General features: G+C 44.6%; 1 protein-coding gene across 3 annotated transcripts; it reads right to left on the reverse strand.

Moving 5' to 3' along the window:
- Positions 1–27,359: 27,359 nt before the first annotated feature.
- Positions 27,360–77,037, reverse strand: LOC130358753 (retinol dehydrogenase 7-like). 3 transcript variants are annotated; one of them, XM_056562490.1, is made up of 5 exons: positions 76,975–77,037; positions 35,486–35,817; positions 34,425–34,683; positions 32,905–33,068; positions 27,360–27,741 (listed from the first exon to the last, which is right to left on the reverse strand). In XM_056562490.1, the coding sequence occupies exons 2-5, from the start codon at positions 35,796–35,798 to the stop codon at positions 27,521–27,523; spliced, it is 957 nt and encodes a 318-aa protein (XP_056418465.1). In that variant the 5' UTR covers positions 35,799–35,817; positions 76,975–77,037; the 3' UTR covers positions 27,360–27,520. The 3 variants fall into 3 exon arrangements, with proteins under 3 accessions (XP_056418465.1, XP_056418466.1, XP_056418464.1); XM_056562491.1 differs by lacking the exon at positions 76,975–77,037 and adding an exon at positions 67,516–67,631 and having other exon boundaries at positions 34,425–34,560; XM_056562489.1 differs by lacking the exon at positions 76,975–77,037 and adding an exon at positions 67,516–67,631.
- Positions 77,038–122,725: the final 45,688 nt, after the last annotated feature.

Below are 122,725 nucleotides of genomic sequence, written 5' to 3' on the forward strand. Positions count from 1 at the left end.
CGGGATCCATGGCCGGATCTACTGTCACGATTCGACTAGCTGATAGTGGATCCTCTGTGTCAGCGAGGGATTGGCGTGGACCGTGCCGGTGGACCGGTTCTAAGAAGCTACTGGTATTCACCAGAGCCCGCCGCAAAGCGGGATGGTCTTGCTGCGGCGGTAGCAACCACGTCGTATCCACTGGCAACGGCTCAACCTCGCTGACTGCTGAGAAGGCGTGGGACAGAAGGACTAGACAGAGGCAAGGTCAGACGTAGCAGAAGGTCGGGGCAGGCGGCAAGGTTCGTAGTCAATATGGAAATAGCAGGAGGTCAGGAACACAGTATGGGTAACACAGTAATAGCTTTCACAAGGCACTAAGGCAACAAGATCCGGCCAGGAAGTGCAGAGGAAGTGAGGTTATATGAGCATGGAACAGGTGCAAGCTAATCAGGGTGATTGGGCCAGGCACCATCATTGGTGCACTGGCCCTTTAAATCTCAGAGAGCTGGCGCGCGCGCCCTAGAGAGCGGAGCCGCGCGCGCCAGAGCATGACAGCCGGGGACCGGAACAGGTAAGTGACCTGGGATGCGATTCGCGGGCGGGCGCGTCCCGCTATGCGAATCGCATCCCCGCCGGCCATGTCAGTGCAGCGCTCCCGGTCAGCGGGTCTGACCGGGGCGCTGTAGGCAGAGAAACACCGCGAGCGCTTCGGGGAGGAGCAGGGACCCGGAGCGCTCGGCGTAACATTTTAATTATATAGGATTTGATGGTGTATTAATCAGTGTATTTTGGACTTGGTTGTGAGTTTTTTTTAATCTTCGCTTTTGATAAAGTTCCATATATATTCTTTTATTTAATTTAATCAAGGGATGTTTCTATTTGTTTTCTAATTTAATTATATCACATTCAATTTGTTATGAAGGTATCTAGGATACTCAATATTAACTTTAGTGTTATAATGACCGTTGGTAATACATGGATAAATTATTCTTTTTTATTTAAATTTTTATATGTTTTGTTTATTAATTATTTTATCAGACCTCTTGTTAGGTACATATATCAATTGGTTGTATGATCTAATCAGAAATTAAAGTAGAGGTAAAACAGATTTAACCTGGCAGTGCTATAGAGCGTTACGATTAAGCCCAGGATCGAAGCTGTTGCTTAAATAGAGAACGATGTGGTGCTAAACCATACACAGTTCTGTACAATGCAATATTTTTCCAGTAGAAATGAAAAGGTCAGCACTCACCAAGTTCTTCTTTCTTCTTTTATTGAGATATATTCACATACAGATACAGGACGGGAGACGGTGTAAATGTGCGGGGGGGGGGGGGGGGGGGCTGGAGGGTACCACCTGTGTGGTTTTGCCACATTTAAACTACTACAGTTTATGAAATCCCTAATGATGTTGTTTCTCCCATCTTGGGGATTATTGAAGCATTTGATTTTCAGGATATGTTTGCAGATAACAGTGACCACAGGTGTAAGATCCTACAGGTTTGTTAGGTAACCATGTAGTCCTATCTTCTCCTCTTGTTTCTTTTTTGTGACTGTGAATGAGTATATCCTTGAGGTTAGGGCTAGAGATGAGCGAATCGAACTTGACGAACCCGAATTCATTACGAATTTTATGAAAAATTCGATTCGCAACGAATACGAATATCGCCGCGATTCTATCGCACAAATAGTTTCATTAAACTAAATTTTACAGCGTTCCAGGCTATTGTAGAGCTAAGATGGCGGATCCACATGTGAGTACATGGGGCAGGGGATTATGGGAGGGCGGGAAACAGCGGCGGGAATGAAGGTAGGCGGGCTGACCCTGAATCACATGTGAGATGCAGCCTATCAGTGTTCAATGACCCCTGTGATGTCACAGCCCCTATATCATCGGCGGCCATCTTGCCTCACTTCATTTAATCTATGCACTCAGATGGAGAGGACGGGACTGTGTGTGTGTGAATAGCTCATACCACAACGTTACACTGCAACTGCTAGTCACATCAACATTAGGGAAAGGCAGGAGTGCAGAGTACTGTGCTGTTACTCTGAGAAGGATCATTGATAGCTAAACCTCCTATTCACGTTATTGAGCATTGCAGCAAAGAGGGGCAGATAGCTGTCAGCTGCCTCATACAGATCTCCAAGCTGCCTGAACTTTCTGAAGCATCTCATCTCCTCATTTTTCAGCTCTATTGAGGTTTTTTTTCTCCACAAATCTTCTGCTGCTCAGAATTGTGTGACAGAGTGCAATTTAGGGTTTAATCCCTGGATTTTTTTTTTGGTGGTGCTGCACTGTTGGGTCCTGCTGCTGTTCAGAAATAAGTCATATTAGTGTGGACTTTAGTGCCTTTTTACCATTTTTCCCCTGTTACTCTGTCTCTGTGCTAAATTCAGTGTTATACCACACGTTATACACCTGCCGGTGTATTAAAGAAAAAAAAGTTTTTCCTGAGTACAAATACGCTTTTTCAGTGGCATTATCATTGCAAAGGGCCTTCATACAAGCAAATAGCGTACCATATACCACCTTTTTTTCTGTCTCTGTGCTAAATTCAGTGTTTTACCACACGTTATACACCTGCCGATGTATTAAAGAAAAAAAAGGTTTTCCTGCGTAAAAATACGCTTAACAGTGGCCTTTTCATTGCAAAGGGCCTAAATACAAGCAAATAGCCTACCATATACTACCTTTTTTTCTGTCTCTGTGCTAAATTCAGTGTTATACCACACGTTATACACCTGCCGGTGTATTAAAGAAAAAATTGTTTTTCCTGAGTACAAATATGCTTTTTCAGTGGCATTATCATTGCAAAGGGCCTACATACAAGCAAATAGCGTACCATATACCACCTTTTTTTCTGTCTCTGTGCTAAATCTAATCTGAGGGACAACTATGGTCCTAATCTGGGGGACATCTATGCTGCCTAATCTGGGGGACAACTATGCTCCTAATATGAGGAAAACTGAAGCTTCTGGCTTTGGGCCTATAATTTTTGGAAGTTTAGCAGTAGCTAAATACATGCTTAATGCAAATGTCAACATTGATCTTTAAATGTAAGGGGTTATGAAACCCTCTTGGGTACTGCGAATGACTGCTCCAGACTCATTCCGTGTCTTTCAAAAACTACTTGCCTCCCTGGTGCCTCAGGCCTACGGCCTATAATGTTTTGAAGTTTAGCAGTAGCTAAATACATGCTTAATGCAAATGTAAACATTGATCTTTAAATGTAAGGGGTTATGAAAACCTCTTGGGTACTGCAAATGCATGCTCCAGACTCATTCTGTGTCTTTCAGGAACTACTTGCCTCCTTGGTGCCTCTGGCCTTAAATTTTTGGATGTTTAGCAGTAGCTAAATACATGCTTAATGCAAATTTCAACAATGATCGTTAAATTCTCAGTGCTCGGCCAGGGCCTTCTCCTACCCCGCCTGGGCCGATCCGAGGACCTCACTAACCAACTCACTAACTAATCCAATCGCTTATAGCGACGGGCGGTGTGTACAAAGGGCAGGGACTTAATAAACGCCAGCTTATGACCCTCACTTACTGGTAATTCCTCGTTTTAAGATTAAATAATTGCAATCACAGATCCTTATCACGAACTGGTTTCAGCGTGCAACACGCACCTGTCCTTGAAAGATAGAGAGACTCTAATCCGTTCAGTGGAGCGCTAGTGCGGCCCAGGACATCTGAGGCCATAACACACCTGTTATTGCTCGATCTCGCAATTGATCGGGCAAGGTAAGGGGTTATTAAAGCCTCTTGGGTACTGCTGAGGCCCACTCCTGACTGCTCCTGGTGCAATGTATGGGGTAATTAAACACTCTTGGGTAGTGTTATTGTTAAATTTACTGGTAATTTTATGAGTAATAAAATTGAATTTTGCAGAATGCTAACCGTTACACAACGGAATGCTTGTTGCGTGTGATTTTTTAATGAAAAAAAAAAATAGATGGAGAGGGATTAACTCTGCTTAATCATTTTTGGCAAATAGAATCCTTTTGCCATCTGATTTTTTGGAGACAGATGCACTTACACACATGTAAAAATTTCAAACATTGTGTGGTTTATTACTTTTGAGAAAAATTCTTTGGGTGGTCCACCATCCTGCATTATAGAGACTTCTGAACTGCTGTATATGCGCTTGTTTTAAAAAAAAAAAAAAAAAAAGGTATTTTGTCAGACAATTTTGCTAAAATTTTGCGTTTTTTGGTGTGGATTGTGAAGCCAGGGTGACGGGTATGTAGTGTGTACTCGTGCATCAGTCAACTCCAGTCTGTGTCCGTTAGGCAATATATGGGTTATTGATGCAGCAGAGGTGGGGCCTTGGTCTTGGAATTTCAATTATTTAAAAAAATGTAACATATTGTGTGGTTTATTATATTATAGAAGAATGTCTTTGGGTGGTCCACCGTCCTGCATTATAGAGTCTTCTGAACTGCTGTATATGCGCTTGTTTTAAAAAAAAAAAAAAAGGTATTTTGTCAGACAATTTCGATAAAATTTTGCGTTTTTTTGGAGTGGATTGTGAAGCCCGGGTGACGGGTATGTAGTGTGTACTCGTGCATAAGTAAACTCCAGTCTGTGTCCGTTAGGCAATATATGGTGTCACGATTCGGCTTACAGGTTGTGGATCCACTGTGTCAGCGAGGGATTGGCGTGGACCGTGCCGGTGGACCGGTTCTAAGAGGCTACTGGTGTTCACCAGAGCCCGCCGCAAAGCGGGATGGTCTTGCTGCGGCGGTAGCAACCAGGTCGTATCCACTAGCAACGGCTCAACCTCGCTGACTGCTGAGAAGGCGTGGGACAGAAGGACTAGGCAGAGGCAAGGTCAGACGTAGCAGAAGGTCGGGGCAGGCGGCAAGGTTCGTAGTCAATATGGATAGCAGGAGATCAGGTAACACAGGCTTTGGACAACACTAAACGCTTTCACTGGCACAAGGCAACAAGATCCGGCAAGGGAGTGCAGGGGAAGTGAGGTGATATAGCCAGGGAGCAGGTGGAAGCCAATTAGGCTAATTGGGCCAGGCACCAATCATTGGTGCACTGGCCCTTTAAGTCTCAGAGAGCTGGCGCGCGCGCACCCTAGAGAGCGGAGCCGCGCGCGCCAGCACATGACAGCCGGGGACCGGGACGGGTAAGTGTCCCGCTATGCGAATCGCATCCCCGCCGGAAATGTCAGTGCAGCGCTCCCGGTCAGCGGGTCTGACCGGGGCGCTGCAGGGAGAGAGACGCCGTGAGCGCTCCGGGGAGGAGCAGGGACCTGGAGCGCTCGGCGTAACATATGGGTTACTGATGCAGCAGAGGTGGGGCCTTGGTCTTGGAATTTCAATTATTTAAAAAAATTTGAACATATTGTGTGGTTTATTATATTATAGAAGAATGTCTTTGGGTGGTCCACCGTCCTGCATTATAGAGTCTTCTGAACTGCTGTATATGCGCTTGTTTTAACAAAAAGGTATTTTGTCAGACAATTTCGAAAAAAAATTGTGTTTTTTTGGGGTGGATTGTGAAGCCCGGGTGACGGGTGTGTAGTGTGTATTCGTGCATCAGTCAACTCCAGTCTGTGTCCTTTAGGCAATATATGGGTTACTGATGCAGCAGAGGTGGGGCCTTGGTCTTGGAATTTCAATTATTTAAAAAAATTGAACATATTGTGTGGTTTATTATATTATAGAAGAATGTCTTTGGGTGGTCCACCGTCCTGCATTATAGAGTCTTCTGAACTTCTGTATATGCGCTTGTTTTAACAAAAAGGTATTTTGTCAGACAATTTTTTTTTAAATTGCGTTTTTTTGGGGTGGATTGTGAAGCCCGGGTGTGTATTCGTGCATCAGCCAACTCCAGGCTATGTCTTTCAGGCAATCTATGGGTTACTGATGCAGCTGAGGTGGGGCCTGGGTCTAGGAATTTCAATTTTTAAAAAAAAAAATTCAACCATTATGTGGTTCATTATTTTTGAGAAGAAAGTCTTTATGTGGTCCACCGTCCTTATAGAGTCTTCTGAAATGTTGGATATGCGCTTGTGCTTACACAAAGTTGTAAATAAAATAAAAAAAATAATACAATTTTGTTGATTTTGGGGCGGATTGTGTATCCCTGTGTGTGCTGGTGCATCAGCCAACTCCAGGCTTTGTCCTTCAGGCAATAAATGGGTTCCTGATGCCGCAGGTGGGGCCTGGGTCTGGGAATTAAACATTTTTGGATTGCGGGTGCTACAAAAAAAGATGGACACACCCTAATCCGTTTAGTGGAGCGCGCCTGTGGCCCCGGACATCTGGGGGCATAACACACTTGTTATTGCTCGATCTCAGGAGAAGGGGGTTCATCATCGGGAGAAGAGAGTTGCAGGTTGCCCTTGAGTCAGCAAGGCGGTAGCACGGTGGTGTGGCAGTAGTGGAAATTCTGGAGCCAAACGTGCCCGGGGGAGACCACCTGCTTCGCGGCAGCTTACCTTTCCGGGAGTTAGCGGGTTACCAGTAGTGTTGCTCGCGAATATTCGCAATTCGAATATTATTCGCGAATATCGCATATTCGCGAATTCGCGAATTTCGCGAATATAGCGCTATATATTCGTAATTACGAATATTCGTTTTTTTTTTGTTTTTGTTTTTTTTTTCTTCACAGTACACATCACAGTGATCACCCCTCTCTGCTTCCAGCTTGTGTGGTGTAAAGAAGGCTCTAATACTACTGTGTGAGACTGGCGTGCGCAAATTCGCATATGCGAAAATTAGCATATGCGAATTTTCGTATATGCGAATTTTACCTTATGTTAATTTTGTATATGCTAATTTTCACATCTGTAAATGTTCGCATACGCGAATTTTCGCGTGTGCGAAAATAAAACGAGGATATAACGAATATGCGAATATTCGCGAATATATGACGAATATTCGTCCATATATTCGCGAATATTCGCGAATTCGAATATGGCCTATGCCGCTCAACACTAGTTACCAGCACCGGTCGATGAAAGATAGAGACACACTAATCCGTTCAGTGGAGCGCGCCTGCGGCCCCGGAAATCAGAGGGCATAACACACCTGGTATCGCTTGATCTCGCAATTGATCGTGCAAAGGTAGGGGGTTATTAAAGCCTCTTGGGTACTGCTGAGGCCTACTCTTGACTGCTCCTGGTGCAATGTATGGGGTAATTAAACACTCTTGGGTAGTGTTTTTTTTTATTTACTGATAATTTTATCAGTAATAAAATTGCATTTTCCAGAACGCTAATCGTTACACAACGGAACGCTTGTTGCGTGTGATTTTTTAATGAAAAAAAAATATAAAAATACGGACAGGGATTAACTCTGGTTCATCATTTTGGGTGAAAAAAGTCCTTTGGTGATCTGATCTTTTGGAGTCAGATGCGCTTACACACATATTGAATTAGTTTTTGTAAAAAAAATTCAAACATTGTGTGGTTCATTATTTTTGAAAAGAATGTCTTTGGGTGGTCCACCGTCCTGCATTATAGAGTCTTGTGAGCTGTTGGATATGTGCTTGTTCTTACACAAAGGTATTTCTTTAAAACATTTCTAAAATGTTGTTGTTATTTGGAGGGGATTGTGAAGCCCGGGTGTGTACTGGTGCATCAGCCAACTCCAGGCTGTGTCCTTCAGGCAATACATGGGTTCCTGATGCCGCAGAGGTGGGGCCTGGGTCTTGAAATAAAAAATTTTTGGATAGCGGGTGCTACCAATGAGAAATCTTTGACAAATATTTCTCATTGTGTTGATTTTGGAGGGGGGATTGTGAAGCCCTGGTGTGTACTGGTGCATCAGCCAACTCCAGGCTGTGTCCTATGGTCAATATATGGGTTCCTGATGCTGCAGAGGTGGGGCCTGGGTCTTGAAATTTCAAATTTTTGGATAGCGGGTGCTACCAATGAGAAATCTTTGACAAAAATGTCATATATTGTGTTGGTTTTTTGGGGGGGGATTGTGAAGCCCTGGTGTGTACTCTTGCATCAGCCAACTCCAGGCTGTGTCATGCAGGCAATATATGGGTTACTGATGCCGCAGGGGTGGGGCCTGGTTCTGGAAATTTCTAAATTTTTGGATAGCGGGTGCTACCAATGAGAAATCTTTGACAAAAATGTCATATATTGTGTTGGTTTTTTGGGGGGGGGATTGTGAAGCCCTGGTGTGTACTCTTGCATCAGCCAACTCCAGGCTGTGTCATGCAGGCAATATATGGGTTACTGATGCCGCAGGGGTGGGGCCTGGTTCTGGAAATTTCTAATTTTTATATAGCGGGTGCTACCAATGAGAAATCTTTGACAAAAATTTAATATATTGTGTTGTTTTTTTTGGGGGGGGGGGGGGATTGTGAAGCCCTGGTGTTTAGTGTACTAGTGCATCAGCCAACTCCACGCTGTGCCATTCAGCCACTAAATGGTCTCCTCTTGCCACGCTATGTCCACGCTATGTCATTCAGTCACTATGTGGTCTCCTGACACTGATGCCACCACCAGGCTCTGTCATTGTGCTGCTGTGCGGCAGTGATTCTAAGAGTGATGCAGGTAATCTGCATGCTATTCTGAATAACAGTATTATTTCACTACCCCAGCACACTCCATATGCGTTTTACGACACAGCAAAGTGTTCTATACCCCTATAGAGGCTGTATGTAGGCTAGAAATAGCCTTTTTTAACATTGATTCGCCGCAAATAAATTCGGATCGAAACAAACTTTTCGGGAAAATTCGGCGAATCGGCCGAATCGAATTTTTGAAAAGTTCGCTCATCTCTAGTTAGGGCAATTATCGGCTTGGAGTATAGGCCAATATTTTTTCATGATGTTCCTCACCTGGTTGGAGTATGCATCATACATCCCAATACAACAAATTTGTTTGTTTTGTTTTACTTCTGATTTCTCATTTAGCAATTCAGTCGTAAATTTTTTATGAGCTTTGTTGTAGGCCTGCCTCATATATTTCTTTGGGTAGCCCCTAACTTCAAATCTAGACATTCATTTTTTGTTTTCTACCCTAAACTGTTCTTCCCCGGTGCAATTTCTCCTGGCCCGCAGGTATTGGCCTATTGGTATACTCCTGCGGAGAGCTAATGGATGCCAACTGTTCCAATGTAGTAAGCTATTGGTAGCAGTTGGCTTCCTAAACCTTATTGTTTGTACCCGGTTTTGTGTATCCATGGAGATGGTCACGTCCAAAAAGTTAATTGTTCGCCCACTTATCTCATGGGTGAATTTCATGCCAATGGTGTTTAATTTTTCCACAAATTCCCGAAACAGTGATTCAGTGCCCTTCCAAAAAATTAAGACGTCATCCAAATATCTGCCCCAAAATGATATGTGCTCTGTGTACGTGCCAAAATCATCACCTCCAAAGAAAAATTGTTCTCCCACTACCCCAAAAATAAATGAGCAAAAGTAGGTGCACATGTAGTACCTGTTACGCCGAGTGCTCCGGGTCCCCGCTCCTCCCCGAAGCGCTCGCAGCGTTCTTTTATTCACAGCGCTCCGGTCAGACCTGCTGCGATGCGCATCTCGGTCCCCGTACCTGACCCGTTCCCCGTCTGTGTTGTCCCTGTGCGCGCGGCCCCGCTCCTTAGGGCGCGCGCGCGCCGGGTCTCTGCAATTTAAAGGGCCAGTGCACCAATGATGGTGCCTGGCCCAATCTCCCTGATTAGTTTACACCTGTGCACTCCCTACTTATACCTCACTTCCCCTGCACTCCCTTGCCGGATCTTGTTGCCCTTGTGCCAGAGAAAGCCTTTCCTTGAGTGTTCCTAGCTTGTGTTCCAGACCTCCTGCCGTTGCCCCTGACTACGATCCTTGCTGCCTGCCCTGACCTTCTGCTACGTCCGACCTTGCTCTTGCCTTACCCCTTGTACCATGCCTATCTCAGCAGTCAGAGAGGTTGAGCCGTTGCCGGTGGATACGACCTGGTTGCTACCGCCGCTGCAAGACCATCCCGCTTTGCGGCGGGCTCTGGTGAAAACCAGTAGCTACTTAGAACCGGTCCACCGACACGGTCCACGCCAATCCCTCTCTGACACAGAGGATCCACCTCCAGCCTGCCGAATCGTGACAGTACCTAAAAAATAAAAAATAATTGTGTGTGAGTATAAATTCCAAAAGCTGAGTGACAAATAAATTGTGATTATGAAATAATCTACTTTTATTGTTCGAATAAGAAGTGATTGCCTTTAATCCCAAATCGTGCGTTATATTACCATAAAGTCCCTCCACATCTAAACTCTTTAATAAAGTGCTCTCTGAAACGGATAGATCTGTGATTTTCGGAACAGTGTCTTTGGTGTCCTTAAGATGTGAAGGTAGGGTGAAAACAAAGGGTGCCAAGATATTATCCACATATTTGCTGAGGTTTTGTGTGATATTATCGTTGCCTGAAACTATCGTATGTCTCCTGATCTCCCAAGATGTCCTTTACCATATTAATATTGTCTGGTCTATCTAGGAGGACAATATTGCCCCCATTATCAGAGGGCTTTATTATAAACTCCTCTTTTGCTTTTAATTCTTCTAAGGTCCTCTGTTCTTCTTAACTCAGGTTCACTCCTACTTTATCTCTCCGAGGTCTTATTTTTTGAATGTCAGAAATAACCATTTCCACAAAAGTATCTATGTTGGAGCACTGGGAAAAGGAGGGGCTCATAATTGATTGGGGTTTACATTTTGTAAATGGAGCCCTCAATGTTAATTTTTCTCCCTCATTCTCCATTTCCAAGTCAATCAAAGCATCAATATGCACCAGATTGTTGTGATAAACCAGTCCCTTCTCTGGATCCCCTGTTTTCCCATGCTGTTTTATTCCTCCCTCTACCTCCAGAGGGGTTGGGGTTTTGGTAAAGATGTTTTTTTGGAATTAGGGTAATATTTAGATCTATTACCCTTCCTGTTAGCCCCTGTTGCACTTCCACTGGAGTCTGATAGACTGTCCTCCGTATTGGAGTTATCTGATTCTGTTGGTTTAAAGGGCATTGGTGTTCTATTTCTATTCCTTGTATACTGTTCTTTATAAGTGCATACTTTAAGTGTATACACTGACACCCCCCCCCCCCCCCGACGTTTCGCCGGCCGAAACCGGCTTTATCAAAGGTCAAGGTGCTAATGGTGTCACTTGTCTAGATTGCGAGGTTTAAATATCCTCTGTTTGTAGGTGGGAACAACTTTCACTCCGTTTCAAACAATCCGATTACATTTCTTATTTACCATGTCATTTCTGTTCTACAGTGTAGCCCCTGAATGGTCAAATAAAAATATTGCACCTTTTACTATCCAATAGTGTCCTTACCTGTGTACAGTTAATTTCTGGGCCTGTGCTGTTATATGTTCCGTGCTCCGGGTACTTCCGGGTTCCCAGCGGTCATGTGTATAGTCAGGTGAGCTATTCGTCATTCTCTGACGTCCTTTGTTTATCTTCGTCACGTGACTCATCACGGAGTCAGTGATGTCCTTGTTTATCTATTTCACATGATCCTCCCTGGTCCTACTCCCGTATCACATGATTCTTCCAGATGAACGTCATCGTTGAATCATGTGATATCCCTCTCTATCTTATTAATTATCCTAGGTAAGTTATTGTAATGGAATTAGTAGTAATTATATGGGATTTGATGGTGTATTGATTGGTGTATTTTGGACTTCACTGTGAGTTTTTTTCAATATTCCCTTTTGATAAAGTTCCATATATAATCAAGGGATGTTTCTAATTGTTTTCTAATTTAATTATATCACATTCAATGGGTTAGAAAGGTATCTAGGATATCAACTTTAGTGTTATAATGACCGTTGGTAATACATGGATAAGTTATTCTTTTTATGTTTTGTATTTTTTATTTTTATATATTTTGTTTAAAATTATAAAAATAATTTAATTATTTTTATCAGACCTCTTGTTAGGTACATATATCAATGGTTGTATGATCTAATCAGAAATTAAAGTAGCCATATAACAGAAATAAATTGAAAATCCTCTGTTATATCGTAGATACATCCCCATTGGGTTCATACATATGTTCTTATCTTTTTATAGGCCACCAAACACAAAAACACTGCACACTTTGACCTTGATGTACACACAAGTTATATATATTTCATTATATTACGACAAATATAGCACATTAGAACAAGTGTTGACTTGTGCAGAACAATAAGCAAAAATATATTACTATAACAGGAGATATATGTACACATAGGTCCATTGTACTGCTCTACAGTCCAGGTACATTATAGAGTTCTTGGCAAAGAATCACGGCTAAGAGCCGGGCACACACCTACAAAATTGGTTGCAACAAAAACTCTTGAGAAGTTCGTCAGGCGCAGTATTCTCATACAGAACTCAGTTAGTCTTTTCAACCAAAAGGATAAGGTTACTTGACTGATAAGATGCTCCTCAATATGGCATCTTTCCATCCAAGTTGGTGCCTGGTTAACCGGCCAAACATCCCGAACAGCTGGAGTAGGCCGAGGCACTTTGGTTGGTGCCCGCTGATTAGGCAAAACCTCTTCGACCACAGGAGTAGGCCTGTGCACATCCTCAGATGACTCTGGCAGGTATCTTGGAGCCACAGCAGGCGCCTCGGGCACCAAGACCTCCTCTCGGGCGCTAACTTTGACTTTCAGTGGCAGTGTAATGGATGTATATATATGTGTATATATATATATATATATATATATATAACATAAAATGCCCTTTTCTGGACAAAGTCACCCATCCCCCTCCCATTGAGTAAAGTTCCTGGACAAAGACTTCATAGCCTGCCAAACATTTCAGGAAAAGTATACCTTATATGGTATGCCACAGCTATATTTATCCCCCTAATGAGGGTGGGTACGTATGCTAAATACAGAGGTTATATAACCAAGTGGACAGCCTAATAAAGCTAGAAGCATTTTACCACTGACCATGTGTGTCTGCGTGATTTACTTAAGGTGCATGCACTCATGATCTGATCAAAGAATATAAAAAATCTGGATGGGAGTAGGATAGTTACTAGGCTATCTGATAAAGTCCATATCAGATTTGGCGTCCAATGTGGGGCACTGGGTTTTGGCTCATGTGCTAGTTGCAAAATACAGAGCAGACAGATTGGACTAAGAGGCTGGACGCAGACGGAACTTGATCAACTCCAGATGTACGGTAGGACATTCTTGTATCTAGCTAAAGTACCACTGTCTCTCACTTTGGTTTATCATGCTACTATGATGCTGGAACATACACACATACACACACATACATTGAGTTATCTATATATATATATATATATATATATATATATAGATATATAGATAGATAGATAGATAGATAGATGTTAACTGAATCCCTGATAGTGAATTCTGTAGAAAATACAACATTTGTGGCATTTAAATAATTTCATTAAATTTATTCTTCCTAGTACTGAAAGAGGAAGTTTACACCATACAGCTATTTATCATTTATTTTTACAAGCATTGGTATTATATTATTTTTAATATATTCACTTGAATCTTTTTGATTACAACTCCAAAATATTTAAACTGAGACACTACCATTAATAGTGTCCGAGCCGTATCCACCACCATTTTGTTAGATCATCTCTGCCGATTTCTCCCAATTAATATGAAGGCCAGAAAATATATTGAACTCACTAATTGACTCCATTGCATTACTCTGGGAGTCATCTGTATCCCCTAAAAACAACAAAAAGTCTTCAGTGCTACTTTTTCTTTCATTTTGCCATACACATAACTACCACCATTACTAAAAAAAAAAAAGTAGGGGAGACAGGGGGACATCTCTGTCTTGTTGCCCTCTCTAAGGCCATTTTCACATGTCCAGAATTTCTGTGTGGAATTCCAACAGGGTTCCATTGTATTCATATGTATTAAAGGGGTATTCCAGAATTTTTTTTTTATTTGACTATGCTACAGGGGCTGTAAAGTTAGTGTAGTTCATAATATAGTGTATGTACCTGTGTGTGATGGTTTTCTCACAATTCGTCTGTGATTTTCACTCCAATATTTATTTTTACCAGCATACAAAATGACTGCTGTGTCAGATTTTTCCCAGCTTGCAATGTAGCCAAAACCTGACTCACTAGTCAGCTGATGACAGGGAGCCTGTCTGCTTCAATGGGTGGAGCAATCACTTGATGGGAGAGGGATCGATCTGCAACAGCTGTAGGCACCCTGATTGAAAACCACAGGTCTTTGAATGGATGCAGCTCATTTATGTTTCAATTGGTGGTGTGGCTGATGTGTGGGAGGGAGGAAAATGGAATTGTGGGTTTTTGTAGTCAAAAAAAGAAAAGTCAAACAGGAAATACCTTGTCACAAAAAGCTAGCCACAGTGTTATGGTAATCTCACAACATAGCCATTTAGCCCCATGACAAGTGCAGATCCTTCATAAGCATGTCCATTACTGTCTGACAGATACGTACTAAAATCACCTTATGATGGAGAACCCCTTTAATGTTAATCACTACCTAATCCTAATCATGTAGATGTATTTTTTATGCCTCTATCACCTATATTTATTTTAAAAATACCTCTTTTCATTAACTCACTGTGTTAGAAATGCTCTCAGTGGAAGGGGGCGTGTCCCTCCTTGTGGTGGTGGGAGGTGATTGGCGTGTCTGCTCATGTAGCCTTGTCCATGAGTCATCTCTTGTCCATGACTCATGGACAAATCTGATGCTGCTGCAGGACTGGTTAGTCTCCTAGTAGGTATGGGAACACCTAGTGGTGGGATTTTCAGGAGCCACTTTCTCTATTAAATGTTCAAACTTTTTTAAACAACCATATTAAAAAATATTGGTGTGGTAACAACATATAAAAAGTTTTTGGTGCCCATTTAATGACATTTTTGCCAGATATCCCCACATCTCTTTTACTCCTTTGGTATTTTTTGAGAGATTTGTAAAAACTAAAAAATTCACTCAAAATTTGCTTACCACAAATCCCCCCACTCAACCAAACACATGCGTATTACCATGCTGAAAATGTACAATTTAATCCTAGCTAGAATGTGCCCATCCCTCTCATCTTCAAAATAATAAATGCTTTTCCTCTGACAACCTCATAATATATTCTTTATTTCTCAGTTTCACTTCTAACCAGTTATGTAAATTTATTTCCTTTGTTATTACTATAAATTCTCTTCCCATTATATACACTGAACATTACAGATTATTTATCCTTTTTCTACTTATTCACCCTCACTCTTTTCATACTTTTAATCATTTGACCTCTAACAGACACTTTTAATGCCTTCTATACTGTCAGAAGTGGGGCCCTATAATTAATTTCAAATTTCACTGTTTATGTTCCTTCATTTGTATTTTATTATCCATTTTTATACCATTAGTCCTATAGGCAAATGACATTGATAAGGTAAATGATAGACAAGTCTTATCCAAAGTACAGAGGACCTTAAGATAAGGGATGGAGTATAGGTGGGGAAGAGGAGGGAAAGGACCTAGGAGGGTAAAAGGCCAGTTTGGATGGATTGGCCAATACCTGCCACTCTCCCTCTCTTTACCCTATTCTATACCTCCTATTTTTCCCTTAGTATAGGGTATATAGGAGTAAGTATAAACTAGGTTCCAGAACGGGGCCGCCCTTATCAGGGTGTAAACTCCGCCTAGGTGCAGGTATAGAATAGGGTAAAGAGAGGGAGAGTGGCAGGTAGCGGCCAATCCATCCAAACTGGCCTATTACCCACCTAGGTCCTTTCCCTCCTCTTACCCACCTATACCCCATCCCTTATCTTGATAAGACTTGTGTATCATTTACCTTATCAATGTCATTTGTCTATAGGACTAATGGTATTTTTTTTAGATCTATCGTCGAGATCATATAGACTCTTATTGAGTCTTCATCCATGTGTATATATTTTTTTTTACATTTTTTTCTTGTTTTTGATTGATGGTTTGGGGATGATTCCCTATTTTTAGCATATTCTATTAAAAGTTAAGTGTTAGTGTTTTTCGGTGATCCCTACGTTTAATACACTAATAGCAATTGTAAATTCGGTGATACTATTATCCATTTTTATTAGACACTTTGGCATAAAACCTGATCCTTGAACATGGGATCACAAGTGACCGAGACTACACCTACTTCTAGACCAAAGCCGTTCAAACCCCTCGACCACCAACTTAGTTTGGCATATCCTCCATACTCCTCCAGGGTTTGTCACCATGCAATTTCTCCGTCTCTCCGGCTTCAAATCTCGGCTTCAAAACCAGATCCCCTCTGGCCACAGAGCACATTCCGGAGCTCAAGAATAGTTATTCCTTGTGACCTCTCACATGCTCAGGTCACGCTCCTGACTACTTCCTAAATTTGTTACTTTTTGTTGATAAATTTCCCCTTAGGCCATGTTCACAGGACGGAAAATTTCCAGTGGACATTCCGCAGGCATGCAAGCAGTACATGCCGACACTAGGACTGCTCAGAACTGTCTCCATAGATGGAAATGCATTTCCAAAAGGATTCACATAATGAATTGACATGTCAATTCTTTCTGTGGAGGCTGGAATTTTAATTTACTCTTTTTTTTTTTCTTTTTTTTTCTCTGGAGCTATCCTCTTCCAGGGGCTGGGGCCCAATATATCAATGGCCATTTAGCCAATCACTTGGTGCAGCAGTGTTCTACCTCAGGCAGTGATTGGCTGAATAGCAATTGACATAGTGAGCCCCAGCACAAGATAGACCACTGCGGCTAAGACCAGGGCTGGGCCCAGTATGTCGTTTGCCGCTTAGCCAATCACTAGGTGAAGTTGGACTGATGCATGGACCTGGGAGCATGAAAGGTATGCACAGCTTTTTTTTTTCTTACATACGTGTGTATATTGTAATCTTGTGATTGTATAGGACCTGTTATTTATACTTGGGGCATCTTTTTTACCTTCTAAAACGGGTAAGCACAAGGTATACACAAGAACCTCTTCAGTATTCTCTAATAATAGCCTATTCTTCACTATATAAGCAAAAGTAATTAAAATTCTAGGAGAATAGTTTAAATAATTGTATCAAATGCTATGCGATGCAAAGATTTTTTTGTGTGGCAATTAAATGCAGGATATTGCACAACTGCTGGTGGGATTTTCATTAGTTCCATGTCTATTGTTTCTCATTCTTGTAGCGACATGAAAGCATATGCATTTTTGCTGTTTCATTACATTTTAATTATGTCATAAAATGATTCTGTTATTGCTAGAGATGTACATCAAAGAGGACCTGGCAGCATTCCTGAATCTCTGCTTTAGTAAATACCAGGTGTTACCATTCCCCTTTGTCAATGGGACGTGTCCTTACATACGTGTCCCATTCCTCTCCTAGGGTTTTGTAAAGCCTATCCCCGGTTCGTAGGGACCCTCCACAATCTCCTGAACTATGCCCCTTCTCTCTCTGATCTACTCAACAGTTGCGTTTTCTTCGCTCATCAGTAACCATCACGTCTCAGTTGGTGATTGGCTGAGCAGCTCCTGTTTACACCTTAATTTGACTATGCTACAGGGCTGTAAAGTTAGCATAGTTAATAATAGTGTCTGTACCTGTGTTTCCTGGTGGTTTTGCAGTTCTTCTGTGATTCTTGCCCCAAGGTTTATTTTTAACAGCCTTTCACAGTATCTAGGCTCTTGAACAAAATAGTACAGGAACAAAATAGTACACCACTTAGAAGTACGTATTGTGGTAAAGTGTACAGGAATGTGGTGGATGGGATGTATATTTCGCCTGTTTTTCTCAGCCAGGTGCAATAAAGGAAATCCAGAAGGATATATGCTGCTTTAGCAGAGCATAGTCTGCTACGGCTCTTTTGGTTAAATTTCATGGGCTGGATTTCCTGGACTGGAGGACAGGTTGGATGTAAGAGTGCTCCAGTCCACACCCCTAGTCCTCTACGGGTTTCCCAATTTTAACACGTACTGGAGCGCATTCTCCTCCCCTCATAAGTGCATACAACATACGTACATCTAAGTGGTGTACTATTTTGTTCCTGTTAAGGTCTTAAGGGCCTAGATACTGTGAAAGGCCAGCCAAAAGAACACACCTGCCGGTGTTGTAGACAAATACTGTTTTAAGCGTACTGGAGCACATTGTCCTCCGATCATGAGTGCATACCACATGCGTACATCTAAGTGGTGTACTATTTGTACTATTGGTCGTGTCTCGACGGGCAACTCATCTGCCATCATTAATTGGTTAACTCGGTCATCCACTTCAACTCGGTAAACCCAGTCAACAGTCAGGGGTTGTATAGCAATTATTTGTTCAAGTAATAATAAATATTATTTTAAAATGTACAAGTCACATGCATATTACAGGCATTGCTATTAGAATCACTGCAGAGCATCTGGATGTGACAGCAGGGTCGGGAGACCATATGTCGTCACAATTGAAGAGATTTAAGAGATTTTTTTATTACATTTTTATTCATTTTAAAAATTTTTAATCCTTTTTTGAGGACCCATTAGAGGGCAAGTTTGGTGCCAGCAGCCATGGTTATTCCAGCTCCAAGTAGTGGAACTTTTAAGATTTCTAAGTAGAAGAATATTACAAATCTGGAAAAAAAAATTTGAAACCAACTGTTGGCAAAACATTAATTTCAGAGTTCCCCTCACTCAGGTTTATGAAACGGACTGTTGCAGAAAGTTCTACAACCTATACTGCCCCCCTTTTACATTTACCCTTGATGACCTTGTCACATATAATACTTCTTTTTTTATAGAAGTTTTATCACAGATTTTAGTGTTTTTTGAAGTTTGTATTTTTTCCACTTGCATGTTCTGCAATCAGGGCTGTAGCTCCGATGAGACAAGGTAGGCGATCACCTCAGGTGTGCTATTGCAAGGGGACGCAAGGGGAGTCCAGTACACATTACACTGAGGCATTGCTTCCCAACCAGGGTGCCAGGACACTCTGGTGGGAAATATGGCGCTGACAAGGCGTGCAGGCCAGGCAGGAGGGAAGTCTGTGTGCAGTGCTGGCATGGGTTATGCTGCAGCTCCAATCCTTGTGTATCCTAGCTCTCCTGTATTGCAGCTCTGGACTCTGGATTCTCCCTGGCCCCTCAGCAGAATGATGTGGATGGAGGGAAGAAGCAGGGGCAGCGCTGACAGAGGACTACTCAGCTTCAGGTATTGCAACCTCACCCTTCTTTCACTCCTCTACACCTCTCTGTCACCCCTCGTAACCTCTCTGTAACCCCTGGACACCCCTCTTTTATTCCGTACACCCCTCTGTCACCACTCTACACCCTTCTGTCACCCCTCTAAACCCCTCTCTCTAACCTTCCCCCCCCCCATGGTTACCCCGTACACCCCTCTGTCACCCCCTCTACACCTCTCTGTCACCCCCCTATGCCCCTCTGTCACCCATGTACACCCCTCTACGCCCCTGTCTCTCATGTACACCCCTCTGTCATTGTGTGGGGTAAGGCTGGAGGCATTGTGTGTGGGTGAGGCAGGAGGCATTGTGTGTGGGGAAGGCTGGAGGAATATGGGTAAGGCAGGAGGCATTGTGTGTGCTTGTGGGGGGGGGGGGGGGCTGGAGGCATTTGAGTGAAGCATGGAAACATTGGGGCAAAGGAAAAGTTTCCTGGTTGCCCATATCAATCAAACAGATTTCTTATTTAATTTTGCAAAGGCCTTGTTAAAAATGAAAGAAGCAAGCTGATTGGTTGCTATGGGCAACTGGCCAACTTTTTCTCTGCACAGGTTTTGATACATCTCCCCCCTTGTGCCTTGTGTGAAGGCTGGTGGCATTGTGTTTGGAGGAGGTTGAAGTCATTTGTAGGGAAAAGTGCAGAGCCTAATACTAATATGTTTGTGTTGCAGTTTCTGCCCAAGGGTTTCTCGCCATAGGAGCAAAAAGAGCTAGCTACAGCTCTGTCTGTAATGCACATGCACTTATCTGGTCACTGTTATAAGAGCCTTGTAGTTTGCAGACTTTGGTTAAAGATGTTTTATAATTTATGAAAAGTGACTTGTAAATTTAATAAATAATCATAATTTAACATTCTAATAGGCTATAGATAAATAAACACTTATTTATATAAATAAAAAGCTACACAGCTGTCTGGATTGGAGTGTGAATGTGGGAAATTTGTAGGATAGCTTGGATATGAAGAGTGCTGTAGAAGGGACACTAATGTGAAGAAATTCTTACAAAAACCTCATAGGTGTCCATAGCCATTTACTCATTTAATTAAAGTGCTGATTTGACTCTAAGTAAGGTGTGTGTTTATGTAACCCCTGTGGAGTTGGCTGCATTATCTGAAATGCCCAGTGGATGGCGGATGGAGACCACAAATGAACTAGTATGCTGTTAATAAAGACTGGAGTTGTGATCACATGATTAGCATCCATTTCATGAGAGATGATGCTGATTGGTGGAGACTTTGGTCACATTTTTGTGACATCACACAGGTCCGGTGCCCTGAGGATTTGCTCAGAGGGTCACAAGCATAGCCAGAGAAAAGACGTGCTTCTAGCTGTGAGAGACTGCACCACAAAAACAGCACCTAGCTGAGAGAACTTGCTTCACATAGGACTTTTCATTCATAGCACAGCATGCTATATGTCTGCACTCCCCAGTGCTTCTATATACATTTGCAGCGCATATAGTGCCGGCAGATGTATATTCTATGAATGAAAAGTATTTCTATCAGCAGCATTGGCCGGCCGATGCTGCTGCTAGAATGCTTTTCATTCCTAGTGCAGCCCGGCATATGCATATAGATGGCAGCCTGCGACAGTACATTATACATGCGCTGCGGGGGGTTACTTGCGCCGGTGGGGGGGTATACATTTATTAATGCGCCGGCGCAGGGTATGCATTTATTAATGCGCCGTCGGGGGATATATATATTTATAAATGCGCCGGCGGGGGTCATATTTATTATATTTATAAAAGCGCTGGCGGAGGTCATATTATAAATGCGCTGGGGAACTAGATATATATAGGCTCTATGTCTGCCCCCTCCTGCCGCACTATATATCTTGCCCCCCACAGCGCTTTTAATATAGATATGCCCCCCTGCTACTCACATTGTTCATTTTTAAATCTCCTGCCAGAATCTCTGATTGGCTCCTCAGCACTGGACATTCAGGGGTCCCGCGAGGGATTTAAAAATGAAAGTTAAAACACATCATACATCGCAGGGTTGCGGACCATGCCGCACGCTTCTTTGCTTAATAACTGCTGATCGCATCGGGTCTCAGAAGTGAAACCCGGTGAGATCAATCCCCCAGCCCCTGTACTACAACCCCCATCATGGAACAGACTCTTTTCCATGATGGGGGTGGTAGTACAAACACTAATGTAGCCTCCCTAGCTGTCTGCAGACTCCTGCAGCCAGGGAATTACTACCCCCATCATGGAAACAAGTCTGTTCTATGATGGGAGTAGTAGTAGTCCCTTAGCACTGCAAGAGTCTGCTGATGTCACCTCTTCTGAGCATGCTTAGAAGTAATAACGGATATTATAAACCAGGTACAAACAGATGACATAAAGGCTCATCTGTTATCCATAGACTTCAATGTTATAAATAACGGCCAATAATTTACCCGTTTCTTGTGATGGAAGAAAAATTAGTGCATGTGCCATTTTTTTTCCCGTCACAAATTACGTCCGTTATTCATGACGGGCTATAACGGATCATAACGGATAATCAAAAAATCCCATAGACTTGAATGGGATTTTGTAACAGACGTTTAACATCCGTTATTAAGGCTTTTCTATTGATGTTTATAACGGATCTTTTAACAGATGAATTTTATAGTGTGAAAGGGACCTAAGCTTCTTACACCTCTCAGCCGGAATGTTGGACCACTCTTCCTTTGCAAACTGCTCCAGGTCTCTCTTATTGGAAGGGCGCCTTTTCCCAACCGCAATTTTAAGATCCCTCCACAGGTGTTCAATGGGATTTAGATCTGGACTCATTGCTGGCCACTTCAGAACTCTCCAACACTTTGTTGCCATCCATTTCTTGGTGCTTTTTGACGTATGTTTGGGTTCAATGTCCTGCTGGAAGACCCAAGATCTCGGACGCAAACCCAGCTTTCTGATACTGGGCTGTAAAGTGCAACCCAAAATTCATTGGTAATCCTCAGATTTCATGATACCTTGCACATATTCAAGGCACCAGTGCCAGAGGCAGTAAAACAACCCAAAACATCATTGAACCTCCACCATATTTCACTCTAGTACTGTGTTCTTTTGTTTGTAGACCTCATTCTGTTTTTGGTAAACAGTAGAATGATGTGCTTTACCAAAAAGCTCTATCTTGGTTTCATTTGTCCACAACACATTTTCCCAGAAGGATTTTGGCTTTCTCAAGTTCATTTTGGCAAAATGTACTCTTGCTTTTTTATGTTTCTGTGTTAGCAGTGGGGGTCCTCCTGGGTCTCCTGCCATAGCGTTTCATTTCATTTAAATGTCGACGGATAGTTCGGGCTTACACTAATGCTCCCTGAGCCTGCAGAACAGCTTTAATATCTTTGGAACTTATTTGGGGCTGCTTATCCACCATCCCAACTATCCTGCGCTGACACCTTTCATCAATTTGTCTCAACATTTATTGCCATGACAGTATGTTGTTGAATTGCTACTTACTATATAAAGTTAGTTCACATTAGGCTGTGTCAGTCTCATTGTACCAAGTATGTTCCCAGTGGGACCCCACATCCCTACCTCGGATGCTCCACTGGGTGGAGGCACTGCCGCAGATATGTACCACAGCTCCCAGATAGCGAAGGCTCAGGATCTGTCCTGAGGTAGCTAGGGTAAGGGAAACCAGATACACTAGGGGGTGCTCCCAAAAACCCACTAGATTTATAATGAGAAAGTGTCCAAAACATTTTATTGTGTTTCATTCAGGCTTCAGTTTTCGATAACTTTTGTAGATTGCAGACTTTGTTTAAAGACATTTTATAATTTATGAAAAGTGACTTGTACATTTTTAAATAATATTTAATATAATCTAAATAAATAATTGCTATACATAAAAGTCAGGTAAGAAGTCAAGAATGGAAGGTAACTCTTGTCACTACATTCTTATGGCATGAAGGACATTTACAAAAGAATCTGCATGTCATACTGAATAACAGTATTATTTCACTGACACAGCGCAGTCACTATGCGTGTTGCGACAAGGCAAAGTGTTCTACACCCATATTGAGGCTCTCTTTAGCCCAGAAATAGCCATTTTTAATAGTGTTTCACCGCAAATAAATTCGGATCGAAACCAATCTTTTCGAAAAATTTGGCAAATTGGCTGAATCAAATTTTTCAAAAAATTTGCTCATCTCTAATTGTGAGTACCAAAGACAGTCAATGCAATTGATAGACAGCTGAAGTCACACTATAAAATGTCTAAAATTAAAATGTCTACTTGATGTCTCCTTCAGGTTCTCAGCCCCTTCATCTGTAAGGCATGATGCCAGAACTTTCATTCCATGTTTGTCCAGTTGCTTGATCTGCACATTTCCAAATCCACTATCACATTCAGTGATGAAGATATATTTATCCGAGAGATTCTCCAATGAATGACTTTGAAGGAAGCATGGTCATCTGTGATAAACTAGCCAGGGCCAATGTTTCAAAAACTTCCAACTTTTTGTTTTTTCTTATGTAAAAAATCTCATGAAAGAGAACTTTGCAAAAGTAAACAAAAAATATTCGGTATAAATGGAGGAACCCTTCCTGCCACGTGTGAACAGGTTAGGCTGGAGGTAATGGTAATGGTGTGGGGAATGTTTTCTTGGCACACTCTGGGTTCTCTGACACCTAAACATCCATATGGATTCCCAGCTAACAACTGACTGCAGTGTTCTGGCAGCAGGATACACGTTTAAACTCCTGGCAACACTGTAGCTTGTTTCATTGTAGCTAGAGCAAATGGTTTATGGAATTGCCAAAAGTCCCATGCAAGTCTATGGGACTTCTGGCATATTTGTAGACTGCTTGCTTTAGAGTTTAAACATGTATCCTGCCACTGCAACAGCATTAAATTTACTTTTTTAGGCTGCATTTACATGGCAGAATTTCTGCACTGAATTCTGCATGAATTTATAGCCAATGCACTTCAATGGGGTTCTGTTGTCCCATTCACACAGCAGAATTTCCGCTGCAGGAATTACATTGAAGTGAATTGGCTATAAATTCATGCAGAATTTTCATGCAGTATTCAGTGCAGGAATTCTTCCATGTCAATTTAGCCAAAGGTCACGTCTGATATTACAAATTCTCCCGCAGACTATACTGAGACATTTATGGTCCAGCCTCTATGGCATCACAATTACCAATCCTCTACACCACCATTATTTACTTCCCACCAATACTCTGTCTTCCGCTTCCCCATGTGCCCTCATTACTCTCGACAGCACTGCTCAATGCTCAATAACCCTAAGTCGAATAATAGAGCCTGAGGACAGGGCTAAAGATCACAGTATGGGCAGAACTATGAAATAATTAGTCCCAAACCAGCCCTTGAAATTAATTAAAATACTCCTTGACATAAACTGTTTCTAATACCCCTTCTCTGACAGAGACTGCTACTAAGTCCCCCATGTCTTCAAACTTATTTCCATGAACCCTCCACCCTCCTTACAAACTCCCTATACTACTCATATTAGGCTAGTTTAACATCTGCTTCCGGTGCAGATTACGTACAACAGTGGTAAATGGAGCTGACCAGTTTAATACACATCAGTTGAGTCTGACAGACCCATATGCCTTATCCCTGGAAAAAAAAATGGTGCTATGTTTTTTACCCCCAATTTTTTAAACAGATTCGGCAATAGAGGCGCGAATGGAGCCTACAATGCAGATGGAAACCTAGCCTCACCTTCTACTCCCCAGTTGTGCTGTAGCCAAAGCTAAAGGAACCTTTGATGTCAGAATAAAAGGTATTTGAGCTGCTAGCTGTGCTGTAGCTAGAGACAAAAGGCCTTTAATGACATCTTTGGTGACACAGTACAGAACATACTACTCTGCTTGTTATGTCAGATAGATATTGCCTCAGGAGTCTGTTTCAGCCCACAGGTCCAGGAAACTTGTTATTTAATTTTGTATTTATTGTCCTATGTTTTATGCATATGTATGTTGTTTATCTGGTATAAAGTGTACTGTGCCTTTTATGGAAAGGTTGCAGAGGTGTCATGTGATCACTATGGCCAATTAAAGTTGTAAGCCCTAAGCCCGCTGATCTGTCTAGACAGGGAGGAGAGAGTTCTATTTGGGGGTCCAGAAGGAGAGGGAGCTAAGTCTGGTCCTGAGCAAGGAGGAGAGAGTAGAGTCAGTGGATTCTGAGGAGAAGTCAAGTGTAAAGCAACTTCAGCAGAATGCAAGCAATTCAAGTCAGTCAAGGTCCAAGGTGTGGGGAGAAGTGTCAGAGAGCTGAAAGGGCCCCATAGTGCAAGTCAAGGATAGTGAGAGGGAAGTTTCTCAGGCCACCTCAGTCCAAAAGTCAAAGTCCACCCCTGGTAGTAAGCAACTCTGTGGATGCATCGTGAAGTACTTCGAGTCTGTGTTAGTTGTCCCCAAAGTCAACATAAAGTCAAGTTAACCCCTTAAGGACTCAGGGTTTTTCCGTTTTTGCACTTTCATTTTTACCTTTTAAAAATCATAACCCTTTCAATTTTCCAGCTAAAAATCCATATTATGGCTTATTTTTTGCGTTGTCAATTCTACTTTGCAGTGACATTAGTCATTTTACCCAAAAATGCGCCGTGATCTGAAGTTGTTATCGGTATGATTTTTGTTTTGATCGGACTTTGTGATCACTTCTTATTCATTTTTTAATGGTATAAAATATATATATAAAATACGCTTTTTTGGACTTTGGAATTTTTTTGCGCGTACGCCATTGACCATGCGGTTTAATTAATGATATATTTTTATAGTTCGGACATTTACGCACGCGGCGATACCACATATGTTTATTTTTATTTTTTTACACTGTTTTATTTTTTTTATGGGAAAAGGGGGGTGATTCAAACTTTTATTAGGGAAGGGGTTAAATGACCTTTTTAACACTTTTTTTTTACATTTTTTTTACAGTGCTATAGGTCCCATAGGGACCTATAACACTGCACACACTGATCTTTTACACAGATCACAGGTGTGTATTAACACGCCTGTGATCAGTGTTATCGGCGCTTGACTGCTCCTGCCTGGATCTCAGGCACGGAGCAGTCATTCGCCGATCGGACACCGAGGAGGCAGGTAAGGGCCCTCCCGGTGTCCGGTCAGCTGTTGAGGACGCCGCGATTTCACCGCGGCGGTCCCGAACAGCCCGACTGAGCAGTCGGGTCACTTCCACTTTCACTTTAGAAGCGGCGGTCAGCTTTGACCGCCGCTTCTAAAGGGTTAATATCGCACATCGCCGCGATCGGCGATGTGTGGTATTAGCCGCGGGTCCCGGCCGTTGATGAGCGCCGGGACCGACGCGATATGATGCGGGATCGCGGCGCGATCCCGTTTCATATCGCGGGAGCCGGCGCATGGCGTAAATATACGTCCTGCGTCGTTAAGGGGTTAAGTCGTAGCAGCTGCACTATAACAACAAGTCCCAGAGTGCCCAGTGATCCAAAGTGACTATATTTTCACCTTTTCCCCAATTATTGCACTACTAAATTTTGCTGTTAAATTACATGGACTGTGCAACTTTGAGTAAAAGTAGTTTCCTTAACCCTGCATCATTGGATTTATTGCCACAATGCTTTGCCAGAAAGCTGCTTATGTGGAGGTTAACACTACCCTGACTTCACAAACTCGATCTCAGTTACAACTCTAAAACAGTATATCATGCACAGCTTGTGTTTCAGGTGCTGTGGGGAAAGTCATGTGATCAAAGGGAGCATGGCTGTGCTGCAATGTGTGGGGTGACTGCTGGGGTGGACAGAGCACAGTGAGAACAGGGCTGCTGGATTGTAGTTTTCAGCACAGCGTGTGGCTGTGTGGCATTGGGTGGGTTGACTGATATGTGGGAAGAAAATAAGTCATCTCCTACCTTGAAACAAAGGATCCTGGGGTTTGTAGTCTGAGGGAGGTCACAGAAACATGAAGTAGCCAGTTCCCGCAACAATACCCCCCCTCCCCCGTCCCAGCCATAACAGCTTGCCATGGATGCTTCGGCTGTGGTTCTTCAGCCCTGGATCTGTAGGGCTAACCAGCTAAAAAAAAAATCAGTCACTGGCCTGGACTACTCCACCCACCCCACTTGTGGGCTCCACAGGAGTAGTTGTTTTTATGGCTGGTTGGCTTTTAGAACCAACACTGTTGTCCTAACCACAACACTTTCCCAATCATTTTTTACTTTGTAAGGTTTTACAAATTGAGGAACCCCCTTTAGAAGCGACAATGTTCTGGAGGCTTTGGGTATTGCCAGCACAATGTTTATTAGAGATAACAGGGGTAAAGCAGAGATTGACACCCAATTTATTATTTTGCAACATCAAGCACATAATATGTATTAGATTTTTTGGTAAACACAAAGATAAAAAATAAATTTACTGTTTTCTAAGCAGTAAGTAGTATCAGAAAATATGTTTACATCAAACCATGTGCTGGTTTAGGTGAAGATCTACAGAGCAGATAATCAGATAAGACAGTAGGTAGGTAAGATACAGGAAGGTAATAAAGCTTGCAGTCCCAGCCAGGAGAATATCTTGTCCATGGATGAACAGCAGTCAGGGCATGCTCCATGCAGTCTGTGACACGGTAGAGTTTGGGGTTGGCACTGCCAAGTAGAGAAGACAAGCCTTGGGCATCTGTGTACATAAGCAAAAATAATCTACATGTTATTAATGGAAACTTGTTGATTTTATTTAGAATGAAATAGACCAATTGTCAATAAACAGCTTTATGTCTCTTTGCTGTCATATATACTGTGCCACAAAAAAGGGCAACAAATGTGCAGGACAAAAATGCTATAAAAATATATATATATATATCAGTTTAGAAAAAAAAAGTCCACTTGGAAGGAAAGAAACATAATGGCCCTCATTTACTATTCTAAACCCGACCTCTTTTGTCGGGTTTTTTTGTCGCATCTTTGTCTGCGCCATGTCGCAGACATCGTGCGCCAGTCTGCGACACGATGCAACATTTTTTCCCGACGGACCCGATGTGGATTCTCCCAAACCCGAAAAAGGGGCGTTACCCGACATTTCTGAGCTTTCCCACGTATTTATTAAGGTTTCCAACCCGAATTTGTTGAATTGTTGTGGATTTTTTCCCGACAGCTCAGAGGAGTTGGAAACCAAAACCAACAAAACCCACGTGCGACAAACAGGATGCGACATAATAATAAATACCAGGGGGAAAAAGCAGTCGGGTAAGAAAGCAACATAGACTTACAACCCGATTTTCTTAGTAAATGAGGGCCAATGTGGCACCTCATCTATGTATTTTATACTCTGAACTTATTTTGAAGCAGCTGCGTGCATCCTGGCCACTGCCATCATCTCCATCTGGCCTTTTTTTGTCTGTATGAGCTGTTCGCATGCCGACTTTATTGTGGCAAATTTTGTATCGTTTGCTTGTCCACAGATGTTTGGGTACCTGACATTAAGGCTGGCTTCACACTAGTGCCCATATTATACCGTAATCCTGGTCTGACTGCGGGTCTGATGGCCCGGACTAACAGCTATCAGATCCGATCATTAGAATTGCAGTCAAGCCAGGACTTGTGGCCATAATAAGGATGTAAAAATGTTTCTATATTAGCCTAGAGAAAATCCTTATTCTGTGTTCTTCTCTTCATTAAAGGTGTCTTTACTACATCTGATATGACAGGGGTGTAATCTCAGTGCCTATTTTGGCTATTTTTATTTATTTATTTATTTTTTGCCACCTCAATTCTGTCTCCTTTATTAGTCATGATCCAAGAATAAATCTTTTTCACCAAAATGTGTGTCAGGTTTGGTGGCCTTGGTGGTGCTATTTTAGGGCTGTACTAGTTGCCATATTTATATCTTTTCACATTGGAGGTATACTTATTTTGCCGGGGTTTTTTTTGTGTGTGATTGTATACTGCACTTACTATGCCCTTATTTATCATTGCATTTTCTATATAGAGTGGGTGAAATAATTATTGAACAAATCACCATTTTTCTCACAAAAAATTATTTCAAAGGTGCTATTGATATGAAATTTTCGCCAGATGTTGGTAACAACCATAGGAATCCATACATACAAAGAAACCAAAACAAATAAGCTCAGAAATTAAGTTATGTATAATAATGTGAAATGACACAAGGAAAAAATATTGAACACATAAAGAAAGAGAAGTGTGAAAAGGCATGGAAAGCCAAGACAACAGTTGAAATATATATCTGTAATTAAAAAGCAACACAGCCTCTTGTTAGTGCAAATTAATGACAGCTGGTTCAGTCACAACTGATGCCCTGTAAAAAGGTCTTTGTAACAATCTCACCTGGCAAGGCTGTGTATGGTGTGCTCTTGTCAGTTAGGAGTTACAGGTCCGGGCCAATCAGCAGCTGAGAAGGGGTATTAGAGTATTTCTCAGCTTTCTAGCTTCCAGTTCAGTTTTGCTCTGATTCAGTTCAGTTTTAATGTCACTCCTGTCTGTTTATGTTTATATTTTTAATTTCTTAATCATTTTAGTTTAGTCCTGTTAGCTAGTTTTTATGTCTGTACTGTGGTCAATTTATTCCTTTCTCATTTGTTTCTGTTATGTAAACCTGTCTTTAGACTCGTGTTCAGACCTGTTTGTATTTTTAATTCCCCCATGGTTAGGCCCTGACGCATAGCTTGTTTCTTTGTCCCTGGTGTGTGTGGAATTTGGTTTGTTCCTGTATTTAGTTGTGTTACACAACCTGTATTTAGGTTGTGTAACCTGAACATGTATCTTGACCCATATTCAGACCTGTTGTCTTTGTATTTTCCTCTATGGTTAGTCTATGGTTCCTCTATGGTTGATGCTTTGCCCCTGGCCTGAAGTCAGGTTTTGTTCTTATATTTAGTCTGTGTAACCTAAACATGTATCTTGACCCTTATTCAGATATGTTTATCTTTGTGTTTATGCTAGGTGTGTTTCTGTGTTTGATCTTGTGATCTAGTACCAATCCTGATCTATATAGTGTTCTGACTTTAGTTAACATGTCCACACCCTTCATTCTTGTTAATCTTGCCGATATATATATCTCTTGGTATCATTTTGTAATGTCCGTGCTCAGGCCAGACACGCTGGCCGTGAACGCTCTCCTGTCATGTTCTGCGGGTGGGACTAGGATTTGCATCGCATGCGAGTCCCAGCCTGTCACTCACCTTACTGGTCTTCCGTGCTCTCAGCTCCGGCATGTGCCGAAGCTCTTACATTTAAAGGGCCAGTATGCCCTTAATTAGTGAATCCACCTGCACCTTCTGTTATAAGTATCAGTTCCTCCCATGACTCCCTGCCGGATCTTTGTTGCCCTAGTGCCTGAGAGAAAGCTTCTGTGTTCCATTGTTCCTGTTACCCTTGTACCTGACCCTTGTCCTATGTCCTGACCCTTCTACTGTGCCACCTGCCCTGTCCATCAGCTATCTTGACCTCATCTTGTCTGTATCCTGTCATACCACGCTTCATCCCAGCAACCTGTGTGGATGAGTCATGCCAGGAGTAGCGATCTGGGTGCCACCTGCCGCAGCAAAACCAGCGGCACCTTAGACTCCGCTCCCTGGCACGGCTCACGTCATCATTCACACAGGCAAAGGGATTCACCACCTTCCCTGACCCTTACACCTGTTTTGTTAATATTGTCATACCTGCTATGTCTTCCCTGTTTGTTATAGCTTGTTCAACCTTTAGTATCCTGATCTGAATGCCCGACCTCGTGCAGTCCTGTTTATTGTTTTGCCTATGTTGCCTCTGCATTTTAGGCCAGTGGAGGGACTGGCACCCAGTTGTGGAATCATGGCCCAGGGCCATTACACAAGTAGGCATATAAAGGGGTAAGCTCATGCCTTACTATTCCCTTCCCTACTTGATGTGACAGTCTAATTGTCAAGGTTTAACACAAGACAAATCTCATGATGGGTAAAAGCAAAGAGCTGTTTTAAAACCTCCGTAACATAATTGTTGCAAAATATTGTGGAAAGACAATCATTTCACCATTAATTTGTTTTGACCGGCCAGGAGCCCCTCCTAAGATTTCTGACAGAGGAGTGAAAAGAATAATCCGGAGAGTTGTCCATGAACCAAGGATACTTTTAGAGAGCTTCAAAAAGACAGGGAATTAGCAGTTGCTGATGTCTCAAATAAAATAAAAAAGTAATGCATTTCCCTGCCATGGCCTGAATGCACGCTCACCACGGAAGATTCTATTGCTTAATTAAAAGCATGTTGAAACTTGTTTAAAGTTTGCTGCACAACATTTGGAAAAGCCAGTGAAATACTGGGAGAATCTAGTGTGGTCAGATGAATGCAAAATTAAACTGTTCTCCATGTTTGGAGAAGAAATGGCACTGCACATCATCCTAAAAATAATATATCAACAGTGAAGTTTGGAGGTGGGAACATGATGGTGTAGGGCGGCTTTTCAGCAAATGGTAGCGGCAAACATCATATAACTGAAGGAAAAAAGAATCTTGACAAAAATCTGCTGCCATCTACCAGGATGGAGAAGATTAAACCAGGGTGGAAATTTTAGCAAAACAATAATACCGAACACACAGCCAAGGAAACTCTCAAATGGTTTCAAAGAGAGAAAATGAAGCTGATAGAATGACCCAGCGAGTCACCTGACTTAAAGGGGTACTCCGGTGCTTAGACATCTTATCCCCTATCCAAAGGATAGGGGATAAGATGCCTGATCGCGGGAGTCCCGCCACTGGGGACCCCCGTGATCTTGCACGCGGCCCCCCGTTTGTAATCAGTCTGATTACTGTCCATCACAGGGCCGGCGGCATGTGACGTCACGCCTCCGCCCTAGTGTGACCTCACATTCCGCTCCTCAATGCAAGTCTATGGGAGGGGGCGTGACAGCTATCACGCCCCCTCCCGTAGGCTTGCATTGAGGGGCGGAGCGTGATGTCACACGGGTGTGGAGGCGTGACGTCACACGCCGTCGGCCCCGTGGATGCCGGTAATCAGACCCAGAGCGAACAAGCTCCGGGGACTGATTACAAACGGGGTGCCGCGTGCAAGATCACGGGGGTCCCCAGCAGCGGGACTCCCGCAATCAGGCATCTTATCCCCTATCCTCTGGATAGGGGATAAGATGTCTAAGCATCGGAGTACCCCTTTAAATCCCAATGCCAGGACTCATAGAGAAGGCCCACAGAACCTTCAAGATTTAAAAGTTGTTTGTGTGGAAGAATGGGCCAGAATCACACCAGAGCAATGCATGCGACTAATTTCTCCATACAGGTGACAACCTAAAGCTGTAATTACCAACAAAGGCTTTTGTATAAAGTATGAAATAAATATCAATAACCGTGTTCAATACTTTTCCTCCTGACAGTTCAAATTATTATACATAACTTGATTTCTGAGCTCATTTCTGAGCTTTGTATTTATGGATTACGTTGGGTTGGTACCAATAGCTGGGGAAAATTTAGTGTGTGTATAAATCATTGTGTTACCTTTGTGCAATTTTTTTCACACTGCATAACAGATGTAATAAAAAACCTTTGTGCACATGTGCTTCCTTCTGTGTTAGTTTATTTTTGACTTATTGACTTTTTCCCATGTTTGTTGCTCTTTTTGTGTTTCGCTGTTGTTAATTTTATTGCATATAGGACTTTTAATTTTGTTGACAAAAGAAAAAAATTACTGACCTTTAGGACATGTTTATGCAGTGTAAAATTTGCTGGCATATTTTATGCACACATTTTCATCCGTAATTGAAAATGTGTGCATAAATGAAAATACGTGGACAAATTTTAAGCTTTGTGAACATACCCGAAAGAAGGACATGTTGACTTACATTGATAATAGTACTGTTCTCCAAAGCAATGTTTCATATTTTCTGGTAGATTTGTCCACAGGCGTTCTAGATTTTTTAAGTGAGGTTCCACTACTCCCAATGCTGTCCTAAAGGCACCTGGTTCAATTATAGAAATCTTCACTCCAAAATCTCGAAGCTCTCTTCTGCATTGGGGAGAGAATATACAGTTTAGTCTGTGATGTCTTTACTGGTCTATTTTTTTTTTTTTTTTTTATCCTCAAAACAAATGTGGGGGTGTCTTAAACTTCTATAAGGATGAGGAAGACATTGGTGTGATCCTTGTGGATTGTTAAAGAAAATGTATCGTCAGATTGATCTCTGCAAAGTTTACAGAAGGAAGTGGAGTTCGGCAAGAACAGTTGGCAGCAGCAGGGGACCAGTGAGGTGACTACTGCTTCATTATTATTTTTAAATTGTATCCTACTGGGTAACCTCTTTACCATAAATTTCTGATCATTGGTGGACGGAATGGCCAACAACAAAAAAAGTCAGGGGTATTGATTTCTGGGTCTCCAAAATGACTATTGGCAAGGGCTAACCCAGGGTTAGAACCTATATCCCCAACCAAGCCCTATTTACACCCTAATTTAACACTCACAGCCATGCCAATACACATTCAACTTCCTCCTTCAATATTCTAACTAATACCAGGGGAAACTGTACAGTATGGTTGCAGCAATCACACTCCTATCACACTCAGATTTCTGCATGTACACACTACCTGAGAGTGATAGGAGTGAGAATGCTGCAACCACACTCCTATCATCCTCACACAACTTAAGTAAACTAAGTAAAAATATATGTAACATTAACATAATATTATCTGTGGTATGTATATGCATTAGATAGTACGTCTAAAAGATAATAATTCAGTTTCCAAATAACAAGAGTACACAAATAGCAATTATCATCATACATGTCTCCACCATACTGTTACTGTTTAAATACTGTATACTGAGACCAATATTACCAATATTGCTTATAAACAAGAGCGATATTTTTAACATACATATAACCATCATACTATTACTCTTAAAATGCGGCATACTAAGACCAATATTACCTATAATACAAGTATACAATAAGCAAATATACATGTTACCACCATTCTGTTACTAATCAAATCCAATATATTGAGATAAATATTACCAATAATATCTGCATGCAAGATTAGATATTATTTCCATGCATATTACCATCATGCTGTTACTGACCAAATCCTGTATACTGAGAACAATATTACTAGTATAAAAAGAGAGGAGGGGGAAAAGGTGTGAGAAAGAAGCAACTTGGTCTAACATAATATATTACAAATATTGTTATATTCACTTGTACTATTATGTAAAGTTTGTTGAAATGACATTGCCTATTTAGGGCCCTTTTAGATTGGCCAATGGGGGCATGGTAACAGGCAATGATCTTGCGAGTGATTGGCACTTGTTTATTGAGCTTTTACAGGACTTAATCAATTGTGTGGCTGGCACACACATTATGCTTACCTGAGACTATCAGATAAAGCTTCAACACCAAACTTAGATGGACAGTATCCACCCCCAACATTAGGCAGTCTTCCACCACAGCTGGAAACATTGACAATTCGCCCCTTTGCCTTCATGATGAGAGGCAATAGGTTCACTGTAACATCAAAGAGTCCCACTAAATTTATGTTCAGCACCTTAGCAAAATCGGCTCTTGTTTGCCATGCATTAGGACCAAATGTAAATCCAAAAGCTGCATTGTTTACAAGGCCCCATAAACCTGGAAAACGTTGGAAATAATTAGTTAACAAGTTGCTTGGTAATAATGTATAGTACACTATTTGAGCTATTGAGAGATTTTTTTTTTTTATAGACATTAATTTATGGTTCTTAAGTTCCATAAAAACACTTTACATATGAATTACAGAAGGGTGCAAGCTACATTGACCTCATTCCTTCCTTTCTGTATGTGAAAATTATAGTTAATATTACTCAAAGTACTACAGATTTCCACTACATGATTCCTGCAATTTAGTCTGTATTATGGTTTTATTACACTGCTTTCTCTCTGTAAATGTCTATATAAGAGCAATGCAATATTTGGGTAAAATGGCTGAGCAAATAACTAAGGGAAAAATGTTGCATTATTCACCCATATATAGTAACAAAGGTTCTAGAAATGAAGAGGTCCCTGCTCAGTCGCCAATCCCTTCTCTAGTTAAGAGGATCGCCAATCCCTTCTCTAGTTAAGAGGTCTCTGCTCAGTCGCCAATCCCTTCTCTAGTTAAGAGGATGTCCAATCCCCTGCCATTTTTCTAGTGTCGTCCCTACAGCTCATCTCTTCCCCCTTTTTTGTCTCAATGTAAATAATGCCCCCACCCCCTTCCCCCCTGCCAGTGATTGGCTAAGCTGACATTTTCCATGTGTTGGGTTAGAATAGTAAGCACTGACTGGGGGTGGGGGTCCAGCAGTGTCAGGTGAATGTAATTTTTAACTCCTCCAGGCAATCCCTTTAGGGAAGTCTTGAATGCATAGTGCTGGATATTTGTTTTCATTAAATGTTTTATTTTATTTTAACTCACCACGATCTCCAACAATATTAGCAATCCACTTGGCAGCTGAGCTGACGCTCTGACTGTCTGCAACATCAAGAATTACAGTTTTCAATTGACTTGATGTCTCCTTCTTCAGCTGCTCGGCTCCTTTCTCAGTTAGGCAGGAAGCCAGGACCTTCATTCCACGTTTGTCCAGTTGCTTTGCCAGCGTATTTCCAAATCCAGTGTCACATCCAGTGATGAAGACATATTTACCTGAGAGATTTTCTAGGATCTGACTCTGTCTGTACCATCTGTAGAGGAGAAGTAGAGCTACCAACACCAGCAGAGGGAGCCACATGATAGGATCTTACTGTGCTCTGGAAAAAGATAGAAGCTGTGGTTTAATGTTATTTCTACACACTGTATATAACATTAAATAAAACTTTACAAAAATAATTGTGCTTTTTAAATATAAGGATATTATGAAAAATAAGAAAAATTGGAAAGCGCTCACCTCCTCCGTGCAAGTGCAGTCAGTCGTCCTTCACTGTCTCCAGATAAAAAATAGTAGTCACAGGGGGCGGAGCTTCATGCTTCTTAAATCACTGGCAATACTATCCCTTGTATTATGATTAAGGCCCTATAGGTCGGAAATGCGTCAGAGGGGGAGGTTTGTACCTTGAACATGCCGGTGTGCACCTTTTTTTATTCTGTCGATTTTAATGGAGCTAAATAAACAGACGGTTTTACCAGTGCTGTGACTACTTGGACTTTAATTCTGGAGACAGTGAAGGAGGACTGACTGCACTTGCACGGAGGAGGTGAGCGCTTTCCAATTTTTCTTTTTCTTGTCTATGTTCAATTTCCCTGGGATTAGCTTCTCCCTCCTGAACCACTCTAATTACTCAGGTGCTACCCGACTGGTTAGCTACTATGTCTCTAACAGACGAAGAAGCTACGATATCTGGACTTAGGTCTGATCATTTCCTTAAAAATGTGGATGATTGTTCAGACAGACTTTCCAAATTAAAGAATATTATCAAAAGAATAGATGTCCATACCACAGATATTGATATGGTCAGACAAATGTGGGAGTTGGAAAAAATTATGGAAAAAGAGATGCAAATCTGGTGGGACTTCAGTATGACAAAAAAATATATAGAACACAGTCTGGTACCTAGAGGTCTGCGCTTAAAGAAAATTCCCACTACCATATATTCTGTTATTTTTATCCAGAAATGGAATGATATTCTAACTGTTTCCTCTTTACGTCTATTGAATCTTATCACAGAATTTGAGGAGGAAGCTTTAAGAAATACCTGTATTGAAATAAAAAATTTGTAATTGTAATTGTAATTTGTAATTGAATTACAAGAACAACTGCAATGTTATGAAACAAATAAAAGCTTTCAAGAACTGGGCATGTCTATGAAAGAGAAAATTTCAGAAATGGAGGACGTTATTGTTAAGGTAAAAACTAGCAAGTTTGCACGTGACTCGTGATTCGTGATTTTTCGACGAATATGACCTATGAATGGGGAAGATGGGAAAAATTCCAACCCAGGTCTATAAACAATCCAAAAATCAATGAAAGAATTTTAAAAAATCCACAACTCATAAAAATTTCACCTTTAGTCAGAATGAAACAGAAGATGACTCAACAGATGATAACAGTAAAATCTCAGACACATCTACAGACAATAAAGCTACTGCAAAAAATATCAAAGCTGCATCAAATCATACTAAATCTAAACCTAAACATGTGAAAAAAACAAATGAAAAAAAGCCTTCAACGCACAAGTCGAGGAAACAGAAAATACAGCAAGAAGATACTCCCAACGTAAGAAAGGCAAATACAGAGATAAATGTGGTCAATCTGTCATCTTATATTGTGTCCGATGCTCAAGTTAAACTACTGTCCAAAGGTCTTTCTCATGTTCCTACCTATAATTTTGATCTTTATCAAACCATCAAAGATATTAACTGGTTTTCTAAGCTCCTTACAGCAGGAAAGAGACATTTTTTTTGAAGATAACGCACAGGAAACGCAGACAGCCCCTTCACAATCTGAACTGTCTCCAGAAACTGTGTCTGAAAAAATGTATTCACTTTCTTTTCAAGATTGTATAGAGCTGAACTCTTTACTATCTCTAAATGAGGAAACATCTAATGAAGATAAAATTGAAGAGTTCATTTTATCCAATACAGTCGAGATGTGAAGCGTTAGATTGTTTCCAAGAGCTACTATATGATGAACTTGCCACATTGTATCGAGAGATGAAAACTAACGCCCAAGCTGGAGAACAGTTTAAAAGAAACCTATCCAAGGCCGAAAAGAATGCAATCTCAGAATGGAAAGCAAATGAGGATCTGCTAGTGCGATCGGCTGACAAAGGCGGAGCCGTGGTGCTTTTGAACAAGGATTAAATGAAATTAAATGAAGAGATGTTGAATGATGAAAAGACTTATGAAATCCTTCAAAAAGATCCCACCACGGACTACCAACTTAGTTTAAAGTGCCTTTTGGATGAGGGACTGGCATAACTTAAAATCACCCCTATTACACCTATTTTTCATTCTTTGCCAAAGATTCAAAAGAGCCAATTCCCGCCACCTTTAAGACCTATTGTAGCGGGGATTGGCTCTTTAAATGAATCTTTATGCAAATGGGTTCACCAATTTTTACAACCATTGGTGAAACTCACCTATGGGTACATCAGAGATACCAAGCATTTGCTTGGTACTCTTGATGGTGTACAGTGGCAGTCTCACTATAATTGGTTAACGTGTGACATTGAAACCCTATGTACATGCATTCCCCACAGTCTAGCATTGATAGCTATAGCATTCCATTTGGACAAATATTCCAATTATACCCCGTATTTGAAAATGTTCATTCTTACAGCTATACATTATTTGTTAACACATAATTATTTTATGTTTAACTCCACATATTATTTACAGCGGGTGGGAGCCTCAATGGGTGCAATATATTCCCCTTCTTTAGCCATCATCTGATTTAGCGGCTGTACCCAGCTTTATGCAGTATCTCAACAGCAATCCCTGTGTGTTAAAATTCAAATATGATTTTCACCCTACTGTTATTAATTATTTGGATGTCAAATTGGAAATCGTGAACCAAGAAATTGTCACATCTACTTTCAGGAAGCCCACAGCCGGTAATTTAGTATTGCACGCAAATTCTTGTCACCCCAAGCACATTGTTATAAATTTGCCATATGGAGAATTTATCAGAAGCAAAAGAAATTGCTCTTCGGATGAACATTTTGAAGCAGAAAGTGTGAACCTGTCTGAAAGATTAAAACAAAGAAACTATCCCGAAGGTCTGATCAATTCTGCCATTGGCAAAGTACGTGTGTCACGATGCCGGCTGGCTGGTAGTGGATCCTCTGTGCCAGAGAGGGATTGGCGTGGACCGTGCTAGTGGATCGGTTCTAAGTCACTACTGGTTTTCACCAGAGCCCGCCGCAAAGCGGGATGGTCTTGCTGCGGCGGTAGTGACCAGGTCGTATCCACTAGCAACGGCTCAACCTCTCTGGCTGCTGAAGATAGGCGCGGTACAAGGGAGTAGACAGAAGCAAGGTCGGACGTAGCAGAAGGTCGGGGCAGGCAGCAAGGATCGTAGTCAGGGGCAACGGCAGGAGGTCTGGAACACAGGCTAGGAACATACAAGGAACGCTTTCACTGGCACAATGGCAACAAGATCCGGCAGGGAAGTGCAGGGGAAGTGAGGTGATATAGGGAAGTGCACAGGTGAAGACACTAATTGGAATCACTGCGCCAATCAGCGGCGCAGTGGCCCTTTAAATCGCAAAGACCCGGCGCGCGCGCGCCCTAGGGAGCGGGGCCGCGCGCGCCGGGACAGGACCGAGGGAGAGCGAGTCAGGTACGGGAGCCGGGGTGCGCATCGCGAGCGGGCGCTACCCGCATCGTGAATCGCATCCCGGCTGACAGCAGAATCGCAGCGCCCCGGGTCAGTGGATCTGACCGGAGCGCTGCAGCGGAGAGAGTGTAGCGAGCGCTCCGGGGAGGAGCGGGGACCCGGAGCGCTCGGCGTAACAGTACCCCCCCCCTTGGGTCTCCCCCTCTTTTTAGGGCCTGAGAACCTGAGGAGCAGACTTTTATCTAGGATGTTGTCCTCAGGTTCCCAGGATCTCTCTTCAGGACCACAACCCTCCCAGTCCACTAAAAAAAAAGTTTTCCCTCTGACCTTTTTAGAGGCTAAGATCTCTTTGACAGAGAAGATGTCCGAGGAGCCGGAAACAGGAGTGGGAGGAACAGATTTGGGAGAAAAACGGTTGAGGATGAGTGGTTTAAGAAGAGAGACGTGAAAGGCATTAGGGATACGAAGAGAAGGAGGAAGAAGAAGTTTGTAAGAGACAGGATTAATTTGACACAAAATTTTGAAAGGACCAAGATAGCGTGGTCCCAACTTGTAGCTAGGGACACGGAAGCGGACATATTTAGCGGAGAGCCATACCTTGTCTCCAGGGGAAAAAACGGGAGGAGCTCTTCTTTTCTTATCCGCGAACCTCTTCATGCGTGAAGAAGCCTGTAAGAGAGAATTTTGGGTCTCTCTCCATATAATGGAAAGGTCACGAGAAATTTCATCCACAGCGGGCAGACCAGAGGGCAAGGGGGTAGGGAGGGGGGGAAGAGGGTGACGGCCGTACACCACGAAAAATGGGGATTTGGAGGAAGATTCAGAGACTCTGAAGTTATACGAGAATTCGGCCCATGGAAGGAGATCTGCCCAGTCATCCTGGCGGGAGGAAACAAAATGTCGCAAATAATCACCCAAGACTTGGTTAATTCTTTCTACTTGTCCATTGGACTGGGGATGATATGCAGAAGAAAAATTTAATTTAATCTTGAGTTGTTTACAGAGAGCCCTCCAGAATTTAGACACGAATTGGACGCCTCTATCCGAGACGATCTGCGTAGGCAACCCGTGAAGACGAAAAATGTGTACAAAAAATTGTTTAGCCAACTGAGGCGCTGAAGGAAGACCAGGAAGAGGGATGAAATGGGCCATTTTGGAGAATCGATCAACGACCACCCAAATAACAGTGTTGCCACGGGAAGGGGGTAAATCAGTAATAAAATCCATACCAATCAGAGACCAAGGCTGTTCGGGGACAGGCAGGGGATGAAGAAAACCAGCGGGCTTCTGGCGAGGAGTCTTATCCCGGGCACAGATAGTGCAGGCTCGCACAAAGTCCACAACATCCGTCTCCAGAGTCGGCCACCAATAGAAGCGGGAGATGAGTTGCACAGATTTCTTGATGCCCCCATGACCAGCGAGATGGGAGGAGTGACCCCATTTGAGGATTCCGAGGCGTTGGCGTGGAGAAACAAAGGTCTTTCCTGGAGGAGTTTGCCTGATGGAGGCTGGAGAAGTGGAGATCAGGCAGTCAGGTGGAATGATGTGTTGCGGAGAGAGTTCAACTTCTGAGGCATCCGAGGAACGAGAGAGAGCATCGGCCCTAATGTTCTTATCGGCAGGACGAAAGTGAATCTCAAAATTAAATCGGGCAAAGAACAGAGACCACCGGGCCTGGCGAGGATTCAGCCGTTGGGCAGACTGGAGGTAGGAGAGGTTCTTGTGGTCGGTGTAAATAATAACTGGAAATCTTGATCCCTCCAGCAGATGCCTCCATTCCTCAAGTGCTAATTTAATGGCTAGAAGCTCTCGATCCCCGATGGAGTAGTTCCTCTCCGCCGGAGAGAAGGTCCTAGAAAAAAAACCACAAGTGACAGCATGCCCGGAAGAATTTTTTTGTAAAAGAACAGCTCCAGCTCCCACTGAGGAGGCATCAACCTCCAATAGGAAGGGTTTGGAAGGGTCAGGTCTGGAGAGCACGGGAGCCGAAGAAAAGGCAGACTTGAGTCGTTTAAAGGCGTCTTCCGCTTGAGGAGGCCACGACTTGGGATCGGCATTTTTTTTGGTTAAAGCCACGATAGGAGCCACAACGGTAGAAAAATGTGGAATAAATTGCCTGTAATAATTGGCGAACCCCAAAAAGCGTTGGATAGCACGGAGTCCGGAGGGGCGTGGCCAATCTAAGACGGCAGAGAGTTTGTCTGGATCCATTTGTAGTCCCTGGCCAGAGACCAAATATCCTAGAAAAGGAAGAGATTGGCATTCAAACAGACATTTCTCAATTTTGGCATAGAGTTGATTGTCACGAAGTCTCTGAAGAACCATACGGACATGCTGGCGGTGTTCTTCTAGATTGGCAGAAAAAATTAGGATATCGTCCAGATATACAACAACACAGGAGTATAACAGATCACGAAAAATTTCATTGACAAAGTCTTGGAAGACAGCAGGGGCGTTGCACAGGCCAAAGGGCATGACCAGATACTCAAAGTGTCCATCTCTGGTGTTAAACGCCGTTTTCCACTCATCCCCCTCTCTGATGCGGATGAGGTTATAGGCGCCTCTTAAGTCCAATTTAGTAAAGATGTGGGCACCTTGGAGGCGATCAAAGAGTTCAGAGATGAGGGGTAGGGGGTAGCGGTTCTTAACCGTGATTTTATTAAGACCGCGGTAGTCAATGCAAGGACGTAGGGAGCCATCTTTTTTGGACACAAAGAAAAATCCAGCTCCGGCAGGAGAGGAGGATTTACGGATAAAGCCCTTTTTTAAATTTTCCTGGACATACTCAGACATGGCAAGAGTCTCTGGGGCAGAGAGAGGATAAATTCTGCCCCGGGGTGGAGTAGTACCCGGGAGGAGGTCGATAGGGCAATCATAAGGCCTGTGAGGAGGTAGAGTCTCAGCTTGTTTTTTGCAGAAAACATCCGCGAAGTCCATATAGGCCTTAGGGAGACCGGTTACTGAGGGAACCACAGAGTCACGGCAAGGGTTACTGGGAACCGGTCTTAGACAGTCCTTGGAACAAGAGGGCCCCCAACTCTTGATCTCCCCAGTGGACCAATCCAGGGTTGGGGAATGAAGTTGAAGCCAGGGAAGTCCAAGGAGAATTTCCGAGGTGCAATTGGGGAGGACCAAAAGTTCAATCCTCTCGTGATGAGATCCGATGCTCATTAGAAGGGGCTCCGTGCGGAAGCGTATGGTACAGTCCAATCTTTCATTGTTTACACAATTGATGTAAAGGGGTCTGGCGAGACTGGTCACTGGGATGTTGAACCTGTTGACGAGAGAGGCCAAAATAAAATTTCCTGCAGATCCAGAGTCCAAGAAGGCCACGGTAGAGAAGGAGAAGGCAGAGGCAGACATCCGCACAGGCACAGTAAGACGTGGAGAAGCAGAGTAGACATCAAGGACTGTCTCTCCTTTGTGCGGAGTCAGCGGACGTCTTTCCAGGCGGGGAGGACGGATAGGACAATCCCTCAGGAAGTGTTCGGTACTAGCACAGTACAGGCAGAGGTTCTCCATGCGGCGTCGTGTCCTCTCTTGAGGTGTCAGGCGAGACCGGTCGACCTGCATAGCCTCCACGGCGGGAGGCACAGGAACAGATTGCAGGGGACCAGAGGAGAGAGGAGCCGAGGAGAAGAAACGCCTCGTGCGAACAGAGTCCATATCTTGGCGGAGCTCCTGACGCCTTTCGGAAAAACGCATGTCAATGCGAGTGGCTAGGTGAATAAGTTCATGTAGATTAGCAGGAATTTCTCGTGCGGCCAGAACATCTTTAATGTTGCTGGATAGGCCTTTTTTAAAGGTCGCGCAGAGGGCCTCATTATTCCAGGACAATTCTGAAGCAAGAGTACGGAATTGTACGGCATACTCGCCAACGGAAGAATTACCCTGGACCAGGTTCAACAGGGCAGTCTCAGCAGAAGAGGCTCGGGCAGGTTCCTCAAAGACACTTCGGACTTCCGAGAAGAAGGAGTGTACAGAGGCAGTGACAGGATCATTGCGGTCCCAGAGCGGTGTGGCCCATGACAGGGCTTTTCCGGACAGAAGGCTGACTACGAAAGCCACCTTAGACCTTTCAGTGGGAAACAGGTCCGACATCATCTCCAGATGCAGGGAACATTGGGAAAGAAAGCCACGGCAAAACTTAGAGTCCCCATCAAATTTATCCGGCAAGGATAGGCGTAGCCCAGGAGCGGCCACTCGCTGCGGAGGAGGTGCAGGAGCTGGCGGAGGAGATGACTGCTGAAGCTGTGGTAGTAACTGTTGTAGCATAACGGTCAGTTGAGACAGCTGTTGGCCTTGTTGCGCTATCTGTTGTGACTGCTGGGCGACCACCGTGGTGAGGTCAGCGACAACTGGCAGAGGAACTTCAGCGGGATCCATGGCCGGATCTACTGTCACGATGCCGGCTGGCTGGTAGTGGATCCTCTGTGCCAGAGAGGGATTGGCGTGGACCGTGCTAGTGGATCGGTTCTAAGTCACTACTGGTTTTCACCAGAGCCCGCCGCAAAGCGGGATGGTCTTGCTGCGGCGGTAGTGACCAGGTCGTATCCACTAGCAACGGCTCAACCTCTCTGGCTGCTGAAGATAGGCGCGGTACAAGGGAGTAGACAGAAGCAAGGTCGGACGTAGCAGAAGGTCGGGGCAGGCAGCAAGGATCGTAGTCAGGGGCAACGGCAGGAGGTCTGGAACACAGGCTAGGAACATACAAGGAACGCTTTCACTGGCACAATGGCAACAAGATCCGGCAGGGAAGTGCAGGGGAAGTGAGGTGATATAGGGAAGTGCACAGGTGAAGACACTAATTGGAATCACTGCGCCAATCAGCGGCGCAGTGGCCCTTTAAATCGCAAAGACCCGGCGCGCGCGCGCCCTAGGGAGCGGGGCCGCGCGCGCCGGGACAGGACCGAGGGAGAGCGAGTCAGGTACGGGAGCCGGGGTGCGCATCGCGAGCGGGCGCTACCCGCATCGTGAATCGCATCCCGGCTGACAGCAGAATCGCAGCGCCCCGGGTCAGTGGATCTGACCGGAGCGCTGCAGCGGAGAGAGTGTAGCGAGCGCTCCGGGGAGGAGCGGGGACCCGGAGCGCTCGGCGTAACAACGTGCATTAAATAGGGAAGACCTTTTACGTGACAAAAAAAATCTAAAAAGAGTAAAACATACAGAAATAATAATTCATTTAAAGAACTAGTTACTTTTTTCACAACATACAGTAAGCAATATAATAAAATTAGGAACATTAGAACAAGATAGAACAAGATAACATTCTAAAAAACATCATCCACAAAGGTTGTAGATTTTCAGCCTTGCATCCACCCAACTTACAATCTATTCTGGCACCTTCACATATACAAGAGAATAAATCCGAGCAACTTTGTAATATATATCTTCTTAATATTTATAAAATTTTAAATTGTTTCCAATTTAGATATGAAGTGGAAGCTGAAGTGGACTTTGACAGGGTCCCCTGCAGCTCAAAGTTTGGTTAATATTTTCATGTCTAAATATATATATATATATATATATATATATATATATATATATATATATGTCTAAATATAAAGACGCATATGTCTGGACACACATGTTGAGAATGTGTTTGATGGTGTGGCTCAGGTACCTAGACTATGGGGGAGATTTTTCTAAGGATTTAGACTGGTTTTTCCTGTCTAAATTTGTCGCACAGAAAGTCGCAGTCTAAATATGTGCGATTTTTCCTGTAGAGGATTTTTAGAACATGATGCATGCAAGTCTATTTTAGACGGAAATGCATTGGAAAATGCATTGGTGCTGAATTTATCAAGTGCGACTTATGTCTTTGTTTTATGGACGCAGACTCAAAAGCGGCTGGAGCAATTACTATATACTCACTCTTCTTGTTTAAATTTTTAGCGTGTAAAATAGTAATGTCTCATATTTGTCTGTAATGTATAAAATGCTGCATAATTGGTTGGCACTATATAAATATTATTATTATTTATTATAATTATTATTAATAATGGGTGTAATTTTTTTAAAACCAAATTCTCTGCAGAATGTCTGTACTGCACACTGTCTTGATAGACAAATTGAGGAGAACAGCCTTATAAAGCTATATGCCACTCTGTATACTGAATATATGGATGAGAACAATTTATTATCCATAAGAACTGTCATGCTCTTATGGCCATTTTTGGATTAGAGTTCAGCAAGAGAGAACAGAGAGAGGACACACAAAATCAGCCTGTTAGAGTCCTCATTCAGTGTGCTGTGGCAATAGAGAGGAATCTGGTAGTAAGTTGAGCAAGATCCAAGTAGGCAGCAGAAAAGCCCTTCCCTATTCCACAACAGGGCACCTTGAAATCACATACATACAATAGACCTTGATATCTTTTTGTAAAATTTTGAGAGCTTCAGCCTACTCCAAGTGACACTGTAGAGCAGAACTTTGTTTGGGCTCCACCTATTCAATGTGCACCAACTGAAGGTACCTAACAGTCGCTAGAGCAAAGATTTGGGTGGGCTGCAGGTGTTATTGTGGGTCGGTAAGACCTATATACATATTGCATTTGTCAGATTATATGCTACTTTATGCCATACTGTTTGCCTTGTTATACATGGTTCTTTTCCTTTATGCAATACAAAGTAAGTTCCAAGTTAGCTTTGTGTCAGTTTCATTAATCTCTCTGAGATGTTCTCAATGGGACAACACATCAATAAACTTGATTCTCCGTTGGGTGGAGGCACTGCCACAGATATGTACCCAGTTCCCAGATAGCTGAGGCTCAGAATTGGCCTTCTAAGCGCAAAGGGATATGGGTGGACAATCCAAAAACCTTGTTACACTAGTAAGAAAAAGAAACAAAATTATTGAGCATTCCATGTTTTTTACGACCTATTAAGGCCTAGCCAGAATGGTCCAGAATGTGGTAAATTAATATTGTGGGAAATTACGGAGTGATCCCAAAAATCGTTGTCTATTCCAAGACCTATACAATAGGTTAATCATTGGCCAATTTACCTAGTGCAAGCAAATAATGTTCATAAAAGAAAGGATAGACATATAAGGTGGGGGTAAAATAAGATAGGGGCTTTGCCGTGTCTCTTGGATAACAACTACATCTCTATTATAACAGGAGAATACATCTGCCACCCTATGAAAGGATCGAAAATTCCCATACAGGGAATTTGTGATGCATGTGATAGCAAACAGGTTATCTATTGTTTGGAAGGTCCATGTGGGATTACTTAAGATTACTTCCTTTCTTGAGCCAGATGGCAGTCTACTACAGCTTGCACTTCACATCTTCACATCTTTCCACACTTGATAAAGGGAGGAATCCCAAAAGCTTGTCTCTACGATATCTTGTTAGTCCAATAAAAAAGGTATACAAGTATACAAGATACTGCAACTACCGATGATTTTGCTTTTTGCATCACTGGACTAATACGGCTACTCTAACTACTATATATATATATATATATATATATATATATATATATATATATGTATATATGTATATATATGTATTGGATGTAATGTGTTACTCCGACCAGCAGATGGTGCTGTTTCTTCATCTGAAAACTTTGTGACATTGCATTCGGCTCTCTTCTCTCTCCAACCCCAGCTTTGTTGCGATCACGTAGTTCCCAATGTCACATGCCGGGGATGGCGTGACCGCGCTGCCAGGCCCGGGGAGATGACAGCGCGGAAGCGGGGTTGTGGCGGGATCAACCAGGTACACAGCTGCTTTTATGTTATTATTATATGCATGTACGTGATTGGCTCACAAGTTTTATAAATGCCTCATTATGAGAAAGCTACCCTCATTATTAGAGAGCCACTCCTGGAAGAAGGACTTTGTCTGAAATGGTCGTAGGGGTGGACGTCTGCTGGGTTCACATGTGGGTATTGGTCTCTTTGCACCTTGTAGGGCTAGACATAGCCTGCGTTTACCTGTTTATCACTCTTTCACCTTGCACGTTAGTGTGCTGGTGTATAGCCATTTATACTTTTGTGGTAACCTTGGTGGGGGTATAGGATAGTTGGGGTGTTGCGGTTCTTGAATTATAAAGGGCGCTGTTAACCCTTGTTACTCGTGATGCTAGAGTGAGGGTTAAAACTCTGTAGTGATGCTGGGCCTATCGCCACCCTTCCCAAGAGCGATAGGTGAGTGTAGAATAAATGGATTGTCCACAGCAGTGCTGAACTTAAAACTTGCAGGAACTTTACTGAAGATTTTCTGTACATGCAGTAACGGTAACAGTTCATAGGACCGGAAAGTTCTCTTAAGATTAGGAGGATTAGATTTGCATAGATCCGCCGGATTTAGGGGTTGGATTAGGTCCAGAGATCTTGCTGAGAAAGCGGTGAATTATAAGAACTATCCGTCCCTAGCGTAGGCCTAGGCCGCAAGGCTTTGGCCTAGTAATTGTCTTGAAAGCTGTAGAGGTCCTACCTCGTCCAGAGTCAACAACCCAAGAGAGCGACAAAATGGCCACAGCTCCCTTATATGGGCAGGGGCTTGCCGTTTTGGATTGGTCCATATCAGCTGTCACTCACCGTTACAATGCATTGTGGGTGATCACCTGACTAGTACCACCAAAAGTCTTTTAGCAAACCATAGAGTTCTGAAATGTGTCACATGACCCGCAGGTCCTGCGACGCTAAAACAAGTGAGTAACACCATATACATATATTTACATAGATAATATTTTTAAATATCAAGTTACTAAGGGGTGACTAGGGGTTAATTAGGGAAGCGAACCCTGACAGTCCTAGGGACTCTAACTTTGGTGACTAATAACTAAGGCACAGTATGAAATACGGTGCCGGGACACCACACTTTGTATACAATTACTATGTATTGTACCTTGTGTGCTATTTTACCATACCCACTGCAGTGTGCATCTATATAGTGTGGCGCATGCCCTGGAAAGTATCAGTATTCTATGCACATTATCCAGTGGATGTCCTATTTTTCAGCTGCCACTCCTCTCTTTTCATTATGTATTTTAATATGTGGTTTTACACCATAAAGTTGTTATTTTTGGTACAATTGTCTGTTACAGCTCTTTATGTTATTGGTGGTTGCAGTTTAATGCTGTGTTAGCAGACTTTACATGGTCTATTCATACGTGTCCTGGGAGCACATTGGGGTGTTATTGAGACAACCTTTGATACCAGTTGTAGAGGCTTTTATATGGGTTAATCGTACAAAGGTCGTTCTACACAGAATAGTGTTATTATTGTAATTCACTTGTAAGTACATTAAAATAATCCAGAAAGATTGTTGAAATCGCAAGGTTCAATATTCAGGATACCAATATTTATAAATTAAAGGGCTTTTGAGGTTTGATGTACAAAACCTACTCTAATTCGGTAGTTTGGAGAAAAATGTGCCCAATGTATAAGAAGGGCGCTCATACAAAAGGCACATGTTTTGTTTGTTTATCTCTTGAAAAGCAAATCTACACTTGCTCAAAGCAGACTTTTGTACCATAATATATGCCAATATCTGACATAGTTTATGATCAATGTTTTGGTGTGCAGGGGACTCCTTCCCTATTGCTAAACCCAACCAATTCTCTCATCTCTTTAACAAAAATATGGTAACTGAAAAGAGAAGTGCAAAGCAGAAATAAATCCCCCATAATGTCTACAGATAGGAATATTATGACTACAATATCTTAGCATGCTAAATAATAAGCTACTATCTAGCCATTGTCCTAAAATTCAAGGAAATCATGCAGAAAAGGACCAGGAGCTAATGTGGAGAGCTGGGGTTAATGGCGTGTATGTAGACTATGGGTTAAGTGACCTGGATAAATGTTCGTGATGCCAGGAGTATTAATGAAGATGACTGTTGTTGTGCAGGGACCTTGATATTTAGTGTTACTGTTCTATTATTTGCACTCTAGCACTTTATATCTGGTATTTTATGATTCATATACAAAACCGGTTGAAGACTACACTATTCAATGTATGTTAAACCAATCAGGCACTACGAAGGGTGATTGAAGATTTGGTCAGCGGGTTCCGTGTGCGGGCGGACAACCATTCTTGAAAGGGTAGAATTTTGAAGACAGACATGGGACCTGTTCCTAGTAGAGGTATGGGGCATGTATACCACTGAGATGCTTCAAATAGCTCTGACTGGACGCTATCTCACTAACTAACTAGTTCTGAAATAGATCCTGGTTGTACCCAGTGAAGATCTACCCCTTCCTGATTAGTTTTATCACAAGCAGTACATGCGCTAAGAAAGACCACTCAGACGCCTGTCAGCTGAGTTGATACTTTCTTTATAACTGATGAAGCAACTACAGGGGGGGGTTTATAGGTGATACAATGCTGTGTGCAGGAGATTATGTAAATTGGGTGTGAAAAACAGCTAATTAGTTACAACTCCTTCTACGTATTTCTTATTTCTACCACATTTCAATCTAGGACACCATCTTCCAAGCTCAGAGAGAGGGAAGGAGCATTTCAGGTGATGGTGGAAGGAAGCAGTTCAGCGCAGCAAGGATCTCTGTATGCAGCTTAGGAAAATAGTGGAGAAAAAAGTATTTAGTTAATCAAGAATTGTCGAGTTCTCCCACTTAAAAAATGAGGCCTGTAATATTCATCATAGGTCTACCTCAACTATGAGAGACATAATGAGGAAAAAAATCACTAAAATCACATTGTCTGATTTTTGAATAATTTATTTGCAAATTATGGTTGAAAACAAGTATTTGGTCATCTACAAAAAAGCAAGATTTGTTGCTCTCACAGACCTGTAACTTCTTCTTTAAAGGGGTGCTCCGGTGGAAAATAGATTTTTTTTTTAAATCAACTGTTGCCAGAAAGTTAAACAGATTTGTAAATGACTTTTTAGCAGCTGTATGCTACTGAGGAAATTCTTTTCTTTTTTTAATTTCTTTTTTGTCTTGTCCACAGTGCTCCCTGCTGACACCTCATGCCTGTATCAGGAACTGTCCAGAGCAGCATAGGTTTGCTATGGGGATTTTCTCCTGCTCTGGACAGTTCCTGATACGGGCATCAGGTGTCAGCAGAGAGCACTGTGGACAAGACAAAAAAGAAATTAGTATGCTACAGCTGCTAAAAAGTACTGGAAGGGTAAATATTTTTTAATAGAAGCAATTTACAAATCTGTTTAACTTTCTGGCACCAGTTGATTAAGAATATTTTTTTTTCCACCGGAGTACCCCTTTAAGAGTCTCCTCTGTCCTCCACTCGTTACCTGTATTAATGGAACTTGTTTGAACTTGTTTTCAGTATAAAAGGTCCCTGTCCACAACCTCAAACAGTCACACTCCAAACTCCACTATGGCCAAGATCAAAGAGCTGTTGTGAGACACCAGAAACAAAATTGTAGACCTGCACCAGGCTGGGAAGACTGAATCTGCCAGAGGCAAGCAGCTTGGTGTGAAGAAATCAACTATGGGAGCAATTATTAGAAAATGGAAGACATATAAGGCCATTCATAATCCCCCTTGATCTGGGGCTCCATGCAAGATCTCACCCCGTGGTGTCAAAATGATCACAAGAATGGTGATCAAAAATCCCAGAACCACACGGGGGACCTAGTGAATGACATGCAGAGAGTTGGGACCAAAGTAACAAAGGCTACAATCAGTAACACACTATGCCAGGGACTAAAATCATGAATTTGCTTGAGAGCATTTGGATGATCCAGAAGGGGATTGGGAGAATGTCATATGGTCAGATGAAACCATAGTAGAACTTTTTGGTAAAAACTCAACTCGTCATGTTTGGAGGAGAAAGAACGCTGAGTAGCATCCAAAGAACACCATACCTACTTTGAAGCATGGTGGTGGAAAAATCATGCTTTGGCACTGTTTTTCTGCCAAGGGACCAGGATGACCGATCCGTGTAAAGGAAAGAATGAATGTGACCATGTATCATGAGATTTTGATTGAAAACCTCCTTCCATCAGCAAGGGCATTGAAGGTGAAACGTGGTTGGGTCTTCCAGCACGACAATGATCCCAAGCACACCGCCCGGACAGATAATTTACCTTGATCGGGGGCTCAACGCAAGATCTCACCCGTGGTATCAAAATGATCACAAGGAAGCAAAAATCCCAAAACCACACGGGGGGGGGGACCTAGGAAATGACCCCAATGATCCCAAACACACCGCCCTGGCAACGAAGGAGTGGCTTTGTAAGAAGCATTTCAAGGTCCTGGAGTGGCCAAGCCAATCTCCAGATCTCAACCTCATATAAAACCTTTGGAGGGAGTTGAAAGTCCGTGTTGCCCAGCGACAGCCCCAAAATATCACTTCTCTAGAGGACATCTGCATGGAGGAATGGGCCAAAATACCAGCAACAGTGTGTGAAAACCTTGTGAAGACTTACAGAAAATGTTTGAACTCTGTCATTGCCAACAAAGGGTATATAACAAAGTATTGAGATGAACTTTTGTCATTTACCAAATTCTTATTTTCCACCACAATTTGCAAATAAATGCTTTAAAAATCAGACAATGGGATTTTATGGATTTTTTTTTCTCATTCTGTCTCTCATAGTTGAGGTATATCTATGATGAAAATGACAGGCCTCTCTCATTAGTATATATCAATCCACTACAGTTTATATTAGTACATACTTTATGAGTCCTTTACAGCTCGTACCTGTCTAGACAGACCTGGGGGAGCAGCTCAGGAGACCCTGATTGGCCAAAGTGCACATGTGATTCCCTATGCATCATCCTACACAGTTACAGTTAACACTACATGACAATAAAAATATAATTACATTAAATCATAGAAAAAACATTGGCATACAATGTACAACATATAATATTTAAAGGGGTACTCTAGTGGAAAACAAATTTTTTTTCAAAATCAACTGGTGCTAGAAAGTTAAACAGATTTGTAATCTTTCCAGTACTTATCGGCACGAAGTTGTTAAGTTCTTTTCAGTCTGACCACAGTGCTCTCTGCTGACAGCTCTGTCACTATCCAGAGCCCGAGGGGTTTGCTGTGGGTATTTGTTCCTACTCTGGACAGTTCCTGACACAGAGGTGTCAGCAGAGAACACTGTGGTCAGGCTGAAAAGAACTTCTTCTGTAGTATACAGCAGCTGATAAGTACTGTAAGGATTAAGATTTTTTTTTCATAGAAGTAATTTACAAATCTGTTTATCTTTCTAGCAGCAGTTCATTTGAAAAATAAATAAAAGTTTTTCTCCGGAGTACCCCTTTAACCCTGAAGCTGTGGCCCGGAGCAGACATGATAAAGTGACATCCACCTGACAAAGCAGGTAGACAGGTGTTTTCCGCACCAGGTCACCACACTAACTGTGTGTTGCATAGCTGTGTTGCGAATCCACCATAACACTGCTGCTTTCTTTTTGTGAAATGGCTATTCCTGTTAGAGTTTCCTCCCTCCAACTACAAGTCCCAGGATCCCTTGTTTGTAAGTGTGAGGTCCCTTTTTTCTCTTCCACACATCAGCCACCCCATCCATTAAAGCACACCTGGGACAAATACCTGCAACCCTTTGGAAAATGATCTCCTTCCCGCTCAGCAGTCACTCCACCCATTGAAGCAGACACGCTTGCTGAACACTTGACCAGGGATGTAATGTTTTGGGCTGCTCCTGCAACCTGGGAAAACCTTAGACAAGACTAATTTTGTATGCTGTTAAAAATTAACAACGGGGCCTTAAAGTTGTTTTGCCAGAGATCTGTCATGACGAAGGCGTGTGACGCTGCGCCTCACTCTCACGGCTTCCCTCCCCTTCCTCCCTCCTCACCCTGCTGCCTGATTGCCTCGACCACTGAAGTTATGGAGATACAGCGTGCCGGTATGGGTGAATTGGTGCCTGGCGGGGGAGAAGTTGATTGGGCACAGGTGTATAAATCTTAGCTTGGGACTCTTTATTGAGCTTTCTCTTTCTGAGTGTTGCTGTGTAAGAGTGTGCTTGAAAGAGGAGTTTCAAAAACAGGAGTTTGAAAGCAGGAGGTTGAGATCGCTGTGAGTGTTAATTTCTGAACCCACAAGGTCTACAAAAAATTTGAGGTGTAATTTTGACTGTCTGTTTTTGCCTATACATTTGTGAAATCCCCATAACTAAATGGCCTCTAAGTTGGAAAATGCAGTCCGGTGTACATCCTGCGTGATGCATGCAATCCTTGAGCAGCATTTCGAGGGTGCATACTGCTGTGTGAGATGTCAGCAAGTTGTTCATTTGGAAGCCCAGATCCTGGATCTAGAGGAACAGCTTGCAACATTGAGATGCATTGACAACCCGGAGAGGATTGACCACAAGGGGGGTGTCTGCTCCAGTAAGGAGGGAGGGAGGAGTGCAGGGCAGGCCAGACAGGTACTAGTGGTGGGAGACTCAATTATTAGGGGGACAGACAGGGCGATCTGTCACAAAGACCAGGATCACCGAACAGTGTGTTGTCTGCAAGGCGCTCGAGTTCGGAACATCGCGGATCGGGTTGACAGGTTGCTGGGCGGGGCTGCAGAGGACCCAGTGGTCATGGTACATATTGGCACCAATGACAAAGTAAGAGGTAGGTGGAGTGTCCTTAAAAATGATTTCAGGGACTTAGGCCGCAAGCTTAAGGCAAGGACCTCCAAGGTAGTATTTTCTGAAATACTGCCAGTACCACGAGCCACACCAGAGAGGCAGCGGGAGATTAGGGAGGTAAACAAGTGGCTCAGAAGCTGGTGTAGGAAGGAGGGGTTTGGGTTCATGGAGAACTGGGCCGACTTCACTGTTGGCTACCGGCTCTACCGTAGGGACGGGCTGCACCTCAATGGGGAGGGTGCAGCTGTGCTTGGAGAGAAGATGGCTAGAAGGGTGGAGGAGTGTTTAAACTAGGGACTTGGGGGGAGGAAACCTACAGCAAAGAGGGGGGAAGATAGTGTAGATAGAGAGGGGGGGACTTAATAATGTACCTGGGGGTGGAGCGGAGGGAGGGGTTAGAATAGTTAATAGGAATAGGCTTCATAGGAAAATAAAACTTACACACTTGAATCCCATTAACCCCAATAACATAAAGAATGGAAATGTAAAGTGCATGTTCACAAATGCCAGAAGCCTAGCAAATAAAATTGGGGAGCTTGAGGCCTTGATACTGAAGGAACATATTGATATAGTTGGGGTCACTGAGACATGGCTGGACTCCTCGCATTGTATCGCAACGATAGAATGAACAGAAAAGGTGGTGGAGTCTGTCTGTATGTTAGAAGTGGTATGAAAGTCAGTGTGAACGATGCCATAGTGTGTGATGATTCTGAGGATGTGGAATCATTGTGGGTAGAATTACAAAAGGAGGGAAATATTGAAAAAATAGTATTTGGTGTAATCTACAGACCCCCTAATATCACTGAAGAGATAGAAGGTCGGCTGCATAAACAAATAGAGAGGGCCGCCCGGGCAGGTACAGTGGTAATAATGGGAGATTTCAACTATCCAGATATAGATTGGGGCCGGGGGCTGGCTAAAACTACAAAGGGGAGAACATTCCTAAATTTATTGCAGGATAAATTTATGGGTCAGTTTGTGGAGGACCCAACATGAAGTGATGCCTTGGTGTATCTGATCATTTCCAACAATGTAGAGCTGGTTGATAATGTAACTGTGCGGGAAAACCTTGGTAATAGCGACCACAATATAGTTACTTTTGACTTAAAATGTAGAGAACAAAGACAGACAGGGAAAGCAAAAACATATAACTTTAAAAAGGCAAATTTCCCTGGGCAGAGAGCTGCACTACAGGACATAGACTGGGGGAGGTGTTGTCAAATACTGATACAGAAGGTAAATGGGACATCTTTAAATCAACTCTAAATAACTATACAGCTAAATATATACCAAAGGGGAAAAAATATAAAAGATTACAACTAAATCCTACATGGCTGACAAATGATGTTAAAAGAGCAATAAACAACAAAAAAATAGCCTTCAAAAAATACAAATCAGAGGGGTCAGCTATAACATTTAAACAGTACAAGGAGCTTAATAAAATCTGTAAAATGTAATAAAAACAGCAAAAATTCTAAATGAGAGACAGGTGGCCAAAGAAAGCAAAACTAATCCTAAATATTTTTTAGATATATAAATACAAAAAAACCAAGGACAGAGCATGTAGCACCCCTTAATAATAATAATGGGGAGGTTGTCACAGGCGATAAAGAGAAAGCGGAGCTACTGAATGGGTTCTTTAGTCCTGTATATACTAAGGAAGAAGGAGCTGACATTGGCCAGGTCAGTGCTGGTAACACATCATGTAATGTACTGAACTGGCTTAATGTAGAGATGGTACAAGGTAAGTTAAAGGGGTACTCCGCCCGTAGACATCTTATCCCCTATCCAAAGGATAGGGGATAAGATGTCAGATCGCCACGGTCCCGCTGCTGGGGACACCGGGGATCGCCACTGCGGCACCCCGCTGTCATTACTGCACAGAGTGAGTTCGCTCTGTGCGTAATGATGGGCGATACATGGGACGGAGCAGCGTGACGTTATGGCTCCGCCCCTCGTGACATCACGGCCCGCCCCCTTAATACAAGTCTATGGCAATAGACTCGTATTGAGGGGGGCAGGCCGTGACGTCACAAGGGGTGGAGCCGTGAGGTAACGATGCTCCGGCCCCTGTACTGCCCGTCATTACGTGCAGAGAGAACTCGCCCTGTGCAGTAATGACGCGGGGTGCCGCAGCGGCAATCCCCGGGGTCCCCAGCAGCAGGACCGCGGAGATCTGACATAGGGGATAAGATGTCTAGGGGCTGAGTACCCCTTTAAGTAAAGTAAATGTAAGCAAATCTTCAGGACCAGATGGATTACACCCAAGAGTTCTTAGAGAGGTAAGTTCAGTAATATCTGTAACCTTGCTCGTGATATTTAGAGATTCTCTGGTGTCTGGTATTGTGCCAAGGGACTGGCGCAAGGCAAATGTGGTACCAATCTTCAAGAAGGGCTCTAGGTCTTCCCCAGGAAATTATAGACCGGTAAGTTTAACGTGCATTGTGGGTAAATTGTTTGAAGGACATATAAGGGACTACATACAGGAATACATAGGGAATAATAGTATTATAAGTGATAGCCAGCATGGGTTTACTAAGGATAGAAGTTGTCAAACCAATCTACGGTAATTTGCTTTTATGAAGAGGCGAATAGAAGCCTTGATAGAAGAATGGCTGTGGATATAATGTTTCTGGATTTTGCTAATGCGTTTGATGCTGTCCCTCATAGTCGTCTGACAGGTAAGTTAAGGTCTTTGGACTTGGAAACTTTAGTTTGTAACTGGATTGAACACTGGCTCATGGATCGTACCCAGAGAGTGGTGGTCAATGATTCGTACTCTGGTTGGTCCCCGGTTGTTAGTGGTGTACCCCAAGGTTCTGTACTGGGACCGCTGTTGTTTAATTTATTTATCAATGATATAGAGGATGTATTAACAGCTCTGTTTCTATCTTTGCAGATGACACCAAGCTTTGTAGAACCGTACAGTCTATAGAGGATGTGCATAAATTACAAGATGACTTGGATAGACTAAGTGTCTGGGCATCCACTTGGCAAATGAGGTTCAATGTGGATAAATGTAAAGTTATGCATCTGGGTACTAATAACCTGCATGCATCGTATGTCTTAGGGGGTGTTAAACTGGCAGAGTCACTGGTAGAGAAGGATCTGGGTGTACTTGTAGATCATAGACTACAGAATAGCATGCAATGTCAGGCTGCTGCTTCCAAGGCCAGCAGGATATTGTCATGTATCAAAAGAGGCATGGACTCGAGGGACAGGGACATAATACTCCCCCTTTATAAAGCATTAAAGCATTGGTACGGCCTCACCTGGAATATGCTGTTCAGTTTTGGTCACCAGTCTATAAAAGGGACACTGTGTTGCTGGAAAGGGTGCAGAGATGCGCGACTAAACTAATATGGGGCATGGAACATCTTAGCTATGAGGAGCGATTAAAGCAGTTACAATTGTTTAGTCTTGAGAAGAGACAATTAGGGGGGGATATGATAAACGTATATAAATATATTAATGGCCCATACAAAACATATGGAAAAAAACTGTTAAGCCCCCTCAAAGGACAAGGGGGCACTCCCTCCGTTTGGAGAAGAAAAGGTTTAGTCTCAAGGGGCGACACACCTTCTTTACCATAAAAACTGTGAATTTATGGAACAGTCTACCTCAGGAACTAGTCACAGCAGGAACGATTAATAAATTTAAAACAGGGTTAGATACATTCCTGGAACAAAATAACATTAATGCTTATGCAGAAATATATAATCCCATCCCTTCCCCCAATATCCCACCACACCCCTACCCTTCAATTCCCTGGTTGAACTTGATGGACGTATGTCTTTTTTTGACCGTACTAACTATGTAACTATGATGGGGATGAACCCTGGAGATACTGGCCGGGGACGGGGTTGGGGGGATTCCCCTTGATGTTATGTGCTGTAACTTGGGCTATTATTATGCAGGGCCAAATCACAGCACCCGTGGAGGGTACAACTTTAGGACTGTAGACTGCAGTCTGAGGAATACAAGGGCCACCTGTTTGCTCTCTCACTTTGGAGCCACTCAGAGACAAGAAGTCTAGCTGTGTAAAGTGAGTTATATTATACCCCAAGAGGAAAGATAGAGTACTATGGAGTAACACGGAGGGGGATATGAGAACATAAGAATATAAAAGGATGTTTTTTATACAGGCAAATATGGTGGTGACAGTGACCTACTGAAAAAGGTTGCCACAGGTGATCTAAAGCAGTATACCAGTTGCGGTCCCTCCAGCCTTTCTGAATCCCGGGCATGGTAAGAGATCTTTATGGTACAGGTACCTACATGTACTCATAGTTCTGGGTAAAAAGTCCTGAAAAGTATGCATCTCTGAAGATACTTGAATTTTTCCAGGACATCTCAAGGCACTGTCTTATTAGCGGGACCTAAGTAAATCATAATGGCCCCCAATGTACAGCCCAGACATTCGGTGTTCCTGAGAAATGTAGGAGCAGCGGGGAAAATTGAGAAGCACATGCCAGCCTGGGTTAAGACTAGAAGTAATAATAAAGGCTCACCCACTACTACGGAAGGAGATAATAGTGGATCCAGCTTTGCGGTAATACAGGATCTAAATGACAATCGGGAGGAAAAGCCGATAATGGAAAAAACCATCATGGACACTATTCTTAGAGAAGTTTGAGCTTATAATCATTCATTGGGTGAGCTCTGCTCACAAATGAGCTCTCTATCTGCAGAGGGGATGATTATCAGAGATTAAATTAATAAAATACGAGAAAGAACCAAGGAGATGGAGAAATCATTGCCGAAGGTGGAAAAGGATGTGGGGTATCTCAACAAGAACAACAAAATTTGAGGAGGCAGATAAAAGAGTTGAAAGTTAAAGTAACTGATATGGAGGACAGATACCGCAGTAATAATATAAAAATTGTCGGGATACCCAAAAATGTGGGCTCCTCTGATTTAAGGACATGGAAACTGGTTTCAGGAAATAGTGGGTCAAAAGTAATTTCCTCCTTTGACCTTGATATAATCCTCCAGAAAGCAAGGGAAGCAGGCTACATTGAATATCAAGGCAGCAATGTTTTTCTGTATCCAGACTTTGAAAAAGTCACTAGACTTCATAGAGCCTCTTTTAAAGCTGTAAAACAATGTTTGTTTGAGGCTAAAATAGCTTTTTCATTATTATTTCTGGCAAGATTACGAGTAATCTACAAGGATAAGGTTTTGTTTTTTAAAGATTATGTCGAAGTGCAACAGTGGCTTGAGCAAGAAGGCTTATAAGTTATGTAATGTAATGAGTAAAGTTGAGGGGAGTACAATGGGGGAGGGTGAAGGAGTACTTGAATGACAAAGTTTGAGGTTGATATGCGAATGCAGACCATGCAGAATGGGAGGGTGGGAAGGGGGTGGGAAGGGCCCATCGGGAGGGTCTTTTTTTTCCTCCTTAAGATGATTTGTTGTTAAAGTTTTGACATTGAAAGTGAGAGGAATGGGAGAGGTGAGTAAAAGAATGGTGGTCTTCGACCGAAATACTTACCAACTGTACTTGCAGAAATACTTACCAACTGTAGTGTGTCTTTTGGAGACACATACACAGAGGAGAACCTTTTTGAGCTTTTCTGCAAGGGTGGCAATTCTTATTCCTAAAAATGTACCAGTAACCATTAAAGGGAAAAAAATTGATAAAAGGGGACAATCAGGACTCAAGTCCTGCAAGAACTCGTGTGAACTGAGTTCCTGTACTTTTTTCACTGCAGGAACACCGTTCCCATAACAGGAGTCCTGCAGGGCCAGACCTTAAATGAAAATCTTGGTTTTCCCAAGAGTTCCCACACTTTTTTTCCCAGGACTTGACCCCTGGGGACAATATGTGTTTTTACACATGATTATTGATACATTTAAATTTATTTTAGCAGGATTTTATATTCCTCCCCCATTCAACTCGCGGCCCATTAAAGATTTACTAGTTTTTTAAAGGGGTACTCCGGCGCTAAGACATTCAAAGGATAGGGGATAATATGCCTGATCGTGGGGGTCCCGCCACTGGGGACCTCCGTGATCTTTCACGCAGTACCCCGTTACCATCATGTTTGCTTCGGGTCTGATGACTGGCGATCACGAGGACGGAATATTGTGACGTCACGGCCCCGCCCCTGTGTGATGTCATGCTCCACCCCGTCAATTCAAGCCTATGGGAGGGAGCGTGACGTCACAGTACTTTGGATAGGGGATAAGATGTCTTAGCGCCGGAGTACCCCTTTAAAGGGAAGATTTACCTTTATATATGTGTGGTGACTTAATCTGTATAATGAATCTGGAATTTGATAAGGTAAAGATAGGGGTACCGATTATGGGTGAGAACTCGGATAATTATAACAATCTAAAAAATGCACAAAAGAAAGACAATGGTTAATAAATCTCAACAAAAAATATTTTTTTTTGGTCAAAACATTTTTTTGTGGAGGGTGGGCGTTCTGGGAAGCAGGCGGCAAATCTGATTAAAGGCCAACTGGAAAAGTGTGAGATCATAGCAATTAAAACAAAGTATAAAGAAGTGGTTACTGAACAAATTTAGGAAGTGTTATTTCAATATTTTTCGTCTCTATATAGGTCTGAGGGAGTTCCAGAAGAAAATGAAATTGAGGAATATCTACAAACCTGTGGTCTCCCAGAGATTAGTCAAAATGTACGGTCTCCCCTAGATAAGGAAATTACAGTGGAGGAATTACGCCAGGCAGTCAGGGATAGTAGAGCTTTGGCAGCTCCGGGTCCAGACAGGTTCCCTTTTCAAATATATCAAGAGTTTGGGGATGTTTTGCTACCTATTTTTTGTAGTGTGCTAAAGTAAGCTCAGATTTCCAGGGAGCTCCCACAGACTATGCTGGAGGCTACAATAATTTTTATTCCTATAAAGGGTAAAGATCCCTTAGAACCTGATGGTTACAGGCCAATATCCCTAATGAACACCGATGCGAAAATCCTGTTCAAAGTGATGGCAAGGAGGTTGGCCCAGGTAGTATCAGACTTGGTTGGTGAGGATCAGATAGGTTTTGTTCCAGGACGGTCAATACAGACCAACCTTCTCCGCACCTTCTTGAGTCTGCAGCTAGCGGAGGACTCGCTCCACTCCATCCTTTCACTTGACGCCATGAAGGTGTTTGACAGGGTGGAGTGGAGGTTTTTGTGGTGTGTACTGAAGAAAATGGGCTTTGGGGAGGGATTTATGGATTGGATTAGATTTTTATATAGTTCCCTTCACGCAAGATCAGTCTTAATGGGGAATTATCGAGGGAGTTCCCCCTCACTAGAGGAACTAAACAGAGCTGTCCACTGTCTCCATTATTATTTGTTCTGTTTGTAAAGCCACTAGCAAATTTAATTAGGAAAGAGAGGGATATGAGAGGGTTTGGCCTGGGTGGTAATAAAGACAAGTTGCTACTTTATGCTGATAATTTGCTCTTATTTTTAGATAATGCTGAAACTATGCTTCCTAAGGTTATTAATATGGTAGACTCTTTTGGTAGAATGTCTGGAATGAGGATTAATTGGGGGAAGTCTTCACTATTGCCAGTGGGTCGGGGACAACCTCCTAGAGTACAAGGGGTAAGGGTGCTAAGTGAAGATGAATATATGGACTATCTAGGAATTAGAGTGGGAAGACATCTTCAATCTTTTATTCAAGTAAATCTCAGACCACTTTTAAATAAGTTAAAAAACAAATAGAGTTATGGATCTGTGATAGCCTGGGGGATGTAGAGTATGGGGAGCGTAGCTGTGAGGTAACTAAACTATTAACCCTTTAGACGCAGTGCTCAAAGTTGAACGCCACGTCTAAAACAAAAGTGAAAGCTGCCCGGCTGCTCAGCGGGGCCGATCGGGACTACCGCAGTGAAAATGAGCTCGGACAATAGCGGAGGTCCTCTTACCTGCCTCCGGCGTGTCCCCTCGGCGATTCATTGCTCCAAGCCTGAGATGCAGGCATGAGCAATTGACCGCCGATAACGCTGATCATTGCAAAGCTATGGCTTTGCAGTGAACAGTGCTGGCAATCAGTGTGTGCAGTGTTATAGCCCCCTATTGGAGCTATAACACTGCAAAAAAAAAAGTGCAAAAAAAAGTTAAGAAATGTGATTTAAAGGGGTACTCCGCCCCTGGCATCTTATCCCCTATCCAAAGGATAGGGGATAAGATGTCAGATCACCGCGGTCCCACTGCTGGGGACCCCGGGGATCGCCGCTGCGGCACCCCGCCATCATTACTGCACAGAGCGAGTTCGCTCTGTGCGTAATGACAGGCGATACAGGGGATGGAGCAGCGTGATGTCATGGCTCCGCCCCTCATGACATCACGGCCCGTCCCCTTAATGCAAGTCTATGGCAGGGGGCGTGACGACCATCACGCCCCCTCCCATAGACTTGTATTGACGGGGGCGGGCCGTGACGTCACGAGGGGCGGAGCTGTGACATAACGATGCTCTGGCCCCTGTATTTCCCGTCATTACGTGCAGAGCGATCTCACTCTGCGCAGTAATGATAGCAGGGTGCTGCAGCGGTGATCCCCGGGGTCCCCAGCAGCGGGACCCCGGCGATCTGACATCTTATCCCCTATCCTTTGGATAGGGGATAAGATGTCTAGGGGCGGAGTACCCCTTTAATCCTTTCCTTAATAAAAGTTCAAATCACCCCCCTTTTCCCATAAAAAAAAACCACCATGTAAATAAAAATAAATATAAACATATGTGGAATCTCCGCGTGCGTAAATGTCTGAACTATAAAAATATATCATTAATTAAACTGCACGGCCAATGGCGTACACGCAAAAAAATTCCAAAGTCCAAAATAACGTATTTTTGGTCGCTTTTTATATAATGAAAAAATGAATAAAAAGCGATCAAAAAGTCCGATCAATACAAAAATGATACCTCTAAAAACTTAAGATCACGGCGCAAAAAATGAGCCCTCATACCGCCCCATATGCGGAAAAATAAAAAAAAGTTATAGAGGTCAGAAGATGACAATTTGAAATGTATAAATTTTTCTGCATGTAGTTATGATTTTTTACAGAAGTACAACAAAATCAAACCTATATAAGTAGGGCATCATTTTAATTGTATGGACCTACAGAATAAAGATAAGGTGTCATTTTAACCGAAAAATTTACTGCGTAGAAACAGAAGCCCCCAGAATTTACAAAATGGCGTTTTTTCTTCAATTTCGGCGCACAATGATTTTTTTTTCCGTTTTGCCGTAGATTTTTAGGTAGAATGACTGATGTCACTGCAAATTAAAATTGGTGGCGCAAAAAATAAGCCATTATATGGATTTTTAGGTTCAAAATTGAAAGGGTTATGATTTTTAAAAGTGAGGAGGAAAAAACAAAAGTGTAAACATGGAAAAACCCGTGGTCCTTAAGGGGTTAATTTGTGCCAGAAAGTTCTGAAATATGAAGAATACAGGAGTAGGGAATCTAAACTCAGAGCTAAATGGTTTGAAAATACCTGGGCATTGTGGGCCAAGTAGGGGTTGAGAAGGTAAAATAAGGAGGTCAAATTATTTAATGCAGATTTTGACACAAAAAATTGAATACTTGGAAAAACAACATTTTTGTAACAACATGGACTTTATGACAGATATTCTGGTGTCATTGGCAAGTGCTGTTAATTTGGGGGTAGTTGGCAGAAGAGTTATAATTTTTATTTATTGAGCATACAGTACAGCTCTATGGTATCGCTAAGGATAGTTATTAAACTTTAGGCAAAGGAACAGTGGAGCAGTTGCTGATAGCAACCAATCAGATTCCAGCTTTCATTTTTTTAAATGAAAAATGAAATCTGCAATCTGATTGGTTGCTTATGCTATAGGCAACTGCTCCACTGTTCCCTTTCACAAGCCTTAATAATCTCTCCCGTTGTCTCTGACTGCGGAGTTCAGTTCATGACTGTACCAAACTGGGGGTTACCCTTTATTTTTCATCAGCTTTTTACCCTGAACTAATGGGCAAACTGAAAGGATCATTAATTCCATCGGACAGTGTTTGAGTTGCTATATTTCAGATCGTCTGGTTAGGTGCTATGTTTCTTTGTAAGTTTGGATTTCATCCTTGTTACTGCTCATTCTGTAATAATAATAAAATAATGCAGGGCATACTTGCACCTAAAGGTTCCTTCTTGTAAACTTGCATTGCAGCCTTATGAAATTCTAGAAGTAATATATAATCCCGTGTTTACTGTGCCATTTAGCCATGTACTGTGTGGTAACATGTTATCTGTATTTTCCAGATTGGTATGATTACATTGATACTTATTTTTTGTGCCATAATCTTTTGTTTTTAGGTTTTAGTCCCTTCCTAGACTGTTAAGGGCCACAGGACAGGTATCCTTAGAATGGGTCAACAGTTTACCTTAGACACCTGCTGCCTGGGTGCGCTGCACCCTATGCACCCACCTGGGCACTGCCTTGTCAGAAAAAGTTTAATGTCCACTCTGTTGGAAATATTAATGTGAATAAAATAAAAGTAATGTTTCCACTAGATTTTTTGGCCACTGGTTATTAGGAAAATATTTCTGTGGAGAGCGTTAGAGATGAGCGAATCGAAGTTGACGAACCCGAATTCGTTACGATTTTCATGAAAAATTTGTTACGCAACGAATACGAATATCGCCGCTATTCTATCACGCAAATCGATTCATTAAACTCCATTTTACGGCGTTCCAGGCTATTGAAGACCTAAGATGGCGGATTTACATGTGAGTACATGGGGCAGGGGATTATGGGAGGGCGGGAAACAGCCGCGGGAATGAAGATAGGCGGGCTGACCCTGAATCACATGTGAGATACAGCCTATCAGTGTTCACTGACCCCTGTGATGTCACAGCCCCTATATAATCGGCGGCCATCTTGCCTCTCTTCATTTCATCTATGCACTCAGATGGAGAGGACGGGACTGCGTGTGTGTGAATAGCTCATACCACAGCGTTACACTGCAACTGCTAGTCACATCAGCATTAGGGAAAGGCAGGAGTGCAGAGTGCTGTGCTGTTACTCTGAGAAGGATCATTGATTGCTAAACCTCCTATTCACGTTATTGAGCATTGCAGCAGAGAGGGGCAGATAGCTGTCAGCTGCCTCATACAGATCTCCAAGCTGCCTGAACTTTCTGAAGCATCTTATCTCCTCATTTTTCAGCCCAATTGAGTTTATTTTTATTTGCTCCACAAATCTCCTGATGCTCAGAATTGTGTGACAGAGTGCAATTTAGGGTTTAATCCCTGGATTTTTTTTTTTTGTGGTGCTGCACTGTTGGGTCCTGCTGCTGTTCAGAAATACGTGATTGTTCGGTGGACTGTAGTACATTTGCACCATTTTGTACCTGTTAATCTGTCAAGGGGCTGGCTACATACTATGCAAGTCCAAACAATACTACTCACCGGCTGTTTTTTAAAAATTTTAAACAGTTTTTTCTGCGTATAGTTACGCATATATAACTGCCCTCATCAGTGCATACCGCATAGGTACATACAAGTATTGTACCATTTAGTGCCTGTTAAGCTGTCAAGGTGCTCCATACCGTCAAAGTCCAAACAATAGTATCCACCGACTGGTGTTTTACAAAAATACAGAGTTTTTTCTGCTAACAGTTAGGTGGTCCACCATCTTAATGCCACATGAGCCCTGTGGGTGCTTGTGAGATTAGGTCCTTTGTACCCACGCGGCGGGGTCCGGGACACAAATTTTGATTTAAATTTCAAATAAAAAAATCACACATTTCAATGGTCTCATCATGCTGCAGCCAACTCCAGGCTGCGTCATTCTGGTAATATATAGAGAGCACTCGCTGTCCTAAATTTTCGTTAAAATTTTTTGTCAAAAATGTTTGTCTTTTTTATTAGGGATTGTGAAGCTTTGGTGCGTACTCATGCATCAGCCAACTCCAGCCTGTGTCATTCAGGCAATATATGGTTTACTGATGGCACTGCTGGGCCTGGGTCTGGGAATTTCAAATTTTCTCATAGGTAGATCCCGCTATCCATAAGTCTTCTTCATAAATTTCTACAATTGTTGTGTTTTTTGGGAGGGATTGTGAAGCCCTAGTGTGTACATATAGGTAGCACCCGATGTCCTAAATATTCTTAAAATTATTTTTAAAATCGTTGTTTTTTCTTTTGGGATTCTGAAGCCCTGGTGTGTACTCAATGCTGCTTCCTGCTACACTCTGTCAGCCCGTTGGTCCTGCAACAGTGTGCTATTCTGCCTCCACATCCTCCACTGTGTCTTAAGCCTCCACTGCCCGGACAAGTCTCAGTGGCCCTTCAGTATACCATGTGTGCAGGTCACGGCGGTGTCACGCTGTTCTTCACATGGTTTGCCTTGGTGAGAAGTCTTGGAAACAATGGCCGGTCAGGGCAATGGAGACGTTTTGCCTAAATCTCCCGGCCACATGAGCCCTGTGGGGGCCTGTTGGATTTGGTCCTTCGTACCCACACACTGGGGTCTGGGACACGCAAAGGTTGTTTTAAATTTCAAATCAAAAAATGATGGCGCTGCTGGGCCTGGGTCTGGGAATTTCAAATTTTCTCATAGGTAGCACCCGCTATCCAAAATCTTTTTCAAAAATTTCTAAAGTTGTGGTGTTTTTTGGGGGGGATTGTGAAGCCCTGATGTGTACTCGTGCATCAGCCAACTCCAGGCTGTGTCATTCAGGCAATATATGGGTTACTGATGCCGCTGTGGGGCCTGGGTCTGGTAATTTCGAATTTTCTCATAGGTAGCACCCGCTATCCAAAATCTTTTTCAAAAATTTCTAAAATTGGATGTACCGCAAGCATTTAAGTAAAGTTATCCAAGTTCAAGTTCAACTACCTTGTGGACCTTCAGTCATTTTATGCATGCACCTATCGTTACTGGGAAGGGCGGCGATAGGCCGAAGAATTACCTCAGCATACTAGCCCTCAGCCTGGTGTCACGAACTATAGGGTTAACCTTAACCCCTCATCTACCGAAACAACACCCCCACTACATACACCCCCCAAGGGCTACCACATATGTATATGTGATGTATAGACTGTACTGTGTGTTTATACACTTGTGTAGTGTGTGTCTCTCTCTGTATGTGGGTGTGTATTTATATGATGCCTGTTATGTAGCATGATGCTTTTTGTCATGCATGTAGAGATACTAAAGAGGTTGTGCAGCAGCTCTTCCTTTCTCCCAATCTGGCATCAGGCATAGAGAGACGTTGTTGCACGCTAGGTAAGATAATGGCCACGGAATCTAGATGACTCCCAGCAGCTCTCCTAATAAGTAAAGCAGGTCATATGTATAGAACACGCTGGGCTTTAGCCATTTCCTTGACAATTGTCTTGTCTGCAGCATTTTCCCTCCATTCTCCATGTCAGATTGGGCGAACTCTAAGGGCTCATTCACACTATGGAAATGTCAACAGGACTGCAGAATCCCATACAAGTGTATGGGCTTTCATTTAAGGTGGAATTCCACTAGTGAAATTCCGCCGTGTGAATAGGCCCTTAAAGTGCATCTGTCACATAACTTAAAGGGGTACTCCGGTGGTGAATATTTTTAACTATCTTACCTCTTCTTCTTATGTGCTTGCTTTTTGAAATAGACATGTGTTTTTTTGGGGCCTGCAAGTGTATGTTTTTCTTACCTGATTGTGGCCCCGGAAGTTCAGTAGTTTTGTGAGGGAGTTTTTACTGTCGGCCACCACATCGGCCATGTTCAGAGTTGATTGTGGCCAATACATCACTGTTTTTTTTTTTTTTTTTCCGGTCCTTTCTCTCGGCGTGTGGGTGGCCTCTTTCACGCCCAGCTATTGAATATGTATGTTGCTCCGATCAGCCTCTTTGCTGATGGGTTAGCCCTGTTAGCCCTTCAGTAACTCCTACCATGTTGCTAAACCAATTGCCGGTGGTGTGTAGCGCATGCGTGCTTCTTTCTGTTTATTTGATGATGCTCCTGCTGCCCGTCCAATCCCCTTGCATGAAGGCGTGGTTGCCAGTGTGAGCCTGTTCATTCATCGTGCTGACGCTCCAGCTGCCCGTCCAATCCCCAGGCACATGGCCTGGATGCGTGGGTGATTCTGTTCATCTAGCTGTGTTATTAGTACCGGTGTGTATGCGTGTGTGTGTGTGTGTGTGTGTGTGTGCGCGCGCGTGTGTATATATGTGTGGGTGTCTGGTTTGCCGATGCATCATGCAATGTATGTGTATGGATTTTTTTTTTCACATCTGTAACGTGTGCTTGCTGGTTTGAGTTTTGCAGCTGCTGTGCAGGTGACAATAATTTAGTTATTGATATGCCTACTGACCAATCATGTTTTTCCTTTAGTTTTTTTTGTTTTTTGGGTGAGCAATAAAATGTGTTTTTTTTTTTTCAAACCTTCTGGCTGCAGCGTTTCTTTTTATAAAGTTTTACCTCAGTGTGCATGACATGCTTTTCTTGTTTTCCCAAGGTGTATATATATATATATATATATATATATATATATATAAATATATATATATATATATATATATATTTGCTTTTTGAAACAATGTTCTTTACTATGAATTTGTTTACAGAGGAATATCATGTATGCCTTAGGACCAAAGTTTAAATTATGTGAATTGGCTTGTAAGATGTCCCTTGAAAGTCTTTAGCACCATTTTTTTGGGGGGGATGGGGGTTGGGGGTCTCCTTCACAATGTGATGCCTTATCCATTTTGCGGCAGGATGGGAGTTATTGCTGGAGGTCTCCTGAGAGAGGACCACAGCCTCCAGCGGTCCAGGGTTCCTTCACTTGAATCAATGGGCGTAGGATACCATATTCCTGTTGTCAAGTTGGCATCAGTTGTGGCCTCTGCTGCTTTGTGACTTTCAATGTGCTCAACTATGCTGGTTGCCGGACCTAAGTGATTTCCGCATTAGAGTGCATTCACAATGGCCACTTTGTCACCGGATTCGCACTTGCAGACACTAGCCCCTACTGTGCTGCCTCCTTTGTGCCTGCTAATAGTGGAATTTCTCCACTCACAGCAGACCCGCATTGTGCCAGTCGCCCTTTAGCGTTCAAGAACATTGCGCTAAGAAAAGCTACGATTACTCATTGGTCAGCTGCACCGAGATTCACTAAGGCTGATTGGTCAGAACAGGAGTCACATGACAATGACTCACATGATTGGCCAATAGTCAACATACAGGAAAACACTGTCTCCACTTACACATGCATGACATCACAATTAGCCATGTGGGTTTGTGCAGCAATAGCAAGTGGGCGTGTGCAAGGTGTTACCCAAAGGGTAAAAAAAGCAAAAAAAAGCAAAAAAAAAAGCAGGGCGGATCCCAAAGAAAAAAAACAAACAAACAAACGTGCAAGACATGAGGCATGCTGGGATTCGTAGTTTCAAGGCAGGCTACAAAAAGGAAGTAAAAACAACGGCCAGAAAACATACTGGGGTATAAAAAGCAAACAAAGAACAGAAGAACATTAGACCAAACACCATAAAAAAGAGCCAACCAACACAAACAGGGTAAGTCACAAGCAAAAAAAAGCCTTGACCACCGGAATACCCCTTTAACTCTATAAAACCACCCTCATAGCCTAGCAGGGGTTACTGCTACCAATGAGGATTACAGTGTATAGGTAGTGATCACTGTCTGTGTCTCTCTGAAACCATGCAATGCTTCAAAAACCTTACTTTTTACATAATAAAGCCACAACATTGCATAAAAAAGATATGGTTAGCATGGGGAAACTAACCCCTGTTGGGCTGCAAGGGCAGTTTTATAGTGTGAAGTTGTGTGACAGGTGCATGTAAGCCTTGTTTACACTGGCCCATCATTATTATGATATGTTTATATGTGAGAAATCATGACATTTATTAATTGATGTGAGTTAATAAAAAAAAATCTGCAATATATAAAAAACTTAACCACTGAACTAGACCAACCGCGGGGTCTGATTGTGTGGCAGGGTCATATTTAGAGGGTACAGTGTGTGGCAGTATTATATCCAGAGGGTACAGTGTGTGGCAGTATTATATTTAGAGGGTACGGTGTGTGGCAGTATTATATTTAGAGGGTACAGTGTGTGGCAGTATTATACTTAGAGGGTACATTGGCAGTATTATATTTAGAGGGTACAGTGTGTGGCAGTATTATATCCAGAGGGTACAGCGTGTGGCAGTATTATATTTAGAGGGTACAGTGTGTGGCAGTATTATATTTAGAGGGTACGGTGTGTGGCAGTATTATATTTAGAGGGTACAGTGTGTGGCAGTATTATATTTAGAGGGTACAGTGTTTGGCAGTATTATATTTAGAGGGTACAGTGGCAGTATTATATTTAGAGGGTACAGTGTATGGCGGTATTATATTTAGAGGGTACAGTGTGTGGCAGTATTATATTTAGAGGGTACAGTGGCAGTATTATATTTAGAGGGTACAGTGTGTGGCAGTGTTATTATATTCAGAGGGTACAGTGTGTGGCAGTATTATATTCATGGGGTCCAGTATGTGGCAGCATTATAATGATTATTGTTTTGATATAGAGGATGAGGACCTGCCAATAAAGTGAGAAACCAATGATGTCCAGGCTTCAGACTCTGCAAAGAGTAGATATAGCTGGAAGAAGACCTGGTTCCTTGACCAACAGAGAAGACGTCCCTCATGTTATTGATATTGTGTATTCTTCCCATCAGAGCTGTAGTCACTTGTAGTTTCTGCATTGTTGATGAGTGAAACTGTGCCCCAATCTGTGGCTCTCCAACTGTTGCAAAATTACAAGTCCCATAGGGGGAGATTTATCAAAACCTGTCCAGATGAAAAGTTGCTGAGTTACCCATATAGCAACCAATCAGATCGCTTCTTTCATTTTTAACAAGGCCTCTGAAAAATGAAATAAGCAATCTGATTGGTTGCTATGGGCAACTTAGCAACTTTTCGTCTGGACAGGATTCGATAAATCTTGCCTATAATACCTGAGACTCTCCAGATATGATGGAAGTTGTAGCTTAGCAGTAGTTGGAGAGCCACTTGAACCGAGGTGATCAGTGGGTGTCACAGCAGTTGGACCACCACAAAAAAATGGTATGCTTATTTTAAAATGCCCGACCTATTTTTGGTCACAGTCTGGCCCTAGCGCAGGGGGGTAGGGGGGCCCAGGGCAATTTTTTGCATCGGGGCCCTGTGGTTTCTAGCTACGCCCCTGCCACTAAGCTAACTGAATATTTAGATAAGAGGATCATAATTGCACTGTATTATGGGGACTGCTCAACCACCCTTCCCATTTAGATAAGAAGGCACGATCTGTATTAAGGGCACAGGAATCTTTATACTCGTGCCAGCAATTCGAGTTGATACCCTGTTTAATTTCTTTGATTGTAGGAATCATTGTTGATCTCCATTTTCTAGTGATGTTGTACCTGGCCACAATAAGAGCATGTACAATAATAATTTTGTAGAAGACCGAATGTCTGTCTATATTTATGTTAAGGAGAGCTAAGGCGGGGTTAAGTATTATTGGAAGACCACAAATCTGGGATAGAAATCTACCCAGTTTTCTCCAGAATTTTAGCCAGAATCCACTTTTTCCACTACAAGGAAGCCATTATGGATGCTGCTAAAAAGGTCAAGAATGCACCGGACTGCTTTTCCAAGATTTCCTTCTTCGCTGACCTGTCCGCGGCCACCTTCAAGAGACCCGAGGCCTTCTCCACCTCTACCACGATTTTACGGAAGGAGGGTATCCCTTATCATTGGGGATTCCCCGTGAAACTCCTAGTGCACAGAAACGGAGCCACGCACTCCTTTCTCACCCCAAAGGAGGCCCTTATAGCGATCAGCAAATGGTTCCCTGACTTGGTAAAGAAATCTATGGTGGACTCCCCGGCGAGGAAGGCCTCCCCACTCAACCAGGAGTGGACCACGGTGAGGAACAGATCTCCTGGCACTTCCACAAAGGACACTTCAAGATCTCGGTCCAAGGCCTTTGACCTGAAAGATCACCATTCTTTAATCGGGTGTTCTACTCTATATAACTGCTTCAGCAGTGTAATACCAGAGGCACCTCACTGCTTTGCCTAAACTTACTGCCTCTCTACTCCTATTACCTCGCTCATTCTTTACCTCCTCCAACTTACCCTCCCCTTTTCACCTTTTTTTTACTCCCTTTTCTTACTCTTTTTTTATCCATAGGCACGAAGAACCATCAGACGACCTGCAGTTTGTCACACTACTTTACAGTGACTTCGGGGACCTGAGTGGAGCCCCCCATACTTTCGTCTTTACATAGTTGAATGTGTTGAAAACAAAACCACACAAATTTATAAACCCATGGAGGTCTGGATATGGAGTCACACTCAAAATCAAAGTGAAAAACCACACTACAGGCTGATCCAACTTTGATGTAATGTCCGTAAAACAAGTCAAAATGAGGCTCAGTAGTGTGCGTGGCCTCCACGTGCCCGTATGACCTCACTTCTAATGCCTAGCCATGCTCCTTATGTGTCCAACTCCTGGACAGTCTGTGGCGCAACGTGGCGTTTGTGGATGGAGCGAGACATGATGTCCCAGATGTGCTCAATCGGATTCAGGTCTGGGGAACGGGCTGGCCAGTCCATAGCATCAATGCCTTCCTCTTGCAGAAACTGCTGACACAGCCACATGAGGTCTAGCATTGTCTTGAATTAGGAGGAACTCAGGGCCAACCGCACCAGCATATGGTCTCACAAGGGGTCTGAGGATCTCATCTCGGTACCTAATGGCAGTCAGGCTACCTCTGGCAAGCACATGGAGGGCTGTGCAGCCCCCCAAAGAATGCCACCCCACACCATTACTGACCCATCGACAAACCGCTAATGCTGGAGGATGTTGCAGGCAGCAGAACGCTCTCCACAGCGTCTCCAGACTCTGTCATGTCTGTCACATGTGCTCAGTGCGAACCTGTTTTCATCTTTGAAAAGCACAGGGTGCCAGTGTGGAATTTGCCAATCTTGGTGTTCTCTGGCAAATGCCAAACATCCTGCATGGTGTTGGGCTGTGAGTACAACCACCACCTATGCATTTCGGGCCCTCTTACCACCCTCATGGAGTCTGTTTCTGACCGTTTGAGTGGACACATGCACATTTGTGGCCTGCTGTAGGTCATTTTTCAGGGCTCTGGCAGTGCTCCTTCTGCTCCTCACATAAAGGCAGAGGTAGCGGTCCTGCTGCTAGGTTGTTGCCCTCCTACGGCCTCCTCCACGTCCCCTGATGTACTGGCCTGTCTCCTGGTAGCACCTCCATGCTCTGGACACTACGCTGACATACATAGCAAATCTTCTTGCCACAGCTTGCATTGATGTGCCATGATGGATGAGCTGCACTACCTGAGCCACTTGTGTGGGTTGTAGACTCCATCTCATGCTATCACTACAGTGAAAGCACTGCCAGCATTCAAAAATGAGCAAAACATCAGCCAGGAAGCATAGAAACTGAGAAAGGGTCTATGGTCACCACCTGCAGAACCACTTCTTTATTGGGGGTGTCTTGCTAATTGCCTATAATTTCCACCTGTTGTCTGTTCCATTTGCACAACAGCATGTGAAATTGATTGTCAATCAGTGTTGCTTCCTGAGTGGACAGCGTGATTTTACAGAAGTGTTATTGACTTGGAGTTACATTGTGTTGTTTAAGTTTTTTGAGCAGTGTATTTAATGTAATTTATATAAATATTTGCTATACATAAATGCCAGGTAAGAAGTCCAGAATGGAAGGTAACTCTTGTCTATACATTCTCATGGCATTAAGGACATTTCCAAAAGAATCTGCATGTCATACTGAATAACACTATTATTTCACTAACCCAGCACACACCCTATGCATGTTACAGCAAGGGAAAGTGTTCTACACCCTATTGAAGCTCTCTGTAGGCCATGAATAGCTGTTTTTAAAGGGGTACTCCGGCGCTAAGACGTCTTATCCCCGCCGCTGGGGACCCCTGTGAGCTTGCACGCAGCACCCCGTTATAATAAGTCCCCGGAGCATGTTCGCCCCGCCCCCATGTGACAGATGTCACGCCCCTTCTCATAGGCTTGCATTGAGGGGCGGAGTGTGAGGTCACACAGGGGCGGGGCCTTGACATCACAATGCTCCGGCCCCCGTGATCGCCAGTAATCAGACCCGAGCAAAAATAATGCGTCGGGGACTGATTATAACGGAGTGCTGCGTGCAAGATCACGGGGGTCCCCAGCGGTGGGACCCCCGCGATCAGGCATCTTATCCTCTATCCTTTGGATAGGGGATATGATGTCTTAGCGCCAGAGTACCCCTTTAATAACAATTCGCCGCGAATAATGCGGACCAAATCAAATTCTTTGGGAAAATTTGCTCATCTCTAGCCGCAATACTAGAACATCTCCTGTGGTGGGGAAGGAGGAGGAGAATCTTCAGGAGGAGGCAGAGGCCCCCCAGGTCTGGCAATCCCTCCTCAATAAAGTAAGAGCCAGTAAGAGCCAGACATGGATCATCTTGTCCCTGCCCTCCCACAAGAAATTGCCACTGTGAAATTTACTTCTAATGACTTAAAAGAAAAACAACTTAAAATGCAGGAAAAGCTGGTTGATATGGAGGACAGAGCAAGGCGGAGCAATGTTAGAATAATTGGCCTTCCTGAGGGGCAGGAAAAAGGAGACCTAATATTTTTTTGCTCTCAGTGGCTGACAGATAGCTTTGGTCATTAAACCTTCTCAACAAACTTTGCCATAGAGCGTGCCCATAGAGTTCCTTGCGAATGTCCACCTACTGGGCATGCCTGCAAGGACTGTGCTGGTTACATTTTTGAGCTGTTGGACAGAGACTTATTGCTTAGAAAATCAAGGGAACAAGGAGAAATTATTTAGAATAACAATAAAATTGCTATTTATTCCAATTTTTCTAAAGAGACACAGGAGGTCTAGGGCCCCTTTTAAAGATTAATACAATACAGAAATTTAGGTGCACTACTGTGGTAGATGTATACAATGACATTGGCTATCGCTCAACACTGATGTTAAAATTGAGACATTCACCAGTGTATCTTTATATTAAGGACACACCAGAGCCCGCACACCAACGCCAAGGTTTCTCAGATGGCACGGGACCTAACGCTAACCTACCTGTGCGTGAAAAGCAAAAACCAGGGGCCAGTGGGCAATTACAGCAGCACTAGGCCGACATGCAGCCTGCTCCCAGTTACCTCCAGCGTGACTGAGCACACATACAATGGAAGGAGGGAGAGAGGCTAGAAGCCCCACCCAAGTTGGCTGATATAGGTGCATGGCCTCACAGGTGCAACCTTAATGCTGCCTGGAAAATGTTCAAGGCGCATTAACATATGGAGTTTACACACCTTCAAGTATAAATTTTTTGCTTTTTCGGCAGACTCCCGCAGCTGGGGGAACTACTACTCCCATCAGGGAAATGAGTCTGTTCCATGATGGGAGTAGTAGTAGTCCCTCAGCCCTGCAGGAGTCTGCTGAAGTCACCTCTTCTGAGCATGCTCAGAAGTAATAACGGATTTTATAAACCGAGTGCAAACGGATGACATTAAAGGCTCATCCGTTTACCATAGACTTTAATGTAAAATATTCCACCGTTGTTTTTGATGGAAGAAAAATTAGTGCAGTTTATGTTTTACTTTCGTCACAAATAATGTCCGTTATTCATAACGGCTATAACAGGTGATAACGGATATTCAAAAAATCCCATACACATGAATAGGATTTTGTAATGGCCATTTAACGGCTGTTTTTAAGGGTTTATAGTGGATCTTTTAACGGAGCAAAAGTATAGCGAGAAAGCAGCCTTATTTGGAGTTGCCCCTATGTTCAGACTTTTTGGAAGTAAGTTATTGAAGCTATTGAAAATAAGTATAGTATTAAAATTGAAGAGGTCCCTGAAAGATTAATCCTTGGGGATGTTGGGGATTCTGCTTCTAAGAAGAGTCTTTTTAGGCTATTTGCTTATACGAAGCTGTTGATAGCTAGGAAGTGGTTTGACAGTAACCCTCTGCAGTTACAGCACTGGTTGGCTCTGATAAACAAGGTACGCAACTATGAAAAGTTATTAGCAAAAGAATCTAAAAGGGAAAATATTGATTTTCATAAAATTTGGGCTAAATGGTGAAATTTTTTATTTTTTTTTTAAATGATCCCTTGGGGTAGGTTGGGTGGGAGGTCAATTGTAATTTGCATGTCATACATATACAATTGACTATTTATAAAAGACTATTTATCCCAGGAATATATTTCTGTCAATTTGTGTACCATGTGTTTTTGAAAAGTTCCTAAAAATCTTCCTGATGATTCTTCACTTTCTTTTTTGGCTTCAACAATATGTTTTGGGTTCTTTTAGATTTTTGGTCTGCAATTATGTATGGTTTTCCCACATCAGTCATTTTCACTAAGAACAATTAATGAAATAACAAAGAAAAGTTCAACACTAATAACAAATAAAACAGAATTCACGTTCTTTTGGCATCTGGTAAAGATCAGCTCTAGCGGTTTACCTCCCAGATAAGAAGACTATTGTCCTGCCTCACAAGTGTATTTAGCATTTTCACTAGGCATGTCCTGACAACATTTCTATACAGGCCTGGAACAATACGTTACGCTTCTATGTTTTTTTGTTGTTATTCGATCTCCAGGACAAAAAAGGAAATCTCCTATCCTGTTTGGATCCATTGCCAGTTGTGAAAAAAATGAACAGATGCCCAAGATTTTGTTTTGCGAACCAACACATGGAAGAAAAATAACTCAAAATAGGAACACTAGGTTCACGGACCTTTATTTGCATTATGGTGAAAGGAGTTAGCTGTATGTACTATAAACACAAGAATGTATTCTGATATGTTACTCATTACTAGGTATATAATAAGCAATCCATATGGAGAACTGTCACAAATGTGCTATGGTGAAAATGATCTTATCTATAATATGTAGAAGCAAGTTCACACTATTTTAGTTACAGACTGTTCCGACCTTGATTTGTGTCCTTTAGAACATACGAAAACATTTGAATCTGTCTCCTCAGAACATTAATATTTACTCTTAAAGGGAACTTGTACATTGTGAAATGATTGTCACTTAAAATTAAGCTGCTTAAAACTCACCTCAGGGGTCCAAAAGACACTTAAAGGGAAAAAGGCGAGTGTGCTGCTTTAAAAAGAAATAACACATTGCTGGCAGAGGGAATGGGTGGAGAACAGATCCGAATAAAACCTGCCCAGAACAGCTCCAGCAATAAAAGTAGAATTCACTTAACTATTTACGTACTGTTAACCTAGAATACATACAAGATACAGTTACTTATATGGTCCTTTCAGTTTTTCAGAACTGTGTAACAATTTTTATGTAAGAAAGATATTCCAACAGAGCTGATGTTGGGGGCTACTCCCTGAGCAGAGAAGTGGATAGTCATTTTGATTGTTCTGCTTCTATGATGGAAAAAAGCCACAGGAACTGTTATTACAGGTGTGAACAAGCTCTAAGACAAGCTATCTGTACACTGTATTAAAGTATATGCATGTATTTCACCAGTGAGAGAGTGCTTTGAAAAGCCACTGCGTAGGTTAACCATTTATGCAGCTAACAGCCCACAATAGGTGAAATTCCAGACCACTCTTTAAAGAGAATGTGCCATATATGAAATGTTGAAGGATATATAGGTACAGATGAAGGTCTCCCAGCAAGGATCCTCTTTACCTTAAAGGAATACTGTAGTGGAATATAACTTATCCTCTATCCGTAGGATAGGGGAGAAGTTATGGATTGCACGGGGGCGTGGGGGGTGGTGTTGGTCCGACCGCTGGGACCCCCCGCGATCTCCTGAAAGGGGCCCGTGGCAGTCTGCAGAAAGGGGGTGTTCCTTCCCCCGCATGATGTGGCAGCTGACACGCCCTCTTCATGTATAACATAGAGATACATGGAGGCAGCGTGTCAGCCACAGCTTCCTGCGGGGGTCGGCACGGCACTTCCTGCAGACCACCGTAATCTATAACTTATTCCCTATCCTTCGAATAGAGCATAAGTTATATTCCACTACAGTATTCCTTTAAAATTCAGATTTATGGCTGTTGCGCTTCACCAAAGGATAACACAGTATATGTGAGTGTCACGATGCCGGCTGGCAGGTGGTGGATCCTCTGTGCCAGAGAGGGATTGGCGTGGACCGTGCTAGAGGATCGGTTCTAAGTCACTACTGGTTTTCACCAGAGCCCGCCGCAAAGCGGGATGGTCTTGCTGCGGCGGTAGTGACCAGGTCGTATCCCCTAGCAACGGCTCAACCTCTCTGGCTGCTGAAGATAGGCGCGGTACAAGGGAGTAGACAGAAGCAAGGTCGGACGTAGCAGAAGGTCGGGGCAGGCAGCAAGGATCGTAGTCAGGGGCAACGGCAGAAGGTCTGGAATCACAGGCAAGGAACACACAAGGAACGCTTTCACTGGCACTAGGGCAACAAGATCCGGCGAGGGAGTGAAGGGGAAGTGAGGTGATATAGGGAAGTGCACAGGTGTAAACACTAATTGGAACCACTGCACCAATCAGCGGTGCAGTGGCCCTTTAAATCGCAAAGACCCGGCGCGCGCGCGCCCTAGGGAGCGGGGCCGCGCGCGCCGGGACAGAACTGACGGGGAGCGAGTAAGGTACGGGAGCCGGGGTGCGCATCGCGAGCGGGCGCTACCCGCATCGCGAATCGCATCCCGGCCGGAGGTGGTAACGCAGCGCCCCGGGTCCGTGGAACCGACCGGGGCGCTGCAGTGAGGGAAGTGTAGCGAGCGCTCCGGGGAGGAGCGGGGACCCGGAGCGCTCGGCGTAACAGTACCCCCCCCCTTGGGTCTCCCCCTCTTCTTGGGGCCTGAGAACCTGAGGATCAGACTTTTGTCCAGGATATTGTCCTCAGGTTCCCAGGACCTCTCTTCTGGACCACAACCCTCCCAATCCACTAAAAAAAAAGTTCTTCCCCTGACCTTTTTAGAGGCCAAAATCTCTTTGACAGAGAAGATGTCCGAGGAGCTCTTCTTTTCTTATCTGCGAATCTCTTCATGCGAGAAGAAGCCTGTAAGAGAGAATTTTGGGTCTCTTTCCATATGGTGGAAAGATCACGAGAAATTTCATCCACAGCGGGCAGACCAGAGGGCAAGGGGGTAGGGAGGGGGGGAAGAGGGTGACGGCCGTACACCACGAAAAACGGAGATTTGGAGGAAGATTCAGAGATTCTGAAATTATACGAGAATTCGGCCCAAGGTAGAAGATCTGCCCAGTCATCCTGGCGGGAGGAAACAAAATGTCGTAAATAGTCACCCAAGATCTGGTTAATTCTCTCTACTTGTCCATTGGATTGAGGATGGTATGCAGAAGAAAAATTTAATTTAATCTTGAGTTGTTTACAGAGAGCCCTCCAGAATTTAGACACAAATTGGACGCCTCTATCCGAGACGATCTGTGTAGGCAACCCGTGAAGACGAAAAATGTGTACAAAAAATTGTTTAGCCAACTGAGGCGCTGAAGGAAGACCAGGAAGAGGGATGAAATGTGCCATTTTGGAGAATCGATCAACGACCACCCAAATAACAGTGTTGCCATGGGATGGGGGTAAGTCAGTAATAAAATCCATACCAATCAGAGACCAAGGTTGTTCGGGGACAGGTAGAGGATGAAGAAACCCAGCGGGCTTCTGGCGAGGAGTCTTATCCCGGGCACAGATAGTGCAGGCTCGCACAAAGTCCACCACATCAGTCTCTAGAGTCGGCCACCAATAGAAGCGAGAGATGAGTTGCACAGATTTCTTGATGCCCGCATGACCTGCGAGATGGGAGGAGTGACCCCATTTGAGGATCCCAAGGCGTTGGCGTGGAGAAACAAAGGTCTTTCCTGGAGGAGTTTGCCTGATGGAGGCTGGAGAAGTGGAAATCAGGCAGTCAGGAGGAATGATGTGTTGAGGAGAGAATTCAATTTCAGAGGCATCTGAGGAACGAGAGAGAGCATCGGCTCTAATGTTCTTATCAGCAGGCCGAAAGTGAATTTCAAAATTAAATCGGGCAAAGAACAGAGACCACCTGGCCTGACGAGGATTCAGCCGTTGGGCAGACTGGAGGTAGGAGAGGTTCTTGTGATCGGTGTAAATAATAACTGGAAATCTTGATCCCTCCAGCAGATGCCTCCATTCCTCAAGTGCTAATTTAATGGCTAGAAGCTCTCGATCCCCGATGGAGTAGTTCCTCTCCGCCGGAGAGAAGGTCCTGGAAAAAAAACCACAAGTAACAGCATGCCCGGAAGAGTTTTTTTGTAGAAGGACAGCTCCAGCTCCCACTGAGGAGGCATCAACCTCCAATAGGAAGGGTTTAGATGGGTCAGGTCTGGAGAGCACGGGAGCCGAAGAAAAGGCAGACTTGAGTCGTTTAAAGGCGTCTTCCGCTTGAGGAGGCCAAGACTTGGGATCGGCATTTTTTTTTGTTAAAGCCACAATAGGAGCCACAATGGTAGAAAAATGTGGAATAAATTGCCTGTAATAATTGGCGAACCCCAAAAAACGTTGGATGGCACGGAGTCCGGAGGGGCGTGGCCAATCTAAGACGGCAGAGAGTTTATCTGGGTCCATTTGTAGTCCCTGGCCAGAGACCAAGTATCCTAGAAAAGGAAGAGATTGGCATTCAAACAGACATTTCTCTATTTTGGCATAGAGTTGATTATCACGAAGTCTCTGAAGAACCATACGGACATGCTGGCGGTGTTCTTCGAGATTGGCAGAAAAAATCAGGATATCGTCCAGATATACAACAACACAGGAGTATAGGAGATCACGAAAAATTTCATTAACAAAGTCTTGGAAGACGGCAGGGGCGTTGCATAGACCAAAGGGCATGACCAGATACTCAAAGTGTCCATCTCTGGTGTTAAATGCCGTTTTCCATTCATCCCCCTCTCTGATGCGGATGAGATTATAAGCACCTCTTAAGTCCAGTTTGGTAAAAATATGGGCACCTTGGAGACGATCAAAGAGTTCAGAGATGAGGGGTAGGGGGTAGCGGTTCTTAACCGTGATTTTATTAAGACCGCGGTAGTCAATGCAAGGACGTAGAGAGCCATCTTTTTTGGACACAAAGAAAAATCCGGCTCCGGCAGGAGAGGAGGATTTACGGATAAAGCCCTTTTTTAAATTTTCTTGGACGTATTCAGACATGGCAAGAGTCTCTGGGACGGACAGAGGATAGATTCTGCCCCGGGGTGGAGTAGTGCCCGGGAGGAGGTCAATGGGACAATCATAAGGCCTGTGAGGAGGTAGAGTCTCAGCTTGTTTTTTGCAAAAAACGTCCGCAAAGTCCATATAGGCCTTAGGGAGACCGGTTACATGAGGAAGCACAGGGACACGGCAAGGTTTACTGGGAACCGGTTTTAAGCAGTCCTTGGAACAAGAGGGCCCCCAACTCTTGATCTCCCCAGTGGACCAATCCAGGATTGGGGAATGGAGTTGAAGCCAGGGAAGTCCAAGAAGGATTTCAGAAGTGCAATTGGGGAGGACCAACAGTTCAATCCTCTCGTGATGAGATCCGATGCACATTAGAAGGGGCTCCGTGCGGAAACGTATAGTACAGTCCAATCTTTCATTGTTTACACAATTGATGTAGAGGGGTCTGGCGAGACTGGTCACCGGGATGTTGAACCTGTTGACGAGAGAGGCTAAGATAAAATTTCCTGCAGATCCAGAGTCCAAGAAGGCCACAGCAGAGAAGGAGAAGGCAGAGGCAGACATCCGCACAGGCACAGTAAGACGTGGAGAAGCAGAGTAGACATCAAGGACTGTCTCACCTTTGTGCGGAGTCAGCGGACGTCTTTCCAGGCGGGGAGGACGGATAGGACAATCCTTCAGGAAGTGTTCGGTACTAGCACAGTACAGGCAGAGATTCTCCATGCGGCGTCGTGTCCTCTCTTGGGGTGTCAGGCGAGACCGGTCGACCTGCATAGCCTCCACGGCGGGAGGCACAGGAACAGATTGCAGGGGACCAGAGGAGAGAGGAGCCGGGGAGAAGAAACGCCTCGTGCGAACAGAGTCCATATCCTGGCGGAGCTCCTGACGCCGTTCGGAAAAACGCATGTCAATGCGAGTGGCAAGATGGATGAGTTCATGTAGGTTAGCAGGGATTTCTCGTGCGGCCAGAACATCTTTAATGTTGCTGGATAGGCCTTTTTTAAAGGTCGCGCAGAGTGCCTCATTATTCCAGGATAATTCTGAAGCAAGGGTACGGAACTGTACGGCATACTCGCCAACGGAAGAATTACCCTGGACCAGGTTCAACAGGGCAGTCTCAGCAGAAGAGGCTCGGGCAGGTTCCTCAAAGACACTTCGAATTTCCGAGAAGAAGGAGTGTACAGAGGCAGTGACGGTGTCATTGCGGTCCCAGAGCGGTGTGGCCCAAGCCAGGGCTTTTCCAGACAGCAGGCTGACTACGAAAGCCACCTTAGACCTTTCAGTGGGGAACTGGTCCGACATCATCTCCAAGTGTAATGAACATTGGGAAAGAAAGCCACGGCAAAACTTAGAGTCCCCATCAAATTTATCCGGCAAGGATAGTCGTATTCCAGAAGCGGCCACTCGCTGCGGAGGAGGTACAGGAGCTGGCGGAGGAGATGATTGCTGGAGCTGTGGTAGTAACTGTTGTAGCATAACAGTCAGTTGAGACAGCTGTTGGCCTTGTTGCGCAATCTGTTGTGACTGCTGGGCGACCACCGTGGTGAGGTCAGCGACAACTGGCAGAGGAACTTCAGCGGGATCCATGGCCGGATCTACTGTCACGATGCCGGCTGGCAGGTGGTGGATCCTCTGTGCCAGAGAGGGATTGGCGTGGACCGTGCTAGAGGATCGGTTCTAAGTCACTACTGGTTTTCACCAGAGCCCGCCGCAAAGCGGGATGGTCTTGCTGCGGCGGTAGTGACCAGGTCGTATCCCCTAGCAACGGCTCAACCTCTCTGGCTGCTGAAGATAGGCGCGGTACAAGGGAGTAGACAGAAGCAAGGTCGGACGTAGCAGAAGGTCGGGGCAGGCAGCAAGGATCGTAGTCAGGGGCAACGGCAGAAGGTCTGGAATCACAGGCAAGGAACACACAAGGAACGCTTTCACTGGCACTAGGGCAACAAGATCCGGCGAGGGAGTGAAGGGGAAGTGAGGTGATATAGGGAAGTGCACAGGTGTAAACACTAATTGGAACCACTGCACCAATCAGCGGTGCAGTGGCCCTTTAAATCGCAAAGACCCGGCGCGCGCGCGCCCTAGGGAGCGGGGCCGCGCGCGCCGGGACAGAACTGACGGGGAGCGAGTAAGGTACGGGAGCCGGGGTGCGCATCGCGAGCGGGCGCTACCCGCATCGCGAATCGCATCCCGGCCGGAGGTGGTAACGCAGCGCCCCGGGTCCGTGGAACCGACCGGGGCGCTGCAGTGAGGGAAGTGTAGCGAGCGCTCCGGGGAGGAGCGGGGACCCGGAGCGCTCGGCGTAACAGTGAGGCTAATATGTGCTTTTATTCATGTATAGGGCAATGCGTTTCAAAGGGATCCCCCTTCTTCCTTAGGACAGCAGATTTGGACCTGACTAAGAAGGGGGAGCCCTTTAAAAGTGTTGTCCTTTACATAAATGTTATCAAGTATTATCCACACATATACTGTGTTATACTTTGGGGAAGCTCTGCGGCCATAAATCAGATATTTAAGAGAAAGAGGATCCTTGCCAGGCTGTGCCCTCCCCCCCCAATGAAATGCCACCCCACGCCATTAGTGACCCACCACCAAACCGGTCATGCTGGATGATGTTGGAGGCCGCAGAACGTTCTCCGCGGCATCTCCAGACTCTGTCACATGTGCTCAGTGTGAACCTGCTTTCATCTATAAAGAGCACCGGGCAACAGTGGCGAATTTGCCAATCTTGGTGTTCTCTGGAAAATGCCAAACGTTCTGCACTGTGTTGGGCTGTAAGTACAACCCCCACCTGTGGATGTCGGGCCCTCTTACCACCCTCATAGAGTCTGTTTCTGACCGTAGACACATGCACATTTGTGGCCTGCTGGAGGTCATTTTGCAGGGCTCTGGCAGTGCTCCTCCTTGCACAAAGGTGGAGGTAGCGTTCCTGCTGCTGGGTTGTTGCCCTCCTACAGCCTCCTCCACGTCTCCTGATGTACTGGCCTGTCTCCTGGAAGCACCTCCATGCTCTGGACACTATGCTGACAGACACAGCAAACCTTCTTGCCGCAGCTCGCATTGATGTGCCATCCTGGATGAGCTGCACTACCTGAGCCACTTGTGTGGGTTATATAGACTCCATCTTATGCTACCACTAGAGTGAAAGCACCACCAGCATTCAAAAATAACCAAAACATCAGCCAGGAAGCACAGGAACTGAGAAGTGGTCTGTGGTCACCACCTGCAGAATCACTACTTTATTGGGGGTGTCTTGCTAATTGCCTATAATTTCCACCTGTTGTCTGTTCCATTTAAACAACAGCATGTGAAATTGATTGTCAATCAGTGTTGCTTCCTGCGTGGACAGTGTGATTTCACAGAAGTGAGATTGACTTGGAGTTACATTGCGTTGTTTAAATGTTCCCTTTATTTGAGCAGTGTACTACAATATTGCATGTACATTTAAAAAAATATCCATCACATAATATCATGTAAAAAAAACTGTTGTAACACTACTAATTATTTACAGGAGTGTGGATAAATCATTCCTTTCATTTAAACCAAAGGGTCCTAGTGCCTTTGTTCTTATTATCCACTGGGACTCACATTGTAAGAAGCTTATATTCCTGTCCATCCTACTTTAGGGACATATACATTTAAAGGGGTACTCCACTCCTAGACATCTTATCCCCTATCCAAAGGATAGGGGATAAGATGTCTGATTGCAGGGGTCCCGCCACTGGGACCCCCACTATCTCCTTGCAGCACCTGGCATTCGTTTAGAACACCGGCTGCGGCATCAGAGACCCGTGTTGTCACGGCTACGCCCCCTCATGAAGTCACAGCCATGCCCCCTCCTTGCAAGTCTATGGGAGGGGGCGTGGTGGCGATCACGACCCTCCCATAGACTTGCATTGAGAGGGAGGGCATTATGTCACAAGGGGGGCGTGTCCATGACATCAGTGCAGCGGTGTACCCCTTTATGCCCTGGAAACATTAGACATACCGTATCACCCGCATGCTTCTCTCTTACATAATTTTTTCATCTGGAACAGCCTTTTCCAGAATGGATCAATAGCATATGCTCAAATTAAAAACTCTATTGAAAAAAATAGTACATGGTTTGGGGATGGAGTGATTGAGAAGGTGAAGGGTGTAAAATTGCCCATTGCACGTATAAAACGTATTCACACACTGACCTTGTACACATAAAATTTTATGTCTCCATAAGCTTTTTTGTCAATGATTAACAGGAAGGAGTCTGTTATCAAAGAGAAAACAAACCTAGATAGAAGAACAAATATCACATTATAGGTTCCATATACCATAAGAAAACTATCTCTTTTGTAGTCATCAGACTTGTTTTTCTTGTTTTTTTATTTTATTTTAGCCCAACCCCTCTTCTCTAATCCAAATCAAAATTGTCCAAATGTTTTGTAATATTATTTTGTTGGGGCTTTCACATGATATTGACATTAACCAGTCATGATATCGACCAGTGTTGTGTTGCACAGGTAGTATTTCTTCAAATGAACCTGGCTATCACATGGTTAAACACAGACATATGATTCACTGATAGGTGTTAGTTCGGGTCATCAGACCCTTGGTCACATCAGGGCTTGCAGCCAGTGTGTACACAATGGGGTAGATTTATCAAATCCTGTGTAGAGTATTAGTGGTGCAGTTGCCCCTAGCAACCAATTAGATTGTTTCTTTATATTTAAAAAGGCCTCTGAAACATAAAAGAAGCAATCTGATTGGTTGCTACGGGCAACTGCACCACTTTTCCTCTACACAGGATTTGATAAATCTCCTCCAATATGTCCATGTTAAACTGGCCTTAGGAAGTAAAAGATGGGGCTGCTGTGTTTGCTGAGCTTTGTACTGTCGGCATGACAGTTTTGCGGGACATGGAGATGAAAAGAATATTACCTGTTCTTTCTGTAGTCCGCATGAGATAGCAGTGAGATTGATAAATAGGATTATTCTAAAAAGTTGATGTTTAAATACAGTGGGGATCAAAAGTTTGGGCACCCCAGGTAAAAATTTGTTTTAATGTGCATAAAGAAGCCAAGGAACAATGGAAAGATCTCCAAAAGGCATCAAATTACAGATTAGACATTCTTATAATATGTCAACAAAAGTTAGATTTTATTTCCCTCATTTACACCTTCAAATAACAGAAAACAAAAAAATGGCATCTGCAAAAGTTTGGGTACCCTGCAGAGTTAATATCTTGTACTGCCCCCTTTGGCAAGTATCACAGCTTGTCAACGCTTTTTGTAGCCAGCCAATAGTCTTTCAATTCTTGTTTGAGGTATCTTTGCCCATTCTTCCTTACAAAAGTCTTCCAGTTCTTTGAGATTTCTGGGCTGTCTGTCACACACTGCTCTTTTAAGGTCTATCCATAGATGTTCAATTATGTTGAGGTCAGGAGATTGTGAAGGCCATGGCAAAACCTTCAGTTTACGTCTCTTGATGTAATCCCCCGTGGATTTCGAGGTGTGTTTAGGATCATTATTCATTTGCAGAAGCCATCCTTTATTTAACTTCAGCTTTTTCACAGATGGCATTAAGTTAGCGTCCAAAATTTGTTGAAATTTTATTGAATCCATTTTTCCTTCTACTCGTGAGATGTTCCCTGTGCCACTGGCTGCAATACAACCCCAAAGCATGATTGATCCACCCCCATGCTTAACAGTTGGACAGAGGTTCTTTTCATTAAATTCTGTGCCCCTTCTTCTCCAAATGTACCTTTGCTCATTCCGGCCAATAAGTTAAATTTTAACCTCATCGGTCCACAGAACTTGTTTCCAAAATGCATCAGGCTTGTCTATATGTTCATTTGCAAAGTTCAAACGCTGATTTTTGTGGTCAGTCTGTAGAAGAGGTTTTCTTCTGATGACTCTTCCATGAAGACCATATTTGTACAAGAATCTCTTTATAGTGGAATAGTGTACCACAACCCCAGTGTCTGCCAGATCTTTCTGGAGGGATTGTGCAGTCAAAAGTGGGTTTTGAATTATTTTTCTCACAATCCTGCGAGCTGTTCTGTCTGATATTTTTCTTGGTCTTCCAGATCTTGCTTTAACTTCCACTGTTCCTAATGACTGCCATTTCTTAATTACATTCCGAACAGAGGATATTGACATCTGAAAACGTTTTGCTATCTTCTTATAGCCTTCTCCAGCTTTGTGAGCATCAACTATTTTCAGTTTCAGATTTCTAAACAACTGCTTAGAAGAACCCATGGTGCTCATTGTTGGGGCAAGGTCAGATGAGTCTGGGCATTTAAAACCTTTGAGATTGACATCACCTGGTCTTCCCAGATGATGATTGAGAACAATCCATGACACTGGCAGGTCTCAGCTTTGCAAAGGGGGCAGTGCCTGCTATAAATTCTGCAGGGTGCCCAAACTTTTGCAGATGCCATTTTTTTTATTTTCTGTTATTTTGAAAGTGTAAATGATGGAAATAAAATTGAACTTTTGTTGACATATTATAAGAATGTCTAATCTGTAATTTGATGCCTTTTGGAGATTTTTCCATCTTTACTTGGCTTCTTTATGCACATTAATACAATTTTTTACCTGGGGTGCCCAAACTTTTGATCCCCACTGTATGTACCACTTTAATTGGATTCAAGTACTGCAGAAGCTTTTATGTATATATTTATGGAAAAATTTCTAAAGTGATAAAGCTACTGTAGAATGTAAAGGGAGGCTGGGTTCAGACTAACCTAATACAGACATGTTTTATATCTATATTACAGCCTCAAGTCCTGGCCCAATTGCAGGTAACATGGACATAAAATATGTCTGTATAAGGCTAGTGTGAATCCAACCTTATGATCCCAGTGACTATTTACAGTCAAAGACGTTTTAGGTGATAGTCACAGTAACCCTCCTATCTTTGACAGTCACTTTTCTTCCAGACTGACCCTCATAATACTGCCACCCATACTGTTCACATAATAGTAACAGTCAAAACGTTTTATACTTCATACTGTCTCTATATTTCCCTTGCAGTCTTTCCTCTGTTTTCCTCCAATATCCTGGCAGATTGAGTGTCAAAGATTACATTTTTACATCATTGCAACATTCCACCTTCTCAACTAATGTGCCGCTTATTTTTGTTAAAAATGTGGTATTCTGGTATATACCACTTTACATTGCCCATCCTGTGCAGCAGATGTTGCTTCAGGTGTCCGTTCTGCCCCACATCTCCAGGGAAGGTGTTTTGTGCTACTGTATTGATTATTATTTTATGTTATTCATGCCTTTGTACTAATAATGCGTTATTAATAGGGCTGTTGTACCTTTAAGAGGGACCTGCAGAGGAGTCATGTGAACAGCTGTGACCAATTAGAGCCATCTCCCTGGTCTGGCTAGACAGGGAAGAGTTTTCCTGGTCAGTTAAAGGGGTACTCCGCCCCTGGCATCTTATCCCCTATCCAAAGGATAGGGGGATAAGATGTTAGATCGCCGCGGTCCCGTTGCTGGGGACCCCGGGGATCGCCACTGTGGCACCCCACCATCATTACTGCGCAGAGCGAGTTCGCTCTGTGTGTAATGACGGGCGATACAGGGGCCGGAGCAGCGTGACGTCACGGCCCCGCCCCTCATGACATCACGGCCCGTCCCCTTAATGCAAGTCTATGGCAGGGGACGACCGCCCCCTCCCATAGACTTGCATTGATGGGGGCGGGCTGTGATGTCACGAGGGGCGGAGCCGTGACGTAACGATGCTCCGGCCCCTGTATTGCCCGTCATTACGTGCAGAGCGATCTCGCTCTGCGCAGTAATGATAGCGGGGTGCTGCAGCAGCGATCCCGGGGCTCCCCAGCAGCGGGACCCCGGCGATCTGACATCTTATCCCCTATCCTTTGGATAGGGGATAAGATGTCTAGGGCCGGAGTACTCCTTTAAGTTGGAGTCAGTTCAGTGGAAAATCAAGTTCTGTCAGGGCAGAGAGAAGCATCTCTGTCGTGCCTTGCCCCATACCTTTAATGGGGACAGGAGTTCAAGTCTAGAGGAGAGAGGGAGTAGTGCAGTCTAGAGTGAGGAGAGGAGTCGTAGTGAGTACAAGAAAATCTAAGTTTTACAAGGGAGCAACAACACTACCTACAGTCTTAAGTGGTTTTCCGTAACTTTGCATCTGGTGTCTTTATTGCCCAACGCCTAGCCCATGAGTACCGCTACACCCTGAAGTGTGGTGAGTAATACTTCTGGCATCACAAACGATTTACTGTCTGTCACTGCATTCAACAATACACTACAACATGCCCCACAGAAATAATACTTCTGGTTTCGGTAAGCAGCAGCCAAAGTTCTATGGCTCTTCCCATTGTTGGTCCTTTTTCCTGGCTTTTTGTGCAAACAGGACCCTTCTTCTTCCTCTCAGGTACATACTTCTGACTGTATTGTGATCTGGCAGCATGTGTTGGTGCCATACTGGGTGGTTTGAGAATCTCATTGAAAATGCTGAGGTCATAGGATTTACACTCAGCTGTTCAAAAACAATATATATCCAGATGCAGATTCACATTGCCATAATTTTACTAGTAGAGTAAACTTTTATGTTGAAATTTATTAGGGTAGGTCACACGTAATGGATCCGCAGAATATTTTACACTACATATCCCCGATGACCGACCCTAGATTAAGCCCCCTGAAAGTGCCTGTGTGTCTGCTGGTAGCAGCAATCCACTGCTACAAGCACACACACAGGGATCTGCGCCACTCTAGGAAACTGCACACACATGCGCAGTTTTCTCACAGACATGGCAGACGCTCCTCTGCTCCCTGAGCTAGGCAGAGAGCAGACTCGGGTCGGTCATCGGCAGATCGGCATAATAAAATACGCTGCAGATCCGTTACACGTGACCCTACCCTTAAAAGGAATCTGTCACCAACGTCACCCACACTAACCTTCTTGTACAGGATACTAGTGCGGGTGGCGATTAGTCCATCGCTAGTAAAATTTTTGACCTGAGCTTCTTTCTATAGAGGGAATATGTAACTCTAGATCCACCTACTCCTGTCACATGATCATTATCACAGGTCCTTTAGTCATCTATTTTGCTGATCTTGCACCAATATGTACAATGTTACAATCATGTGACCAGTACATGTGGGGGTAAAGCTCAGCAGTGCAAGATCGAAGAGAATGAGGCTGTAATAATGATCATGTGACAGAAGTGGGCAGGCAGAAAAGTGCTCTAAGGGGAATGCCCCCAGTGCACCAAAGCATTTCATTTACATTTCTGTATTTTCTGGCATAACTCAAGAACAAGGCCATGTAGGAAAAAAATAGTAAACAAAGTTGAAATCACTATTTCCTGCACTATTACCCTGTACTAATAGATTAGTGCAAGTGCCTCTGGTTACAGATTTTCTTCCCTTTACTTAAAGTACCACATTTGTGTGTATAAAAGCAATGGATTTTGTAGCTGATCTTGAGTGTTTGTCCGGATCTCAGAATACGAGCTTGGTTGAGCAAAAGCCAATAACTTGATGGGTGCATACCATACCATACATATCGTGATAAATTGAGCATTTATTACCCTTTTATTTATTGACCTGTCTATAATTTTACAGCACTTTCTGTTAGTTAACATAACTAAAGGCTAAATTCCCACACAATGATTTTAGCATTTCTTTAACCTAAAAAAAAACACAAAAACTTTCGCTCATGTTCTATTGAATCAAATATGTTAAAGAATTGGGAGGGAACAAAAATGCAAATGTTGAACCCACATTGTGTTTTTCTTCTCCCATAAAAAACTATGGGAGAAAAAATGCCAAGATTTCCTAAAAAAATGCCATAATCTTAGTATGCTGCGATTTTTTAAAACTGCCCCTAAACCAAATAACACCAATTAAGGTCATGTTCACACAGCGGAATTCTGCAATGCTGTGTGCGGAATGCTGCCGAAATTTCGGTGGAATTTCGGCTGAATGCAGTATTCTCTAAACACCGAATTCTGCCGAAATTTAACCCCATTGAGTTTGATGGAATTCCTTTACCAATGCGCAAAAATGGGCAGTAAATTTGAGTGAAATTGTTGAATTTCACTCTCCCCGCTGCAGCGCTCCGGTCACATCCTCTGACCCGGGGCGCTGCGATTCCGCTGCCAGCCGGGATGCGATTCGCGATGCGGGTAGCGCCCGCTCGCGATGCGCACCCCGGCTCCCGTACCTGACTCGCTCTCCGTCTGTTCTGTCCCGGCGCGCGCGGCCCCGCTCCCTAGGGCGCGCGCGCGCCGGGTCTCTGCGATTTAAAGGGCCACTGCGCCGCTGATTGGCGCAGTGGTTCCAATTAGTGTGTTCACCTGTGCACTTCCCTATATCACCTCACTTCCCCTGCACTCCCTTGCCGGATCTTGTTGCCATTGTGCCAGTGAAAGCGTTCCTTGTGTGTTCCTAGCCTGTGTTCCAGACCTTCTGCCGTTGCCCCTGACTACGATCCTTGCTGCCTGCCCCGACCTTCTGCTACGTCCGACCTTGCTTCTGCCTACTCCCTTGTACCGCGCCTATCTTCAGCAGCCAGAGAGGTGAGCCGTTGCTAGTGGATACGACCTGGTCACTACCGCCGCAGCAAGACCATCCCGCTTTGCGGCGGGCTCTGGTGAAAACCAGTAGTGGCTTAGAACCGGTCCACTAGCACGGTCCACGCCTATCCCTCTCTGGCACAGAGGATCCACTACCTGCCAGCCGGCATCGTGACAGTAGATCCGGCCATGGATCCCGCTGAAGTTCCTCTGCCAGTTGTCGCTGACCTCACCACGGTGGTCGCCCAGCAGTCACAACAGATAGCGCAACAAGGCCAACAGCTGTCTCAACTGACCGTTATGCTACAACAGTTACTACCACAGCTTCAGCAGCCATCTCCTCCGCCAGCTCCTGCACCTCCTCCGCAGCGAGTGGCCGCTCCTGGGCTACGCCTATCCTTGCCGGATAAATTTGATGGGGACTCTAAGTTTTGCCGTGGCTTTCTTTCCCAATGTTCCCTGCATCTGGAGATGATGTCGGACCTGTTTCCCACTGAAAGGTCTAAGGTGGCTTTCGTAGTCAGCCTTCTGTCCGGAAAAGCCCTGTCATGGGCCACACCGCTCTGGGACCGCAATGACCCCGTCACTGCCTCTGTACACTCCTTCTTCTCGGAAATCCGAAGTGTCTTTGAGGAACCTGCCCGAGCCTCTTCTGCTGAGACTGCCCTGTTGAACCTGGTCCAGGGTAATTCTTCCGTTGGCGAGTATGCCGTACAATTCCGTACTCTTGCTTCAGAATTGTCCTGGAATAATGAGGCCCTCTGCGCGACCTTCAAAAAAGGCCTATCCAGCAACATTAAAGATGTTCTGGCCGCACGAGAAATTCCTGCTAATCTACATGAACTTATTCACCTAGCCACTCGCATTGACATGCGTTTTTCCGAAAGGCGTCAGGAACTCCGCCAAGATATGGACTCTGTTCGCACGAGGCGTTTCTTCTCCTCGGCTCCTCTCTCCTCTGGTCCCCTGCAATCTGTTCCTGTGCCTCCCGCCGTGGAGGCTATGCAGGTCGACCGGTCTCGCCTGACACCTCAAGAGAGGACACGACGCCGTATGGAGAACCTCTGCCTGTACTGTGCTAGTACCGAACACTTCCTGAGGGATTGTCCTATCCGTCCTCCCCGCCTGGAAAGACGTACGCTGACTCCGCACAAAGGCGAGACAGTCCTTGATGTCTACTCTGCTTCTCCACGTCTTACTGTGCCTGTGCGGATGTCTGCCTCTGCCTTCTCCTTCTCTACTGTGGCCTTCTTGGACTCTGGATCTGCAGGAAATTTTATTTTGGCCTCTCTCGTCAACAGGTTCAACATCCCGGTGACCAGTCTCGCCAGACCCCTCTACATCAATTGTGTAAATAATGAAAGATTGGACTGTACCATACGTTTCCGCACGGAGCCCCTTCTTATGAGCATCGGATCTCATCACGAGAGGATTGAACTTTTGGTCCTCCCCAATTGCACCTCGGAAATTCTCCTTGGACTTCCCTGGCTTCAACTTCATTCCCCAACCCTGGATTGGTCCACTGGGGAGATCAAGAGTTGGGGGTCCTCTTGTTCCAAGAACTGTCTAAAACCGGTTCCCAGTAACCCTTGCCGTAACTCTGTGGTTCCTCCAGTAACCGGTCTCCCTAAGGCCTATATGGACTTCGCGGATGTTTTCTGCAAAAAACAAGCTGAGACTCTACCTCCTCACAGGCCTTATGATTGTCCTATCGACCTCCTCCCGGGCACTACTCCACCCCGGGGCAGAATTTATCCTCTCTCTGCCCCAGAGACTCTTGCCATGTCTGAATACGTCCAGGAGAATCTAAAAAAGGGCTTTATCCGTAAATCCTCCTCTCCTGCCGGAGCCGGATTTTTCTTTGTGTCCAAAAAAGATGGCTCCCTACGTCCTTGCATTGACTACCGCGGTCTTAATAAAATCACGGTTAAGAACCGCTACCCCTTACCCCTCATCTCTGAACTCTTTGATCGCCTCCAAGGTGCCCACATCTTTACTAAATTGGACTTAAGAGGCGCCTATAACCTCATCCGCATCAGAGAGGGGGATGAGTGGAAAACGGCATTTAACACCAGAGATGGACACTTTGAGTATCTGGTCATGCCCTTTGGCCTGTGCAACGCCCCTGCCGTCTTCCAAGACTTTGTCAATGAAATTTTTCGTGATCTGTTATACTCCTGTGTTGTTGTATATCTGGACGATATCCTAATTTTTTCTGCCAATCTAGAAGAACACCGCCAGCATGTCCGTATGGTTCTTCAGAGACTTCGTGACAATCAACTCTATGCCAAAATTGAGAAATGTCTGTTTGAATGCCAATCTCTTCCTTTTCTAGGATATTTGGTCTCTGGCCAGGGACTACAGATGGATCCAGACAAACTCTCTGCCGTCTTAGATTGGCCACGCCCCTCCGGACTCCGTGCTATCCAACGCTTTTTGGGGTTCGCCAATTATTACAGGCAATTTATTCCACATTTTTCTACCATTGTGGCTCCTATCGTGGCTTTAACCAAAAAAAATGCTGATCCCAAGTCCTGGCCTCCTCAAGCAGAAGACGCCTTTAAACGACTCAAGTCTGCCTTTTCTTCGGCTCCCGTCCTCTCCAGACCTGACCCTTCCAAACCCTTCCTATTGGAGGTTGATGCCTCCTCAGTGGGAGCTGGAGCTGTTCTTCTACAAAAAAATTCTTCCGGGCATGCTGTCACTTGTGGTTTTTTCTCTAGGACCTTCTCTCCAGCGGAGAGGAACTACTCCATCGGGGATCGAGAGCTTTTAGCCATTAAATTAGCACTTGAGGAATGGAGGCATCTGCTGGAGGGATCAAGTTTTCCTGTTATTATCTACACCGACCACAAGAACCTCTCCTACCTCCAGTCTGCCCAACGGCTGAATCCTCGCCAGGCCCGGTGGTCTCTGTTCTTTGCCCGATTTAATTTTGAGATTCACTTTCGTCCTGCCGATAAGAACGTTAGGGCCGATGCTCTCTCTCGTTCCTCGGATGCCTCAGAAGTTGAACTCTCTCCGCAACACATCATTCCACCTGACTGCCTGATCTCCACTTCTCCTGCCTCCATCAGGCAGACTCCTCCAGGAAAGACCTTTGTTTCTCCACGCCAACGCCTCGGAATCCTCAAATGGGGTCACTCCTCCCATCTCGCAGGTCATGCGGGCATCAAGAAATCTGTGCAACTCATCTCCCGCTTCTATTGGTGGCCGACTCTGGAGACGGATGTTGTGGACTTTGTGCGAGCCTGCACTATCTGTGCCCGGGATAAGACTCCTCGCCAGAAGCCCGCTGGTTTTCTTCATCCTCTGCCTGTCCCCGAACAGCCTTGGTCTCTGATTGGTATGGATTTTATTACTGATTTACCCCCTTCCCGTGGCAACACTGTTATTTGGGTGGTCGTTGATCGATTCTCCAAAATGGCACATTTCATCCCTCTTCCTGGTCTTCCTTCTGCGCCTCAGTTGGCTAAACAATTTTTTGTACACATTTTTCGTCTTCACGGGTTGCCTACGCAGATTGTCTCGGATAGAGGCGTCCAATTCGTGTCTAAATTCTGGAGGGCTCTCTGTAAACAACTCAAGATTAAATTAAATTTTTCTTCTGCATATCATCCCCAGTCCAATGGACAAGTAGAAAGAATTAACCAGATCTTGGGTGATTATTTGCGACATTTTGTTTCCTCCCGCCAGGATGACTGGGCAGATCTCCTCCCATGGGCCGAATTCTCGTATAACTTCAGGGTCTCTGAATCTTCCTCCAAATCCCCATTTTTCGTGGTGTACGGCCGTCACCCTCTTCCCCCCCTCCCTACTCCCTTGCCCTCTGGTCTGCCCGCTGTGGATGAAATTTCTCGTGACCTTTCCATCATATGGAGAGAGACCCAAAATTCTCTCTTACAGGCTTCTTCACGCATGAAGAAGTTCGCGGATAAGAAAAGAAGAGCTCCTCCCGTTTTTTCCCCTGGAGACAAGGTATGGCTCTCCGCTAAATATGTCCGCTTCCGTGTCCCTAGCTACAAGTTGGGACCACGCTATCTTGGTCCTTTCAAAATTTTGTGTCAAATTAATCCTGTCTCTTATAAACTTCTTCTTCCTCCTTCTCTTCGTATCCCTAATGCCTTTCACGTCTCTCTTCTCAAACCACTCATCCTCAACTGTTTTTCTCCCAAATCTGTTCCTCCCACTCCTGTTTCCGGCTCCTCGGACATCTTCTCTGTCAAAGAGATCTTAGCTTCTAAAAAGGTCAGAGGGAAAACTTTTTTTTTAGTGGACTGGGAGGGTTGTGGTCCTGAAGAGAGATCCTGGGAACCTGAGGACAACATCCTAGACAAAAGTCTGCTCCTCAGGTTCTCAGGCTCTAGGAAGAGGGGGAGACCCAAGGGGGGGGGTACTGTTACGCCGAGCGCTCCGGGTCCCCGCTCCTCCCCGGAGCGCTCGCTTCACTCTCCCCGCTGCAGCGCTCCGGTCACATCCTCTGACCCGGGGCGCTGCGATTCCGCTGCCAGCCGGGATGCGATTCGCGATGCGGGTAGCGCCCGCTCGCGATGCGCACCCCGGCTCCCGTACCTGACTCGCTCTCCGTCTGTTCTGTCCCGGCGCGCGCGGCCCCGCTCCCTAGGGCGCGCGCGCGCCGGGTCTCTGCGATTTAAAGGGCCACTGCGCCGCTGATTGGCGCAGTGGTTCCAATTAGTGTGTTCACCTGTGCACTTCCCTATATCACCTCACTTCCCCTGCACTCCCTTGCCGGATCTTGTTGCCATTGTGCCAGTGAAAGCGTTCCTTGTGTGTTCCTAGCCTGTGTTCCAGACCTTCTGCCGTTGCCCCTGACTACGATCCTTGCTGCCTGCCCCGACCTTCTGCTACGTCCGACCTTGCTTCTGCCTACTCCCTTGTACCGCGCCTATCTTCAGCAGCCAGAGAGGTGAGCCGTTGCTAGTGGATACGACCTGGTCACTACCGCCGCAGCAAGACCATCCCGCTTTGCGGCGGGCTCTGGTGAAAACCAGTAGTGGCTTAGAACCGGTCCACTAGCACGGTCCACGCCTATCCCTCTCTGGCACAGAGGATCCACTACCTGCCAGCCGGCATCGTGACAAGAGGTTTGCTATGGGGATTTGCTTTCACTCTGGACAGTTCCTGATATGGACAGAGGTGTCAGCAGAGAGCACTGTGGTCAGACTGAAAATGACTATACAACTTCCTCTGGAGCGTACAGCAGCCGATAGGTACTAGAAGGATAACGTTTTTGAAAAAGAAGTAATTTACACATCTTTTTAACTTTCTGGCACTAATGATTTGAAAAAAAAGTGTTTTCCTCCGGAGTACCACTTTAATACATGCCTATAGCCTTTTTGAAGATATCCTTAAAGTGACTAGATTGTAAAATGGTGCTAAATATTTAATGGAGACATGATAAAATTAGCACTGGTTAACATTTGATAGCCTGTGTGAGTACTACAATTTCTGTAAATCACTTCAGTTAACAAAAATGACTCCTTAAAGTAAAAAAATAAAAAAAACAGCCCAAGGTCTTGGCCACTAGATGTCTTCCTTCCTTGTAATCTACTGTCCACTGCCATCTGTAGTAACAACATTAGCAAAACAGAACACAGGAAGAGGGGTTGGGCTTAGCATGTACTCAGAGAAAGACTGTATACCTGGATCTGTGAGTTCCAGAGGATCAATACTGTCCATATAAAGTAGATTAAGGTTACCCTCTTATCTCAGCAGCAACAACAATGCTTAGTTGCTAATTTTATGAACTTATTTCTTGTATTTTGGATTTTATAGGTTCCATATATAAAGAATGCACTTCAGGCACAAAGCTTTGCAAATGTAAACATGTTTGTGCAGGCAGCGTGACAAGGGAGGGAGGCGGGGGGGATCAAAAATTATTTTACATACATGTCTTATGGCACATTACTTCTTGAGCATTTTTTTTTTACATTTTCTTACTAATAACAGTAACGCTGTAAGCCCTGACCCTGGTTTTCTTCATGTGCTAAAGCTCAATATGCCACATTGCTGGTGGGGACACTGCTGCAGTCAGCGATTCACCCCTGTGATACATTTACCCTAGCCACCAGGAAGTGGGGGAGCTCGTAGATACGTAAAGGTTCTTTAATTATTTATTTTTTACAGCCTTGGTGTATTTACTTAAAAAAGAAAAAACCTCTGGCTTGAGTACCTTATTAATATTTCTCCTGGAGGTACATGTACTAGCAATATGTGCCTAGCTTCTTTGTATCCTGTTGATTATTTAATGTACGCTGTGTACAGGGTCAATAAAACACTTTTTTTTTTTAAATAAAAAAAAACTCTGCTGTAGTCTGGTCTTACCCCCTGTAATGGACTTAAAGTGGTACTCCACCCCTAGATATCTTATCCCCTATCCAAAGGATAGGGGATAAGATGTCTGATTGCGGGGGTCCCGCCGCTGGGGACCCCCACAGTATAGCATGCGGCACCCACCTGTTACTGCTCCGGAAGCGCTGGAGGGTCTGGCTCCCGACCACGGGAACGGAAGATCGTGACGTCACGACTCCGCCCCCGTGTGACGTCACGCCCCGCCCCCCACAATGCAAGTCTATGGGAGGGGGCGTGACAGTGGAGTACCCCTTTAAAAAAGACCTTTGGTCAACCCAAAAATGAGATAGCATTATTATTAAATATCTTAAAAAGGTACTCCGGTGGAAACAACTGGTGCCAGAAAGTTAAACAGATTTTTTAATTACTTCTTTTAAAAAATCTTAATCGTTCGAGTACTTATCAGCTGCTGTATATTCCAGTGAGGAACTGTCCAGAGTAGTGACAAATCCCCAAAGCAAACCTCTCCTGCTCTGGACAGGTACTGACACGAACAGAGGTGTCAGCAGAGAGCACTGTGGTCAGACTGAAAAGAACTACACAACTACCTCTGTAGTATACAGCAGCTGATAAATACTGGAAGGATTAAGATTTTTTTTAATAGAAGTAATTTTCAAATCTGTTTAACTTTCTGTTACCAATTGATTTGAAAAAAATAGTTTTCCAACGATGTACCCCATTAATGCTGACAGCCTGGGCAGGATTTTGCAAAAAAAAAAAAAAGGAGTATCCTTTTAATGTCTATAATTCTTTAAATTTTCAACCTACAGACCCATATGAGGCTTGTTGTTATGTGCCACCCATTTTACTTTGTAATGACATCAATCATTTTACCACAAAAAAAAATATTTGTAGAGTGAAATAAAAAAATAAAATAAAACAATGTTGCTACTTTTAGGGGCTTTCATTTCTATGCAATGCATTTATGGTTACAATGACATATTATCTTTGTTCTGCAGGTCCATACAATTGCAACTAGAGATGGGCGAATTTTTCAAAAATTTGATTCGCCGAATTTTCCGAACAAATGTGGTTCAATACAAATTTATTTGCAACAAATTTCTATTTAAAATGGCTATTTACGGGCTACATAGAGCCTCCACAGGGGTGTAGAACACTTTGCCTTGCCTTAACACGCATTGGGAGTGTGCTGAGGTAATGAAATAATAATGTTATTCAGATTACAGGTGTCGCTATTAGAGTCACCACTGCAGAGTGGCACAATGACAGTCTGGATGTGGCAGCAAGGTCAGGAGACCATATGGTGTAACAATTGGAGAGATTAAAGAGATTTTTGTGATGTTAATTGAAGAGTTTAAAGAGATTAACAAGTTAAATGTGCCACCAGCAGCATGAGATCATATGGCAGCACAATGACACAGCCTGGAGGTGGCCGCAGCCTATGTAGGCCGCAGAGTGGCACAATGACAGAATAGTGTGTCAGTTGTTCCTCTCTCTCAGTGGTGTAGGCCTTACCTGGGAGGGCTACTGGGTAGATCCTGCCAGTATCATATGCTTGTCTAAAATATTTAACCATGCATGTGTAAGTAAACATGGCTGGTACTGCGAAACTGCAAAATGAGCAGCACAATGACAGAGCCTAGAAGTGGCAGTAGCATGACGAGACCATAGGGCAGCACAATGACAGAACCTGGAGGTGGCAGCAGCATAAGAAGATCACAGGGCGGCACAATGACACTGCCTGGAGGTGACAGCAGCCCATGTAGGCCGCAGAGCAGCACAATGAAAGAGCCTGGAGGTGGCAGCACAATGAAAGAGCCTGGAGGTGGCAGCAGCATGACAAGACCATAGGGCAGCACAATGACACAGCCTGGATGTGGCAGCAGCATGAGGAGACCACATGGCGGCACAATGACAAAGCCTGGAGGTATCAGCAGCCTATGTAGGCCTTAGAGCGGCACAATGAAGGAGCCTGGAGGTGGCAACAGCATGATGAGACCATAGGGCGGCACAATGACAGAGCCTGGAAGTGGCAGCAGCATGAGATCACATGGCGGTACAATGACACAGCCTGGAGATGGCGGCAGCCTATGTAGGCCGCAGAGTGGCACAATGAAAGAGCCTGTAGGTGGCAGCAGCTTGACAAGACCATAAGGCAACACAATGACAGAGCCTGGAGGTGGCAGCAGCATGAGGAGATCACATGGCAGCACAATTACACAGCCTGGAGGTGGTGGCAGCCTATGTAGGCCGCAGAGCAGCACAATGACAGAGCCTGGAGGTGGCAGCAGCATGAGGAGATCACATGTTGGCACAATGACACAGCCTGGAGGTGGCGGCGGCCCATGTAGGCCACAGAGAAGCACAATGAAAGAGCATGGAGGTGGCAGCAGCTTGACAAGACCATAGGGCGGCACAATGACAGAGCCTGGAGGAGGCAGCAGCATGAGGAGATCACATGGCAGCACAATGACACAGCCTGAAGATGGCGGCAGCCTATGTAGGCCCCAGAGCGGCACAATGACAGAGCCTGGAGGTGGCAGCAGCATGAGGAGACCATATAGCAGCACAGTGACACAGCCTGGAGGTGGTGGCAGCCTATGTAGGCCGCAGAGCAGCACAATTATAGAGCCTGGAGGTGGCAGCAGCATGACAAGAACATAGTGTGGCAAAATGACAAAGCCTAGAGGTGGCAGCAGCATCAGGAGTCCTGACAGTGACCAGGTGACAGAATGGGTGGTAGATTGCAATACCAGTACCCGCTGATGAAGGTGGGTGAAAGAAGGAGATCTTGGCATCAGATGTGTGGCATCAGGCTGGTGGCAGGATCAGAATAGTAGCTGAGGCCGGTAGGCAGAAGAAACCGATCTCTTTTGTCAAAGTGTTGGTGTGGCACCATGAATAATCTACTCTGATGCATCAGGCATTGGTTGGTGGAAATCCTGGTTGATCCATGCCTGATTCATCTTCACAAAGGTCAGTCTCTTCACATTTTTGGTGGACAGACGAGTTCTCCTTGGGGTTACCATTGCCCCTGCCACACTAAACACCACACTACTGGCCTGGCAGGACAGCTTTACCAGGGCAAACTCTGCTAGTTGCGGCCACAAATGCAGTTTGGCTACCCAGAAGTCCAGCGGATCTTCATTGTGGGTTGGCAGGGTCATGTCCAAGTATGCAAAAACAATTCACAGAAATAGCTAAAATATCACTTTATTGTAAACCACATTAAAAACCTTATTACACTAATATCCAAAATATTATTAGAAAAACATTCTCCTGATGTAAACACTCACATACCAATGTGTTTCCCCGTATATCTGGTATCATACAACGTTTCATGAGGGTATCACAAAATATTTTTCAGGAAAGGGAAACACATAATGACATACAAAAAGGCATACATGTGATAGACAAAACATAGTGGCAGAAGGTATATATGGATTAGTTACAAGACAGGTGTACACTTAGCACTTAACACAGATCACATTGAAATGCTGGGCAGATTGCTTATAGTTCCTTGGATTTAACACCTTTTGATCCTATAACAGGTAGAGAATTGACAACACATACACAAAAGAAACAAAAATCAGTAACACAGATAAAGATTAAATGCATTAAGATTCACAAAATATTAGTAAAATATAATAAAGATAACAGAAAAATAAATATAATAGAAAGTAAGCAACAATATGCATAAATGCACTGATGCAGAGAAAGAATATACAGTAAACAGATATACAGATTTACACCAAACAAAAAATGTATAAATACAGATACCAAATGAGAGGGATTTAGATAAACACCAACTCCATCACCATATCATACCACCCAATTCAAGTGAATTACAAAGTAAGGGGAAGGCAAAACAAGATTTTACAGAAGAATAATAGAAAAAAATAGAGCAACTAGTGAAGCTTCCAATCAGGAAAACCAACATATATACAAAAATACACAAAGGAAAAATCAATACAGAGTTTTGATTAGAAATACATATGTGCCAATAAGACATAATACTAGTCAAATTACATATTCACATTGCTCATTAGAACCAATATTATTGAGGTTTTCTCGATTTTATATATAAACATAAGGGTCAAAATCAATATAACCACAAACTCCATGGTAAGACATACCATGGTGAGTGTAGTTCCTATGGGCTATATCAAGGTAAAAAAAAACTTTTCAATCAGAAAGTTAGCAGTTATAATGGAAGGGGTGTGATGCAGGGGTGTCTCTCCTGTTTTGTATGTCACAAATGTGTTCACGGACCCTCTTCTTGAAGGCCCTCTTTGTCTTTCCTACATACTGTAGAGGCAACTACATGTGCCTACATATATGAAACCATCTGTATCACAGCTCACGAAGTCACAGATCCTATATTCTCTACCTGTGCGGATGGTCTTGGTCTATTGGATATTATTACATGCACACACACATACATACACCTACCACAGTAAAAACTTCCAACAGGTTTCTTCTCCAACCAGTCTGTCTCTGATAGATCTACCCCTTCTGAAGGTTATTAGTGGTGATGAAGGAATTATATCAATAAGATCAAGTAGTATGTCTTCTCAGGACACCCCTGAACCTCTCTACCTGATTATCATAGGTACCAATCAATCTGACTACCCCTTCTTCTGTATAGACTTACTTAGGGGTCAGTAAAGTTCTCCGTTCTGACACGAGGGCTCTCTTGTATGAGGCCGTAAGGGTCTCCAGAGGGTAACCCCTTTCAGTAAACCTATCCCTTAGGTCTTTAGCTTGTCTTTTAAAACCCTCCAACGATGAAGAGTTGCAACGGATCTGTAAGAATTGCCCCGTCGTTATACCTTTTTTCAGGGGATGGGGATGAAAACTATCCCATTTTACTAAACTGTTAGTCGCTGTGGGTTTTCTGAAAGTAGTTGCATCCAAAAAATCTGCATCCCTCTTCTAATGAGCACATCCAGAAATGGTAACTCATAGCTCTTAATCTCAAATGTAAATCTCAGACCCAATGGATTACAATTAAGGCCATCCACAAACTCCTTAAATAGGCCTTCACTTCCAGACCACACAACAAACACGTCGTCTTTATACCTGCCCCAAAAAATAATGATATGGGAATTCCAGCTGCTATCCTCCTCCCCAAAAACATTGGTGCTCTCCCACCAGCCCAGGGTTAAATTTGCATGAGCGGGAGTCACTGGGCTCCCCATGGCAGTTCCCTTGAGCTGGTGGTAATACCAGGGGTCAAAAATAAAATTATTGTGGATCAGTAAAAAATGTAGCAACTGGATGATGTATTCGGTGTGTGCCAGGAAGTGAATTCCCCTTGTTTGGAGAAAAAAATTAAACTGCTCTAAGGCCGTCCTCGTGTCTGATGGAGCTTTATAATGCTTCAACATCAATTGATGCTAAAAGCATATCGCCCTTGAGTTGGATACCATCTATCTTCTGTAAGAGATCACTCGTATCCCGAATATATGATGGTGAAGAATACACATATACCTTTGGTGCTTGGTCTAAATATATACCAACATTTTGTGTTATGCAATCAACCCCCGACACAATGGGGCATCCCTTTAAAGGGAACACCCCTTGATTAATTTTCAGAGGTGTATAAAAGGTGGGAATCTGGGCATGGACTGAACACATGAATTTGCACTCTTGATGTGAAATCAACTTCTGCCCCCCCCAGTCAAACCTGCGAGGGGATGGACTATGGTGCAGATAGGCATTGGCCAACGGAATACTTGTAGTCTCTGTAGTAGGTCAGTTTGTCCTCCCTCTCAGTGAGTGTAAAAAAAGGCCCCCCATTTTGTGACGGTAGCGAGGGTCCAATAAGGTGGAGATCCAGAAGTCATCCCGCTGCCGAATGGTGACAATTTGGCAGTCACTACGCAAGCAAAGAGCATGCATCGTGCCATTTGTGCAAGTGACTTGGAGGGACTCCCTGCCTCCATCTCCACTGCATACTGCCACGGTGTGTCTAGGTCCTCTGTTTCGTCTTCCTCATCACCCTGCAGCTCCTCTGGCTGCTCCTTCTCTCCTGTCAACTGAGTATAAAAACCACCCATTTCACTACACATTGCCTGTGCTCCACTGTCCCCCTCCTCCTCCTCTTCTTCTTCCAGTTCAGCCCCCACAAGGCTCATGTGGTCGTGAGATGCCATTGTTTCCACCATCTGTTGTAGGAAATGAAGCAGTGGAATGATGTAGTTCATCCTGTAATCCTGGCGACTGACAAATAATGTGGCTTCTTCAAAGGGCCTGAGCCTGAGTATGAGTTGCCACTGGTTGACATCAAAGTTTACCCCTATCTGCTTGGATCGTCAAGTAATCATTAATGGCCTTTCTCTGTTCGTATAGTCGGTCCAACATATGGAGGGTGGAATTCCACTCGGTGGAATCCTCGCATATCAGATTATGTTGGGGGATACTGTTCTGACGCTGCATCTCACGGAGGGTGTGCTTCGCGGTGTACAAGTGGCTGAAGTGCATGCAAAGTTTCCTTCCCATTATTAGGATGTCCTGCAGATGGGTGGAACACTTTAGGAACCACTTGACAACCAGATTGAACACATGTGTCATGCAGGGTGCATGTCTCAGGCTTCCTTGACACAGCGCAGACAAGATGTTGTCGGTCACCATGGTTCCCATTTTCAGAGAAAGCCATGATTTGATTTCTTGACGAATCACTTTGAGCAGTTCCTCCCGTTTGACTCCGTTCACCAAGGTAAACCAGGTGAAGAACAGCATGACACCGCCATGCCCTGCACACATGGTATGCTGGAGGGGCACTGATTTGTCTGTGCAGTGGAGACTGAGAACATGGTGGAGGATGTGGAGGCAGAGTCGGATATTGTCGCAGGACCAATGGCGGGACCTGGCCAAGTTGCTGGTGTGGCTGTGCAGCAACCACATTCACCAAGTGGGCCTTAAAGGACATGTATTGTCCTTGACCGTAGTTACAGCTCCACACGTCGGCACTGCCATGCACTTTGGTACACACTGACAGACTCAAGGACTGGACCACCATATTTGTGCAGGGCTGGTGCTGCCTTTTTCGAAAAGAAATTATGGCTTGGGACTTTCCACCTCAGCTCGGCACAAGCCATCAGTTCTCTAAAATGTGCAGAGTCCACCACTTTGGTGATGGATTGCTGCCAGAATGACTGACGAGAAGTAAGAGGAGCAGGAGCATCTGGAGCAACAGAAGATGGGAATGACAGAAAGCTCCCTTCGGTAGGGTGGTGGAGCCTTGGCTGACTGAAACAGGGAGCGGGGTGATGCAGCGGTTGCTGCAGCAGGCTGGACCACCACATCGGAGCCACGGTTCTCCCAGGTCACTTTATGGTGACACTGCATATGTTGACGCAGGGCCGTGGTGCCAACATTGGCACCCTGGCCACGCTTCACCTTCTACCGACATAGCTTACATGTGGCCATATTAACCTCCTCTGGATGCTTGACAAATGACTGCCACACCGCCGAGTAGCTGATTTCCCCCCCCAACGGTCTGCACTGACTTACTGCTACTGCAGCGGACTCCGGGAACCCCTGCTCCACTACTTCTTGGGCAGGTAGGCTGCCGCAAAACAGGTGGTCTCCCCTGGGCACGCTTGGCTCCAGACTTCCCACTGCTGCCACCCTGCTGACTCCCGACCATGCTACCACCTTGCTGGCTCAGCTGCTGCCTCACGGGCAACCTGCCACCCTCTTCTCCTGATGATGTGAAGCCCTTTCTGCACCTGACTCCCAAGTGCGATCGGCTTCATCATCATCGAGTTGTGTCTGCATGTCACCGATGTAACTCTCAAGTTCCTCAATGTTCTCTGTTTCAGGATCCTGAGCGCTCGCAACACCACCTCCCACGCCACTCTCCTCATCACTACTTGCCCGCCTAATGGAGGAAGCTGTGGATGTCTCCTCCACATCTCGGCTGGACATTAGCTGCTGACTGTCCTCTAGTTTATCGTCCTCGCTGTATAGTAGAGCTGAGCCCATAGCATACAATACTTTTCTGCGTGAGGGAACAGCATAGGACAGAGGCAGTTGGAGGACAGGGACTGCTCCTGGTCCATGCCAACTGAGGGTTGAGTCTGAGGAACCCACCCTCTGTTGACTGGAGGTCATCTGCCTGCACCTGATAAATTTAGGCTTCTGCCACTCCTCTTTGCACGGCCTGGCACTTCTCTGCCTGACATACTTGAAGTACAGTGGTGTGCGTGTATATTTTATGTAACATTCACGTTTCTGAAGACAGGAACTCCGATGTATGTGGATCCGCTTGACCTGTGTGGCAGATGACTCGGACCATGCCAGGGAGCGGAGTCTAAGGTACCGCTGGTCTTCACCAGCTGCTGCAGGCGATACCCAGGTCGCAACCCCCAGCAACGGCTAGACCACACAGGCGGCTCAGGAGATACGAAGCACAGAAGGGATGAGACAACTCGTAGTCAGGATAACTGTAGGTCAGGGCTGGTGGCACAGTAGTGTAGTCGGGACGTAGCAGAAGTTCAGTAGGCAGGCGGCAGAGAAGCAAGGTCAAGGTCACAAGAGCAGGAGATCTGGTACATGGCAAGGCAATACAAAGCAACGCATTCTCTAGGGCACAAGGCAACAAAGATCCGGCAGAGAACTGAGGAGGGTGGAGGAATTTATCAACAACACACAGGTGGTTACACTAATGAGCGTACTGGCCCTTTAAATCTTAAAGCTCCGGCGCGCGCACACCCTAAGGGACGGGGACACACGCACCGGAGCAGAGGTGGAAGCAGAGGCAGGGGAAACACCCGGAGAGTGATGGACTGGGGCTCGCATGCGGGTGCGTCCCGCAATGTGAGTCCCAGCCCCGTCGGCAGCAGAAGGTAAGGGGACCATGCGCTCATGGTCAGCGTGTGAGGCAGGAGCGCATAGCGTAACAGTACCCCCCCTTTGGTCTCCCCCTCCTTTTACGGGAGAGGAAACTCCTGAGAAGGTCACGGTCCAGGATATTCTCCTCAGGTTCCCAAGATCTCTCCTCAGGACCGAAACCCTCCCAGTCGACCCAAAAAAATTGTTTACCTCTCACAGTTTTTGCAGAAAGGATCTGTGTAGACATCAGAGGAGCCGGAGACAGGTGTTGGGAGAGGATTCTTCTGAGAAAACCGGTTTACAACAAGAGGCTTGAGGAGAGAGACGTGGAAGGAATTGGGAATACGTAAGGTAGACGGAGTTTTAGGAGACAGGATTGATCTTTTGTAGCATCTGGAAGGGACCAAGGTAGCGGGGACCGAGCTTGTAACAGGGGATCTTGAAGCGGATGTATTTGGATGAAAGCCACACCATGTCACCAGGAGAGAAGGACAGAGGAGGTCTTCTACCTTTATCCACTTGCGCCTTCATACGTGAAGAAGCCTGGGACAATGATTGTCGGGTCTGTTGCCAGATGGTGGAGAAGTCACGGACCAGCTCATCAACAGCAGGCACACCGGAAGAAACTGGGAGAGGAAGAGGAGGACGGAGAGACGGAGATGGAGTCCGTAGACAACAAAAAAAGGGAAATTACCTCGTGGACTCGGAATCCTTAAGATTATATGAGAATTCAACCCAGGGGAGATGGTCAACCCAATCATCTTGGCGAGCAGACACAAAATGCAGAAGATAAGTCTTAAGGATTTGATTGACCCTTTCTACCTGACCACTGGACTGAGGGTGGTAGGCCGAGGAGAAGTCCAGATTGATGTCCAGACGGTTACAAAGGGTTCTCCAGAACTTAGAAACAAACTGCACACCTCGATCCGAAACGATATGCTGTGGAAGACCATGTAAACGAAAGACATGCAACAAGAAATACTTCGCCAGCTGCGGAGCAGAAGGAAGACCTGGTAGAGCAATGAAGTGAGCCATCTTGGAAAACCGATCTACCACGACCCAGATGATGGTGTTATTATGAGAAGGTGGCAGATCGGTGATGAAATCCATGGCGATATGGGACCAGGGAGTCTCTGGAATGGGTAAAGGCTGTAAGAGGCCTGCAGGTCTTTACCGAGGAGTTTTGTCACGGGGACATGTTACACAGGACCGAACAAAATTAGAAACATCACTTTCAAGATGGGGCCAGCAGTAGTGCCAGGAAATAAGAAGTAGGGTCTTACATATTCCACGATGTCCTGCAGTCAAGGAAGCATGACCCCATTTCAAGACCTTGCGTCTTAATCTGGTGGGCACAAAGGATTTTCCCGGAGGAACTTGCTGAATCTCGGCAGGAGCGGCAGGAATCAAACGGTCAGGAGGAATAATGTATCTAGGCATGGAGTCCAAACCAATGACGTTAGAGGACCTGGACAGTGCATCTGCCCTGATGATCTTGTCTGCAGGACGGAAGTGAATGAAGAAATTAAAACGGGAAAAGAACAGTGACCATCTTGCCTGGCGGCGGTTCAAACGCTGAGCAGACTGAAGGTATAGAAGATTCTTATGGTCGGAGTAGATGCTGACCGGATGAGAAGAACCTTCCAGTAAATGTCGCCATTCCTCCAAAGCTAGGTTAATAGCAAGGAGTTCATGATCTCAAATGGAGTAATTCCTCTCAGCAGGAGAGAAAGTCTTGGAGAAGAACCCACAAGTTACACTCTTACCCTTGGCGTTTTTCTGTGTGAGGATGGCACCCGCTCCAATAGATGAGGCATCAACCTCCAATGCAAAGGGCCTCTCTGGATCAGGTCTTGTAAGCACGGGAGCAGAGGCAAATGCAGACTTTAAACGGGAGAAGGCCTCTTCAGCCTCTCAAGGCCAAGACTTAGGATTGGATGCTTTTTTAGTGAGAGCTACAATAGGAGTAACCAAGGATGAAAAATGTGGGATGAACTGACGATAATAGTTAGCGAATCACAGAAAGCGTTGAATTGCACATAGGCCCAAGGGGCGAGGCCAATCCAAAACTGCAGATAACTTATCTGGATCCATCTGCAGGCCCTGATGAGAGACAATGTAGGCAAGAAACGTAAGACTGGACTTTTCGAACAGGCATTTCTCCAATTTGGCGTAGAGATGATTCTTCCGCAGTCTCTGAAGAACCAGACAAACATGAGCACGATGCTCCTCTAAGTTGGAAGAGAAGATCAGGATCTCATCAAGGTATCCGACAACACAGGTGTAAAGAAGATCATGGAAGATATCATTAATGAACTCCTGGAAAACAGATGGAGCATTGCAGAGACCAAAAGGCATAACAAGATGCTCAAAATGTCCGTCACGAGTAGTCCGTCAGGCCGTTTTCCATTCATCTCCCTTGCGGATGCGAAGGAGGTTATACGCTCCACGTAAGTCCAGCTTAGAGAAGACCTTGGCACCACGTAAACGGTCAAAAAGTTCCGAGATAAGAGGTAGACGGTAATGGTTCTTGACCGTGGTTTTGTTAAGTCCCCTGTAGTCAATGCATGGAAGGAGTGAGCCATCCTTCTTCCCTACAAAGAAGAAACCTGCTCCAGCAGGAGAAGAGGACTTACGGATAAATCCCTTTTGGAGATTCTCCTGGATATACTCAGCCATGGCTTTGGTCTCAGGAACTGAAAGAGGGTATATCCTCCCACGAGGAGGAGTGGAACCAGGCAGAAGATCAATAGGGCAGTCATAAGGACGATGTGGAGGCAGAGATTCAGCCTGTTTCTTGCAGAAGACATCCGAGAAATCTTGGTATGGTGGCAGCAGGCCAGGTAAAGGTGGAAGATAAGGAACAACTTTACGCAGAACAGGTTGGAGGCAAAAATGTTTACAGGATTGTCCCCAGCGAATTATTTCTCCAGTTCTCCAATCCAGTTGCGGAGAATGGCGTTGCAGCCAAGGAAGACCAAGAAGAATCTCAGAAGTGCAGTGTGGCAGAACATAGAATTCAATCTTCTCTTTATGCGATACTCCCACTTGCATGATGAGAGATTCAGTACGGAAGTGAACCTTACAGTCCAGATTTTTTCCATTTACAGAGGAGATGAACAAGAACTTGGCAAGCCGAGTAAGAGGAAGATGATACTTGTGGACTAAAGCCACATCAATAAAGTCACCAGCAGATCCAGTGTCCAAAAATGCTGTAGCGCTGAAGCAGTGGCGTACCAAGGGGGGCGGCCCGCCCCGGGTGCCACTCTCAAGGGGGGTGCCAGGGGCGGACTGACCCGCCGCTGCCTCTCCTGAGGTCCGGGACACTCGTCCCAGATCCCCAGCAGACAGCGCTACATTCTCCTGTATGCGCGATACACGCACATACAGGAGAAGGCATCCCCTCTGTGTGAGCCGCATCTGCAGCTACACAGAGGAGACGTAACCTCCGCCCCCACGCAGCACCCAGTACAGGCGCCGGTGACGTCACTCATCGGCGCCTGTACTGTGGAGGGGAGAAGACGCGGGCCCTGCAGCTGAGGAGATCGCTGCGTGAGATATCAGGTGAGCATTCTTTTTTTTTTTTTTGCTCTGCATATACCTACAGGGAAGGAAGGGGGGGGGTGCTCTGCATTCACCTATAGGGAAGAGGGGGAGAGGGGGGTGCTCTGCATTTACCTATAGGGAAGGGGGGAGAGGGGGGGTGCTCTGCATTTACCTATAGGGAAGGGGGGGGAGGGGGTGCTCTGCATATACCTATAGGAAAGGGGGGGGAGAGGGGGGTACTCTGCATATACTTTGGGCTGGGCGGTATGACCATACATGTGTATCACGGTATTTTTTTAACTTACGGTGGTTCCACGGTATATAACAGTATCCCCCCCCCCCCAAAATCATGTGACCCGCCAGCGCTGTTCTGCCCCCCCCCCCCCCCCCCCGCCCCTATCATGTGACCCGCGCGCGGTGTTCGGCTTCCCCCCCCCCCCCAAAATCATGTGACCCACCAGCACTGTTCTGCTCTCCCCAATTAATGATCAGCCCAGCGGGGTACTACTCACATATGTCAAGCACTGCCCTCCTCCTCTTTGTTGGGGGCCGCCGGCGATGGAACTCACTGTACGCCAGTGGTCTCCAACCTGCGGACCTCCAGTTGTTGCAAAACTACAACTCCCATCATGCCCGGATAGCCAACGACTGTCAGGGCATGCTGGGAGTTGTAGTTTTGCAACAGCTGGAGGTCCGCAGGTTTGAGACCACTGCTGTACGCTGTATACCTATGCCCGGGCTGCAAAAGATACAGAAAATAAACTTTTAACTCACCCACGTCGGCCGCACGCTGGGGACGGGAACGCCGGACAGCCGTCTGCCTATCACCGGCCAGAGCGATGCCCCGCCCCTGCCAGTGATAGGCTAAGCCCACTGTCATGTAAGAAGCCGGCTTCATACATGACAGTGGGCTCAGCCTATCACTGGATGTGAGTCCCAAAATGTAACTGTAATCACTTATATGGTATTCACATCCTGTGTACAGCTGATATCTACCACCATATGGTCCTGTATATAATCACTTATATTGTATACATACCCTTTATAGTATACTGGTCTGTTTATAGTGGTTTTATACAGTATAGCGGTATTCTCCAGTTATTGTGTGGTGTTATATATTTACTCCTTGTATACCAGGATTATTGGTCATAGAAATTGACCTACGTTAAAGTGTTTCTTACATATATAAATTTTAGTTTATTGTGTGTGGGATCTGGGTGGAATAGGAGCGTGGCAGAAGATTGACGAGCTGCAGAACCTAGCAGGGGCCCTTTCCTTTTTTTTTGGTCCGGGGGCCCCGAGTGTTGTCAGTCCACTCCTGGGGGGAGGGGAGGGGAGGGAGGGGGTGTAATTAAGGGGGGATGCGTTTGTGTGTGTGTGTGTGTGTGGGGGGGGGGGGGGTGCCAAACAAAGGGTCCGCCCCGGGTGCCAAATGCTATAGGTACGCCCCTGCGCTGAAGGAAGACTTGGCTGAAGCGAAGACATGTACAGGAATAGTGAAGCGTGGAGAAGTAGAATTCACACCCAGGGATGCCTCTACCACATACCCTAGGTGCAAGTGAACGGTACAGTCCTTGAGAAAGTGCTCCTGGCTAGCACAGTACAAACACAAATTCACATGGCGTCATCGTGACCTTTCCTGCTGCGTAAGACGAGGATGATCTCCTTGTATAACCTCTTTGGCAAGAGGCGCAAGAGACAGAAGAGGAGAACGTTGGGACACAGGTGTCAGGTGGGCAGATTCCCTCTCAAAGCACAATTCCTCCTGCCTTTCGGCAAAACGCACATCAATGCATGTGGCCAAGTGGATAAGTTCAGACAAAGAGGGGTGCGTGGCTCGAAGTGCTGGAGAGAGGAAACAGAGTGTGAGTGCTCCTGGAGGGATCTCACTCTAATGGGCTCATTTTAGGCGATGGGAGGCAATTCAAAGGCTAAAAAGAGGATCTCACACCCCAAGACACACAGAGACCCTGCAGGCAAGATCTCTGCTTATTTCACCCCAGCAGCACCACGTACGGACCTCCGGACATGCAGGCCCCGAACACTCGTGGAGTCGGAGCACCGCCGGGAACCTTCTGAGCCAGCTCCTCCCCCCTGAGAGAACCCCAAGCGGCGTGATTCACCTCCACTGCATCCCGGCCTTCAGACACAGACCTCCGGAGCCCCGAACGGAGATCCGACAGCTTCACAGGTACGCTCCTCTCCCCGGCTACCTCCTCAGTGTGCGGCGCAGCGAGTGCCAGAAGCTTCCCCAACAGCGGCGCCGGAACTCTCTCGGAGTGCGCGCACTGTAGTGGGCTCGGCAGTTATGGCCTCCAGCGCTGAAGAAAGGTCCCCCGACTCCTTGTCACGGGCTCCAGGAGCACAAGCCTTTAAAGTCGCTCCTGTGGGAGTTCTTCCACAGCCCACTGCGCACTCCGCCATACTGGCCACCTCAGAGACTCACCTCTCTCCAAAGGGGGAAATATATACGACCCTTCCCTTGATGCTGGTTTCTGCTACACAGGGAGCAAATCCGCCTCTGCCTCCCCAAAGTGCCCCCAGACCCCCACCTCTCACCACCGCTAGTTTTATCGATCCTGCTGAAGACCCACCAATACAGTCAGTGGCAGATTGGGCAGCAGAAATGGAGTCAGATAACTCTCAGCAAGGCAAAAGTTCCCATGAATCGACAGATGATAGTGACACCCCAAGATTTTGGGAATACAGCCCACCGGCAAAAAATAAACTTTTTAAGACACCTTTAAAACATACTGCTCGCTCGGCGATTGACCCCCAGGGGTCCTCTTCTGAAGATTCCGTGACCACTATCAAATCCACCCCGCGCCACTCCTCGACCAGTGGCGGATCCAGGGGGGGGCAACGGGGCAATTGCCCCCCCGAGATTTCTGCCCCATTGTAATACTACTAAAATAGCATAGCGGAGCGGGAGCTGTCAGCTCCTGCTCCCTCATTCACTCTTTATTTACCTTTTTGCCGGCTCGGCGCGGCTGCGGGGACTCTATACCAAGTGCTGACAGGCCGGCGCGATGACATCACATTATCGCGCCAGCGCCGGAAGATCCCGTCCCCGCGACTCGTCGCTTGGCTCGTCTGCAGTGCACACTGAGCTGCCTGTGTGACGCTGCAAGTAAGAAGAAGATTCTCGGCGGGGGAACAAAATCTAAGTGTACATTTTTTTTTTCTGTTTAAAAGAGTCAACTATATGGCACTGAGGTAGGTGGCAATTATGTGGCACAGGAAAGGAGAAATTTAATGTGAGCGGCCTATGACAGGGGACATTATATGTTAAGAGCACTGACCCCTGTCATGTGTCTCTCACATATAATGCCCCCTGTGCTGTGCCCCTCACATATATTGTGCCCCTTACGTATAATGCCCCCCTGTGGGGCTGGACTGGGGGCATTATATGTGAGGGTCACATCACAGGGGGAAATATAGGTTGGGGAACAGGACAGGGGGCATTATATGTCAGGGTCACATCACAGGGGGCATTATATGTTGGGGCACTGGACAGGGGGCATTATGTGTAAGGGGCACATCACAGGGGGCATTATATGTTAGTGGAGCATGACATATAATGCCCCCTCTCCTATGCCCCAACATATAATGCCCCCATCTTGCTCCCCTAACATATAATGCCCCCTGTGCTGTGCCCCAACATATAATGCCCCTGCCATGCTCCCCTAACAAATAATGTCCCCTGTGCTGTGCCCCTCATATAATGCTCTCATCATGTGACCTTCACATATAATGCCCCGTCCTGTGCCCCAACATATAATGCCCCTGTTATGTGACCCTCACATATAATGCCCCCTGTCCTGTGCCCCAACATATAATGCCCCCTGTGATGTGACCCTCACATATAATGCCACCTGTCCTGTGCCCCAACATATAATGCCCACTGTGATGTGACCGTCACATAGAATGCCCCAGTCCAGCCCCACAGGGGAGCATTATACGTAAGGGGCACAATATATGTGAGGGGCACAGCACAGGGGGGCATTATATGTCATGCTCCCCTAACATATAATGCCCCCTGTGCTGTGCCCCTTGCACATAATGCCCCCGTCATGCTCCCCTCACATATATTGCCCTCTGTCCTGTACCCCAACATATAATGCCCCCTTTATGCTACCCTCACATATAATGCCCCATCATGCTCCCCTCACATATAATGCCCCCGTCCTGTGCCCCAACATATAATGCCCCCATCATGCTTCCCTCACATATAATGCCCCCGTCCTGTGCACCAACATATAATGCCTCTGTCATGATCCCCTGACAGGGGCATTATATGTTGGGGCACAGGACAGGGGGCATTATATGTGAGGGTCACATCACAGGGCGCATTATATGTGAGGGGCACAGCACAGGGGGCATTATATGTGAGGGGAGCATGACGGGGCATTATATGTTGGGACACAGGACAGGGGGTAAAATATGTGAGGGGGGCATGACGGGGGCATTATGTGTAAGGGGCACAGCACAGGAGGCATATTTGAGGGGCACAGGACAGAGGGCATTATTATCTCGGGGAAACAGGTCAGACATTATTATTATGTGAGGGTGCAGGACGGGTCATAATTATTATATGTGGGGGACAAGATTGGGCATTATTACTATTTATTAGGGGCACAGAATGTTTTGCATTTTAGAGGTATGGTTTATATTGTGAAGGAATTTCTGGGGTGCTACGATATTTATGGGCCACAATACATTACAGTATTGTATTCAGAAGGTGCAGTGTGTAGTAGTATTATATTCAGAGAGCACAGTGTGTGGTAGTAATATATTCAGAGAGTGCAGTGTGTGGTAGTATTATATTCAGAGGTACAGTGTGTGTGGCGGGTTTATATTCAGAGAGCACAGTGTGTGGTAGTATTATATTCAGGGGTTACAGTGTTTAGCTTTATTATAATAATTATTGTTTTCATATAGAGGATCAGAATTCACTGACAAATGAAGGAGCCATATGGGCGTCATTTTCTTCAGAAAGAAGACTTAGCTGAAAAAGTCCTGGCGGTATGTACCATCTGAATTAGATAAGGAAAGACTATAGAGAAGACATCACCTGTAGTCACTGATATCATTGTGTATTGTTCTCACTAAAGAGAAGACGTCACCTGTAGTCACTGATATCATTGTGTATTGTTCTCACTAAAGAGAAGACGTCACCTGTAGTCACTGATATCACTGTGTATTCTCCTCACTATAGAGAAGACGTCACCTGTAGTCACTGATATCATTGTGTATTCTTCTCACTATGTCCCATCAGAGCTGTAGTCACTTGTAAGTTCTACAGTTATGACGAGTGAAACTACAAATCCCAGCATAACCTTACCACTGCTTAGGTGATTCTGGGAGCTGTAGTATTAAATGGTAAAAATTTCTTCTGCACCTTCCCATTCTGTGACAGTTGATATATTAAATTATTATACTGGAAATTATTTTCTGCAACGTGCTACACCGCGGGCATCACAACAGGCTAAAAAATTACTTTGGGGGAAGAAGGGGTATGGGGTGACACCTTTTTTTGCCACATCAGGTGACATCAACCCTCGAGCGGGGATGGGCTGTGTAGACATGTGGCATCAGGATGGTCACAGAGTGACGGAGCCCAAGCACAGCCTGGTGAAGCAGCGTAAAGGAAGAGGAAGCTGGAAACACAGGGCTGCCTTATGATATCTTACTTTCTCTGAGAGAGTGGGAGCCGATCGGGACCCGGAGCAGACTATGAAAAGGTTGGTCATCAATATTATGGGGCACTTTGAGGGGCACCATTAGTATGACAGGGGGATATGGGGTTCAATAAGGGAGAAAAGGGGGACCATAGGTACCGGTTGGTGTGAGGGAGCAGGGCAAGGGGAGCAGTAAGTATTTATATATACACATTTCGAGGTGTATTCTTTTTCATAAAGTTTATATGGGACAGTTTGCGAAAAAATATTTTATATAAGGGGATTTCATTTTATATGGGGCATTGTGGGGGGACACTAAATGTGTTGCATTAATATATATATGGGAATACAGGATATACAACTTTTTGAGGCAGGGGTTGAAAGATAGGGAGCCCAGACAGTAATAGTTCTGTATTATACTGCCAGAGCTTTGATTACAATTTTATTGGTGTGAAAAAAGACCAGAGTTCATAAAATTCATCCTATATCCCTAATGAGTTCCTACCGAGTTGATCCAGAGGAAGGCAAAAAAACCCTCATACTAGAGGTATAAATTCCTTCCCAACTCCAAATAGGCCATCAGAATAAATCCCTGGATCAACGTTCTGTTCTCTTTTATTGAGTTCACCATGACCACCTCCTCTGGAAGAGAATTCCACAGTCTTAATGCTCTTACAGTAAATAACCCCTGTCTTTGCTAGCCCAATCAGAAATCAGACATAGATCAGGTGATGTTGTCTTGATGGGAGGGGCTGCTCTCACTGAGGAGACAATGTGGATCTAAAAAATGAATTTTTCTCTCACTTCCTGCATGTAAGTGACAGGAAAACTGTTGTATATAGCTAATTAATTATATTTAGACAAATTCATAGGTTGGTGAGAGGGAAAGAATGGGCTATGGATTTAATTCCCCGGAGTCCCCCTTTAATGTTATGTTTTTGCAAGTATTCATCCAGTTGCTCTTTAAACGTCTGTTCAGACTCTCTCAAAAAACACATCTGCAGGCAGAGGATTCCACATCTTTATTGTTTTTTGTGTAAAAAACATTTTCCTTTGCCTTAGAAAAATCCCCTTTCTTCCAGTCTAAATATGTGACCATGTGTCCTATATAAAGCCCTGTTTATGTACACATTCTATTATATTGTACATAAACTGCTTAAAATGTCTTATGATCTTTGTAATATTTATATATCTGTTTGTATTCTAAGGCCATGTTCACGCTACAGAATTTCTGTACAGAGAATCTCTGTGCGGACAGCCGTCTCCTAGAAGGCTATGCATTGTGTGCGGTGTCTGCAGAAAGATTGAGCGGGTTCATTGTTTCTGCAGATACAGTAATGGGAATTTCCGTGCTGTAAAAAAAATCATCTGGCATGGAAATTCCGTTGTGTGCTCAGTGCAGCAGAATCCTGTTGAATTCAACGGGACTACCCTGCAGCAGAATTTCCATGCCAAATTCCTGTATGATACAGTTCCATGAGCAACAAATCTTATTTTCTCTCCACCAACACAAAATACTCTGATAGTGCCCCTCCCGAGACTAGACTCTGGATCCGCCCCTGTCCTCGACTCGCAAGTCTCATGCTCCGAATGATCCACAAGAGCTGCCGGGTCACTCTCTGCCTCTTTTCCATCTAAAAATGATCTTGTCTCTATGGCTTCTGACCGGAAAGCTTCTTGGCAACAAGACCTCAAGCCGATAAAAACTGAGGTTGTCAAACTGCAGTCCCGAGTCCAGGAGCTTGAGGAGTTCAGGTCCGCAGTAACCTCTCCAGTACAATCTCTACAGACAGTGGTGCACTCTCTATCTCTACAACAAGCAGCGACGGTGAACCATATCGATGACATGGATAACCGAAATAGGAGAAATAATATAAGAATTAAGGGTCTCCCAGAAACTGTCCTGCCTCAAGACATTGCTGGTACAGTACAGAGACTTTTCAATGAAGTTCTGCAAAAGCCGCCAGACATCCCGCTTGAGTTAGATCGTGCACATAGAGCTCTCAAAGCGAAAAACCCGGATCCAAAAAAAACCAAGAGATGTAATTTGCCGGGTGCACCACTACATTCAAAAGGAGGAAATTATGCGCAAGGCGCGAACACTGAAAACCCCCACTTATAATGGTGCTACAGTACAGCTCTTCCCAGATCTCTCTCTTCGAACCCTGAGAATGCGAACGGCTCTCCGTCCTCTTCTTACACTTCTACAAAACGCCCAAATTACTTACAGGTGGGGGTTCCCGTTCTCTCTCATAGCAAAGCATGGGACTACCACTGCTATTTTGAGACGGCCGGATGACCTGCAAGAATTCCTGTCGGCCTTCCGACTACTGCCAGTGCACTTACCTGATTGGGAGGGAGTGTTCCAGCTACCTCCTCCTCCACCGCCTAGAGGGCCTCCATGCCGACCTTCCTCACCTGGATTGCCGTCGACTCGTTCTTTGATCCCTCAACCACAGAGACAGAAGAGAAAGACTTGACTTACAACACTAAGTATTTTACTCTTTTGTCCCTTTTGCTCTCTGACCACCCCACTGATTACCTTACGAATGCTTCCCCCGTGAGTTCACCCACCGATTGCTCCTAACACTTTAGACTAACCTATTAGGCAACGTCCTGCCCTATGCAGCCCTAGGGGATCCGAGTATTTCCTCCTCCCCCCCTCCACCCCCCAATACCAACTTTGTTATTGTTGTGGATGTTTGTTATAGTTCGCAGACCCCATATTTATAGTTCTCACATCCTTGGATAGCTTCTCAGAAAGCGGTCTTATTTACTATAGACTTATTATAGTACCTCACCTGTTCCTAGTTTGTTCTTGCCTCCTGCCCTCTTGTAGACATGGGCATCAATGCCCGAACGTTAGTCCAATAGCCCTCAACGATCGACTCCTCCCATCCCATAAGGATGCGGAGGGTTCCTCAATTTTAGTAGATCCCTCTCCTGTACATACCATATGACTATAGATTGTTACCAGCCTCTCCTCGCCCTGGTTCTACTTCCTACCTGGCGTGTCCTCTACGTATCCCCCATTAGGTTACAGCCTGGACTGGTTCCGAGGCTGCTACGGGCCCTTATGGCCGTCTCTTCTAGTCCCCCGGCTTCCGCGTCTGTGTGGAAGCTTTTCTTTCTTATCTCTAGTCTTTTCCCCTCTAATGTCTCCCCTTCCTTTCCTAACAGGTTCTCTCTGGTACATCAGATGCTTCCCCGGGGACTGAGCGACGTGGTTACCCCCAGTCGGTGTGGTGAGTACTGGCCAGTACCATTCTACATTAATGGCGTCTGACATTAAATTGGCCTCACTCAATGTGCAAGGTTACTCCCTACATAAACAGAGGGTGTGTGTCTTGGCCTTACAAGAGACACATTTCAAAATGGGCCACCTCCCACGTATCAATGATAGGTATTACTCCCAGTGGCTACACAGCCCTAACCCAGATGCGAGAGCAAAGGGTGTCTCCCTAGCATTCCACAAGTCATTGCCAATCACTATCACCTTCTCGTCCATTGATTCCAATGCCAGGTTTATCTTTTTAAACTGCAAACTCTCAGGTCAGAGCATAACAATAGCCACGATTTATGCGCCCAACCGAAACCAGATCTTCCCTTATGGGCATGCTGGGACTTATAGTTTTGCAACAGCTGGAGGCACATTTTTTCTATGGAAAAGTGTACCTTTAGCTGTTGTATAACTACAACTCCCAGCTTGCACAAACAGCTAAAGTGCATGCTGGGAGTTGTAGTGGTGCATCTGCATAACTTCAATTCCCAGCATGCCTGTTGGCTGTCGGTGACTGCTGAGAGTTTTAGTTTTGCAACAGCTGAAGGCACACTGGTTGTGAAACTCAGAGTTTTACGATTGGTGTGCCTCCAGCTGTTGCAAATTACAACTCCCAGCATGCACCGTACATGCTGGGAGTTGTAGTTTTGCAACAGCTGGAGGCACACTGGTTGTGAAACACTGAGTTAGGTCACAAACTCAGTGATACATAACCAGTGTGCCTACAGCTGTTGCAAAACTAAAACTCTCAGCATGTACAGTCTGTCAGCGCATGCTGGGAGTTGTAGTTTTGCAACAGCTGGATGTTCCCCCCCCCTCCCCTATGTGAACATAGGGTACACTCACATGGGCGGAGGTTTACAGTAAGTATCCGGCTGCAAGTTTGAGCTGCGGCAAATTTTCTGCCGCAGCTCAAACTGCCAGCGAGAAACTACTGTGAACCCCCGCCCGTGTGACTGTACCCTAAAAACACTACACTACACTAACACAAAATAAAATAAAAAGTAAAAAACACTATATATACACATACCCCTACACAGCCCCCCTCCCCTCCCCAATAAAAATGAAAAACATCTGGTACGCCACTGTTTCCAAAACGGAGCCTCCAGCTGTTGCAAAACAAGTACTCGCAGTATTACCAGACAGCCATTGACTGTCCAGGCATGCAACAGCTGGAGGCACCCTGATTGGGAATCACTGGCGTAGAATACCCCTATGTCCACCCCTATGCAAGTCCCTAATTTAGGCCTCAAATGGGCATGGCGCTCTCACTTTGGAGCCCTGTCGTATTTCAAGGCAACAGTTTAGGGTCACATATGGGGTATCGCCGTACTCGGGAGAAATTGTGTTACAAATTTTGGGGGGTATTTTCTGCTTTTACCCTTTTTAAAAATGTAAAATTTTTGGGAAAACAAGCATTTTAGGTAAAAAAATTTTTTCTTTTTTTTACATATGCAAAAGTCAGGAAACACCTGTGGGGTATAAAGGTTCACTTAACCCCTTGTTATGTTCCCTGAGGGGTCTAGTTTCCAAAATAGTATGCCATGTGGGTTTTTTATTTTTGGTGTTCTGGCACCATAGGGGCTTCCTAAATGCGGCATGCTCCCAGAGCAAAATTTGCTTCCAAAAAGCCAAATGTGACTACTCCTCTTCTAAGACCTGTAGTGCGCCAGCAGAGCACTTTTCACCCCCATATGGGGTGTTTTCTGAATCGGGAGAAATTGGGCTTCAAATTTTGGGGGGTATTTTCTGCTATTAGCTATTACCCTTTTTAAAAATGTAAAATGTTTGGGAAAACAAGCATTTTAGGTAAAATTATTATTATTTTTTTACATTTGCAAAAGTCATGAAACACCTGTGGAGTATTAAGGCTCACTTTATCCCATGTTACATTCCCCGAGGGGTCTAGTTTCCAAAATGGTATGCCATGTGTTTTTTTTTTGCTATTTTGACACCCTAGGGGCTTCCTAAAGGTGACATGCCCCCCAAAAACCATTTCAGAAAAATGTTCTCTCCAAAATCCCCTTGTCACTCCTTCCCTTCTGAGCCCTCTACTGCGCCCGCTGAAAACTTTACATAGACATATGAGGTATGTGCTTACTCGAGAGAAATTGGGCTACAAAAACAAGGAAAAATTTTCTCCTTTTACCACTTGCAACAATTCCAAAATTGGGTCTACAAGAACATGCGAGTGTAAAAAATGAAGATTTTGAATTTTCTCCTTCACTTTGCTGCTATTCCTGTGAAACACCTAAAGGGTTAAAACACTGAATGAATGTCATTTTGCATACTTTGGGGACTTTAGTTTTTATAATGGGGTCTTTTATGGGGTATTTCTAATATGAAGACCCTTCAAATCCACTTCAAAACTGAACTGGTCCCTGAAAAATATTGAGTTTGAAAATTTTGTGAAAAATTGGAAAATTGCTGCTGAACTTTGAAGCCCTCTGGTGTCTTTCAAAAGAAAAAACTCATCAATTTTATGATGCAAACATAAAGTAGACATATTGTATATGTGAAAAAAAAAATATTTTGAATATCCATTTTCCTTACAAGCAGAGAGCTTCAAAGTTAGAAAAATGCAAAAATTTCACTTTTTTCATAAAATTTGGGGATTTTTCACCAAGAAAGGATGCAAGTACCATAAAATTTTACCACTATAAAAGTAGAATATGTCACGAAAAAACAATCTCGGAATCAGAATGATAACTAAAAGCATTCCAGAGTTATTAATGTTTAAAATGACAGTGGTCAGAATTGCAAAAAACGGCCGAGTCCTTAAGGTGAAAAAGGGCTAAATCCTTAAACGGGTACTCCGCCCCTAGACATCTTATCCCCTATCCAAAGGATAGGGCATAAGATGTCAGATCGCCGCGGTGCTGCTGCTGGGGAGCCCTGGGATCCCCGCTGCGTCACCCCGCTCTCATTACAGCACAGAGCGAGTTCGCTCTGCACGTAATGACGCGCAATACAGGGGCCGGAGCATCGTTACATCACGGCTCCGCCCCTTGTGATGTCACGACCCGCCCCTTTCAATACAAGTTTATGGGAGGGGGCGCGGCGGTCGTCACACCCCCTGCCATAGACTTGCATTAAGGGGACGGGCCATGATGTCACGAGGGGAGGAGCCATGACATCACGCGGCTCCGTCCCCTGTATCACCCGTCATTAAGCACAGAGCGAACTCGCTCTGTGCTGTAATGATAGCGGGGTGCCGCAGCGGGGATCCCGGAGCTCCCCAGCAGGGGCATAGCGGCAATCTGAAATCTTATCCCCTATCCTTTGGATAGGGGATAAGATGTCTAGGGGCGGAGTACCCCTTTAAGGGGTTAACAGTGACGCTAAACTGTATGCCAAACTTACAGCCAACAGATTATCTGAACATATGAGATCCCTCATCCACCCAGATCAAGTAGGCCTGATTAGAGGCAGGGAGACTAGAGATAACACGCTTAGAGTTTTCTCT

This window comes from Hyla sarda, chromosome 2 (genome assembly GCF_029499605.1).
Source record: "Hyla sarda isolate aHylSar1 chromosome 2, aHylSar1.hap1, whole genome shotgun sequence".
NCBI classification, from domain to species: Eukaryota; Metazoa; Chordata; class Amphibia; order Anura; family Hylidae; genus Hyla; species Hyla sarda.

Coding starts and splice junctions, on each gene's coding strand:
- LOC130358753 (XM_056562490.1), bottom strand. CDS start 35,798: ATGTGGCTCCCTCTGCTGGTGTTGGTAGCTCTACTTCTCCTCTACAGA. Junction 33,069..34,424: donor GCTTTATCTGATAGTCTCAG/GTAAGCATAATG, acceptor TCCCCAATGCAG/AAGAGAGCTTCGAGATTTTG. Junction 27,742..32,904: donor AGAACAGTACTATTATCAAT/GTAAGTCAACAT, acceptor TTATGTACACAG/ATGCCCAAGGCTTGTCTTCT.